This window comes from Psittacula echo (assembly GCF_963264785.1).
Source record: "Psittacula echo genome assembly, chromosome: 1".
NCBI classification, from domain to species: domain Eukaryota; kingdom Metazoa; phylum Chordata; class Aves; order Psittaciformes; family Psittacidae; genus Psittacula; species Psittacula echo.
Genome location: NC_137735.1, coordinates 54,121,272 through 54,263,497, shown reverse-complemented (window position 1 = coordinate 54,263,497; position 142,226 = coordinate 54,121,272). Strand labels below are relative to the sequence as shown.

Sequence of the window (142,226 nt, the reverse complement as noted above, 5' to 3'; positions counted from 1 at the left end):
ATAATTGAGCGTTTCGCATGTGCCATGGTATGAACTAGTCAAAATCCTGTTTGCTGTGCACCCAGGAGCACCAGATGGATTGGATGGTCCCCGCAGCTCTTCAGGGGCTGCCGGCTTTGCACTTCAAACCTCTTCTAGCTCCTGTACTTGTAAGTTTTCTTTTCGACAGGTTTTATGCACATGAGCCCCTTGCCTGAATTTAGCTGGTGAAGTGAGGAGGAAGCATGAGGAAGGGTATGGCAAATGAAACCAATGCAGCTGGGGGGAGTTCAGAGCCAGAGCTGAGCTCTGCTGCTTGCATGCATCCCAAGGAAAGCCCATGGGAGAGACAAAACTGTCTCCTACTTTCAGCCTTCAAATTGTTTGCTGTGGGTCAGGATGCACCCCAAGCCAGCCACTTTGATCACACTCAGATACTTTCAGTCCTATTTTCATGAACCCCATGCACACCTGCCCAAAGAAGACTTGGTGCCAGGCAGCTCGGCAAGGAGCTGCCACTATCAAAAAGTGATTACAGGGAGGCATTTCACCTGGGATTTAACAGCTTTTCTCTGTTAAGTGAAGCACACACATAGTGTAAAGGGCAGGTGATTGCAGGTACTTGCAGCTGCTCTGCACAGAGAAGGCTGAGCATTGGTACTGCCTGGACGTGCAGGTCAAATCCGAAAGGCGAGCTGCAGGAAACTGTAAATGCTCTCCCCAGCTTAGCCAGAGCCCCTGCTCACTAGCAGGATTGGGAGGGAAAGCATCCTGTAGGTACAAACTCAGTGTGGCTGCCCATGGCAGCTCAGCTGTCCTGGACGTCATGGGCTTGCTTCCTGCATCCTTCTCAGGTCCCTCTCTTGCATCCCAAAATCTGTGGGCATTCCCTGCAGACATGGACAGCGATGATTTAACATTATAGTGTTTAACACTCTGCTCCAGGGGCCTGGCCTGGACCTCCAGGAGATGCAGATAAAAAGGGACCTGGATGTGAACCAGGCTACTCCTTTTGTGTTGATAAAACTGGTGCTTTACAAGCCACAGCAAGGTTTCACGCTCTTGTGCCATAGTGTGCTTGGTAAAGGGGCTAGGAGAAGCACCCCACAGGGGAACTGACCCTGAGGCACATGTGTCCCCATCACCCCAGTAATTTCTTTCAGGTGCTGCCACTGTGTGATCACCAGGGAAATTCATCCCCGTACTCTGCCCTCCCTCCCTCCTTCCTTCCCGGGTAGGTTTCTTATTGCTGGGGCTGGTTTGCACCTTCATCTAAGGTAGCAAATGCTGTTGTTTGCAAAGGATGGAGGCTTTGGGGTGTCTTCTATCCTCCAAAAGTTTGGATGTGCTCAGGCTGCCCTCAGTTGCCCAGGCTTGGCTGCTGGCTCACGAGTAGGAAGGCTGAGCACTGAGAGGAGGGTTTTGCTGGGGGTTTGTGCAGTATATGAGCGCATCTCAGTGCCTGGTCCCTGGTGCACAGGAGCGGTGTGTCTCACTGAGCAACTACAGCAGGTCAGGGGAAAAACTGCTATTATCCTGTAGCTGCGGCTCTTCTCTTTAGAGAGGTGCTGCTGCTTTCGGTTGCTCCCTCGGCTGGTCTGCCTTTGCCCTCTTTGAATAAATCACAGCACTACAAGGGGGGAGGCACCCGCATCTCTCCAGGCTGCACTCACTGCCCTTGCACAGCTGTGAAAGCATCTGCAACCTAGAAGAGCTATGTGGGACAGGCACCATCTGGCCCTCTCCACACAGCTATCACTCAGCTCTGTACCTACAAAATACAGTTAAAGGCTCCGTTTTAAACTTGATGTTAAAAGTTTGAAGCCCAACTGTTTGCTTGTTGTACCCAGCCTTGAAACCTGTAAGAGATTCAATCTGGAATGGTGCTTGCCCTTTCAAATGGTTTCCCAAAGCTCATTGCTTTTTAAACTTATTTTAAAAAGCATTTTAGTAGTTTTTGAAGCTTTGCTGGCCTGAAGCAGTCGCATGTGCAGGAGCATGGCAGAGGGAAGGTGGTGGATTTCTGTTCACCAAAGTGGAGCAATGTTGAAGGAGCAGCAGGCGGGGGGAGTTCATCTCCTCCTTCAAGCAGTGTCTTAGGAGCAAACGTAAGGGATGGCTTTTGATGAATGAATAGTGCAAATACACTGTCTCACTGGTCTGGGCTTTTGAAGCTTCCAAGAAAGAGTTTTCCTGTGCCTGCAGGTCACTGATGGCGTGAGCTGTTCAGGGATTGCCCTTGGTGGGATCTGCACCATACACTGTTGGGAGGGTGAAGAAACTTGCACTGAAGTCATCTCGGTGCCATTTGTAGGCTGGGAAATAGAGCCCTGCCTTTCTCAGGGTGGCTTTGCTCACTGCCAGCCATCTCAGCACAGCAGGACCGGGTCAGGTATGTGACATTTTGACCACACACTCAGCTTTCTGTCCTTACACAAACTGATAAAAGTATAAGGAGGAGAAATCTTTACGCATAAATAGTCAGTGGGGTTGCCTTGGGGCAAACGGGTGTGTATTTACAGACTCATGCATCCTCTGGTAGAATAAAACCAGAGCTTGTGTGGCCTGATGTGTTTTCTTGAGCTACATCAGGTCGTCTGATAATATCCCAGCCCCCTCTGAAGGACCAGAAGGGCAGGAACCATTGCAAGGCAGAGGTGTGATTTGCAAAGGGGGAGAGAAGGATCCTTGTTTTCTTGCACTTGAAAAGACTTATGTGAAAACCTGCAGCTTTCAGAGGGTTGCTGTGGATTGCAGGATGAAGGGGACTTCTAGATCCAGAAATATTTGATTTAAAATATTCCTTTTTTTTTCCTTTTTCATTAAATGAGAGCACCTAACCAGCTGGCTTACTGTGCCAGTTTGGGAACATGATCATTAGAATTCAGCTGCAATGCAAAGGCAACACACTAACTATAGCTAAGCCTCACTCATTAGGCGCATATGGTTTTTATTTTCCAGAGCTTGGTCTGACATATAAAATCAGCTACTTTGCCCAAGGGTTTTGGAAGCAGCAGGAATTAGTGTAGAATATAAACAGGATACCTGTTGGAGCTAAGTAAGGAAAAATTAATGGACATAATTACTGGTGTGAGAGTTTCAGGTACTCGAGCTGGTGTTCAGGGAAGACAAAACCCTAACTATTACGGATAAAACAATTCCTAGGCTTTCAAAGCTCCCTTTCAAATGCAGCACCTTAATACTTGTGTTTTGTACAAACACAATACTGTGTTTTGTAATTGAAAATTTGTGACATTATCCCCATGTTACTGAGGAGGGGGAAATGAGAGCAAAAGTGCATCACATTGCCAAAGCATGGTGTGTGTCTGTGGTGGGGACAGGGACAGCATCTCACCAGGGCACATGTAGTGTTAAACCTGCTCCTGCTTTGCTTGGCAGGTTTAATGCCCAGGAAAACACATTTCAGCCCTCAAGTCCTGCAAACGAAATGGAAATCGAGGGAAGTTACAACTGCTGGTGATCTTTTGGAGGGTAATATTGGGATAATGTTAGCTTTTCCCCTCCAAATTGCTCACCCCACATGGTGAGGCAATAGCATCTCACCTGATGCTGTTTGCCAGCAGCTGCCTTACCAGAAATATTTGGCAGAGAAAATTGTTGCATCACCTGCCTGAAGCGCCTCTCACCACCCCTGATCATCACTGCCCTATTTGGTGGGGCAAGAGCCAGTATGAGACGAGACCCGCACCACCAAGAAGCTCCTGTGCCATTTGTGCTCATCTCCCATATTAATTAAAACTGGTCTATTTTTTGTTAAGCTGACTTGCAATTTCTAGCACAACGTAACAAAGTGCCAGAGAAACAGTGCAGCCTTCTGGTGCGAGTCTTCCCTCTCCTTCGAGAGAGCTAATAACGAAGCGGTTTCTGACAGCCTCTGTGCGCCTGCATGGAGAAAACCTGTCCCCATGTCATTTGGTAACGATAGCCCAAACCCGCTGACAGGTGAGCCTGCAGCGTGTCAGCTCTCGGCTCTGGGACAGGTTAATTTTCTTAATTATGTGTGTTGTGTTAAGCAACACTCTGAAGTGACACAAAATACCAGGTACGTAACGAAGAAAATTAACCTCAGACACTTCATACAGATAAAGAGATTACTGGGACATGAGGCAGTCCTGGGCTGGCTTAGCTGGAAAATCTGGCATTGCCTTCCCTGCTAAAACCAGCCCAGAGCCAAAGAGGCACTACAGGGAGAGAATATGGGTCCCACAGGGTAGAAGTCCGCTATGAGACCTCACTTGGAGTATTGTGTGCAGTTCTGGTGTCCTCAACATAAAAAGGACATGGAACTGTTGGAACAAGTCCAGAGGAGGGCCACGAGGATGATCAGGGGACTGGAGCACCTCCCGTATGGAGACAGGCTGAGAAAGTTGGAGCTGTTCAGCCTGGAGAAGAGAAGGCTGCGTGGAGACCTCATAGCAGCCTTCCAGTATCTGAAGGGGGCCTACAAGGATGCTGGGGAGGGACTCTTCATCAGGGACTGCAGTGACAGGACAAGGGGTAATGGGTTCGAACTTCAACAGGGGAAGTTTAGATTGGATATAAGGAAGAAATTCTTTACTGAGAGGGTGGTGAGGCACTGGAATGGGTTGCCCAGGGAGGTTGTGAATGCTCCATCCCTGGCGGTGTTCAAGGCCGGGTTGGACAGAGCCTTGGGTGGCATGGTTTAGTGTGAGGTGTCCCTGCCCATGGCAGGGGGGTTGGAACTAGATGATCTTAAGGTCCTTTCCAACCCTAACTATTCTATGATTCTATGTGGGGACCCTGGTATTTATTTATTTGCTATGTGTATGTGGGTTTAGCTGCTGGTATTTTTGGTGTGGTTCTGATGCAACTCTTGGTGGGGCATTGCCTTTGCTCCTGCAAATGTGCAGGAGGGTGCTGGAAACAGAACTTCAGACAAAGTAGGATGGGTCACAATGGTCTGGGTTAAATGGAGACTGTGCCTTGCCTGCCCCTTTCTGCTCTCTTTTCTCCTCAAAAGGAACTTAGCTATGGCTGTCTTGCCATGTTAGCAGTTCCTCTGGCCAGCCTCTGAATCACGACACAAAGGATTTGGGTTCAGTAACCTCTGCTTTTCTTTTTGATAATCACAAACCAGCCACCCTGCTGTTTTCCAGCAGGCATTGGGGAGGGAGGAGACAGCACCAGGCTGGTTTTATCACCAAACTGGCTCCCAGCAATGGCTTGATGGTGGCAAGGCACAGGACCAGGTACTGGCCCTGAAGCCGGTGCAGCAGGGCAGCCCAGGTCATTAGGAAAGCTGAAGTGGCTTATCTTTGTGTTCTGGGAAATGAACATGAACTTCCCTTGCAGAAGGAGCAGTACAAAAGCAGCTCAGTGTTTCAGACATACCCACACCCAGACAGGGAGGGATGGGCTTATGTGGGATCCCCGTGGAATGTTAGGAAGCAAAAGCTGGTTTGGCCAGCCAATGCCTTTTCATAATGCGTTTTAATAGCTGCATAGGAAGGTAATGCTCTGTAAGAACATCACCTCTGGTTGTTGGGGTGTCTTTTCAATACCAAACCCAAGAAGACTTCTAGACACTCAACAGCACAACAGTTTCTTGCCTCTGTTCCGCCACATTGCAGGGAACAACAGCTGGTTCTCTGACTTTAGGCAGCATTGCTTCCAGCTACCTGCTGTACAGCCTCCTCAAAATGCCTTGAAGGAATGGATGGCAGCTGAGCCGCTTCAACAACTCACATCCTTCTTGCCTATTACTTTGTGAGATTTTAACAAGGAAGAATAACAATCTTTGCCCTTTGTCATGCACAGCCCGTGCTGCCAGCAATATTTCATCTTTGCAGGCAGAGACCACCAGGAGGTTGACATTCATCACTGTATGTGCTGTTGGCTGTGCAGAGCTGTAAAAACAGTGCTGTTTGGTTTGGCTGGTGTTGCAGGTAGGTGAATTCAGGTTCTCCCAGCCCGTGAGCTGCTCCTGCAGGTCACTAGAAAAGACACTGCAACATGAACAATGGGGATGCCCAGCACATGCGCTCTCATTGAGAGAGGAAACACCAGCAAAGAATTCCATCAGCCTTTGCAAAAGCAGCAGAGTGGCACAACCCTCCCTTGTTTGCCACCCCAACACTGGTGTGATGCTGGGGTGCAAGTAGCAAGCGTGGTTTCCATCAGGCAGCACAAAGCAGTGAGGACCAGTGAGCAGCCCAGTGTGCTGATGAACCCACAGCAGTGATTTTCCAGACCTGGTTTCTGCGCCAAGCAACCTTGGAGATAGCTCCAAAATGGAAATGGCTTTTACTGTGCTGGTCATCCTCCTGGGCAGGAAGCTGCTAACTGTATTTGTGTCTGCATTCACTTGCATCAAAGCCTCAAGGTTAGGCTTAGGCTTAAGTGGAAGGCAACCTTCTGCCAGCACAGCTGTGAAGGAATCAGAAGTTCCTTCTAACATGGTGTACAATAAAACACAGGAGTTAATGTGTTGCTCAGTGAGCTATTTATCTGCAAGCAGGTTCATTGCTCTGGGTCTGCAATCAGACATATCGATGGTATCCTGAATGTGCTTTCTTAAGAGACCTCTAGGCCTGCTTATAATAAAAGAGAAAAAAAGAAGGAAAGAAAAAAGTGTCATTCCTGTGGGAAGAGATATCCATCCCCCGTCTTCACCCAGGGCTTCAGCTGGCTCCTGAGCTGCTGGATGTTCAGAGCACAAGGGCCTCCAGCTCTACAAGCACAGTCCTCGCTCTGCACCTCCGTCTCTCTCAGAAAAAAGCTTGTACCTGCCTGAAAATCCTACTGCAGCAGGATGGAGGTGTTACCTTTTCAGGCTGTTTATTCAGCAGATGTGGAGGAAGGAAGGGAGGGCTTTGAATTTGCCTTGAGTTAGTTCTGGATAGGAACATGATGGTGAAAAGACTCATCAAGAGGTCTCAGTTTTTCCAGAGGGATTTGATGTCTTGATGTGGGAGAAGGGAAACAGCCTAAAGCGGTAATGAAGTTCAGCCCTGGGGCAGAGACAGTGGGAGCAGATGTGTGATTTTAAGAGCTGAACTCCCTTAACTGAGAATTTCAACCAGGCACACTGAGCTTTTCTGTACACAAAGAAACCATTTCTGTTCCCTAACAGCCATTTATAAACCTACTGCCGTGCAGATAATCTTCCCAAAGACAACGGGGCTTGACTAAAGCATTATTTTCATCCATTTTACCACAGTTTCCTCATAACACAGATGTGAAATGAGCTAGGTAACAGCTATCTGTATTCACAATAATGTGCCAACCTAAACCATAATGCATTCAGCTTTTGCTTTCCTTCCCTAAGACAGTTTGGTGTCTTGTTTCCACCCAACTATTTGTTGGTGGGGTTCTGTTGTTTTATTTTCCCTTTTGCCATTTCCCCTGGGAGATGCACTGGGGAAGTAGCTCTCAACCTGCGTTTCACACCACAGCTGTCTCATGGGTGTGAATTTCATTTTATTTTAAGCTGGAGCATTTGCTGCACTCTTAGTTGAAAAGGAAATACAACTTTGCCTGTCTTCTGGAAACAGGATCCTTACCGAGAAGGGAATATCTGCAGTTCCTTTCCTTTATTTTTATGCCCCCAGCTGTGTTGCCTACTTAAGCAACCTGTGTGAACAGTTTTTCTCACCCTCCCAGAGAGCATCTGGATGCTGCTGGAGTGGCAAGGTACAGGGGCTACCGCCCCAGCTTGTCTCACAGCTGGACCAAGAGGCACATAAACCTGCAGGTGCTTTTGGGAGCCACAGCAGGAGTTTGATGGGTAAAACAGCTCTGAAGAGGCAGCAGCTTCCCCCCTGCTGTGGGACGTGTGAGCTGCGCTGAGGGGTGTTATCAGGGTGGGACTGGGGACATGTGCAGGGCTCCCACCAGGGAAGGATGTTTCAGCAGTGACAAGACCTGTGCTTTTAGCATGGTGCTTTCTTCCGAAAACATGGACAGGTAGATGCTGTTGGCTGTTGAAGGGCCATGTACTCTCTGTGACTGACAGGGACACTTTCTGCCAGCCCACATCAGCACCCTGGGCCTGGCAGCCCCTGATGGATCCTCACTCCCTTTGGAAACAACTTGTGTTTTCTGTGGAAAGGTGGGTGGTGATGGAAGATGATAGCGATGGTAATGGTAATGGTGAAGGTGTGCTCACTGACGTGTTTCTTAAGGTCTTTGCTCCAGTAATTAAAGTTTCCTCTGTTTTTCAGCCTTAAATGTTGAGCATACCAGTTTATACGGCTGTATTCTTGTGATTGCCCTTAAGCTTACAGGCTTTTTAGAAGGGAAGGATCTTCACAGGAGCTGGCAGTGCTGGCCTCGGGGTAAGGATTTGGCTTGTGGAAGGGCTCATGCTTTCTGAACGTGCAGATTTTAGTTTGGTAACTAAAAAAAAACCCAAAAAACCCCAGCCCCAAACCCCTTAAAAACAAAAAAGGAAACCCCTCCTTGTCTCTGCTCCTGAATGTTTGTTAGCTTGTTGCTGAGAACTCTCTGAGAGTGTTTTAGCATATTTAAATGAGACTGGTTTAACTTCATCCCTTGTAAATAGCAATTAAAGGGAAATCAAAGGATTTGGTTTTTTGTTTTTGATCCTAACTACCGGAAAACTAACAGTGTAGATCCTTATTTTGAGCCTCTGAAGACTTGAAGTGTTCAGCTGTTCGGCTGTTCCTCTGCCCATGTTTCACAACAGGGATGAGGCTTGCTGTGCTCCTGGGGCAGCACCTTTCCTTCCTCCCAAGGCCCTACCGTGCTATGAAATGGGGTGTGGATTAAGAGATGGTGGAGTGAAAAAAGTGTAATTAAGGTAAAATTGGAGTTCAATTTACCTTCTCACCATCTGTCCCCAGACCTGCATTTGGAGGGATGGGCTGTGGCTCCTGAGGGTGGCAGTGACCCTGTCTCAGCCCTGTGAGATGCAGGGATGCTCCTCAGCCCTTGGTCTGTGGGTGCCGTTGGGTGTGGGGAGGATTCATCAAGTTAAAGGATATTTTCAGTTCATGCTGTACATGGGGAGGATCATTTCTTACAAATGTCTCTGTTATTGCTACCATTGCTTTTAGTCAATTGGCAGAATACTGAGTGTTTAAGGATGGGTGGAGATGACTCTGACTTTTTCTTCAGTCCTGTGTCTGGGAACTGAAGCAAAGGCTCATTTCAGTTGTCATATTCACATCCTTCCTTTCTCATATTCAGTGCCTGGAGACTGCTATGAGGTACTTAATTATTCATATATTAAGTATGTATTTGGAATTGCTCTAGCACCTTAGGATTTTTATACCGAGCATCAAATCTCCTTTAGGATTTTTCTTACCTAAACCTCTGCCCTTTGGACCCAACATGTTTGGAAAGCAAAAAGGCATCAGCTGAGACAAAGCACAAATGGATTTACTGGAGTTTGAAACATCCAAAGTGTTAAAGCAGGGACTCGGTCCATGCACACTCCAGAGACAGCTGAGGTTGGCCAAGAGGACTCAGCTCCACTTGTATTTTGGTGCAGGACTGAATGGCTTCAAGCAGGAGTGTGTTATCAGGAGCAAAGAAGGAGGGAGCACTCAGAAAAGGAGGGGCAGCTTTTAGTAAGTCTGGCATTTCAAGGTGATCAGGCTTGATCTTCCTCATCGCCCCTAGACAATCACAGCAGGGGACTGGGAGACGCTTATTGTAAGGGCCAACACTTTGTAATTAAAGCCGCTATTGGAAATATTCATCACTCAGTGGTGGGAAGGAGAGAATCCTCCTGCCCCTTCTCTTCACATTACAGGGAAGCTGGAAAGGCCGCATACCTGTTTTATCTCCTCCCATGTGGGCCAGCTTTTGAAGCAAAGTGTAACACCTCTGAAACACCCCCTCATCATACTGTTTTGGGAAGTAAGAAGTTTGCATCCGTTAACTTCCAGAAATAAGAGGTTAATTAAAGGCAACAGACTAAAATAAGCCCAGACTGAGCTGGCTTGGTACATTAATCACCTGGAGCTACAGCATTCAGGGTTTTCACACGATGGCTAAGGTTCAGCGAGATTTTTTTGGCAGGAGAAAACACCTCAGAAAGTGAGAAGCCCATGGTTCGCTAGCCAGGGGTTGTCACCTCTGTGTGCTCCTAAATTACGGGTACCCTGGGGATCAGAGAAAGTGTCATAAAGTAATTAAAGAAGGGTAAATGTAATGTTGCATAGCAAAGTAGCCTGCTGCAGGACTATCACTGATGACAAGAAACTCACAGTGACATGAGAAAATTCACTTTCCACCCCAGCTGGGTCAGTGCTGCCTCTCACTGATTCACTATCTTTAATAACCAAAATTATTTCAAGCTGTGTGTAGGCAAACAACTGGACTTCATGAGGCAGCAGAGGTCCAGTGACTAACCCAGTCCGTCAGCCCCACGACTATGGCTGTGACTGTCCTCAGGGGCCTGCCAACAGGTAAGCTGGGACTCAAGTGAAAGAGGGCTGCATCGCCCTCACTGCTGCCAGGGATGCGTGGTTGGTTATTGATGGGACGGAGTGTGACACCCAGCTTCCCCATGGCTTGGGACAGGGAGCATTCCCGACGCAACCGTGCAGACCAGTCTGTCTAAATCCACATGGGAGATAGGCGGGGATTACCAGAAGAAGTCCCCAGAAGATGATATTATTGACTAATAATTTGTGCTAGTCTCACTGAGGACTGCATTTCACTTTGTGCATCAAAACATGCCTTTGCTTGACTATAGCAACGTTGTGACTTCAAAGTATGCTTCCCTAAATCTTCACAGGGAAGTGCTGGTAAATAGCCTATTGGAGAAATATATATTAAGACTGTTCAAAGTATGTAAACCCAGGGACATTTTAACACCCTGATGGCAGGCAGCAGTGGGTGGCTTGTCCTGCAGGACAAAATGTCTCTGATTTTCCTTTCTCCATTTTTTCTGATTCTCAGTAGGGCTTTGCAGTTCTGCAGACTCTGCATGGGCTTGAAAGCTGAGCAAGATTTGTAGCTTGCACCAAATCCGAGACAACGTCTGTGAGGGTACTTGCAGGGAAATGTGTGTATAAGGCTCCTGAGACAGAACCAGAAGGGAGTTATTTTTCCATGTAGCCTACATTGCTTTTTCATACCCAAGGCCTAACACTTGGAAAACTCATTCTGTAAGCTGCTTTCTGTGAAGGCAGGTATCACACAGCATTTTATACAGTGCTGGGCGAAATTATCTTTAAGGATTGGGTCACTATGGTAACCGCTTCTTATCTCAGAATCAAGAAGTGGTTTTGATTGTAATTAAAAATGTATGCTTTCTACCAAGAATTATTGTGAATTATAATTCTTTTTCTGTTGCATACTGGAGTGATTTTTATTGCTCCCAAAGGCATCAGCATCTGTCATAATTCAGCAATACAACACTTCATACAGAGAGACCATAACCTGCTTCGAATGTACTGTCAGAAACTGTGGTCGATGACTTCAACCTCTTAAATACTTCAACAGACTCCAGCAGAACACCAGAAATGCTTTTTGTTTTTAGAGAGGAAAGCATTAGATAAACAAGGCCTCCTGAAAGCTCGCATTTCATCACAACTAGCTGCATACCCTGAGCCCAGTGATATGGAGAGAGGGGTCCAGGTTTGCTGCTGTAGTAAGCAGGTGAGTTGGCCACAAATTCAGAAGTTTTATTAATAAAAAACAACAAAACACCACCACACAAACAAGCAAACAAACCAAAACAAGGTACAACCTCCCAGCTTTGATTCCTTGGGTGTTTTTGCCCATCGCTTCTGTTACCAGGACCATAGTCATGCATGGAAACCTTGGCAGACTGCTGTTTGCAGTAAATCACAAGTAAATCACTGTGGCTGCCTTTAAAAACTATAACATAAGTAACAGGAGCATCGTGCTCCACGTGGCTATGGCTGAGCTGGTGCCAAAGCTGGTTTTCAATTCAAGAGAAGCAAACCCATGCTTGCAATTAGGTGAGCTGCTCTGCCTGGCTCTGTGCACAGAGGCTTCACCGAGAAGAAAAGCCCCCTACTAATACAAACCACTTCCAAGGGGATAGCAGCAGGGTGGCCTCTTCCCTGGCCTGGGTCTGCGCCAGGCCAGGACACTTAGCAGGATTTTTGGCACTCATCCCTGGTATTCTGTTTTATTGGGAGCTATAGCCTATTCATTCTTCAGCTAACACATTATGGAGCAAATATCTGCCTATGTTTTATGTAAATAGTAATGTAATTGTTTGCCTAAATATTTCTTTTTTCCACTCTTTCCAAGAGGCAGGCAGAACAAATGTTTATTTTCCTAAAAATGTAGAACTTTCAACATTATTTTGGGGGAGGGGGCTCATTTCTTTGTAATACAGTTGTGAATCCCCATGGACTCTTGATTTTTTTCTCCTGAAAGTGGTTTTACTGTTCAGTGGCTGCAGTTATTCCAGCAGGACACTGGAAACATGCACGGATGGATCCTGAGCACTACACCCAGGACGATGACAGTCTTGCCCACAATAGCACAACCCCTGACTGCATCTCGGGGCTGGCACAGCGATGCTGTCAGCACCCAGCTACAGCCTTCCCTTCACACAGGCTGTGGGCTTTCCAGATGAACCTCTTGCACCTAGAGAAGGTAAATACTTAATAATGGCCATAATAGAGTGAAGGGGCAAATTATTTCATTAAGCCTGGTGTAATAATTAGTTTAATCAGCTGAAGCGCAGCTCAATAAAGCATGCTTAAGAGATGGGTTAGCTTCAGCATGCTGTGCTGGTGGCAGTGGGAGGGCTCTGCAGACCTGTGCTGTGGTGCTTCCCAGGCATGGAGAGACAGTGCTGGGGAGGCAGTGTCAGAGGGATGCCCTTAGAGTGGGTTTTCCTTACCCTACAGCTTGCCCTGGCGCAGCTCAGGGACAGGACTAAGTGCAGAGCAGCTCCTGAAGCAGGATGGAAGCCTGTGGCTTCGCCCTTGGCATCCATTCGTCAACTCCACCAGGGAGTAGCAGTAATTTGGCCTTTCCCCTAGAGGCTTTTCCCGGAGCCTCCCTGGAGCTTCTCTGTTAGCAGCTCAAGATAGCGGTTCAGTCTGAAAACCCAGGCTGATGGCTGCTTTTATTTCTCTCTTCAGTTTTTGAATTATCTGTCAATTTCCTTTTGTTTTTTCCTGCTGGGAAAGAGTCACAGCTAAGCTGCAGTTCAAGCTACACAAAAATGTCCAGTTTCTCCAAGTGCAAGTGGGTTTTGCACTCATAACTGTTTTAATGTTGAGCAGTGTCTTCAAGTGTGGTATCTCTTGCAGAGGTTGGATCTCCTGCACTGTCATCTGTTGCTAACCTCCTCCGCCACCCTCATCCTTCTAGTTTCACGATGGCAGTTGTTTGCTGGCATAGCCCTACCCTTAGATACAACAAATGAGCTCGTCTGTGTTGAGACTAAAGACTACGATTTTGGTTTTCTGTGTAGGGTATCTGCAATGTGAAATCCTGCTTGCCACCAAGGATGTGCATCATAGTCCCAGTCAGCAGGAACCACAACTCCTCCCTTAATAAGCCACTCTATGAATGGTGGAATTGAGACATGCTGCAACAAGCAGGACAAAACAGTGCCTTGGTGCTACAGCCTCAAAGCAGAAGAAAGGATGCTGAAGTTCTTTGCTCTATCCGGGTATTGGGAACCAACCTCATCCTCCCTGCTCTCCTGGCAGTGCTTGGGGTCAAACACACAAAAGCCCATCAGAGAGGGTTTGGAGGGGAGGAGGACTGCTGTGTAGCACTGTGGCTTCGGCAGTCCTCATGCTGAGCTCCTAGGAGCCCTTGGCAATAATAATTACTGGAGATTGTGAAGGCTACAGCTATCACAGTGATAGTAAGATTGAAGGAGCCTACTTTAGTCTGAAGTACATTAGCATGCACAGTATGGGAGAGCCGAAATGAGCATGACGCACCCGCATGTTGTGAAGTGAGAAACAAATCCTGTCATTTGAGCTGGCTACTGGGATGTAGCAGCCCTCCATCTACTTCTTCAGCCCAAATTCATTTCCTCATTCTCTGGAGAGAGTAAGATATGGTGGTCCTTGCCCATGGGGCATCAGAAAGAAGGAAACAAAAGGCATTTGCTTGCAGAGGTCCTTCACCAGATGTACTTGTGGGAAAGAAGGTGTGGATGTGCTGGTGCCTCTGACAGACGTTGCATGTGAACAGATGACTTGTGCTGAAAGGTGAGTACCTGAACAATCAGAGCAGCCATTTGCAGATCCCTGGGTGTGTTTAGTCTTTAATCCCTGTAAAGCCACCCCATGAACCAAGTGAGACAGGGATCCTGGGAAGACAAAAAGGTGTTTGGTACCATACGCACTGGAGAGGGCTGCACTGTGCTGCAGCACCCACTGCGATGCTGTGTCCTCCCTTCCAGCTTCAACACAGGTAGTATTCTTCCTAGGCATGGAAAAAAACCAAAACAAACAAAAAAAACCCAAAAAAACCCAAAACATCCCATCAGCTTTTAAAAATAAGATTTATTAAATTTATTAAATTGCAAGTTTTTTCATCCTGGCTTTCCAAGGTGAGTTTGGATCCAGATGTCCCTGCAATGCGCTCCACCTCTCCAAGCATGCAGACCTGCATGATGCAAGGCCAGCAGGTCTCACTGAAGATGCCAGCCTCCCATTACCCATTTTCTACACAAACCTCACAGTGGAGGTGGCTGAGGCAAGGGGATGCTCATGCAGATGGGGAACATACAGGTTGTACCTCCCTACCGCTCCTGTCACTCGAGATGCCATGTCAGTCGGTGGGACCTCAGGTTGGTAAGCTCCATTTCCTTCACTCTGCTTACCCCCAACTCCAAGATCATTAATGTGAAAGAAGAAGGTTTGACAGAGCTAAGCCCAATGTGCATGAAGAATAATTGCATCACTGATGACAAAGGCTTTCTGTGATGCAGCCCCATGGCTGGCTGGGACACTGGGAAGGCTGCTGCATCTTCAATAAGGGAACTGGACACCTGAGATACCATGCTCCTCCATCCTACAGGTAGGGGTGATTCTTCAAATATTTCAACTGCAAACTGGGCACTGATTATCTAGGCTTGAGGTATTTGTATGCGTTGCCTGACATCCTGACTTGTATGGGGAGAACAAGAGAGATGAGTGGGAAAGACGAGGTGTGCCACGTGGGACATTTCTCCCCATGAAGTAAGCAAGGCCAGCTCTCTGCCCCCCAAACATTGGGTCACTTCCCCATGTTTCCACTGCAGTTCAGGCAGCACTAGGCACTGAAGGCTTTTCTCTTTCCCTAACCCGTAAATACCACTCGGGTATTTCAGTGCCATCGTATTCTTGCATTCCTAAAGCAGGTCTTAGCTCCACTCATGGGTCAGGAACCTAATATGAGACAACAGAAAGCCTGACATCACTTTAGGGGGTTTTAGATACTGTCTAAATAACGTGACTTCAATGAGACATGTGTGCAAGAAAACCACAGTGTGCACTTCTCATTCCCTTCCTCCTCATCGCTTCTTCTTTAGACTTACAGTCTTAAAGAAACTTTTCCCTTGATACCTGCTGTAGATTGAATGTTTCCTTGCCTGTGTATAACAAAAAAAAAAAAAAACAAAAACCCAACCGAAACCCCTACAAACAAACCAGGACAGTGGTGTCAGCAAGGCCAAGCCATGGTCACGACTTGTGGAAGCTTGTGCTTCCCCAGGCAGCAGGGCAGGAATGCCAAGCAAACGGCTAGTTTTCAGCAGGATGGGATGCCCAGGTCTGTAAGCAACTCCTGCAACACCAAGAAGTTCCACAGCAAATCCCATTGAGGTCACATAAGGGCACAGCTCACGGGCAGGGGCTGGTGGGTTTAGGACTATCAGCAGCAGCAGATGAAACATGTTTGAACACCCTCCCGTCTGCCTGTGCTCAAAGGCTGTCTACAGTTTCAGTCATTGCTGTATCACCTTTACAGACACAGTTTGGATTTCTGCTGCCAGAAAGCCTGGGCTGTGGGCAGCCAGGCACTGTCTTTACGGCCATGGGCATTATCATCCTGTGACTTGCTTAAATTACGCATTCAGGCTGGTTTTTTAGGAAGCAGTCAAAAGCAAAGGCCTCTTTCAGCACCTTCTATTCAAAGGTAGATAGTCGAAAGGCTCTTCCCACTTTGTAGATGTGCTGTTGCACTTAGTGATGGAAAGCGTCACTGTAATCACCTTAGTGATGCTTCTGCTGAGGCTTAGAAAATTTAGTCTCCTGCTGTCTTACCCTGCACCCTAATCTGCTTCCCCCTGCTCTCACCAGCACAAGTACCCTCTGCCTCTTTGCTGAATAAATACAACAGGAAAGGGAAGAGAAACCCTTTGGGAGTCTGTTCCTTAACCTAAGGAAAAAAAATAGATGCGTTTTGCCATATGGCTGCAATTGGTGGTCAGAGCAAATCGTGTGTGCCTCCCATAGCAAGGGCCAAGGCACTGATGGCTGTTGTTCATCCTCTTTAGCCTCCTAGAGCTGGGATGGGAGCCATAGGGATGCAGGGGGGCATACACAGCTGGGAATTACGAAATCCAATAATGGTTCCTGTAATATGCTATAGGAAGTGTATCTCCTTCGTGCATGCTGCTGCCACCCCAGCTGAATGCTGGGCTCCTGTTACATTGAAAACTGCCCTTTTTGTTATCTAGGAGGAGGCAACAGGATATCAGTGGATGTATCATGTATCATGATGTTTACGTGTCTGTGATGATTTTAAGATGTTTAAAGCTCACAAGGGTTATTTCATCTGCGTGCATCAGGGCAGCTCCCAAAGTTCCCAGGTCCTTCTGCAGTGAGTCACTGCGCAGATCCGCTGCTTGCTAGGACTGGCCCTGTTTAGTGTTAGTGCTGGAGCAGGGATAGGGGGACCATGGTTTTTTAGACTTAACAAGTCAGATTGAGAAAGCTCTGAGAGGAGTTTCCAGCAGGAGTTTACACCAAATGCTGCTGGGGATGGATTTAGCTCTGCTCATCTGCTGCAGTGTGCTCCCACTGTTTGTCCAGGTGACTGGACTGCTAGAGCTGTGATGGTGAGGCATAGAGAGAGATGCAAATTCCCATGCTCAGGAGACAAGGTTAATGCAGAAGAAATAGCTGAAAGTAAATTTTGCACAGTCTGAGCTACCCATTTATAAGGTAGCAATGGGCTGATATTGCTGGGTAGCTGAGTACTTGCCAGCTTCCAAGCAAGCCATTTCTATAAGTGAGCATGAGGACAGCAAAGGTAGGTGCTATCATTATATACGGGCAAAACCCCCTGCGATCTGCGGGATCTTTGTACTCACGTCTGAGTGACAACTCGTCACTGCTCCAGCAGATTTTGCACAGAAACACGTTGCAGCAGCTCCATATTTACTTAATGAACAGGAGCCTGTTCTTTGGTTTGAATTTTATTAGCTATTCAGTGGGACTTACAGAACATCAGACTGCAAGCCTGACAGTCCCTGAACACGGGGTTTGAACTTGCTACCCTTGTACAGCCAGTTGTAAAGGTGTTCAGGAAGGTACCCTGGGCTGACTCTGCTGGCACTGATGATGGTGTGCCGGTCCTTGGTGGCCATGGAGCCTGTCCTCCACCCCTCTGCACTTTCCCTAAGCCGAGCACTTATCCTTCAGGTGATGGGAATATGTCTTAGTCAGCTTTTTCTAAATGCTGAAGCATCCACAAGAGCATTTCCTTTCTACAGTTTTTCAACCGTTACATGTAGGGAAAAAAAAAACCAACCTAAATCATATCCTGCAAATGGCTTCAGGAAACTACTTACTGGTCTGGTTCCCACCTCACCTAAGAAGCAGAATGGGTGCACCTGGGTTTTTGCCCCTGCTTCTAGAGAAGTGAGTTATGTTACACTTGCTACCGCTGTTTCATTTGCCCAAGCTTTGAGCAAACAGCCTGGCAACTACTGAATATGCCAGAGACCCAAGGCCCCAGCTCAGTTGTTCATCCCACTTTATAAAATCATTTAATAGGAAATAATTTAAGCATGGACTTAAGTGCATTGCTGTATTGGGACTCTGGGGCAAAACCTGCTGGATTCAGTTCATCTGAAGCAGATATTTATCAAAAGTTGGGCAAAGTCACTGACGTTTTTCCTAAAGTACTTCATAAACACCCTGTTGGTGATAACTTGGACACCAGCACACAGGCATTTTGTGAAACAAATAAGGATCAACCAGCATTGTGCTGGATGAGTCATATGGGAGAGGGGGAAACTGGCTGATTTTGCTCTTTTTAAGGCAGTCGGCCATGCCGATGTGAGCGGCAAATGGAGGAGAGCCAGGCAAGAGCCAGCCACAGCAGAGACCATGATGGCCAGCTATTCATTTTGGAGGAAAATTGGCAGCAAAAGGGATCTGGTCAGCCTTAAGCTCTGGCAGCGTTTGTTCTAATTTTGTTGAGCTGACTCCTTAATTAAACGGTCACTTTATGGGGAGAAGCATTGGCTGTGTGGTAGCAAAAGGTGGAGGCTTCCATCCCAATTCATCTAATTCTTCTGAATGCCACCAGCTGCTGTATCCCAGCCATGGGATAATTTTGCCCCTAGTTTTCAACCTGCATCGAGGCATTTTCCTTTTCATAAGGGACAACTTAATTCCTTTCCTGGGCTTACTTTGAGCTACAATGTGGCTGTATTTCAATGCCTCTTATGAACCCCATATTGAAGGCAAGCATAGTAAACATGTGGAAAAAGAGCTACAGCTTACTTTTTTCCATGTTGAAGGTCTTGTTTCTTTCTCCCTGTGCCTGGGGCTTTTTCCAGGTCTCAATCCAGCAGCCTGTTCATCCCACAGTGCTCTTCAAATAGGATAAACCTCAGACGCATGAGAAACAGAGTTGTATTTATACCACTAAGATGCAATTTTGGGTCCACACAATTTTAAAGCAACATTTTGGGAAGTCATCTCTTGTGGCTGGCAGTGAAAATACGACTGACAGTGCAGGACTGGGATTGCCTCTATGGATGGGGCTACCAGGGAAAATGGTCAACCGGAAAACTTTGGAGCTGACCTTCTTAAGGGCACACAGCAAACTCAGAGTCACTGGTGGCAGAGGAGAGTGCAGGGACGGATTTTTCAGATCCCAAGTGCTTGGTTTCCATCAGCTCACTTAGGTGATGGGAACCTGAGGTTTCTCATGTAAGTCGCTTCTCAACGGGGAAAGGCATCCGCATCCCAGTGAAACTTTAAGCAATAGGTACATGCGTCCGCCTGCACATGTGTGATGCATGTGCAGACAGTAAATTCGGCAGTTTGCCCCCTCCTCATAGCTGATGCGATCGCTGACGTGCATAACCAGTGCTTCTCACTGACTACTGTGATTCTGGGGAAGGAGAACCAGATTTGCAAGAAGGTCCATAGCAGATCCAGCCAGTGCTGGAGCCAGGATCGTACTTGTGAGGACTGTGGCCAACAGCAATGTGTGAGTACACAAACAGCACTCAGAGCTATTCTGGGTCTCATGTTTGGCTTCTGTCTTAAAAACGATTAAATATCTCTTCATCATGCCTGGTGCTTGGCTGAGGACGGCTCAGCTGTGATGTTCCCAGGACGAGCTGTGTGCCTTGTACATGGCTTGTTTTCCTGGTGAGTTTGATAGGACTTCTGCCTAAACAACACGTATGACTGATCTTTAAGGGAGCAACTGGCTTCAAGCACCCCAAATGCCATCAGGTCCTTCCCTGCAAGCTGCCTCCTCACTGTTTAAGACTAGCACTGTTGGCTCCTCACCCCATACATGACACTGTCTGGCTTAATAGGATTATAACACCAGCCTCTGAGGATGGACTTTTATTTTGTCTTGGAGGTTTATAAAGCACTGTGAACTCTGGACTCAAGCTGTTGGTGCAATTCCAGGAGAATAAAAGTTCCTTGCAGCAAGGAGCCTGGTGCTACTAGTGGGGAAATCCTTACCCCCAAGGCCAGCTGCTGCTGTGGCACTGCTGTATCTTGTGCTGCTTTTAGGTGGTGCTGTTGGTAATGACTGCTGTAGCGACTTTGTGTCAGGGAATGACTTTATTGAGATGCTTAATCCTCAGCAGGCACTGCGCAATGTGACATGCAGTTATGTCTTGGAGGTAATAACGCCGCATTGATGTTTTACTGTGCTGTTAACCCTCAGTGTGATGAGGTATTGCAAACATTGTTTATCTTCTGCTCCGTTACTGATAACGCGCTCTCCTGCTTGGAGCCGTCTTGCTAAAGCAATGACTGATACAATGCAGGAAGGAGCTCTCATCTCATGGCCATGGTATTTTATATGGCTCTTATTTTCCACACTTGTGGTTCTGCCTCTGTTCCAGCTCCACGGAGTCTCACAACACAAAATGAAGGCTCTGGCTGCAGGATGCAGCATGGCCTTGCTTTACGGTCATGCCTTGCTGCTGCATAGATCTCTTAAGATCTCTTACTTTTGTAGCTGTTCCTGCCTCTTTTCTTTGTTAGGCTTAAGGCAGAAAAATAACAGCGGATCTTTCTGTAAGGATTTACATTTATAGTCCATGAAATATTGGCATAGTTCCCCAAAAAGCAGGATAGAGACACATTTGGATCACTCTGTGAGACAGTTCTCATGTTGGAAATCCTTACACAGTGCATGTAGCATCTCCTTAGTTCTTCCTTGGCCAGTGAAATTGGTGGAGTTTTGACTACATTTCAGTGGAGGACCAGGATCACATGCATTTGGGTAATGACTTGTGTAAGCATGGAATATTTTCATGATTATGATTTTGGACAGTTGGGGAACTTTTCTCAGGAATGAAAAGCTGCTACTGGGACGTGATCCAGTTTTACGTATTAAGTTCTGATTGACTGAAGTATGAAAAATTAACACTGATGAAAGCAGCCAAAAATTTAAGGTACCACCTTTATCCTGATTGTGTCATCACAACACTCAGAGCTTTGTAGCTTACAAACATAGAGCTCATCTTACAGAAACCTCGATGGCATGTCACTCTTGGGAATTCACTGCTACAGCTGCTCCTGCATCTCCTCCCATTCCCTGCTTCCCATCCCACCTTACTGGTAGCCTTGAAGCTGGATCACCACCTCTGGGCAGGGATGTGTGGGTATTTGGATGGCAGCTGATGGCAAAACAGGCACTGGGATTGCTGATTTTTAAGGGAGGCTGCTCACTCTACAAACTGATGCACTGTTCATCATCACCTTTCTTCTAAGGCTATAAGGCTATAAGGCTGGGTTTGTACTGTAGGGATGCGATGCTGTGCTGGGACTAACACCACACTGCTGGCATCCTCTGCACCACAGCACCACTCAGCTTTGTGCTGAGGGGTTATTCACAGAGAGACAGAGAGGGCTGATACCCACCTTTAATACCACCACAGCCAGCCTTTGGATGACCTTCAGTAGTTCCAAGGCTCTGCCACTTTCATTGTTAAAAAATGGGTTTGCAAACAAAGAGGGCAGGTTGCTAAGCTCTATTCCAGCAGTATCCACTGTGTGGCAGAGATGGTGTTTGCAAAAGGTCCTAAATCCTGCTAGGAGCAGCTGCCAGAAAGAGCACCATGTAGAATGCTGACCAAGCAGAAATGCAGTGTTCATCTTGCATTAAGGAATTCTTAATGTACTGAAGATACAATATTACAGTATTCATCCCTTTTTAGTCTATGAGGGGAAGCAATGTGGGTTACCATATATGATAACATCCACAAGCTGAATTACAGAGCTGTCAGCTGTGGGACACTGAAATGACAGCCCTTTAAAGTGCTGTCAGGCTTTTATTGGACATTTGTATCAAAGCACTCATTTTAGCCTCAGGAAGACAAATTCACCCATTTCTCCCCTTTCTGGGGATCTCCTTAATTTAAAGTGCTGCTATCCAGTAGTGGGATACATAACAGAATGGCATTCCTGAAGCCGTCCGCGCTGCAAGTAAAATCTCCTCCTCTCCCAGTGGCCAGAGCTATACTAGTGCCATACCCAGGGCCTTTAAGCAGGGTTCCCAAGATGTGGAGGCCCTTTGTAAGGCCCTGTGCCTTCCACAAAATGCTGATCTTGGGGGATCTGTGTACGATGCTCTGAAATTGCCTGACCCTGCCCACTGAACAGCCTTGAGCAGCAGTGAGGTCTTCTGGGGTTTGGCAATATGCTGCCCTGGTGCATTCACTGATTGCTCACTGGAGTGATAAGGAAAGGAGTACTGTCCACAGTACCACAAGTGCTGAGCTGGGCTGGGAAGAGTCTCGCTAGCTTCTATCCAGAACAGACGCCAATGTTTGGCTTCTCCTTGCACCCACCTTCCTTTATGTGGCTGCAACCAGAGGTTGAGCCGTGCTCACATGGTGGCACCAGTCAAGGACCCCTGGGATTTTGTGCAGCGGGACTCGGGACACACTTAAGGCATCTGATGGGTACAAGTGCAAACGAGCTGCCTAATCTGGCTTCCATGAGAATAGCCTGGCTTCTCACCAGCCAGATGAGGTTTGTCACAGTGTGGCAGAGTTTCCCCTATGCCTGCTCATAGCCATTAAGTCTCCGTTACAGAAACACTGAATTCGCTCTGCAAATGAAAGATAATGTCTCCTTAGGAAAATAAATTAAGTGATGGGGGAGAAGCAGCAAAACAAAAAGAACGCTTCGCACTGCAATAGCACTTGCAATTAAGAACAAAACAGAACATAAAGCTCTGAACCTTGACTTTGGGCAGGAAGAAAAGGCCCTCTCTAGAGCCCCAGGTTTCTGTAGGCACCGTGTGGCAGCTGCTGTCTTCGCTTTACATCAGAGCATGAATGCTGTTGTTTCGCCCCTGGTATCAACAGAGCTCGCCTGGTAAGTGGGTGGGGTATTGGGATTTATATTATAGAGAAATTCAGGAAAGACTCAGTTTTTTGTGGTTTTCTTTTTCTCCCTACAAAGCTTTTGAAAGTCCACTGGGGACCCCTAATGGGCTTCATCTGCTCCTGAAGTACATGCTTCAAAGCCAGAGCTGCACAGCTTCTTTAGCCATCTATGGGTTTGATCATTCCAATGGGCTTTTATTACAGGCAGTAACGCTCCCTTCCCCCTGCCAAAAGAAAAGTCGTCTTTCTGGGAAGCTCTGAGAGCTTCTCAACAATTTTGGTAAAACCACATTTTTACAGTCGGAAAACACAGCAGCCACATCAAACAGGGACACCCCTGGAGATGCTTTGTGCCACCTCTGTAGTGTGTAAGATCCCTTCATGCCCTGAACCATGGTAGCATAGCAAACACGTCTACCTTGCCCAATGGAAAAGTCTGCAGAAGAAAAGTGGTTAGAAGTCATGGTTGCTGTAAAAGGCACTGGGAGAAATAATCCTGTGGGGATTTTTAAGGACATCAGTGACAAATAGGCAGGCGCTCAGCCCTACATAAACTCCCACTGCCTGGTCCATATTCCCGCATGCCTCCCCTCGCTTCTTTCTCCCCCAAAATCTCTGCTGCCCAGCTTTTAAGGCCCACATCCGGTTGGACAACCTCCATGACCAAAACCCATAGTTCCCCTATTGCACTCAGCCAGGCCTGATGAGAACTGCTGCCTTCATAGAGTTTTGCCCAGTTTCCTGGTGCTTCTGCTGGTGGGGCCGAGCAGGACACATAAATACTGCAGCCTGGTTTAGGGGGGGTTTATCCCTAATCCCTGGGGTCAGCTTTCCTCCCTCCTATCACAGAAATGTGTTGTCTTTCCCAGACCAGCGTTAACATCATTCTACTTTTTCCTGCACAGCCAAATCCAACAGCACGGCTGGTTACTGGGAGTGGGTGGCCACACCAAACCCACCCGAAGTTTGGGCAGAAAAATGTTAGAAATGCAGTTGGAGTAAGTCGCCCTCTTCTCTTTCACACCTCCATCCCCAAACCCAACTAAATCAGAAATATCCGTGCTTTCTAAGTGGCTTCTAACATAATGAAAGTCAATCAGAGTGATGAAAATGGAGCTGATACCTGCAGGTTTTCATCACTGACTCTGTGCTACGTGTCTTGTTCTGGGTGGTTTGCAAGGAAGTAAGGGTGCATGGAGAGGCAAGGATGGGGTTTTTTAAAGCAGTTAAGTTGCCTCCAATTAGCAACAAAACTGTAGTCAAAACATAATGTGAGGATAATAAATTGATATTTGCATAGTGGAAATGCTACCAAAATGTACTTCAAATAAGCTGAATTAGATTATAATTAGAGCTGTGTTTTGGGAAAGAAAATCCTTCTAATTGCCTGTGTGCAGGCAGTGCCAAGGAGGAAAGGGCTGGCAGCTGCCAGGGAGGTCCAGCCGGCACCACATGGAACCAGTGCCCCACAACTGGGGGCTGTCCCCTGGGAGGGTAGAGGGTGCCTGCACCCACTGGGAGCTGGCACAGCCCTGGCGAGGCAGGTTGGTGAGGGAAAAGGGACAAAAGGAAGGAGGAATGTGAACGCGTGCACCATGGCCATCCACTGCAAAAACATGTTTTGTGGGATTGGACTGAAAGGAAATCCAGGGAGAAGTTGTACAGACAGCACTTAGGGTGGAAGACATTCATGTGGAAAGCACTGGATGATAGGTCTCCTCTTGTATCAGACCATGTGAAGGAAGTTACAGCTGAGATAAAGAGAAAACATCATATTCCAGAACAGATTTTTCTGAGAAAGTGAACAAAAGAACAGGCCAAATGAGTAACGTGCCGATGTTACACCTTGCCACTGAAGTGAAGGCAGCATGAACCTGGAGGCTGACTTGTTGCCTCATAGCTGAGAAGTCTCACAGTCAGTGTCAGTGCCCATTTTGGTGCACGGTAATGACAAGGTTCAGGTGGGAAAATCAATCAGTGCACACAAACCTGCCTCGCTTGCTTTGACGGGGGGACAGAAAAAGGTCCTGTGAAATATGATGACCATGCTCATTGGGGCCTCAGGATATTCACTACTCAAATACCCAGGCTGGTACGCATGGTGCTTGCTGGGATAGGGCCATACACTGCACCTGGGCAGCTAACAGCATCATCCTGGAGCCGATGGCAATGGGAAAGGAGTGTGAATTCAGCCATCATCTATGGCTGGGGGCAACAGGTTGGTACAGCTCTCCCTGACCACGCTTGTATGTCCCTCTGACACTGGCTGCAGTGGGTAGGGAGGGTGGAGAAAGCAAGGAGTATGACTTGAGGGTAGAGGAGAGGCGGCAGCAGACACCATGGGTTCAGATTTCAGTGGGGATTTTGGGACAGCTCCTCACACCATTAGCCTCGTGAATGCTGTTTTGTGGGGTTAAATACAAGGTTTCCTATTCACAGGCACAAAAAGGAGGGTACCACAGCCCTGGAAAGTATGCCCAGTGCACTTAACTGGTGCGTGTCTCTATAAGAGACATATAGCATAGGTCTAGCTCCCAAATCAGGAGCTACAGCTCATGTGTGTTTACTATATAAGAAAAAAAGCAGGTATGAGACACGATGCAGCGCTAGCCTCATGTCAAGGGAAATAATCTCCTCCTGTGAAGGGCCCTGGCTCAGGGCCCCAGTCCACAGCCGCTGCAGAGGCCATAGAAATAAGCTCCTTTTGGAGTTGGCAAATGCTACCTTGCTTTTCTGCTTGAGGGGGAGGGAAGAGAGAAACTCGGCTGGTGCTCTGCTGTGCTGCGGGTCTTGTGGTACCAGGTTTAATAAAGGGGTGCGTAGGAGGGAGCACAGAAGGGAAAGGAGAGGAGGAAGGCAGGCAGGGGGAGCAGGCAGCTGCACCGCCAACAGACAGCACTGGTCTGCAGCAAGGGCTGCCAGGGATTAGCTGGGGGAGGCAGGAGGACATCCAGCCCCAGGTCTCCTCTGCTCTGCCCTGCCCTCTGCTCTTGGGAGCAAGAAGCAGAGCTGGCCCCAAGGAGCTGACAGCCAGGCAGAGCAGAGGCAAAGCCTGACCATCCCTTGCTTAAGGTCTGTTAACAGGCCCTCAGGGTGCTGTGTGCTGGCATGTCGCGCCTGGGGGGTGCCCCACAGGGGTTGCCAGCATTGCCCTAAAAAGGTGCTGAGGCTCACACCTGCGAGACGATGCGGACATAGGAGCCTAAGCAAAATCCTCCATGCTTTTGTCTATAAATCACAGTGCATAAGGAATTATTGGAAACCAAAGCCTGGCCTCTGCCACAGGCTTGCAGTCCCATTTGCTCCCTCAGCAGCAGCCCCTGGATCTTGGGCTCACCAGTGTGGCCTCAGGCAGTCAGTGGGAGCACAGAACCTCATGTTATGCAACAACTGCAACGGATAATTATGGTAAGAAAAAAAAAGAGATTGCACACCAACAAAAGCAGCCCTGGGAAACAATTTTATTGCTAACAAAATGGCATGGATCTTTGTTTAGTGAGTGCACTTCCCGTGAAATGCAACTGCTCCCACTGTGGTTTTAAACTGAGACCACCCTGAAAATGAAGGCAGTTTCCATTAAATTGAATTACTTTTCCCTGAAACTGGCATGGCAGTGGTAACGTTGGTAAAGAAAAATAGCTATTAAGTGAGGGCATTATTTATATTTTCTATTAAATCACTGTTATTTCTATTACAAATGACATCATGCATGCATATCATGCTGATTTACAGTGATAAAGCCTCAGTTGTGATCATTTATCGCAATGCATAAGCAGAGCATGAAATCCACACGGCACAAATGCACAAGCAAGACCGCATCAAGCTCAAATCAATATTTGGATCTAATTTGGTGTTATCGGATCTGTTGGTGCAACACTAGTGGTGCTTTTTCAATATCATTCGTACACCCAGCACCATCGTAACCCTGAAGGCTGTCCCCTCCACCCCACCTTTCCAGCGCTGTTCAGAAGCAGTGAGACAGGAAGAAAAATAAGAAGGAACAGAAACATATCGCTGCCACGGATCTGACCACAGAGATGCAGTGCAAAGCAGATGTAATGTCCAATGAATGACTCAAATGCCTGAAGGCTAGACCCTCAGCAAGGAGAAAGTGGGGTTGCTAAGTGCAGAAGGCAGCAAAGCTGGACAAGCATCAGTGTCGCAGGAGTTGTTCAGGGAAGGTTTCTGCTCTTGAGGATATGTTCCAAAAGCTGCTGAGCTTCTTGGAGCCCATGGGCTGCTGCCACACTGAGGAGTTTCTCCACTTCCCTGAAGGACATGAAACCTTCATCAGGAAAAGCCAGGAGGAGGTTTGATTCATCTCTTGCTAAATTTTATTTACCCAGGCTTTTATAAGAGGACCACAGCTACTGGGTCTGAAAGCATCTGTGAATTATCTGGTTTTTTGTCTGGTTTTCCCTGTGATCTGAGTACTTCTGTTTTGGGCTTGGTGATTTTCTTGTCTTAGTAGAGATGCATTTGGAGCTCTTGAAAGACATACTGGTTTTACCACTCAGTACCTGAGTCTGCCTCATCACATGATGTGCAGCAGAGACTGAAACAAAACGCCATGGCTTCAACTCAAGGGTTTGCACAGACACTGGGTTTTCTTAGTCTCAGTTAGCTTAAGACTGCTCTCTTCAACCTCAATTTTAATACTTGGAATAAATGTAAAACACTTAAAACAATTAAGAAACAAGCAAACAAGTCTGTGTTTCACTATGATGGGAACCTGTTGGTTGTTTTAGCATCACTTAGCCTCAGGATGAGTCACCACACTCATACAAAGCACAGGGCAAGTTTTATTTGGCTATGGGCCTTGGTGGGAACTTCTCATTGACCTCACTGGACAGGAAGAAGGGCAAAAGCAGGCTCCCCAAAAAAGAAAGACAGGTCTTTGTAGCAGAAAATTTACATGTGGCTTCAATATCTCTCTATATACCAGTATGGGTCTTCTCCCTTGCCTCAACTGAGAAACCACCAACAGAAATGCATATGTAATCAGGCCACAGGTATTTTAGGTACCATGTCACCTAATTCTTAAAATTTCATTGGGCCAACTGTTTGGTCTTTCAGTTTGCTTGCCGCAGGCAGGGCTGCATTACTGACAACATAAGGAGAAGGCATTAGAAATGCTGGAATAGCTTCATGCATGGAGTACCTACAGCATCACATTCCCCTCCTCCCCAAGAGGAGCTAGGAATGCAGCTGTAATGGAAAGTAAGAGGAATAGGTCAGGTTACCCTTCTTCAAGTGCCACGGTCATGTTTCTGAGTGCCCCCACAGCCAGGTTGAAGGAGGAGTGAGGATGGCCCTGCCCTGCAGCCTGCCTACATTGGAGAAGACAGAAGCAAAGAAAGTGGTAAGAGAAAGAACAGAAGAAGAAAACCTGCATTTGAACGTTCTGAAGCAAAGAAGGAAAAAGGCATGTATAAATCAGTGTCCTGAAATGCGACCCCATTAAAATTTTCAGGCCCTGATTTGGGAAACATCCTTATTCAGAAACATATCAAGGTTTGAGCATTTCTCTAAGCATGGATGTCCTTAAAGATGCCTTCTTGGTTCACAACCCCTACTGTCAAACGCACACTGAAGTATCAGCCCTAAAACTCCTGCAGCTTGATGCTGTTGTACACCTTGAGCAGGCACAGAGGAAACATCCAGCGTGCCCCGCCTCTCCTCCCACTTTCTGGGTAGTGCAGTAACTTTCCACATCCTTCATCCTTCCCGTTTCTCAGCAGGAGCAGGAGGATGCAAGCGCAGGCTCCCACCACTACTGTAACTACAGCAGGTACCATAGCAAATGCTCACACTGGGTATGGCTGCCTTGCTTACGTAGCAGAAACCTCTTGAGAGCATGTGCTGAGAGCAGGAAATGAATACGCTGCTGGAACCTGGTTTTACATTGCCTCATCAGCTCCTGGCCCTCTCCCCTCCTGTGCCTGTGCATTTCTCCCTATGGCTGACTCTGGCTCAGACCTCTCCAAAAGGCTGTACAGCAGCACCAGCAACCTTCTGCACTCTCACCACCAATACACTTCTTTCCTCATGCTGATTGAAGAAGCGGTAATAGCAGATGAGGAAAGCAAAGTAAAGCATCTGACTCCCAGTGAGAAATCATGAGCTCCTGGTCCCCCTGCTGCTGCCCCACACAGCTCCGTCACCCGGCACAAGACAGCCCAGCACAGGTCTCTCCTCAAAGCACTGCCAGCTCTTCCCCCTCCCTCATCACAGTAGCCTTTCCCCAGGAGAAGGCAATTTCCCATGGCAGGAGTTGGGTTTGGGGGGTTTTTTGCATCTCACCTGAACCAGTGCATGGCCATGACCTCATTTTTTTCCACTCCAGCTCCTGCGTATGAGACAAGTGAGCAAAGTCACAGTTAGGATATAAAGTACAATGTCTGAAACCCAGCAGTGTGGTAGTGTACCACACAGCACAGAGCCACATTGTGCTTCTGGCTTATACCTGTGTGTACACTGGCAGCAAGGTAGCCACAGCTTCAGAAATATTACCTTGCAAATACCTCTGTCCCAGGATGTGCTGAGCGTTGGGGTACCCCAGCCGAGCGTACACATGAGCCACATGGAAATGGAAGTCCTCATAGCACAGTGGGATGTAGAGCAGGAGGAGGCCAGCAGTGATTACAGCTGCCAGCTGTAGAAGAGAGGAGCAGTTGTGATGCAAAGAGAAAAAGAAGCTGAGGACCAGCTTCAGCAAAGATTTAATCTGAGCTCTGAAGCCTCCTGAAGCTATTCCCCACAGAGAAATGGGAGAAAGATTCACACAACCACAGAAAATCAAAGTTGCCTTTGATAGAGAGCTGGTTCCAGCATCCACTGAAGCCAGCAGAAAAAGCACCACCACCAACTTCAGCAAGCAGCTGACCTGAGTTATATCCCCTTTAAGCTCTGCTTTCCTTTGCTCAGCAAAGGAAACTGCAATCATTTCATGTTCTAGTGATCCTCTTGAAGAAAAGAAAAAGAAAAAATCATAATGTGCCATCAGGTTTTTACAGGCAATTCATCAAGGAGGCTTATCAGAATGAGCTTCATTCCCTGGGCTGCCAGATCCTCAAACCCCCCGCTGCCCATTGCCAACTGCAGCATTGCCATACAGATGTGAACACTCTTTTGTGAACATCCCTTTTTCATTCTGTGTTACAGTGAGGACACATCGCCAACATCCACACCTGAAAGGAGAATAACCTTGCATCTGAAACTCTTCTTGCATCCAAGGTATAAATCAGCAAAAAGCCTGATGTACTGCACCAGCAGGGAAACAGAGATGAGAGACCAGAATTGGGCTGTTTGCTTTCTGATGCCAAATTGGATTTTCTTTGTTCAGTGAGCTAGCTATTAGCTTCCAATGAGAGGATCAACTGCATCTTGGCTGGGTCAGAGATCCCTGACTGGGGAAAGAAGAGCAGGATTAGGAAAAGGCTGTAAAAGTCCTACACAGAGCCTCCTGCCCGCACAATTTACCAGGAGCCCTTTGCCTCCCCATAGGGAAAAACAGCACATCTCAACAATGGCACCAGCACTACAGAAGGTAAAACTCTTTCCTACTGCATAGGGAGACGGAGGTCAGGTACAGTCATGGACTGAAGACATGGGCCTTTGAAAACAACACCAGAGGGAAGTGCTGATCAGGTTTCAAAATGTGACCCTGTGCTTGGGTCTGATGTTCATAGGGATGTGCTGTAGAGCCTGCAGGCTCTCTGCTCGCCACTGTCCCACTCTTGTAGCTGCAGGAGCAGAGCAGACACAAGCAGCCCCATTTCAATGGCCAAGTAGGAAACAAGACCTGAGGGCCAGCTGGGTGACCACGGCTGTCACAGAACAAGCACTTTTTAATCTAGGCATAATTTATTGCTACAAGTACTCGTGAATAGTGGCTGCAGCTTGTATGTAGGTTTGTCACAATGCCATGCTTGAAATGAGCCAAGAGGACAAGAAGCAGCTGAAAAGGACGACAAGACACAAAAGCTTTAACAGCCAGGGCCTCCTGTGGCCACTATAGATGGCTTGATGTGACTGATACATATGAGTGCAAAAGCCAACTTCCCTTCATTGCGGGGTATGGCACATGTTGTATATGCAGACCATTGCAAAGCAAATGGCACATTTAAGTCCTGATCTGCTTCTCAGCTGTGTGTAGAGCTGGAGGGCAGAGGTGGTGTGGTGATAGTGGGGGCTTGTCCTGGGTTCAGCAGCAGCAGTCAGTTTTTCTCCTTCTTAGTAGCTGGTGCAGCGATGTAGTTTTGACTTTTGGCCTGGGAATAATACTGATAAAGCCGATGTTTTCAGTTTACCCTGACCAAGGACTTTGTGAGTCTCATGCTCTGCCAGGGAGGAGGAGAAGCCGGGAGGAAGCAGGGACAGGACACCTGAGCCAAACTAGCCAAAGAGGTATTCCATAGCACAGCACGTCATGCCCGGGGATGTAACTGGGAGTTCCCTGAAAGGGCACGTCCTCTTCTCTGTCGGGCTCATTTCTGGCGGGCGGTATCGTATTCTCTTCCCTTGTTATTTCTCTTATCATTATTATTATTGGTGGCAGCAGTAGTGGTTTGTGTTATACCTTAGTTACTGGACTGTTTTTATCTCAACCCTTGGGAGTTACATTCTTTTGATTCTCCCCCCCATCCCTCTGAGGGGGGGGGGGGAGTAGAAACTGCGTGGCTGACTTGCCGACTGGCTTAAACCAGGACAGGGCTCCTGCACCCACACACATCACAATCAGCTGAAGCAACTACAGAAGGCAACAGGTTGTCAAGAGCTTGTTATCTCCTAATTGGGACACAGGTCATAGTTCAGGCCCATCTCTAACAGTGATTAGTGAATGCTGAGGATTGAATGAGCCTAGTTAGCTAATTAGGCTAAACAGATAAAATAGGTAAGCAATAATGACATGCAAATGTCCCAACGTTTGATTTTCTGGTTGATGAGCTTGGAGATGTAGGAAAGACTTGATGTTCTGTTTAAGGATCCCAAAATTTAGCCCATGCAATGCCATTGCTCAAACAGGAATAATTCACAGATGTTTTAACAAAAACAGCTCTCTTGTAATGCAACGGGGACCTGCGAAGCCTGAAAGCACTGATGGGTATGTAAATCCCTGTAAACCAATAGCAAGTTCAAGAGGAAGTGGAAGTCACAGATCAATCCAGTTACTGCTGAATGCTTTTGCTCTCATTTAAGATGAGGAAATGATACTTCTGCAAAAATTTATGATGTCTAGAAATATAGTAAGTGCTTCATGCTGGAGACATGGCTGATGTTAAGGTCCAGCTCAGGCAAAGCTGAGTGCAGACCTCTGGTGAATGGCAGCGTTTCTGAAGCAGAGCGAAGGCTGCTGAGTAAGAGACTGGTTTCACACAGTGACCATGTGCTGCCTAATGCTGTCACTGTGCTATTTTGTCACTGTTGCAGTGGCTGGGGCTCAAATATGTCAGGGAATGTTACAGAAGGTTGCAGGAGATAGGGTGCACAATGCTGCTGGTGCTTTTATGGGTGCAGATTTGAGGACTGCAAGATGCTCACGGTGGTGGCATCTTCTTTATGCTCTATGCGAGGCTACCTGAAGACTCAGGAAAGGAGTGAGAAATGTAGGTTTTGGGAGTAGCTGTTTGTATTGCAGATCTGGTATACCCGGTACACATAACAGCAAATGAATGACAGTCTGTTTCTAAATGAAAGGGGGAGAGAAATTGGTGAGAAAGGTGCTATAGATCACAGAGGAAACCTCTACAGCCAGGCTGCAACCGTACACCACTGTCGTGGGTGTACATCCTGGTGTGAATGCTCCCTATGGGACATCACCTCTCCATGGCGATGTCTGTGATGATCAGACATCTGCTGCTGGCAGCCCCTTCCCTCACTGGTGTGGTGACACTGTGCCTGGCTCCCACAAGATGGGTGGTCCAGGAGCTGCTGGATGTCTGCTTTTTGTCCCAAGCTGGGTTTTGCAGAGAAGCTTTTACTTTTGGGCTTGTGTAGCCACTGTCAGATGTGGCAAGTAAGATCTTTCAAAGGCCAGCACTGGGGACTGAAGGCACAGTGTACCAGCAGTCCCCAAACCAAGAGCTCCTCAAACATCCAAGCTGGGCAATAAGCATTAGTCTACCTCAAATGCATGAATGTGGAGAGCTTGTTGCGTTGCCCCACCCAGGGGAGGGAAGTGGACTGCTGGCCTGAAACTACCTTTGCTGATGGACCCAGTTGTTCATCTCACCCTTTGCTTCTATAGTGACTCATTCTGAAACTGTTTTGCATGTTTCAGACCTTGTATCATTGGGGCTGCTCTAAAGCAAGAGGAGGTCCAGAGCTATGGATTGAGCTATGCTGAACAGGCAGTGAGGGAGTCAAGGCAGCCTGCATGTGTGTTTAATATGCATACGCATATTAAGTTTCCTACAACTTTGGCATCTCACCTGCACCATCACCCATGTGCCAAAGCCAAGTAATCAGGATCAAAAAGGTGATCAAGGGGGATGCCTAAAAATCCCACCCATAACGACTGTGTTGAAAGATGCCACATTACTGTGCACTAGTAGAAGTCCCCACTCCCCAAAGTCTGCATTCCAACAACTATGGTTGAGTCCTGCACTGTATTCTCCATGCTGGTGAGCAGAAACCCTGGGACTCTGCAGAGGTTCTGGTGACACTGCAATCACATCTGGGCAAGGTCATGGTGCTGAGAAAGGCATTGCAGGACTCAGATTTGAGAGGCTATTGTGTGCAAACGGCTCCCTTGGCTTTAAGGGGACAGCATCACATCCTGGTGTGCCCAGACACCCCAGCGCCAGTGCTCCCACCCTGAGCCCATCCCACACTTACCTCCCATCTGCTCCATGGCAAGCTGGAGGAATGGGGGTTCCCACTCCCTGGAGAAGGATTTGCCTGGCAGGTATCAGCACTGCCTCTTTCCTCATGTTGCCGCCACACTGCAGGCTTCCTGTCCCGCATCTCTCCCTCCCACAGGAGGTCTGAGTGCCTCATTTTAACCTGGTCTGCTCCCTGTCTCAACAGGCACTGCCACTGCCCTGCCATAAGTCTTCCCCATCACCGTCCCTTAGTTTTGCTCCTGATTTGTGGTTGCAGTAGCCCAGCTGCTTTACCAAGATAAGAGGGATGGATATGCATCCCCTCTCAGAGTCATAGAAAAGGAGAAGAGGCTCCTGTCAAAACCCTTTCAAACCACTGATGTGGTTTTGGTTTTGTTTTGTTTTTAGTGTTCACACATTCATAAATTCTCTGTGCTCTTGCTTTAGACTGATCCCAGGTATTACAAGCCCACATCAGTAAATTGTTATATTTGACTAACTTGATGAAGTTTATTTCTTTCTGCTTTTTGCATGAGAAGTGATTCACAAGCAATGATAACGCTTATCATGAGTATCTTATCTCAATTGCATGGCCACCACGGGCACGTGGGGGCCAATTTGTTGGATTTTGGACAAATGCAAGAATATGCAGGGCCAACCCCAGGTGAGAAAATAAGAAGTGGTGCAACGATCTATAATCACGAAAGTATCAGAACATGCAGAACCCCCACAAAATTCAACAGGATGGGATTTTATTTTTTTAAGCTAGAAAAGAGTTTACTTGTTTGAGACAGTCATTTTATAGCTGTATAAATACGCTTCTGTTCATCTGCAGTAGCTCCACCTAGTGACTTTCAGACACAAAATTCCATTTTGCTTTCACATCCAAGAAAACATCTCTCCTTAACACAAGATCGCTAATGCATGTTACCTTTCCAACTCTGAAGTCCTAGCAGAGGAATTTAACTGGAGGGTCATCAGATGAAGTCCTTCCCATGTGAAGTACTCGTCTTGCCTGGTTGCCTGACAGTAAAAGATAAAATGGTTTTTTCCAATTTTGCAACAGTGCTGTGCTTTGGTTTTAAAGGCAACTCCATCCCCAAGGAACAAGGATACCTCTTTGGTGGTGATGACTCAGCCTAAAAACCTTACTGAAGAGGAAACCTTTCATACTGTCATATTTTATTTCTTATGTTATGCTGCCACCATTGGGCCAGTTCTATTTGTTCAGTCACAGCCCCGTTAAGGTTGAGGAGATCCATCTTCATGCTTCTGGTCAAAGAGCGAACCGTTTTCACAGTACACGAAATTTAACTGGACATTAACAGTTGTACTGCAGGATCAACTGCTTCCAAGTACAAACCTCTGCATTAAAGAAACTAAAATAACTTAGTGATTTCCAAAACAAGTCCAGAGCAGAAGAGAAGGACCTTCACTGCAGCAAAGAGCAAGGAAGAGATGAAAGATGGTGAGGAGTTTAATACCTACTTACCCTTTTTTCTTTTTTTTTTTTTTTAGCTACAATTATTAGAATTTAAAGATCAAGGGGAAAAAAACCCAACCAACAAACAAACAAAAAACCACAAAACCTCTCAAGCAGTCATTCTTTTTGGGAATAAGCCACCCTATAGCTGCAATTCCAAACTCTGGCAGAAGTGAGCTCCTGAGTTATTCTTATCACTGTTACAAAGGCGTACTGGTAATAGTTATATTCGTACTGACACCTCACCTAGCTCAGTGAAATCAGTGTCAGTTCTTTGTTACAGAGGATTAAAACCAAGAACATGTTATTATTAATTATGAATTATTAATTGAGGACTATGCCATTGCTACCTGCAATAACTTTGGCAGAGAAAGAGCAAGAACCCCAGCAAATTTTGTCTCTGCTCTTCCAAGGGGCAGACAGCATTTCTATTTTCCCTTTCATCTTCAAAAACAAGTTGTGAAGAATCACTTCCAGCTCCTGCAAAGGAGCATTTTGGTTGAAAATGTGGAATCAGCCATGTTCAGGAAAACATTATTTTATTCACGTTTCTTTTTCACATAAAGGATTTCTCTAATAACACCACTTCTCTTTCCCTCCTTGGTGCATTGGCATCGTCAGGGACAGAAGTGCGCAGATACTCCACATTGATTGAAAGGTAGCTGTCAAGTGCTGGAAGAAGAATGAGTGGCTGTGGGTGTGAAGAGTTAATAGAACAAAGTCACTGTTTGGGAGAGCTAGACTGAAGTCCCACGAAGAAAATAAAGTATTTTCTTTTCAAAGGATTGCACTGAAAGCCAGATGTGAAACACTGGGTTCATCTTCCCTCATTTGACTTTTAATGTCTGCTCCTCTTTGTTCCAAATTAACTTAAACCTTTTAGTAAGCAGAGTGACTGAAGAAGCACACACTTATTGAAAGAATTATGTTATATATATTATTGACAGAATGAACTGAAATAAGACATGCTCATAGCACACTACCTGTCCAAATCAAAGACAGTGCCATCAGCACATCAGATGCAGACTGTTTACAATGCAGGCTTAGTCTGGGAGTGATAGTGAATTAAACAACAAGAAGCAATTAGTCCAAAAGGTTTTTCCAGGTTGCTTTCCTAGGAAAAGAGATTAGTATAACCAAACGCTGCAACTGGTACAAGCTTGTTTAATTACAGTGGCCTCTGGGCATAGGTATCACATGGCAAAACAAATCCACCCCAAGAGTTCCTCAACTTGAATGCAGTTGGAGTAGGTACTCTAACTATAAAACATATGGCTTTATAGCACCACACAAAACTGTGTAAATATTACTTCAGTTACTATCCTAAATGGAGCTCAACTGTGGGTAAGAGGGAAGACTTAGGCATACAGCAACAACAAGACAGTGGGAAAAGGTAAGTTTCTGCACTAGACAATAGGAAGGATAGGGTAAGGCATTCTGGCTGGCACTATCTCTGACAGACTCTTGTTTCATTTTTCCTAACTAGCTATAACTTCCTTTCACAGCTGGCTAAACAGAAACAAGATAAAAATCTATTCAGACTAGACATTATGACACTACTAATAGCTGATACAAGAATGTACGATTCTGTAAGAACACCACCATAGATATAAGGGCAATTCAAGACTCTTTGAAACCAATAAGCAAATGTTATCTGCAGATCTATTAGAGAGACATGCAAAGCTGTTTCCAGATACCAGATTAATAAAACTATCTGTTAAACATAAACGAACAGTTGCATCCATTCGTCACTGCATACAACACAACAGTGAAACCAGAGAGGGTATGATTTTCCTGAAGCAGCCAGCAGAGAGATCCAACTGAGAAGAATCCTGTTATTTGATAGAGGTCCTGTAAAAGGGCAGCAGGGAAGCTCTCTCCAAAGGGGGAGGACCCCAGGGGCAAATACAAGCCATTTGTAACTGATCTCACCACAAAAACAGAGCCTAAATGAACATAAGTGGTGATTACAAACTTTAAAAAAAAAACCAACAAACTAAATTACTCACCTAAGGGGGTGTTAGGTCAAATTTAGGCATACTAAAACCTCTGACTAAAACCAGCATACTAAAAACTAAGCTATCTCTGCATAACTGTCACCTAAAGAGTTGAATTCCTCAAATGCCTTCTCCTGTGTGGCTTTAAAGTTCCCCAGATACTCAAATTTGTATCCCAGGAATATCATGGCAGGGCTGAGCACCTAGGCATCTAGCTCCCACATAAACTTGTTCAAGATCCAGAAACTGCAAAGTTCCCTGAGGGATGCAATACAAAGAGCTTTCTGGAAACACTTCATCCATTAGTCTACTAAAGGAAGATGATCACCACCACTTCTGCAGAAACTAAAACCTTGTGAGAGACCAAATAATACTGTGTTCATAACCTAATAGTTCGGGGTGAGAAATGGTCCCTGCCTTACAGAATCTGTCTATATTTTGGAGGCAAGTGAAAATGAGTGTTAGTCTCCACGGAAATTGTATTAAGTAGTAGATAGAGTAGAAAGGAAAGCGGCACTACACCCCAATGCTTCTAACACATGTTGAAAAACGTGCCCTGAGAACATAGCTAGGCAATTAAATGTCTTTCAGCTACAACTCTCTGCTCCAAAGGGGAGGTAATCTTTATCCAGTAGCTCCTGCTGCAGAGCTGACTGCCTCTCAGTGAGGACCTGCACAAATCCTGCTACAGCAAGACACAGCACTCAGAGCTGGCCTGCATACCGCCAGCACAGCCATCCAGCTTCACAGGGTAGGTGTGAAGCGCCTGCTGTCCAGGGCACCGTATCAGCAGCATGTCTGTTGGATTGTGTGTGATGTTCCACAGCAAGAGGAGGTCAGTCACAGAATACGTAACACAGACAATGGTTTAGTACAAATACACATTGTAATGAGATGCATCAGAAAAACTTAATAGTAGTAAAGCAGTTGCACAAGTGCTGGGTAAAATATGCAAAGCTCTTCCCCCTTTGGCCTTCAGAGATAATAAAAAGATGCCTCAGCACACCTCAGCACTGAGGCAGCAGGGCATGAACACTATTACACAAACTCAAGTATCAGCAATTCCCTTTCTAGACACACTGCATGACTGAGTCTTTCCTCACCAGGTTCCCCATAACCTTTCCTTTTAGAGGAGTTTTTTGCCTTCTTAAAAGGACCTATTAATGTTAACTGGACCAATAAAACCCAATTACTCTGCTCTGAGCTCCTTGATGTGTCTTTCTTCTCACCCATGAGGTGGTTACATTATAAAAACTGGATAAGACACTTGGGGGTAGGTTTGGGGTACTGGCTTCTTTAGGGTGATGGCAGTGGTAAGTACTCCCTTTGTGGGATTGAGGTTATTTGTGCTTACAACTGGGTCTGAAGTTCCTTTGGGGTTGTTCCTGGTGTTCCTGAGTTAGTTTTGATTTCTCTCTTTAAATATCGGGGCAGGTTGTGCTTGTTAGAAGCTTATTAGCTAGCACAGGATGATCTGGGCCTAGTTTCATGTACCCTATCTGACATGATCTGTTTGGTAAATATACATCCTTGCGTTAGCTTAACCTTTGGTGTTAGGCTGCCTTGCCTAACCTCCCAGCTGTAAGGAGCCATGAGTAGCTGAAAACATGCAGCCAAAGCAAGCTGCTGGGGAAGCTTGTGTGGGAAGCAGGGAACTTCTGTGGCAGGGATTATCTCCACCTGATACGAGGCCTTTCTGTTCTGCTTCCTAGCCCTTCTGTGGACAGAAATCAGGGAGAAAAAAAAACCAGGTTTTCTCCTCCTACATCTCAAATGCTGTCCCCAGAGGGTCTGTAACCTGCAGTTTGGCTTCTCTTCCTTGTAGGAAAAAACCCAAAATGGATCCTTGCTGTAAGCATTTTGGACAGAAATATTTTCTTAAATGGCAAGATGAATGAAATCTTAACTTCTACAGGCCTCTGTAAAATCTTGAGATTTACTTTTAAACTGTAAAAAACTAAATCCAAACTCTTTTATCTTGTTGCTCACTGAAGAAAGCATAAACAACTAATGCTTCAAATAGACAGAGGCACTAGACAGTTACATAAAAACAAACCACCAGATTCCTGCATGTAGGAGTGTCTGCTCTCAATTCTGTCCTGCCTCACTGTGTGTGCCTGGAAGTAGGTCTCCCTGAAGCAGTAGCAGCTAGGGCAAAATGCCCAAACTGAAGCTCTAGTGTTGAAGGCATTGATGACGGGGCCTTAGGCTTCCTGGAGGCTGGAGCAAAAGGTCCTTTGTAAGCAGGACACCAAGTATTTGGGGTCAGCTTTAGGAGCAGAAGAGACACAAAGTTTTAAATCCTTAGTATTTCAGTTAACAGCTGGAAAGACCTTGAAGTGGAGATCTAGGGATCAGCACATACCCTCCTATCTTGGCACTCTATTTTGCTTGCTGCAGACCTGAAGAAAGTGGGAAAGTTATGGTAAGGAGAGTATCCTCACGAAAACTTTATGCCCTCAGCTCTATCTCCCACTAAATGTCTGTCTGTAAGAGTACTCATCATGCTTAGGACCCTTTGATATCAGAGAAATACATACATGAATGCCTAATAGGTGGTAGTTCTGTGATTAGATTGGCAAATTGCATAACAGATTTAGTTTTACCTCTAAAGAGGTATTCAGCCATTGAAGGGCCAGCCTGAGCATATTGCATACTCACAGATGACGGGGTATCTCACAGATAACAGAGATCTATGATATTCTGGAGGAGTACAATGAATTGCTACTTTTTTTGAGTTGAAGGATGTGGGTCAACTGAGGTTAAATATCTAGGCTGCTTTATTCTTAAGTAGACATAGTGATGCTGTATTGCAAATGGCATGTGGGGCTTCATTTCAGGGAAATACAGGCAGGGATTTGAAGTGCTCAAGCTGAGGACATCTGCCCTGCATTAATTAAATGTTACAGTTGGAACCAACTTCGCAATGAACAGATTTTACCCATAGTGTGTTAAATATCCAGTGAGACAAATGGGTCTGAGGCAGGGTTGCCCTCACTAATCACGTGTCTCTTACACAAGACAGAGGCAAAAATAAAACCAGCGCAGCCATGTGGAGTTGTTGGCCATGCCAGCACTTCCCCACCCCCAACATCATGAAGAGTAAATGCGACTTCATCCTCAGTCAAATGGCACCGGGCAGCCTAGTGTCTTCGCTAATGCAGTGTAATAGCTCCTCATTCCGAGACCAGGATGTAATCTCCTTCAAGCTGCTTCTGAGATGCTTTGGGCACTAAGTCAATTAACTTTACTGGGGAAGGCTTCAACCTTCCACAATAAAGTTACAAGTGAATCTACATCAAGCCGAGCAGAAGGCTAGACAAAGCTAGGCTCGGTATAACGAAGGGCACGCGGCAATAACCCCTCACAAATGCCTGGAGTCGCTCGACGCCTGCAGGCAGCCATCTCTCCCACCGGTGATCCCAGCAGCCAGCCAGTTCTCTCCCCTTCCTGGGCGTGGCGAGGCCGGTAGGGCCGGGCCCTCACGCCTCAGTTCGGGGAAGGCGAGCTGTGGGCTCGCATGAGCGGGTGGCTGAGGGCCAGCACTGCGGCCTGCGGGCAGGGCCGCGGCCCCTCGGGCTGCCGCTTCGGCTGCCAACCCCCTTCAGGTACGCGCGGTTTTTATCCTGTTTATTTCATTTCAATCAGACTCCAGCTCTCAGAGGGCAAGACTCGCTGCCGGAGACTCGTGAAGGGACTCCCCCGCCCCGCACTCTCGAAAGCTCCCCCCCAACCCCCCTATCGCGGGCGGCCGGCCGGCTTCTCCGCGGGAGAGCCCCACGCCAACCCAGGCAGCACCGCCGCAGCGGGAGAGCGTCCTGTGTCGGGACCTGCAGGGTCTGCGCCTCCGTCTCCCCGAAATAACGGCGAAGGGCGGACGGGGTGGAGGAAGCGCTAAGAAGCGAACACCGACGGTCTCCTGCACATCCCCCACCTCTCGCTCCCCGAGCCGCCTGTCCCTTTAAATAGAGGCAGGGCCTTTGGCGCACTCCGCACCACCAGACTGGCACCACCCCGCCTCGCCATTGGTTGTCGCTGGGGAGAGCGACCCGCCCCTCCTCGCAGCGATTGGCTAGGGGCGAGGCTGCGGTACCCGGATGCAGGGACGCTCGGCGGTTATAAAGCACCGGGGGAAGGCGGGAGCGGGTGCAGTTTGAATCGCGGCGGGTTGGGGTAGGTCACTGTTGTCGCTCGGGCTCCGTCAGTACGGGACGTTCTCGTCTTCCATCAGCCCCTGCGCGGCGCTGCCCTCCGGTTCGCGATGGTGAGGAGCCGCGGGGCCACCCGAGCGGGCCGCGCTAGTGTGTGGGGGAGATGTGGGGGGGGGGAAGAGGGGTCAAGGTCCGTTGCCCCCTTTGGTGTGAGGTGGGAGTGCGCGCGGGGGAGGGGAGCGCCGGCGGGAGGGGAGGAGGCGAAAGTGGGGGGGTCTCACGCGCGCTGGTGGCGCCGGGGAGAGGGAGTGGCGGCTACGCATGCGCCCGGGGAGCTGTAGGCCGCTAGGTGTAGCGGGCGCTGCGCACGCGCCTTGGTGGCGCGCGTGCCTCCCCGCGGTAGAGAAGGGCGGAGAGGGAGGAGGAGGGGCGCGCATGCGCGGTAAGGCGCTGCCGCGGTACCTTCAGGTACGGTGCTTCGGGGAGAAGTAGGGGTAGTCGGGTTGGTGCAGCCGTTCTTACAGGCCTCTTCTCGTTGCCAGGCTGGTGGTAAAGCTGGGAAGGACTCTGGAAAGACCAAGACCAAAGCAGTGTCCCGTTCTCAGCGGGCTGGACTGCAGGTGAGCAGGGATTGGGGCATGCATTAGGGAAAGTCAGGTCAGCCTTCCGTGTCTTGGTTGGTTGTACCTTGTGAGACTTACACAGTCTACTGTCTTTTGGTTGTCCATAATGGGGTGAGGATCTGTTTAATCCTTGAGTTTGGTGTCTGGATTGGCTTATTTTTAGACCTTTTACAGATCTGTGGAGGAGGGAAGAGAATTCCTTTGTGGCTGTTACTGTTAGTGGTTAGAATTGTGATGTAAACTTGGCATAGTGTGTCCTAAGTTGGGTTCTCAAGTGTTGAAATGTAGCCTGTACTTCTGCCACTGGGGTTCTCCTGCCCAGCATGTGGTTTTCTTTTTCTCTGTCGTCATAGCCTGTTCATGCTTCTGTTATTTTCCGTACTTCTGTTATTTTCCAGTTCCCTGTTGGCCGCATCCATAGGCATCTGAAGTCTAGGACTACCAGCCATGGACGTGTAGGAGCCACAGCTGCTGTGTATAGTGCTGCAATCCTGGAGTACTTGACAGCTGAGGTAAGGCTCCTACAGGGGATGCAAGCAAGTTGGTCAACTCCAAACTGGCATAATGGTCAGAGCCTGCTGTATTTTTGCCAGTTTGGACTGGACTGTGAACTCCTTGCTTTGAGCTAGTTTTAAGTGGATGCACTTAAACCTTATGCTGCATTTCTTGCAGTTCAAATCACTGACTTACAGGAAAGATGGAAGGGAGAAATATTTCATAAGTTTTGCCAGTATAGCACATTGTATCTGCTATAAAACTTACTCTATTCTTGGAAAACTAAACACAGAGCTCCAAAGGAGGAACCCTTTCAAAAGAGGCATTGTTTGCCATCTTGGAAGTGTTGCTAGTGTACTTGGAACAGAGTAAAATAGCAAAGGCCATGCAGTTAGTCTCACTTTGGTTTGTGTAACTCAGTTTAAAGATGTCTTGTCCTCAGGTTCTGGAGCTGGCAGGAAATGCATCCAAAGACTTGAAGGTAAAACGTATCACTCCCCGCCACTTGCAGCTTGCGATTAGAGGAGATGAGGAATTGGATTCTCTCATTAAGGCAACAATTGCTGGTGGTGGTATGTAGATCTCTTGCTGTTTGTGATGGGTTGGGTGGCAAGACCTCTTATCAATCTAGAGGTTGGTTAATGCTGTTGCTTGCTTTGAAGAGCAGAGTTTAGGAAAACTGAGAAATAACATGGTCTCAATTGTTGCTGTTTCGTAGGTGTAATACCGCATATCCATAAGTCTCTCATTGGAAAGAAAGGACAACAGAAAACTGTCTAAAGGATACCAGGATTCCTTGTTATCTCAGGACTCTTAAGTACTTAATTGTCCAGTGTTGGTGATTCCAGTGGACTGTATCTGTGAAACACAATTTTGCCTTTTTGTAACTTTGAAAACTGAAGCTCCCTTGAGCTCTCTAACAAACCAAATTTCTGCATTGAAGTCTTAACCGTATTTAAGTGTTACCATGGCTTCAAAGAAGCTATTGTATTTGTAGTGAGTTCTGATTGAGCTGACTGGTTATAGATTGGTTTAAGTAAAGGAAATGTTTGGTTTTGTACAGACTTTTCATCCACTAGAGTGGAAATATTCAATAAATGTTATGTCAAGACTGATTGTCTCTTGTCCACTAACTGAAAAATACTTGGTCTCGACTACACAGCTCTGAGTTGATTGAAGAATGTGTAACTCTGTGGTCCTGCCAGCTGTACTTGGGGTGTGGAAACAGTCCTGGAATGTTGCACTTGGGAAATACCATCCAGTGGAAGTGACACAGGTTTCATCCTGCCAAGTTACACTCTTGCCAGCTAAGCCTGCTGTGCAGAGTAACAGGTGCCTCTAGTAGGGCAGATGTCAGGTTGATGCTGCTTTAAGGCCAGTTTTACTTGTTGCCAGCCTTCATAGAGTTGAAGGGCTTTGTCATGTAGGGGGAATAAGGTAAACTGGATGGATGGTGGAAATCCCCAAATTCAGCTGGTTTTCCTTATGCTAGAGCTGGACTTGCTATTTCTTGTAGAAAACCATAGGGAGACATGCATAAAAGCAAAGGCTGTACTGCAGCAGCCTTTCCTGGCTGGTATGAACTTGGAGACAGAGTCCAATACCTCCTCCTAAGGTAGCAGTCAAGTAGCTCTGTCCTGGTGTGGCTTTTCCCACAGGTCAGCTTTACCTCTACTGCAGTCTGAACTGGAAAGCACATGGTTGCTGTTTGGAGCATCTTACAGGGGTGAGGGTTTAAACTATGGGGCTAGTTTAAGGGTGTTGTGTTGAAGTTACAGTTTCTGCTATACAGTATCATCCAGCATAGCAGTAGAATAAAGGGGGGCTGGTCACATCTGTAGGTTCTCCAGCTCTCTGTAAGTCCACTTCTCACAGAGACAGTCTGCCTGTAACTGCAGTGGTGAAAACCTCATCCTTTTTGTGGGGCAAGAGGTGCTGTAGAGAACAGTTCCTGTGCCCGAGGGCAGCAAGTTCTCTGCTTTCCACAACTGTTCTTCCAGCAGTAAAATACTTAAAATAAGGATGCTAAACAGGCTATATTGCTTCCCTAACCCCTTTCAAGTAATACTCTGTGCTGCAGCACTGTAGCTGGAAGGTGTTGACCTAGATTGCAGGTCTTGGTTAGACATGTATTAGCTGCATTTGTCCCCTGGAGCTGTGGTGCTTCACTGGAGCAGTACTCGAGTGTTTTCATTGCAGCAACGCAGCCCTCGGCAGGGTGTGATTGATGTCGCTAATAATAGGCAGCCGTTACAAGGTGCTAGCCGGCACCTTCAAACATAGTTAATTAAAAAACGATAACTCGCGGGCTGCACAAAGGCTGCAGCAAGCCGGCAGCGCGGTGCTCCCTAGGCCGCAGTGCAGCGGTAGCCCACGGCCACCTGCCCGGTAGTTTTCCATCGCAGATGGCTCCCGCAGGCTGCGGCCGAGCGGCAGTGGGGCGCCGCAGGCGTGCGGATGGGCGACAGCGCTCCCGACAGGGATTAGCCTGCCGCTGGCTGCAGCGTAGATCCTCCCCAGGGCTGCTGCCAGGGCCCCGAGGCTGGCGGTGAGAAGGGCGGGGCGCCCCCGAGCCCGGGAGGCGGCGCATGCGCGGCGGCGTCCCGGAAGCAGGCGGCGGTCCGGGCTGGGTGCCGGGGCCGAGCGCCGCGCTGGGGTTGCGGGTGCCGCCTGCGCGGAGTGGCGCGGCGGGATGAGCCTTGCGGAGTGAGGGGAGTCCCTGCCCGCCCTCCTGTCGTCTTGCCTCCTCTCTTTCTTCTGCTCCGCCCGGCTGCGCTCTGGCTTCAGGCCCTTTCTCTCTGCGCTGCGGCGGGCGGAGGCGGCGGAAGGAAAAGCCCATGGAGGGGAACCGGGACGAGGCCGAGAAGTGCATCGGGATCGCGCGGGAGGCGCTGGAGGCCGGCAACCGTGACCGCGCTCTCCGCTTCCTCGGCAAGGCCCAGAAGCTGTACCCGACTGACACGGCCCGAGGTGAAGCTCGGCCCTGTTTCCGCGGCCGCCCCTCCTCCCCTCTCCCGCTGCCCTGCTCCGTCGGGAGGAGGGGGAACTGCAGGGACGGCGGGAGGGAGCGGGATGGAAGAGGTCTCCTCACCCTAGGGAGCGGTTAGCCTGCGCGGCAGCCACCTCAGGCTGAGGCGAGGGGGCCCCTCACGCGCGTCCTCTGTGCGGGGCCGGCGCTGCCCCCAGAGCAGCCCGGGTTCAGGGGTCAGGCGTGGGGAAAAAGACTAAAGCGATGCTTAACGTGCCCAGGAGGAGCGCTCAGGGCAGGTGGATTTCCACCGCTAATGCACGGCTTTGGCGTCAGGCGGTGGGGGAGGGATTGGGGCTAGCTCCCTCCTCGCCAAAAGGGCTCGTTCTAGGCCTGCCCGAGCCCTCGCATGTATTCCCATCTCCCTTTGGCCATCAGTATTAGTATAGCCATGTAGACTGCTTAGACCCGATGAACAGCAGGACAGCTCAGGTCCCGGGCCGAGACAGGCTAGGCTGGCTTCTCTTCTGTCACTGTGAATTACCCCTCGCTAGCGGCTTGCAGTAAGAACTGCAGTTCCAGACTGGGCATGTCTTCATCCTCTCATTTACTTGTGGTTTCGATTTTCTTTCTTGTTGTACAGTAGCTACGTAGGAATTGTGCACACATTCAGCTTTCCGAGAGAAAATGGAATAGGTGGCTCCCCCTAGGACTTCATTGGCTCTTCAGGCAATGTGCTGAAACTTGACACATAATTATCTGCCTAGCAAAAGGTTTTTAAAAATTATTTTTTAAAAGGAACAATAACAGGATTTCAGTGTATACAAAGCTGTTACCTGTCTTGAAGGCTTTCTGTCACATAGTGTCAGAAGTCAGCTCAAAAGTCCTTTGAATGCAGCAGCAACTTCTTGTGTTCCTCTGGTTCTCATTGTCTACGCCATGGAAGGAACAGGAAAGACTCATTGCTCTGTACTGACTTAAAGGCCTCAGCATTTACTATTTTTGGAACATGTCTTTGGGGTGAAATTCTGGCTGGAAGTGTTCTTTCTCTATTTTATTCTGTAGTAAAGACTTTATAAGTCAGGTGAGCAGATTCAGTGAACATTTTCTGACCTCCTTTATCTCCCAACTACTTCTTCTATGCAGACAATAAACAAAGGTCTCATCAGTGCTTTTGGGTTTTGTAGTATGGATTTTTGGGGTGTCTTTCTTTTTTCTCTCGTGCAAGACAGGATGGATGTTGCTGGTAAATCACCTGGAAGAAGATAACCATTCCTTTTAGATCAAGACCATAGTACTGTTTATGTTCCTGCCACATTACGTACCTCTCTGAAAGAAAACCAAGCAGAAGTTTGTTACATTCCCCTAAATTTCTGCCGCTTGAGAAGATGACGTGTGAAAATAGTATCAGCTGTTTGGAAGCAGGAGGTGGAAAGGCTGAGGATTGCGATCCAGGTTCTTCCACCAAAGACAGCGAATAGCTTTGTTTGCTTCACGTAGCTTATTGCCATCTTATACCTCCAAGATAAGAGTTACAGTAGCTTTCAGGAAAAAGAAGAAAATCTCCAACTGATACATGTTTTGAGTGTTTGGGTTTGTTTGTTGGTTTTTTTTTTTTTTTTCTCCTTTTAAGTAGGGCTGCTACTACATAACCACTATTGTAAAGTATTCAGTGCAAGAAATAGATGGCTAATTAGGCTATTGTCTGCAGGACACTTGTTTTATTCACTGTGGAAATTAGCAAAGTGTGTCACAAATGAGCTGTGCATCTGGTGAGAAGATGGCCTTGTGGTTAAGGTAGTGGACTATAATCTGGGGAACTGTGTACTGAAACTAGATGTTTCACAGTATTTCTCTGATGTTAAGTCACTTCACTCAGTTTCCATTAGTGATGGCTAATTTTGCTTCATTTTTCAGGTATTCAGCTTGAAACAAGGGCCTGGTTTGTGGAACTGGTGGGCAGTTAAAGCTCCCTCTGAAGCTAATGAGAATTGGAGATGCCCTAATACCACTGGAAAAAAAAAATGAAATCGGGCCCTAGGCCTGATTTGAGCTAGGTACTTAGAAATTAGGGGACTCTGTAAACTTGTGCTTCAGTTTTCTAGCTGTGGAGGTTGATAGTTCTTTTCAACTCATCCCATTTCCTCCCAAAACAACACCAACTCATTGATTCCCCACTGCCAAGTTCTCGAGGCACTTAAATAGCCCTGTTAAAAGTTCAGTAAGCTGCAAGGACACAGAATGTCCTCTTTTCGGCACTGGAAGGTGTGCAATAAATTAGAACTGTCATTTTACACTGACTAAGAGCAAATGAAATTACTGTTTTGTTATATCAGGGTTGGGTTTTAGATAAATTAAGCAGTGGGAAAAGGAAATAATATTTCATGATTCAGATAATTAAAAATGTGTCATAGCATATACCAGAGAGAAGGAAACAATTAAGGTTTTGGTTCTAACACAGATTCTTAATTTACAGTCATAATGTTTTGGGTTTGTATGGTGCAGCCCCAGTTGTCACTGCACCTGCTTACTTTCTCTTTGGGGTATGTATTAGAAGGTAGTTCGTACCAATTTCTCACTGAAGTCACAGATTCTTCATATGTTGTTCCTTTTAATATCACTTTGAGAACAATTGCCCACCCTTTCACAACTGATGTTCCATCAGTGATAAAAGCAGAGAGAATGGTAGCACTGAATCTTTTACTGATGGGAGCTTCTTCCTCCTGATGTTATGGCAGGTAATAAAAGGACAGAGAGCAGGTTTTAACTGTTGTCTTTAAAACAATACCATGTGTGTTTTTGTTTTGGTGACATTTGCATTTAGAGTGCATTCAGCACTAGTTCAGTTATCAGTGTAGTTTAGTTTGCTAAACAAAGCTTCTGTCTGAAATAGGCTGACTGCAGCAGTGCTATTTTAAGGCTTTAATAGTGTAATGTAAGGTCAATGCTTATTTAATGATACTTAGCTAATGACTTCATAGTAGCAGTGGTCATGTTGATGTCATTTGCTAGAAAATTGTTTTACAATTCAAAACATTGCTTGATTATGGGTTTTGCTAATGATCCATCCTGCAACTGAGTGGAAACTTGACTGGAAAAAAAAAAAGTAAGAATTCATTTAAAGATAATAAAGGAGAAGATCTTTTTAAACTTTGATGCCATTCTGTTTGGAGTTGAAGGCAGAAAATTATATTAAGGAAAACTTTATTTTTCAGTGCTGCTGAAAATTTTCTTGCACTATTTCTGATACTGCCTTTAAAGCCCAAACCCTTTAGGAGTATGTGAGCTTAGTTTTTCAGGCTGTTGCATTAGTACGAATTCTGAATTAAACAGTTCTTCCATTAGTCAAAGTGGGGGTCATGTTCAATGCATAAGGGAATCAAATGCAGTGCAAGGATCTTTCATTCAGCAGCAGGTAACAGTACACACAAGCGAGCCTTCAGACACACTGGAGATAAGATTCATTGTCTTACCTGCTAACAAAATAAGTCTTTGGTTCCTTGTATGTCCTGGTTTTAAATAAAAAAGTGCACAGTGAAACTTTTATTTAATGCACTGCTAGGACTGAAGTTCCAACAGTGGTTTTACCACCAGCAGTTCACGGAAGAGTCAAAAAGTTGTTTCTGAATATCTGAACTGTATCTTTTATTTGAAGAAAAAAATGGCCCCGGACCCTTTGTATGGTTTTCTTTTTCACTGCAGGACAATAGCATGTTTGTGTATGCTGTGTCCTGCTATTTTAAGAAGTTAACACTTAAGGTTTTGAATTTTTTTTATTATTTTTTGCAAGCATCCTGCATTGTCTTTTCAGCAATGCAGCTCCATTATGAGGATGAGAGGTCCAAGGTAATTAGGAAGTAGTGATGTTGAAAGTATAGTGCAGCTAAACCAATTAATGAAAAGACCAGCTAAACATACTGTGAAGAGACACTGGTTGTTAAAAATTATCTCTTAGTGATTTGGCATGAGCATTACTGTAGGGATGGGGAATTTCTAAAGCAAAGCCAATATAAAGGCAGGATTTGCAATAACACTTACTTGACAGTTTTGCTAGAGGGTAAGTCGGGGTCACATGTTCAATATGATCCCACGTGATACTGTTATTAAATACCAAACATCACAGGATAAAAAAAAAAAAAAAAGAGCACATTCAGACAGAAAATGCTTCATTCTCAAGGCACTGTCTGCAAATCTCTCTTCTTGATTACTTCTTAGTCTGCAGACACAGTCACCTTGTTGGAGTTCTTCATTTACTGCAGAACCTTAAATGCTGTAACAGATGATATTAGAATAAACTATTGCAGATATTTGGATAACTGCTTCAGTTACAATCCGTAATGCCACTACAGCTTTCCTCTTTTCAAGAACCTCACTTCATTTGCGGTGAAAACATCCCCTCAGTATACAACTCAGCATCTAAATGTTAGTTGTTTCTTTATTTCTGCAGTAAAAAGCCTAATCCAATCAACTGATGAGTCTTGCAGAGGCAGGCATGAGCGCAGGGCCGGCACTCAAGTCAGCTGACTGCTTGTTTAGTTCGGGTGTAGTTACTCAGCTGCAGTACTTCAGGCTGCTGTGGCCAGTGGGTGATAAGTGAATTAATAAGTAAAAGCAAATGATGAAAGAGTTTTAAAGAGACCATCTCAGGGAAGTAGTGGTTTTCCTTTTAAACAAAGCTCTACTTTCTTCTCTTTCCTGTGCTTCCAAGAGATACAAGCTATGATGTGTAGGATCCCAGTTTTCTGCTGCTTCAAGAGAGACCTTGCTAGTTGAAGGAGACATTTTAAGATTAGTTTTAGGAGAAAATCCTTCAGGGTTTGTCTCGGTAGCTTCTAAAAGGAAATATTTTTATAATGATAAAACTATAACATGCTTTCACAGTGAGTGGGACGTTTTTGGGGGGAATTTTTATTAGGGCATTTTTTTCTGCAGGTAGTAACTCTCAGTTTATGAAACAAACTTGGACTATATGGTTTGCCATCTTGCTCTGAAGGGATTTCTTTTCAGGAAAGATAGACTGTTTAATAGTCTTTGATCTGCATTATGCTTTATGTGCAGTCCCTTAGGTTAGAATGATACTGTTTCTGATTTATTGGTAAGACAGATACTTCCAAGATACACACATATCCAGAAAGAAAAAGAAGACTTAGTGTATGATGATTTATTAAATTGCTAAACTTGAGACTTGTTGGAACATGGGAGGAAAGAGGATTTCAAAGAGGATCTAGCAAAAGCATACTGATTTTCAAGATTCAGGTCTTGGAGTTGGGCGTAGCTGGCTGGTGCTGACTTACCTGTGGCACTTTTAACAGTAGCTTGAATTTCATTTGGTATTGCCTGGAAGGGATCTAGAGCATCAGTTTGTGGCTACTAATGGCTTACATTATGAATACGTATGTATGTAGCAACTGAAATGTGCTGGAGATGGGCTTGGTATCTGTGTGGAATAATTTGCAGGTTCTTTAGAGTTAGTTCCTATTTATTGAGGAATAATATTCCTCAGTTGCTTATTCAGGTATTCTGGTATTTTCACCCCAAAGCATGGGTTCAGTGCCTCTAGAACTCATCTAGAAATGAAGGACCTGGACAAATTTTTTACAGTATTAAATTACCTTGGCAGAGGTGGAGGGGAGTCCAGTCACTAATTTTGAAACATTTTTCCATAGTTTCCATAGTTTTGCCACGGAAAGATATTGCTTGACTGGCTTCAGAAAGGTTTATGGTACAAAGTGACGATCAATAAGAAAGTAGGTTGTAGCAGCTAGTCTTTTATAATTGTGGTGCTCCCATTTAAAATACTCAAGAGCCCTAACTTAATTTCTAATGCCTAAAATGATACTATGATATACTGTTGTTTTATAGTTTTGTTGGAAGCTATTACGAAGAATGGAAGTACTGCTGGGGGAGGGACTTACTGCCAAAAACCAGCCAGTAGCAATGATCAAAGTAAGCCCAATAACACGAAGGAGAGCAATGCATCTGCTGCAGGCGAAAGCGGAAAAAGCTACACCGCAGACCAAATGGAAGGAGTATACAGGTATGGCCTTGCTTAAATACATCACTGCTTTTTCATTCTGTGTATTATGTACTTATGCTTTCAGCTCTAGCATCTAAGGAGGCAATAAAAAAATCAAGGTTAGCAGAGAGGGGTTACTTGTACTGAACTGTGCCTAAAAGGAAGAGGAGAGTTGTGCTGCAGTTAAACACAGTATGATACATTGTCATATGTCACTTTCTGTGGGAAAGATGATACTCTTCCTTTTAAACCACCAAGGTTACTTTATATAAAGATAATACTCAAAATACTTAGTAAGTTGATCTAATGGTAAATGGAAGAAGTGATGAAAATTGCAGGACAGTGTTTCTGTTCTTAAATATTTTTATGCTCAATACACATGCTCACTCTTAATGTTTATTTTCCGTACAAACTGGTCGTAGGTGAGTGTTAAAACTGTTTCGTTCTGGAAGTGCAACAACCTGAGAACCGTTGAAGCCCATAGTCTAAGTTGCATTATATAAACTCTGTCTGGACTTCATGTAGCATGATAGTATTAAGATTGGGTGACATCAGGAAAGGAGGATGTGCAAAAAGAAAGAAAGATAAATAGAAATGTCCTTCTGAGGCGAGTAACTCTTAAGTCATGTTATCATTACACACTTGTTGGCTGTAGGAGTGAGAAAAACATGGGTTGATACGTGCTCTGATTTCTGCTAAAGAAATATGTATAAAGCCACTCTAAAACTGCACACATCAAAACCCATTTGTATTTTCATGTAAGCCTAGCCTAGGTATTTTCAAGAGAGCTCAAAGAAGGGAGATCAAAAGGTCCATATCTCTTAATTTGCATAGATTGGATAAACTGTTGTGCAAAACTGAAATTTATTGTGTGGTCTTTTGTATGCATGTGAAATATATGTTGCAGTTGATACCATCTTGGGATCTTTTCCTGAAGTTCAATAATGTGTTCAGGTGTGCTAACAGTGAGGAAAAAAAGTAGCTTTCCTTTGTTGATACAGCAGCTCTGCATTCAGACAGGTAGAAAGCAGTATTTCTGGCATGGCTATACACTTGGTGTTATTACTTACTGGAGTTTTTCATTTACCATCATCTCTGTTTGGTTAATGTTATTGCCCTTTGTGACACATGTAAAGTAAAACCTGAATAAGCATGTAGTTTTTGGTCACCTGCAAAGATTGCTTGTTAAAATGAATGCAAAGGGGGGGGGGGGGGGTGTATGCACATGCATGTGAGACAAAATACCTAGAAAGAAGTCGTCTGTGAAATGAGGCTTAGATCATATTAAGACAGGTAACACAGTCTCAGAAAGGTGCTACGAGGAAGGCTGTATTCCTGGAAGGATTCACTCACCTGTGACATGCCCATCTGAGCTGCAGTCTGCTTTGACATCAGACTTTCTCAAAGTTCTTTTTCTTTTTGTTTCTTTGTTGTAACGGAAAGTATGTTGCCTACTTTGTCTTGAGTAAAATGATGTTGTTGAGCCAACTTTTCTCCCTGCTATGCTTTCATGGTGCCAGGTATTGCTTCCTTGAAGGAATTCACTAGATACCAGATAAAATTAATCCAGTTTGTTGAGATCAGAACCAGAGTTAAGGGCATTTGAGGAAGTTGCACATTAAGGATAATCTTGATGCAACATTGGTTCTTAATGCCTATTTCAACAAGCTGCTTTGAGAATATTAAATTTAGGAGTTTAAAATCTTCCCAGATATTTCAATTGAGCAATTGTAGTAGCTTACATAACAACTCATGTTTATTTGTATTTTATATCCAACTTAAAAATCAGCTGTTAAACCAAAATCTTGACCTTAGCTTGAATGACGCTACTATCCTTGAATGATGCTATATACCTAATAGCAGTTTGTAAACCTTTGGAGAGAGACTGAATTTTGGGTTAGATGTGCAGTGATCAACAGAGCAAGTCCCCAGTTCTTGTTGGAAGTTTAGAAAAGTTTGTCATGTTGTCAGTGAGTGACATCAACACACCACTTAGAAAATTTATGGTTAAGAATTAACAAATGTGTGTGCCTTGCCAAGGAGAACAGGATTAAATTCAAAGAGTGGTTTAAAACTTACTGGAAAAATATAGCACATGTAGTGATGATAGCTGAGGGAAAGCTTATGTTTAAACTACAGTGAGAATGAGCTTTCTAGTTGGAAACATGACAGGCTGTATATGTTATTGCTTTAGTCAGGCCCCAGACTTTTGCAATTAAATGAAACATACCTCTCTGGGGAGGGTGTTCTTCAGAGAGCAGAGCTTGTCACCACCATATGCTTTTGCCATATCAGTGTGGAATGGTTTTCAGATGTTTTGTTGTGGCTTAACCCCTGCCGGCAGCTAAGTAGCACACAGCCACTCGCTCATCCCCCTGCCTGCCAGGTGGGATAGGGAGGAGAATCAAGGGGGAAAAAAGGTAAACTCCATGGGTTGAGATAAGAGCAGTTTAATAATTGAAATAAAATGTAATAATAATACTATGATAATAATTGTAATGAAGAGGAAGACAAGGAAAAGAGAAGAATGAAAACTCAAGAAAAACTGATGCACAATACAGTCGCTCGCCACCAGCTGATGCCAGGCCTGTCCCTCCTGGCCAAATCCCCCCTGTTTTATATACTGGCATGATGTGCTGTGGTATGGAATGCCCCTTTAGTTAGTTCAGGTCAGGCTGTGTTCCCTCCCAGCTTCTTGTACGCCTCCTCACTGGTAGAGCATGAGAGACTGAAATGTCCTTGATCAGGGTAAGCGCTACTTGGCAACAACTAAAACCTTGGTGTGTTACCAGCATTGTTCTCAGACTAAATCCAAAAAACACAGCACTGCATCAGCTACTAGGAAGAAAAATAATTCTACCCCAGCTGAAGCCAGGGCACCTTTGAATTAGGTAAAGAAATGGGTGTGAAGAGAGTTGGTTTTGATAGTATTTCATGCTTGATTGGTTTTTTTTTTTTTCCCCTGTAAGGAAAGAAATTTCTAGATAGCAAAGTAGGAAATCTTCATTTTTTAATAAATTCTATTTTTTGCCATGTGTTTTTCAAACAGTTGTTTTGTATGCGTATGATTCGAAAGGTGGTCATTATCCTCAAGTATCCTTCCCTCTATGAGTTCTGGTTCTGTGTTAATAATGGAATATAGACTGAGAGAAAGCATTCCTGATTTAACTACACATGCCATTTCCTGTGCTTTTTCTGTATAAGCTTTACTGAGCAGTTGGACAAGGGGACAGACTCTCAGCTCTCTCTCACTTGGATCACTGATTATTGTTTCTGGAATTGTCCAGCTATCTTGAATTTGCTTGTGACAATAGGTTTAAGCATAGTGAAGACATGCTTAGAGCAGTAACTGATTTAACTGCATTACTTTTCATCAGGGTTACTCTAGTAATGTGAGTAGGTATGACAACAACCAAGCGCCTCTGTGCTGGTTTTATTTTTTGCACATACACAGGGGATGCTGATCACTAGCAAGCTACTGTAACACTTCTGTGGAGCATTACATGAGCTTGCAAACAAGTCACTCAACTGGGAAAAGCATAAGATGCAGTATCTTTCCAGTGATTGCATAAGTGCTGGGTGATGCTCTATTCTTTGTGGAGACGGTACTCACTATTTCAGTGTGACAATTTGAAGCATGAGATACCCCAGACCACTTTGTTACTTCTGAATTTAAATGCTTTGAAAATACCATCTGTAGGACGTGCATCTTTTTCTTAAAGATGTTTATCTTGTCACTGAGGGCTGGATCAAGTTGCCTTAACACTTTAGGTGACCTGCATATCAGAGATGATGACAGGAGACTAGCAGAAATATGTTAGGACCCACAGTAGACTTATGTCTTTTTAGATTTAGTGCCGCAGAAGCCACTAGGCAATTGAAAGCTGTCTGAGCAATATAAACTTGAGTGCATCGTGTGCACAACAAAAAAGGGAGAATTTGCTTTGTATTCTGAGTTCTTGGCTTTAAAGCAATTCCTTCAGTATTTGATGTGGGTTATTGGCATCTTTTGCTGAGATAAAGAAATGAAACGTTTGTGTAAGAAAGAAAACTAACTTTTTCTTTAAAACAAATGAAGTGCTGATCAGAATTACGGATTTGAGATTATCAGTTATCAGATTTCTTCATGACTTTCAGACAAATTCTGTTCATATCTGCCTACTCACACCACATGTGCAGACCCTTTTTGTGGACTAGCATGACAGTAAAAAAAGGATCATTTGCCTGCTGTGTATTAATCTTTCCCATTTCTTTTTATGCTGTGAAGTGTGTATTATCTGTTGTCTCCTACATGGTTAAAAATAAATTCAGACACATATATAGGTCATACACTTTGTACAGGCTCCCTTTAAATTATCTTAATATTCATATGGTGTCTGATGTCTCCTTTTTAGTAAATAATCCGTATCATATGTTCCATATTACCTTTTTGATGTCTAAAAGATAATTGCCATCTAAAAGATAATTGACATTTAAAAGATAAATATGATGAAGCTGGATTGCTGTCTTGTGAAAACCGTGGTGGAATACTGCTTTTCTTGCCCTGCCAGTGCCTGCCTCTCGGAATGAATATTTTTGTTTGGATCTTTGAGCTAGAACCAAAACAAACTAATAGAGTCATGAGTTCTATAGGAATCTTGTAAAGGAGAATTAAGTGTCATCCAGTAGTGGTTGAGCATAATCACCATCTTGATTTGAATTTATGGAGTAAACAAAAAAAAAAATTGCCTCTACATATTTCATGGATCAGACTGGAAGGAATTTGTGTGACTGACTTTTTCCAGGCCTTCTGCTGAGAATTCTGTGAATTCAACAAAATATTTGCTAAAATTGAGAGAAAAAACACCCCAAACCAAAAAAGAAATCAGGGTGTGCCTCTAATTATGCTGTAGCACTGCTGTAAATTGTTGAAATAGCCATCTGAGTGGTTGAGAAAGTCAATGTAGAAATCACAGTCATAGCGCCTGTCATGGACAAGTGGCACAGAAGATACGGTGGACATTGTCAGAAAGCTCCTGCCCTCAATCTATGCATTTTATAGATAAAATAAAAGCTTAAACAAAATGTGGAGAAATGTGTGCTGATAGAAACTCAGCCTTGAGTATTTCATGTAATGCACACAGGAGAAACAAACTGACCAGGTACATTCAAGAGGAAGGTACTAGGACAAGCACTCTCATGTGGTGTTGAATCTGTCAGTAAAACAGAGGTCTGAAGCTTCTGGTGCATTCATATTCCAGAAACTAAGGAGATGTTGGTACCAGCTTGAGTTCGTTGACGAGACTGTGACCTCCACTTCCCAATCTAGACCACTTTTTGCAGACCACACTTACATAATCCAAACTGTGACTGGCACATTTTCAATTCAGCTGCAGGATGCCATTTGCATCAGGCTCTCTGGCATTACAGGAAACTTGACCCATGTAGAAATTGGTGTGCATTTTACTGTGGTTTTCTGCTTGTCTGGAATCAGAAGTCAATGTAGCTTCCTCTTGCTCAGTCCCTTGTTACAAACATTCACATTGCTGCTGACTGTGCTGCTCAGTTCAGATTACCATTGGGAGAAATAATTGTGGCTCCCGTTGCAAGCTTTTGGAGATAGTGGTTGAAGTATTTATCTTTTTGTCCATCCTTGTGCTTATAGACATAAACTTTGGAAGGCCTTTCAAAATACCTAGTCATACTAAAACTTAGTGATCACAGGTCACTGCAGGTATTTGGTACAGAAATGCAAGCATCTCTGGTATCACAGTATTACAGTATGCTAGAGATTGGAAGGGACCTCAAAAGATCATCTAGTCCAATCCCCCTGCCGGAGCAGGAATACCTAGATAAGGTTACACAGGAATGTGTCCAGGCGGGTTTTGAATGTCTCCAGAGAAGGAGACTCCACAACCCCCCTGGGCAGCCTGTTCCAGTGTTCTGTCACCCTCACTGAGAAGAAGTTTCTTCTCAAGTTTAAGTGGAACCTCTTGTGTTCCAGTTTGTACCCATTACCCCTTGTCCTATCATTGTTTGCCCCTGAGAAGAGCCTGGCTCCATCCTCGCGACACTCCCCCTTTATATATTTATATACACTAATAAGGTCACCCCTCAGTCTCCTCTTTTCCAAACTAAAGAGACCCAGCTCCCTCAGCCTTTCCTCATAAGGGAGATGCTCCACTCCCTTAATCATCTTAGTTGCCCTGCGCTGGACTCTCTCCAGCAGGTCCCTGTCCTTCTTGAACTGAGGGGCCCAGAACTGGTAGGTTTTGTTAATCTGATAAAAGCTGTCGATGCTGACCTAATCTGAATTGTAGATTTGAAAAGTGAAACAAGCAGCACAGCAGTAGGATCACATCATTTTGTAGTCACAGGAGAACCAGTGGTGGTAGCCACAGAATTTCTGCAGGTGAGAGCAGACATTTCAGTTCCTGAAGGGCTTCCTCTGCCTTCAGCCATCAGAGCATGAAGAGGAACCCAGTGTGAGGCAGAACTGGCTGTTGCTATGGTCTGAAACTGGCTGACCATTTCTACTGCAGGTGGCTTGTCAGCTGCAAGTTGGGATAGTGGAGCTTTGCAAGTCACAGCAAGAAGACTCCCCTGTCAGCAGATTGTAGATGAATGTTAGCCATCACTTGCCCTCATGGTGTTTGAGAAGTCTATTCTGTAAAAGCCAGGTATTATTTCAGGAACATCCAGCAACGTGCCCTCCTAAATCAGCCAGCAAATCTGTTAACCAGAAGGGCAGTGCCAAGGTGCTGGCAAGGGACTAAAATTCAGCAAGGACATAAATTAGCCAAACAAAAGAAATAATTTGATAGTAATTCAGATACAGAAGTGATCCAACCAGGAATGAAAAATACAAGAAAAGCAATTCACACAAAAACAAAACCTCAAACAAATTAACAGTGAAAACACCAAATAACCCAGAAATAACAAAAAAACCCAGATCAATACAGAAGGGGCAGTCAATAAGCAAGTGATAGATAAATTGCAAGTTTAAAAAGAAACATTAGTATGGAGAAATGTGCATGTGCAAGAAAATTAGCACAAGGGAGTATAGTGCCTTAAGTACAGCAAAACCAAGCAAGCAACAATTTGAAATGCAGCTTTCAGAAAGTTAGTTGGTTGTTCATGCTGAGAGTGCTGCAGGACAGGGGGTTCGGATGCAGTTAAAGCCATAAGTAACATCGATGGTCAGACTTTTCCAAAGCCTCCACTGGTTTTCATCTTTTCCAGCCTCTGCTGGCCAATGTTGTGTAGCCTGCAACAGAAGACAAGCGTGAAGGGGATGGTTCCTTCTGTCCATCTGTCCTTCTGTGACAGATCTCCACAGGACTGTTCAATGCTCCAGGTGAGGAATTCTGGCAGTGTGATGATTGTCAGATGTCTGGAGTTTACTGGAGACAAGGGTTGGGGAATATGTCCAAAAAGCCCTGCTTCTGCTGAGGGACAAGGGTCAGGTTGGCCATAACTTCCAACAGCTCCCAGCAGCTGAAGAGAAATTTATCATCAGGACAGTGGCAGTTAGGGGGAAGAGGACTTAAGTCTTGGAGAGTCTCTGTGAGAAGCCCATGATCCTCATCTCTTTAAGGTGGAGGAGGTATGTGGCATGTCAGGCCCTGGTGGGGTGGGCTGTGTGCTCCAACAGTGTTTGAGAAGCATGATGACTACACAGCACATGTAAGACCTGAGCATCCAGTGGATTGCCCTGGTGATCCCATGGAGTTGTCCTGCTGTAAACAGACTGACCAAGTTGAGTTTGTGGTGTTGTTAGAGTCTTGCCTCTCAAGGGAGCATCACAAACGCTGATAACTTTAATTGGAAAGCACCTTCTAAGCGTCTTTGGTTGTCCCATCATCCCTAGTGCAGAGCTGCTGCCATACAAGTTTTGGTGCAGAACTCACATGGACTTGTCTGAAAAGGCAAGCCATTACCTTGTAATGATTGCCCTGAATTGTGCTCAGGAAGGGACCCTTTGGTAGAAGTCACTAGCTCCCTCCCTGTAGGAAACTTTGCATTAACTAGGTACTAGCTAGTTACAGTCCAGATGCCTTTTGCCTTGAAATGGCAAAGCAGTGGTTATAAAACTCTTGTCTAATAGCAGAGTGTAGCAAGGGCTTCATAGCACAGAGCCACTGCTGAGAATTCCAGGGTTAGGTAGAGGTTTTGTCCCCTGTATATTTGTACAATCATTTAGTGTATTTCAGGTTTAAAGCTTGATCTGCCTAATCCGAAGTCCTGCTAAACTCTGCAAAATTACCACACATATATGGGTATTTCACATGATTTGCCATGAAGTCACATGCAGCAGTGCTTCTCAGGCTGTCCAGCAAAGTACTAGCAGCTTATGTTTGCAGCTGAGGTTTGTTAGAGCCAGCACTCACTTGGTTGAGATCTGAAGATGACAACAGGCTAAACAGTGAACAGGGGTTAAGTATCTCAGTGTTGGTCCTGTGCAGTAGAAAGGAGGGCAATGTAAATGATCTGGAGGATCGGTTACAGGTCTGTTGCAGGCAGTGTTGCTGTGAGTGTGCCCATCCTGACAGGAACACACAATGGAGAATAAAGTCAGGGGTGGCTGTCACAAATTCACAGAGGTTTGTTTGAGCCTGGCCACTTAGCCTAGGGTAGCAGGTCAGGGTATAAGGGTGATTTGATATAAGATGTGCTTGAAATATTAAATTGTAGCTTCATATGAAATCAGGAACTTTAGAATGGCAATGCTTGTGTATTTGTAGATTGTCTTGTTTAACAAAGCAATCACCAGCAAAGACTTGCTAAGGGAAAATCGAGATGTGTTATACCTTGGCTGAACACTTGTTTCTCAGTAAAAAATAGCTCATTTGTGAAGCAGGTTCAGGATAGTTGTTGCATGGAGGGTGATAGCATTCATCCGTTTGAGGGGCAAATGCCATCTGACCCACAAGGCAGGTTTCTCCCTGCGCTTTCTCATCAAGGAGTAGCTCTGGTTTGATACACTGGCTCTAGGCAGGCTGTGGTGTTGGAAGCTGGTCACACACTGACCTGAACATATTCTGATAATTTCTGCTTTTCCAATAAGGGTTTCCCGCTGTGGGGTTTTCACTGGTTGTGAATGGGAGAAAGCTGAAGTGAATTTTTGGGGGCTGGAAAACAGGTTGGCATTTCTTGGATGGTTTTTTTTTGTGGTTTTTTTTTTTTCCACTTTTCTCCTCTCTGCATCCTAGAGTTGTGAAATAAATGCATATAGGTTCTGCAAAGAAGTATGCTTTCATGTTTGGCTTGGGGTGGGGGGGTGGGGGGGTTTGTTACTTCCATGAAAAAATGGCCATACACTATTGGGGGAAAAAGTTGTTGCAAATGCATGGTGCTTAAAACACTTGAACGAGTGGTCAGTGCAGTTTTACTGCTAATAAAGTAACTTTGCTAAACACTGATGACTCACCACCTAATTTTATATCAACCAAAGTTCTGAAGAGTCTGGTCCACAAAAGATAATTCAGATACTGAATTACTGAAGAGAAGAACTTAGATGGGATGCTGAGATAACAATTTCTTGAAATAACAGCTTAATTTTTGATAGTGTTACACTTTAAATAAAAATGTCTTGTCTTGCTACAGTTCATAAGTAATCTAGGTCTTGAGGCTAAGGATGAAGTGATCTTTACAGTACCAAAGTTTTTTCTTGTTAATGAATGAATAAATGAACAAACAAAAGTTTTTAGTACTCATAGTATAATTTAATGTATTTTCTTTCCATTCTTTTTTGATGATGTGTTCTTTTTAGTTAGCTTTATCAGTTCCTGAACTTATTAAATGTTAGTTCAATATAATGAACTGTATTTATGTGACTGGATATTTGTGTTGGCAGCTGCCTGCATGCATTCAATGCAGTGCTCTTGTGAGCATTACACCAAGACTTCCACAAAAGTTTGTGTTATTTGAACACAGGAAAAGAGATCCCTCACATGAAACTTGATTTGATCAATCTGTGAACTATGAAGGACCACACACGACGGTGTAGTTGTACTTCTGATGCTAGCATTCCCTTAATTACAGGGTACCCATTCTTTCATGAAAATGCTGGAGGCTTACTTCCCCCTTTTTCTGCTTGGCTGCCCTGTGTATAGTCTTTGCAACACTAAACCTGTATTTATGTAGAAATCCATGTATTTAAGAGAATGTGGACACAGTTACAGCCATATGAAGAGACTCACACGCAGCTTTTAAAGTATTTATGGATGTAATTTATATTTCTTGCTCGGATGAGCCTTCTTTTTTGGTATGCACCAAATGTCTATATGCCTCATTTCTGCAATGCAAGTTTGTGATTTGGCCTTATTTTGTGAATCCTTATCCAAGTAACTTAGTTAGGTTTTAAGGTGTATTTATTGATTTGGTCAGTTCTTCCTGCCCACACAGAATTAATGTTCTCTCTGCCTTCTGTAACTGCTCTTTCTCTCTTCTGGGTATTGTAAAGCCTACCAAATCATTACATCATTTCCAGGTTTTGCTTTTCCTGTCTGGGTGAGACGACCTATAGGAAGAATATTCCAGTGTTTAAATAAAGCTGCATTGAACATATGAGATGAGATGAATTTGCAATTGCTGAAGCTGTTACTGTTTCTGTGAACTTATATATATACTTACAGAAAGCTTGTTAAGATCCAGGTGCATTCCCAGCAGCAGAGGTATTCCCATATGCCTTATTTCCCTGAAAAGTGAATGCTTGAATGGTGTTACGACTTGACTTTTATTTGGAGAAAGGGAGGTATTGTTTGTTTTCTTTTAAATCGTGCATACCAGAGAGCATTTGCTGTTGACAGCCATAACAGGCCTTCCTACCCACTAGCTCTGTGAATAAATTTGGAATTTTCATTTTATGCATTATTAACATCAATATTCAAATAAATTGGGGATGAGGAAATGCTACAATAATTGCAAACTGGAACAATTTCTTACAACTCTAGTAGTTCTACAGTAGAAGTAGTAAAATAAATGTACATAGTAAGTAATTTTGAGTATGATCGTTTGTTGTGCTCAGTGGTGAGTTTATTATGAAAAATGCCATTCTTTGTTTCTGGAGTGGATTTTTAAATAGATTTTATATTGAAAGTGAGATATGTAACGTATTGCATCAGTGTAATGGATTACCTCATTTGCAGCTGTGTCCTAACACAGTACTTTTACATCTTTTTGTTTACAATGTTTTACTTCATTTTCTTTTGCAGTATAAAGAAATGTAAAAACTATTATGAAGTCCTTGGGGTGTCAAAGGATGCGGGTGAAGAAGACCTAAAGAAGGCTTATAGAAAACTTGCTTTGAAATTCCACCCAGACAAAAACGATGCACCTGGAGCAACAGAGGCTTTTAAAAGTAAAAACCCTTTTTCACTTCAGATTTCTTTTGTGATTAAACTGTGTTAGATGAATAGAAATTCATCTGCACTGGTCGCTTGTCTTTACAAAATTGTCAGTGTGGTGTTCTGTACCTAATATTAAACTGACATTTTAATCCAAGAACATACTTGATCTTTATTGTCCTAACATATGCCTAGAAGTATAGATAAATAATGTGGGCTTTTGCAGTAGGGTTCAGTTTCAGAAGATTAACTCTAATTATCAGGTACAAGGAGTGAATACTTGATCTGTGAAACTCATTGCACTTTTTTACTGTTGTTGACTTAATGTAGTCAATTGAATCTTAACTATCTTAAATCTTTACTTGAGCCTGAAAAAAGCAAAGCAATATCTGACAGCAGAATGCAGTTTTTGCTGATTCACATGCCACGCTGTTACCTTTTCCTTAGAACTCCTTGTTTGTATGTAGTTTTGCTACTTTTTCCACACAGAAACACTTGGGTTCAAACATGGCCTTATTAACAGTTGCCTTTGACCATTTCAGGTAAAATTTAGTCTGACTTGACCTGATCTTAGGCTGCACAAGGGAAATTGCTGTGGAAAAGCTTTTTAAGGAAAAGTACACCTTCATCTCAGACATAGATGAAGAAAAATGTGAATGTGTGAGAAATGATCATGCATAAGCAAACAATATGATTGTGGTACATCTATTTCATTTTTTTCCTGTGCAAGGTTTACATGCAGACATTTGAAAAAATGAATCAGATTTGAATTTGGGAAGGGGAAAAAAAAAAAAAAGAAAAAAAATGTCCTGTTGAGTAAGACTTCTGACACAGAAGTAATTTAAGAGGTAATTATAATAATATATTAACAATTCCAGATGACAATTGGATAGAATATAGCAGGAAGGTCGATGGTTAATGATTATTTTAATGCAGCTACATGATGGCTTTATCTAAAATAAAAAGTGTTATTCTTAGAAAATTGACTCCAGCCCTATGAGTAAAATAATTCTTCTTTGTTAATAGCATTTTAAATAACCTTTGAAATGTTAGAAATCAGTTTCTTATTATTTAATCTTTTGTTTAACATTAGCGCTTTCTACAAGTTTGATATCCTCAGCTTATTTTCATTTTCTGGTTCTTAACTAGGTGAGTAAATGAAGAGAACATTTTGTAGGGGAATCTTGTTGACTAAAAATAACTCAATAAAAGGTAGCATTTTTCTTGCTTCAAAATGATTGTAATCTTTTTTGTATGGCTGAGTAAATTTATTGTTTAGTTTGCCTTTAAAGGTGTCTGATGAGTTTCTAACATCCAGCTGAGAAAAGGAGTTTCACAGTAATAGCTATTATTTCATAATAGCGCATTATTTTAAGGAAGGGCCACGTTAGAGAACAGAGTTTGATGTTAGGCAAGGTACTTAGATCTTGAGCTACGTAGTACAACTCTTTTTTCTTCTGTATTGAGTGGTCTCCCTGAGATTGTGTTTCAGATTAAGAAGTTTGTACAAATATAATCACTTTTAATCTCTTGGATTCACTTTTAATCTCTTGGAATCTCTTTGACCAACTTCATCAAAAATATTTCTTTTGAAACTTTTGAGCAGTTAGGGGGTTTTTTTGGTTTTTTGCTTGGGTTTTTTTGTTGGTTTTTTTTTCAATTTTTTAAAGTCTTTTATGTAAAGAAAATTATCTTTGAATCAAATCTGTTGTGAATTATCATTAAATAATTAAAACCAAATAACAAATAGTCAAAATGCTGACCATACTGTGACAGTATGCTGTCTTCTCTTTAGCTGCAGTCGCCTGATTTATGTCTCCCTAAATTCTAACTCTTGGGAAAATATAGATTTTTACTACCAATTTTATCCTCATGCTGAATAGAGGATACAGGAGGAACCTTGCAGCAATATTTGGTGTCAGTAGTGTATATCATGCTCTCAGTGTACATTGCCAGGCTTAATTTCTTTGGGTTTTCTCCTCCAGTTAAAGGAATTACTAATGATTATTTCTAAGGGCATCTTAAAAGGCACATAGTTAAGATTCATTAACTTCCTTTTTTTTTTTTCCCAATTGGATAATGTTGAAAACAGTAATCATGCAAAGTCATGGTCCTCATTTGCATGTGTTGAGGTTGTAGTGCTGCACCTCTCACAAAATTTTGATGACTGATGGCTTCTCGACACTGAAAACCAATCCCTGTGCCTTGTGTTGGTTGGCTGCAAAAGAAGCCTTTTGTTGGAGCGGCCTGGAAGAGAGAGAAGACAAGAAAGCAGAAAGGTTTAATAAAGATACGACTGAGTGAAGATTGTTCATTGAGTGCCAACAGAGATTTTCCTTCAGTCTGCAAGAGCTGTATGTCTGTGTACAGCAACTAGGGTTAAAGCTTGTAAAGTTAGCAGAGCTTTTGGTTTTTCACACTGATTCTGTCCATGCTCACCTAACTCAGTTTTTCCTTTTCTACTGTCAAAGTTGAAGTTGCCCATTTGTGATAACGTAGCATAAATGCGGACAAGCATCCAGGCCAGGCGCTGCAAACATTGAGGTCGTACTGACAACTTTAGGAGCACACATGTTCCTGCCATGCATGTGTGTTACATCATGCAAAATGTTATTAATGTAATCCGTAAAATATCTTAAGAAGAACACAGAAAAATACATTAATACTCTTGTAGATAATAAAGTTGATGCATTCAAAAAAATCTTACCACTTACCAATGGAAACCAAAGGAAACCAAAGAAAACCTACATGATGTTTTTAAGCTAGGCTGCTAGAGCAAACTGAACTTTGCAATTACCCAGCTTTAAAGCTCTCATTGTAATGCGGGATGCTTTTTTAGTAATTGCAGTGAGCGAGAACATTTCCACAAGTGTAGGTGTTCCCCTAGAAAAAGAAACAAAGCTCTCCTGCCTTCTGCCTAATTCAGCAGGATAAAAGGCTTTGAATGGCGTTGGTGGGAAACTCTATGGAAGCTATGCTAAGAAAAGTAGAGATGTTTCTGGACCTTGTTCTACTGTAGTTGATTTGTAACATACAGCAAAAGACATCATTCTCTGCGTATTCCTGACTTTGAAGTTGCAATTTTCATGCTGGAATAGCACTTATCTTTCATTTATGGGAGTTGTCTTTTATTCCTTGTTTCAGAAATTGGAAACGCATATGCTGTGTTGAGTAATCCCGAAAAGCGAAAGCAGTATGACCTTACAGGCAGCGAAGAGCAAACATGCAATCACCCTAGCAACGGCAGATTCAACTTCCATAGAGGTTGTGAGGCAGATATTACCCCAGAGGATCTATTCAACATGTTTTTTGGAGGGGCCTTTCCAACAGGTATTTGTATATATCAGTATAATCATTGGGATACAGTGGTACTCCCCAGAGTGGCATTAGAGTTTGTGGTACTGTAAAACAGTAAAATTACTCCAGCCTGCCTACAACCTCAATTCTTTAATCTGCATCACAGTTTGTTTTTCCCCTAAGTGTTGCTAAATCCCCAAAATGCAAGTTCGGTTCTTTGGGGTTACTATGGTGATTCTGCAGTCCATGAAATAAGAAAATCAGTTGTCTTAGAGCTTAAAATATTTATTTTAAACCACTTTGAAGGTGTAAGATATCTTAAAGCTATTTTATGTGCCATTGTGCAGCAATGCTAAGTGTTTTATGTTGTTGCTTCTGTATTGACCTCTAAATAGTTTTGGGTTTTTTACATCATTTAAATATGGATATTTCTTTCCTTAGGTAGTGTACATTCATTTTCTAATGGTCGTGCTGGCTACAGTCATCCTAATCAGCACCGTCAGAGTGGACATGAGAGGGAGGAAGAGAGGGGTGATGTATGTTTAAGCACCATTGACTTTAAACTATGGATTGTAAAATTTGCTGGTACTCACTTTCAGTGCTGTGATTGCACAGGAGCTCTGTATTGTAGAGGAGAATTTGTGCTTGCCAGTTATGTATTTTAAAACTTTGGCAGGTTGTACTACTTAATATAAATAGACATGCAAACTTGAGAATAGCCTGGTTTTGTAAATCTGTTGTTGTATGTCACTATCTTTCTAGTGACTGGTGGTATTAGCCTAAGTATGCCAGTAGTTCTGGTCACTAATCCTTGACTACATTTAAACATTTATTTGGGCTGAGGTAAGAATTGAACTTAAGGCTCGATATTCATCTATACGAATTACATATAGTCTGATATAATTACATACAACTGTATAGATGAGACCAAATCATTGCATAGAATGTAACTGAATGGAGCTATTCACTTGGTAACTGTTTGTGGCTACAAGCTAACCCATGAATTCTTGCAGCTTGAGCAGTGAATATTGTGTATGCATCAGAAAGTTAAGATAACAATACAGTGTTTGCAGTTATAGTTTGCCTAGCAGTTTTTGATGTTTAAAGCAGAAAGTCACACTTAGTATTAAATCTTGTCAAATGTGTTTACTTGATGCAGTTTTGTGAAATACCTGAATCTCTTTCTTTCCTTAGGGAGGTTTCTCTATGTTCATTCAGCTGATGCCTATTATTGTACTGATCCTTGTCTCCTTGTTGAGCCAGTTGATGGTATCTAACCCTCCTTACGCCTTATACCCAAGATCGTAAGTAATGCTCAATTACATTAGCTTAAAACAGAGGGAGGATATTGCAATCAGCCTCTCCCACTTAGAAGCATTTTAGAGAGCCTTTTGTTAAACAAGAAACAAGTGTCTTAATAATGTGGCTTTTTCGAGATCAAGGGTGTTTAAGCAGCAGAACCTTAATATTCAGGTAAATGTAGAAATTTTTATTCTCTGGCAAATTATGCAGCCATTCATTTCTTTACTTGTCTTGAAACAAATTCAGTAATGTGCTCTTCTTCTATAATAGCAATGTTTTAAAAAAGTGTTATTTGTGGTGTAAAAACCCATAAAATAAGTATCTAGTCTTTCTCTCCCCAATCGCTCCTTCTTTGCAGAAGTACAGGGCAGACCATAAAAATGCAGACAGAAAACTTGCGTGTCATTTATTATGTCAACAAGGACTTTAAAAATGAATACAAAGGAGAGTCATTACAGAAAGTGGAAAAGAGTGTGGAAGAGGATTATGTGTCCAGCATTCGTAATAACTGTTGGAAGGAGAGGCAACAAAGTAAGTTTAGCAATATGTGTATTTTCATGAAATCATGTATTACTGTAAGAAATTATTGCCTCAGGCAAGAATGAAGTGCTTGTATTATTAAAACATTTCAATGAGAAAGCAAGCATAAAGTTCCCTACTGTTTCTCACTTCTAAAAGGGTCCCCAGTGTCATTTGATTTTTGTGCTTTACTCAGTAACCTAACAACCATCTGCAAATCATCAGCAATTTTAACCTGCTACTCTATTATCTGTGACTGTTTCTCAGAAGAATAAAGACTACAGTGAATTGATAATGAGAAAGAAATTGCTCTAAGGACAGGAAACACTGACATAAATGTTTCTGGAGAAGGAACCACAGTACATACAAACACTGCTTTTCACGGTGACCGAGGACACACAACGCATCCTGTTAAACTTCATAAGCTGCAAATCAGTGGTTAATGTTTTGCCAGTGCTGAATAATTTTCCCCCCTGAACTTGGTACCTTGGCTATATCAGACCTTAAAATGGTTGGGTTTTTGGTTTTGGTGTGGTTTTTTTTTAGTTTGCCATCTTGTTTTCTAATCTAATTTAATATTATACAAGGAGGTATTTTCTTTCAGAAGCCTAGAATTCAGTGTTAAAGTGTAAGAATTTTGAATAGCATTGAATAGCACTGATTTCATCATCCATTTTAACCTGTTATTCTTTTATCTGTGCTCATTTTGTGAGCTTTTCATGCTCTATGAGAGCAGTGCTGCTAAAATTACGTCAATGTTAAAACCAGATGGTTTCAACTTTTCAGGCAGTAAGCCTCAATAATAACTTACTGGATAAACTCATTCACAAACTGTCAGTAAACTGACCAGAATCAGACAGAATGCTCTTCTTTGAGTGAAATCATGTGTTCCTGCACAACTTTACTCTCTGCAGTCCAGTCATGCCATGCCTTTCAGCTGAGATGGCCCCTCAGTTTCTCCCAGTTGTAAAAGACAACCTGTCATCACAGCTAGTCACATGAACAAGACCACATGCATTCTTTACACTCAGCCTGTACGTATACAAATACAAATTGCACTGCCCATGCATAGCAGGTCCAATGCTTCCTGGAGATTTTACTCTCCTTGCCCATGAGTACATACTGCTTATGCACAAGTAAATCTCTACAGTTTTACAAATTGTGCCCAGGAAAGACCTGCTGGGCAGAAAACTGTGCTGCTGGGTCACATGTATGCAAGAGAAACACCAGTGCTCTGGGGGAAACACTTTGGATTATTTCCCAGACTACTAGATTTGGTGAGAATAATTTTTTCCAGGTTTTTCAGACACAGGAAATCATCAGAGAGTTTTCAGGTATAATTCATAAGGAAATACCAAAACTTGTATTTTTCCAACTAGATTGTCCTTTGATCATCTTGAAATGTTTGAATATGTTCACTTTTCATGAAACGAATACCTAGTTTTTCATCTCCAGGGGTTGCTAGATAAATGATTAGTAGTCTTATAATAAAATAGTTAACAAAAGTGAGACGTGGTTATTAACAAACAAAGGTATAATCCAGCACAAAAAATAAAAAGAGGACATATGATTTGCACATTTTTACAGCTGAGTGTGGATCTGGAAGGATAGTTTGCTTTCACTTACCTAGTCATTACGCTTAGATTTACTGGCATGTTACATTTGTGTCTCCTGTAATGTATTTACTGTTTGAATATCTTTGAAAAGGTTTAGTTGATGTACATTTTCCACCTGAGGAGGGAAAGAAGAGAAAGAATACCTTTCCCATCTTTCAGCCTTTATTCTTGACATGATTAGATTTTTAAGCATTAACAGCCCTGGACAATGCAGAGAGGCCCATGCTTCTGTATAATATACATGTTTATAGGGAAAAATGTAATGACTACAGAAGCATCTGACCATAGTATAAAGAAGAAAAATTACCTGAAGGTGGTGACTGTCATGTTGTTTGCTACTTGCAATTTATCAGGTTGTGAAAACTACCCAAATTGATTTTGGGTAAGAGGCTCCTAATAGATTTTCTCTATTTATAGAAACAGCTGATTTTGTGGGTTTACGACTTTAAAATAGCTGTTGTGTGTTGGATCTCCTTGACAGTTAAAATCTTTCCAGCGTTGACTGACACTTAAGAAAGCCTTGCTAATCCACTGTGAGTTGAAGGGGAGAAAAAGATTTTATACAATTAAAATGCTTAACAATGTCAAGGTATTGAACACCAGTATAATACAGAGAGTTCTTTTATTGATACCTCTGAACACTGGCAGTCTGAAGCAGCATCACCTGAAGTAATGGGCTTAACATTGAGAATGGATTTTTGGGCACAGACAAGACACCGGAGCTGTCAATAATACACAAGGTCACTGAGTGTGGCCTGTATTTGCATTGTTTTATGAGGTCTGAAGAAGTAGTAGGGTATTTTTTTTGTTGTTTTTTTAATCAGATACTGCTGTATGAAATGTGCAGGTGCTAGAAAGCTGTTACCACTTTCTCTGCTCAATAGACGGAAGGAGAAAAGGGCAAGGATTAAACGCGAGGTGTTTTACACAGCTTTGAGAAGGAATGTATTGTGTGCAAAGTATTCAGGTTTTAACCTGAAAAAAACTTTTCTCTTTTTTTCTCAAAGAAACAGACTTACTTTATGCAGCAAAAGTGTATCGAGATGACCGTCTCCGAAGGAAAGCAGACTCCATGTCCATGGACAACTGCAAAGAACTAGAACGGTTGACCAGCCTCTATCGAGGAGGATGAACTACACTTATCCACATCCATCTTTACGTATGCCGTTCTGTCTCTTGTAAATTAAGAAGAGATTAGTTTCACCATGAATGCTGGAAAAGAGGGGTGGATGTAAAACTCTACTGTGTAGCTGTTTCCAGAAACCTTATGCTGAAATATCATTTAATGGCTTCTTTACCTACTGTGAAATATAGGTAACTTTAATTGTCTAGATTTTACTTCCAAGCTTCTGTGAATTCTTTCAGCAGAGAGAATAGCTCAGAAAGGATGCTATACTTGTAGAGACTTAGTCATAGTGGTTCTCCTCTAACATATTTGCCATGTAAATATCTGTGGAAAGAACACTTTGTGTATATACGAGTTAAATGACTTTCTATTTAAAAATCTCAGAAATTTAGTTCCATACAACATTTTGTCTCACTGATGGAATAAATAGTATGATTACATCACTCCTATTCAGATGTCAAGTGTGTGGAGTTGAAACAAGAATTTTTAATATTTTATCTCTAACTCTATGTAAAATCTTCTAGGTTTACCAGCTTAGAGGAACTTGGTATTTTTAAATATAATGGCATATATTCCTAAATACCTGTTGGGGTACATTGATCTGGTGTAGAGTAGCAGTTAGCTGTTGTAGTTTTTTAGTGTTTCTAAGCAATGCTGAGAGACCTAAGAACTACACTAATCTCTTTTCCAAGTAAATATTTGCAAATGCTGTACAGGCCATTACAAGCATTGCTTTTAGTACTTGCAGCAGTTTACAGCAGCTCTACCATTTGGTATTCCAGTAGTAGTAAATCCATGCGTATGGTTAACATGCATCCATAGCTTCCTGAATTTTCACTGGAAAGGTAGAGGAAAACATGCAATAGTAAAATCTTAAAGCTAAAAAAAGATTAGAAAAAGAAAAGGCAACCTTTTTTTTTTTTTTTCCTGGCAGGCTTCCATTTTCTTACTCTTTTTTTTTTATTACAAGCTAGGTCCCAACATTGATTCCCCCAATGGGTACCACAAGTAGAGCAGGGAAACATTGCTAAGGACAAGCTATGTGCCTTTCAACACTTCCGCCAACTATTTAAATGCTTTGCTAGCTTGCAGTAGGCTCCTATGGTCAGAGCCATATTGCTTGTCCTGGGGCAGAAGAGGTAGAGTATGCGTTTTTCTGGACCAGAGTGTTGCTGGGCAGACTTCCTAGACGTGAGCAAACATACCATTTGGTCTGTACGTGGAAACTATATGTAGCCACACCTGCTGATGCAAAGAGGTGTTTTGAAGCAGCTAAGTACAATGTACTTGAAGTTTATCAAAAGCACGTTGAAACTCTTTTTAGGTTCAGTAGCTGATGTTTTTACTTTTTAACAGGGCTGTGCAGGAGAATCTTTCTTGTATTTGAGAATGCCAGGTGGCTCTTAATAAGGGCAGTATTTTTTGTCTGAGAAAACTGCTATGTTTGAGCAATGCTATCGGTTTATGTGGAGCCAAGTTCTCCTTCTGAACTGAAAGTTTAAATACTTGACTGCCTTCATCAGAATTCCTCCTGATCCCAAGCAGGATTTGACTTTAGAGATACACTAAATCCTATTGCTCTAAGTGACCCAGAAATCATTTTGCATATATACCTTTTCTACGCTGTCCCACTGGAAATGTTGAATTGGTGTAAAATGAGAGGGACTAGCTGCAGGCTTTTAAGCAGCTAAACCAGCACTCAGGGTGAACGTGAAAGCCTGAGGTACAAAGCAGAACTAACAGCTGCTGAAACAAATGGGAAAATAAAAGGGTTGCTGTACTGGACATCCTTACTAAGATCGTAGGAAAACCATGCAGAAGTAATGGAAAGGCACCCACGTGTTTGAAGTCTGCAATAGAAATTTATGGAGAAAACGTGATTCCCCAGATTTTGCAACTGTCCAGAATGTATTGTAATTATACTAATGAAAACAAACTGTCAAAGTACGTACTGGTACTCCTGTGTCTTCTTAATAGAAGAAAATTGTTCCAAAGGCTTTAATAGGTACTCAGGCCTTCCCATTCACAAATGAGTGTGAGCTTGCAGAGTGATCTTTTAGTTCAGATGCCACACGCACATCAAGTATCAGAACAGTGAAGTCAGAGTGAAGAGATGCTGCTAGCATCATGTAGTAATCCGGTGGGTTGTGTCTGCCCTGCTCCCGCTGCAGCTGAGAAGCAGGTAAATGGACAAATATTGGGCTGTGTTAGGCTGGTTAGATTGCTATCAGTAGGTACCTCAGCAAACCAGAATGACTCAGTGGCTGTGGCAGCGCAGGTGTCCCAGTAGTTTAAAAGCAAGACCTGGGTGGCTACATCTCACTGGATTATCTACTGCAATTGCCATTTTCAGGGAAATTACTTAGTATTTAAAAGACTGAATGGTGGCACGCTTTGAAATATGCAGTGACATGTAGAAGAATGCTGTTATTTCCCGTAGCGTAACGTTTAACCTGCTCTAAACATGGCCTGCAAATGTTCTTTCAATATTCCACGTAGGTGTTTCTGTCCTCATGATTGTTACTGTTTTCTCAAGTCTGAAGGTTTTTTCTTTAGGAAAAAGGAGGAATCTGCTGGAAATTTCAGAATGGATTTTCTTACCGGCAAGATGCCAGCTGAGGAGAGTGGAGTACTTGGGTATTGTCATTTGACCTTTCTTCAGAAGGTGAAGTTCTCATTAAACTAAGGTATCATAAAGAAAGGGAAAAAACAAAACTGGTTTTGAATGGCCTGACTAAAAATCCCTGAACTTTTCTAGCTACCGAGAATTAACTCCTTAGTCTATTTACACATTACCTGTATATTTAATCTAGAATTAAAGATAGCACATGCATGGGTTTTTGATTTCTCCTCTACAAGAGCAAGCAGGAAAGTCCTGCAGAAAGTGAAGACTTTTGACATGACTCTGACATACCTTGATGAGAAAGGGAGCTTATAGTGATCAGTCTGTGTTCTATTTATGGAGCATCCTGAGTCACAAGTGTGTTCAGTGTTCACATCTGATGAACATTTCCCTACAAGTTCTCTAACTGTTCAGGTAAAACAAATTAAATTTGATTTAATTTTACGTTTTGGTTTGTTTGTTTTTTTTTTTAACCTTTTTTTAAAGTCTTGATTCTTTTACAAGTTTGCAAGAAAAGTAGAACATTATAGCACTAAAATGTAACAGATGTATTTAAATAGGCAGTAGAGACAACTTTAAATTATGTACATTTTTAATGTAATTTTGTAATGAATGCTGTAAAAGGATTAAAATGAGAGGGCAAGAATATGTTTTCTAAGGTTGTTTGTTCTATAAATTCCATTCATCCGCTAAGCAGTTGTTACTCTTTCTTCCTGTAATTGGTCAAAGAGAGCAGATGGAAAATGTAACAGTGAAAGCAAACATTTTGGTTTAAAAAAAAGCACTTACCATACAAATTCCTGAAGCTGTAACTGCTAAAAGTCCTGGTTTCCCAGTTGTCTCTATTGGGTTAACAGAGCGCAGTCAGTTTAACCAGAGGGACTTTGGTCATCATGATTCATGGCAGTTGGAAGCCCCAGTGATGTATCCCCTATCTACTAACAACTCAGTATGACCTTGCAAGTGCTGCTCATCTCTGGGCACTGCTTTCTCCATGCTCCTTTGTAAACCTGGAGAAAGGATACCATGTAACAAATGCCAAATTCTGTGCCATTTTTGGCATGTGATCAAGAGCAAATAGTACAAATGTAATAAATATAGGAAGGAAATACACCATTTGTTGTGGTTTAACCCCAGATGGCATCTAAGTACCACACAGCCACTCACTGACACACACACCCTGGTGGGATGGGGAGGAGAACAGGAAAAAAGGGAAAACCTGTGGGTTCAAATAACAGTTTAATGACTGAAATAAAATAAAATATGATTGTAAGAATATAATTGTAATGAAAAGACAACAAAAAGAGGAATAAACCCCAAAACAGGCAATCAATGCACAATACAGTTGCTCACCACCAGCTGACTGATGCCCAGCCTGTGTCTCCCAGCCAACTCCCCTGCAGTTTCTGTACCAAGCATGATGTGGTATGGTGTGGAATATCCCTTTGGCCAGGTTGGGTCCTGGCTGTGCTCCCTCCCAGCTTCCTGTGCCCCTCCTCACTGGTAGAGCATGGGAAAATGAGAAGTCCTCGATGTAAGGACTACTTGGCAACAACTAAAACATTGGTGTGTTATCAGCATTGTTCTCAGACTGCAGCCAGAGCACAGCACTGCACCAGATGCTAGGAAGAAAATTAACCCTATCCCAGCCAAAAGCAGGACAATATCCATCCCTTATTCTATACCATTTACATCATGCCCAGGTCCCACACTTTCCAATACACCATCACCTTTCCTGTCTTTTGATACACACACACAAAGATATCATTTCCCTAGTCTATGGACCATCCCTGTAAAATAACCATTAAGTTCATTTAGTCCATCTGTTTTAACAGCCTTTCAGGGCAGGAGAGGTGGTGTTGCATTGTTGCATGCTGAAGCCAGTCCTGATTAATCTGTATGATTTTTACTGTAATACCCTTGACAGAGCAATCCAAAGGAAGTCAGGTTCAGATCCTTGAATCTGAAGTGGTGGACACAGTGCAGTGATGGGTATATAGCCACCATAGAAGTGATAATATACAGTGTTGCATAGCAATCGGCATCACAGAGTTTAATTCATGGGCTATTTTCACCCAGAATTATACCTTGAGGTACGCATCAGACTTCCCCATCTTCCCGCATTACCCACCAAGTATATCCGGGTCCTTGAGCAAAAGCAATCCCATGAGTGGGTTTGCCTTTACCTGAAGCAGGAATAACCCAGACTGTCTTCCCCAGCAAATTCTTCATGTGCACCACAGGAACTTTGTCCCCCTCTACAATATGTAAAAGTTCTGACTGGGCTGGGCCAGCCCTGTTGGCAGATCCTCTGGTGTTGACCAACCAGGTGGCCTTTGGTAAGTGTGTATCCCAATGCTTGAAAGTTCCCCCACCCATTGCTCTCAGTGTAGTTTTTAACAGCCCATTGTACCGTTCGATTTTCCCAGAGGCTGGTGCATGGTAGGGGATGTGATATACCCACTCAATGCCATGCTCTTTGGCCCAAGTGTCTATAAGGTTATTCCGGAAATGAGTCCCATTGTCTGATTCAATTCTTTCTGGGGTGCCATGTCGCCACAAAATCTGGTTCTCAAGGCTCAGGATAGTGTTCCGGGCAGTGGCATGGGGCACAGTGTACGTTTCCAGCCACCCAGTGCTTGCTTCTACCATGGTAAGCACATGGCTCTTGCCTTGGCAGGTTGGTGGGAGTGTGATATAATGAATCTGCCAGGCCTCCCCGTACTTATGCCGGATGAACCTGATTTATTTCTTCACTTTAGCTGTTACATTATCAGCCTGCAGGCCGGCGGCCCGATGGACTACATCCAATATCACTGAGCATCCCTTGTCACCACAACGCCAAGGGCTCCCACCTCCCGCACTGTGCTCCACTTCGTCCACGGACCCGCTGCGCCTGCGTCTGCGCAGGAGTTGCAGAGCCGGCGCGAAGCGCTTCCGGGTTCGCGGGGGCTGACGCGCCGTCATGTGACAGCGGCTTAAAGGGAAAGCGGCGGCTGCAGGGGGGTAGCAGCGACAGCGCAGCACAGAGCAGGGCGGGCCGGCGGCGCACACAGGTGTGGCGGGGAGGGGAAGGCAGCGCCCCCACCCCCGGAACCGCGGCCCAACCGCGCTCCCTTCGCTGGGCGGGTGGGGGCGGCTTCTACCAAGGCAGCGGGGTGGGGGGAGGCGGCCGGGCCTCAGGGTGGGGGCGCGTTCGCCCGTCGCTCTCCTCCTTCGGGGTGGGTGACCGGCGCCCTCTCGTCTCGCAGGCCCGCGGAGGTGGCGGCAGCGCCGGCAGGGCCCCAGCCATGGCCGACGTAAGTGCGGCTCCGGGAGGTGGTTGAGGCGCGGGCGGCTGCGCGGCGGGAGGCCTGGGAGGGAGCACGGCCGGGGCGGCGGGAGGTGCCGGGGCCTGGCGCGAAGCGCGGCGTTCCATGGACGTAAGTAACGCGCGGTCCCGTCTCTGCCCGCAGGACCTGAAGAGGTTCCTGTACAAGAAGCTGCCGAGGTAACTGCGGGGGGGCGCGGCGGGCCCTGCGGAGCACGGGCTGGCGGCGGAGTCGCTTCTGGTTTAGAGAGGCGATCATCCGTGCCGGGCTGTGGCAGGGGGACAGTCGCTCTGGTAAACGCTCTGGGTCCCTCAAGTGTGGTGTGATGAAGAGAGCTTCGCGTCCACTCGCTTTCTGGGAAGCGGTGGGGTGTGCTCGGCCCGCCCGGCCGAGAGGTGGATGGAAAAGCCGTTCCTCGTGACTCGGTTGCCTAATCCTTGACAGCTCCCTTGTCCGTAATTACCGGTTACTGGCAGCGTTAAACAGGTTTGCCACAGCCGCAGATCTGAGGCAGGGTGACATTGGTGCTCACTGGGAGAGGGCACCACCAAAGGGCTCCTGGTTGACTAAGGGAACTCGGTTAGTTGTACCGGTCCTCTTGGGAAGTGCCAGTTGCTGGGAGTCTCATGGAATTCTTAGTCGTTTAATTTGTTATTCCTTGTTTTACTGCTCCAAGATCTCACCTGCACTATACAGAACAAGCCCCTTTCCATGGAACACTGCATTAGTGAAGGTGTCAGTCTGTCCCGTATTTCCCCCTTCCTTGCGCGTTTGTTCAGGGAAAACAAGATCTTGACAACTAACTACTCGGTTTTTAAGATAGTGTCTTCTCATTTTTCCGCAGCGTTGAAGGTCTTCATGCGATTGTAGTCTCGGACAGAGACGGAGTGCCTGTTATCAAAGGTAACTCCACCTTCTCCCTGTGCCTTGCAGCCGATGCCGTGACTGAACGGCAGGGGGTGGAGCAGCACGTCAGAATCTGCCCTGGTTGTGCCCAATACCTGAGTATCCAAATCAAAGAATTAAATTGGACTTCTAGTTCAGTAGTCGATTATGTACCTCTTTAAATTGATCCTTTGTTTGTGGCCTCAGTAGTTGCAGGGCACAGAGATTCTCTCAGCTCAAGGGCTGGAATGAGCACACACAGCAGGGGGGACACAACCAAAGTAACATCAGCACAGGCTGCGTGTACTGAAGGAAAAGTCTGTTCCTTAGGTGTGCTAGGAAGGATGCTGGTGTAGGGAGCACTGATGGTGTACTGAATATTATTAAGTGATGAAGATTGCCCTCTACTCATTGTGGAAGTACATGAGATGTGTTACATGTTCCCCCATATCAGATGTACTTCTAGTGGAGGACTGAGCCAGCTAACTCCTTGAGATGCAGTCAGACATGCCTTGTAGTGATAAGAATTGTCTTGTTTTGTTCCAGTTGCCAATGATAATGCTCCAGAACACGCACTGCGACCAGGCTTTCTGTCCACCTTTGCCCTTGCCACAGATCAGGGCAGTAAACTGGGACTGTCTAAAAACAAAAGTATCATCTGCTATTACAATACGTACCAGGTGAGTCACCTCAGTGTGGTTTGTTCTTTGTGACCCAGGCTGCTCCTGCATTACATTTCCAAGGCCAGGTTGGACAGCGCCTTGAGCAGCCTGATCTAGTGGAAGGTGTCCCTGCCCATGGCAGGGGGTTGGAACTGAATGGTCTTAAGGACCTTTCCAACCCAACCCATTCTGTGATTCCACACTAACAAGGGAGAGGGGGTTGTTTAAACGCTGCCAGTCTTCGACTTCACTGCTCTTTAAGTATTTGCATGTTATTTCTCACACTGCTTAAATGCCAGAGCCTAAGCTGTCACACCATTTGTTCAGCTTCTCCTCTATTTCTCAAAACTGAGATGTACTGGTTGAAAATAGTGAAGTTTTCTGAAGAGGTGGGGATCAGGAATTTGGAGCAGGTGCTGCTCATGTGGCCTTCAATCTGTTGCAAAGGCTTTACATTCTCTTTCACAAACAATATTTATTTATAATTAGTGACACCTAAACTAATAAGCACATGCAGTCTGCTTCGTAGCTGATCTTGTTGCCAGAGTGATTTAGAGATAAGAAAGCTTGGAAATGCCACTCTCTTTTTTTTTTTTTTTTTTTTTTTACAAGCTGGTTATTTGTGTCCTGAAATCCATCACCTACCAAATTTCTGCTCCTTCTCAGGTCCTAGTGGTCTTCAGAGCTGTTTATTATGACTGCAGTAAACTGGCCAGCTGTTTAGCCTGGCCTCTTTGGAAAATAAACGGGTGAATGAGCTAGTTTACACACATTGAGTGCATTCATTTGATTCTCTTGATGTGACTGGCTTCTTGTTGTGCTCAAGGTTCCAGTTCCCTGTTAATGGAAGTAGAGATACTGCTGTACACCGAATAGTATTTTAAAACAATAGACCCCCCTGCTTTCATGCTGCCTGTGGAAAGTGTGGTGGATAACACTGTAGAGTACAGGAAAAAGGGAAACGCCAGGCTTTGAGCTCCTGGTACCATGCTGTAAGTTCTTTTGGTGTTTTCAACTGAGGAGGCTGCTTGTTTCAGATAGCATTTAAGTGTCAGAGCTCTGATATCCAACATGCTTAGCTGCTGACTGAACACTGTTCTCTCTCCTTCCAGGTGGTGCAGTTCAACCGCTTACCTTTGGTAGTAAGCTTCATTGCTAGCAGCAATGCCAATACCGGTACGTCTTCATGTGTATTTTAAATATGGTGGTATTTTAAGATCCAGATGTTTAAATAATTAAAACCAAATCACCTGAATTTACTTTGATGTATATTAACTTTGCTCCTGCTATGAATTTTGTCAGCATATTGTAAAGGAGAGATTTAGATTAGATACAAGGAGGAAATTCTTCACTATGAGGGTGGTGAGGCCCTGGCACAGGTTGCCCAGAGAAGCTGTGGCTGCCCCATCTCTGGCAGTGTTCAAAGCCAGGTTGGATGGGGCTTTGAGCAACCTGGTCTAGTGGAAGGTGTCCCTGCCCATGGCAAGGGGTTGGAACTGGATGAGCTTTAAGGTCCCTTCCAACCCAAACCATTCTGTGACTCTATGAAAGGTGTGAGTAAAAATGCATAGCTTTTTAAGTGACTTGTTGAAGTTGTTCTTTTAGAAGCACAAGTTCTCCTGTGGTTAGCCTTACCCTTGCTGTGTGAGCATGCTCACTGCACCAGTAGTGCTTGTACTGTACAAGCCAGTTGTTCAGTCTCTTCCAAGTTGGGTTCTGCAGTAACACATGTAGCTTCAGCCCCTCAGTTGTGTGGGGTGGGGAGTCCTCTGAGCCTTGCTCATGAGGGCATTGTCTAATGAGTGTGAGCCAAAGGGACTGAATCCTTGTGCAGCTGCTTGGACTTTGGCAGCTGTGGGAAGCAGGGAGGCAACAGTGGAGGCCAGCAGCAGGACAGGAGAGCTGTGCTGCATGGGATGTGCCCCTGTTGTTCCCATGGAGTGATTAGCCCAAGTGAAAGGTTTTGTGTTTTGGAACATGCTTCCTGTGACTTGGGAGGGAGTGGTGAGGTTTGCAGAGAGGCTTCTCAGTTATGTGGTTTGATGGGATGTTTGTTGTGTCTCTCCTCTCTTTCCAGGGCTGATTCTAAGTCTAGAGAAGGAGCTCGCGCCTCTGTTTGAAGAACTGAGGCAGGTTGTTGAAGTTTCTTAACCTGATGGTATAGCCAGAGTGCAGCATTCCTCTGCAGCTCAGTGGACAGATTCAATAATCCTCAGTCAAATAACACGCCTCAGAAGAAATACCACAGCTCCTTAGTATACTAAGTAAGAGTAAATTGTACATAGTACTGAATCTGAAATGATCTATTAGTGTGTTGTAGGTGGATGTTACTTTAGGCCATGCTTCTTGTATCATGCAGTACTGAAGAGACCACCAAAATAGCTCCCATGGAGTTTAGCTCTGCCAGATCGGCATGATGCCACTGGCTCACATGAGCAACCCACAGATCCACAGATCTCTTGCTTTACAGGAAACCAGGCAGGTATTGGGGGGTGTCCTACTATGTGTTGGAAGGCAGATTGGTTGTACAGTGTTATCAGTTGTGGTTGAAGGAGTTACTGTGAGAGCAAGTTTACTAGCCGTGATGTGTCGGTACAATCAATAAATATCCCAGCTTTCTCACAGTGGTGATACTTTTGGCAAGGGAATGCTACTAATCTGGATGCTAGCTGCATCCTGCTTCCATTGAGAAGAAAGCTATTTCTGTGAAAGCTGTTGCCTCAGGGGTGTTCCTGATGCCCAGATAAAAGCACCTGAACAATGTCTCATTTTTCTTCATGGGGTTTTTGTGTTATATAGTTGTGAAGATCTGTTGTCTCATAGTCCTAGTGTGGGTTCATCACTAATGACTCTCTCGGCTCATTTACCCTTAGGTTTTCCTAAGTAAATACATATAAATAAATACAGTATTTTTAAATGACAGAGCCTGGTCCAGTCTTCTGTCACACCATAATACTCCATAGCACACCGGCTTTTCTGTCGCTGTTTGTAAATGTACAAAACCCAGGAGTTTAGAGCCTGAAAACTAACCAACATGTCTCTTGGCTGGGTGATAAGGATAGAGAGTCCCATGCCAATGCAGAGATCCTATCACTGGGGTCAGTCCTCCCCCTTATTCCCTCCTGTGTTCCCCTTTGTGACGGCTGCAGTGTAGACTTGTAGCACTGAAACCAAGCACTAAGTGTGAGCTCTTGGCAGGTCTCTGCCCCAGGCTGGGAAAGGGGGTGCCACTGCCCCTTGTTCACACCTTGCCCCCCTTCAGCATCAGGCAGGATGGGGGGAGCAGCTGTGCTGGAAATGAAGACTGGGAATCCTTGGCTCAAAGCTCTCTCAGAAATTAAAAGGTGTTGGTCAACCCTTTTCCATTTAAACTGAGCTCCTGGTGGAAGCTTCCGTCGCTGGTCCTCACAGTACCAGCTGGAAACTGAGCCCTAGGGCGTCCATGCGTATTTCTGGCAAAAAGCATTTGCATTCCACCTGAGGCCTCCTCTTGCTGTAAGCTCCTCTTCAGCTCATCTACTGGTCACTGTTTCCTAGGCCTGCCAACTGCATTTCTGCTACTGGCTTCAGTTCATGACACCATGTGCTGACCGGTCTTCAATACTTTGTAACACAGCCTTTTGGTATGAAAAGGGGAAGGCTGCTTTTGTGGATATGCTTCAGGCTTCATTTCCAAGCTGTTGTCGCGGAACAGTGATGCTGTTGGAGAATATTGTCCCTCTCTTCCCCTCACGTTGCCTCTCTCTTGCACCAACTCATCCAAGCTGTTTAACTGAACGGGAGATGCCTGTTAGACTGCTTCTTGAAGGGGGAAAGGAGGATATGGCTTTAACACCACAGTGCATGAATACAGAAGACCTCTGGTAGTTTTATAATGATGTTTTATTCAGAAAACAGTCTGTATAAAAATATTCACAAATATTTTTCATTTCTAAGTTGAAATAAAATGCTATTTCTATCTCCAAATTGACATTTTCTTCTTCCAGTCTGTTTTTCCTCTGTTCTTCAGCCTTCTCACAGTAGAGGCATCTGTTGAACACTGACCTGCTGCGTGAGCAATACCAAGCCCTGTGCCACAACATTTGCATGGATAGGAGAGGTTTGCTTGTGCTGTTTCAGCAGAAACTTGACTGTTGCACAGATACATGGGCCCCTCCTTCCCCAGCCCTCCAGGGGGAGCAGTATTGCCCAGGGGGTCTTGTTTTGCTGCTGGGTCAGCTTTGAGGTCAGGCCAAGCTGCTCCTGGGACCCTCCAGCATGTCAAACTTTGCTTGCACAATGTAACAGCTATTTTGACTACAGCACCAAAGTACGAGGCTTCCACTTCCTGACTCTAGCCAGCCACAACACTGTTAAATGCGTGTGAATCTTCCAAAATGTAGATAGGAATTTACATCAGTTTATTACAGAAGATGGATTCTTTTAAATTCCTATTTTTAGTATATGTGCTTTTTGTTTAATACAAAGCAATGCTTAGTTCTGAACTAAGCTGCAGTTGTGAACTAAGTGCAGAACTATAGTTCTGCAAAGAACCTCATTTTGAGTTCTCTGTGTGAGGAAAACATAAAATCCAGCCCATTCCCAAGGGGGGCTGTTGGGGGCCCAACTCGTGATGCTACTCACAGTGCTGGCAGATGCCACAGGCAAAGCCTTCTGTAGAGCCCTGTCACTATCTTTAGGGTCCCACAGCAGCTGTTTTAAGTGTGCCTGTTCCTCGTAACCCCAGTTTGTCAAGTCTGTTTGCATGCTGCTGCTCACTGTTACCTGTAGATGATGCTATTTGAAACAAATTGTCCCTTGTAGCCATCACTGGGGTACAAATGTAACTCATACAAAAAGAGATTTGACCAGAACTAAGTGTTTACTCATCCATCACCTTGAAATATTCTCTGGATTGTAATATAGATACTATTTACAACAATGTAATTACCTCTCTCATTTTTCTTTTGGTTTAGAGCCTAAACAGATCTTGCTAAAGAAGTAATTAATGTTTCCAGAAAGGAGTGGTTTTAAATAACTGGCTCAAGGTTACAGAATGTGCTGCTAATGGAAAGTTGTGACAGTGCTTGCAACAAATTACCAAGAGTGCTCTGAATAACCACGGAAGTTTTCAACAGTGACTACCTCTGTGATTAGTTAAGAGCTGTTTAAGAGTGTTACAGGCACACACCATGTACATCAAACCAACACACTGATTTTGCCACTGTCTCCACACGTGACTCAGTGGCCTGAGAGCACTCAGCTGTATGAGTCCTCTGTGCACAGAGCTGGATGCAGGTGTCCCCGTGTGAGTACACAGACACACGTGTGCCCACCATGCGTAATGGAGACATGAAACCGTCCTCTTGTAAGCAATGCCTTTCCTTGGCCAGAAGGCAGTTCCTGCCAATGGAAGGAAGCAGGAGAGGTGCAGCTAGGAGCTGAGGGTGGCGTTGCGCTGCTCCAGTTGCTTCCGTATCTGTGACTAGAACAGAAAGATGATCTGTGACTGTTTGCCTGCATGCATGTGGATATACGTGAGTATGACCAACCCAAATACTGGTATTAAGGAAGTGATGCTTTCAAAGCCTTTACAGTGTCTTCTCATTGCTCCCTTCATGACCCAACACGTGCAGTCTGTGCTGATGTTCCATACTGTTTACCATATACACAATGACATCCTTAAAGATGGAAGTAATTTCTTCTTCCTAATGAGTATGTGTGTTAAGAGTGCATCCCAAAATATCTTGGGTTTGGAGGCATATACATTATGCGAAAACTACATATCCCAGTTTAGTTGGCCTGGAAACCGGAACAAGTACCCCTTTCTTGCAGATACTGAGGGCTGTAGTGCTTGGATGCTACCATACTGGGGGGTTTATGATGGCGGTACCAAGGGTACTGCTGCCTGAGGTGTACTGCAACCTAAAGCTGCACATCACCTTACCAGTTTCCATCGCAGTATTTTAATCCACTCGTCAGCTTCTATTCCAGTTTTCGCACACAGGTAGTATGTCCTTAGCGGGAACACTAAACTGTAAGTAAACAATTATAGGCCATTTGTTAAATTGCTAGGGGAACTGGTAAGTTCTTCCTAAAACTGAACCCAGCTGGCCTGCACCAGCAGTTTAGACAGACCAGGATGGGGAGGCTGTGCTCCCATGCAGTCACCAGGAGGGATGTTAGCCAAGAACTGTTTACAGTCCTTTACAGCTGGGGGAGATGCTGCCCCAGGCCTGTAAGGACAGAAGTCCCCCATTTGGGCACAGAAGTGGTTATAGTGTGACTGGTAGCAATGTCTGAACTGGGAACTGGCCCCTAGCTAAGTTCCATGGGTCTATGTAATGATTATACATGCTTACAGAATTGGGAAATGAAATGCCCACCACACACAAGCCCTTACTTCTTGCCAAGAAGAAGAAACCTTTTTCCAGTGGTAATGTGGCAAAGCCATGCAGGACCGACAGAGGCTGGCTGCCAGAAACAGACTCTTGAGTTAGAGAAAGAGTCAGGTCATAATGAGCCAGGGGGCTTTCAGGAGCTGTCACATTTCAAACTTCCCTGGCTATTCTGACCTTTCCATTAAGGTGGAAGGAGTACAGCAACTTACCAGAAACAATTGACTCTTTCCTGGGAATAGTCAAATTGCACAGCCGAGCATTCAGTTAAGTCAAGTGCCCGAATCGGTTCTGTGGCCTTGAAAATAGAATGATTGTAGAATGGGAATGTGTGGAAACAAACAATAAGGCTAGCTTGGTTCATCTTCAGTACATCACCTTTATAAGCACACTAGGTTTTTCCAGGCATAGGAATAGCACAACCCAAACTAACAAGCATAACATCAGTATTATCATGATAGGAATTGAGCTCAATATAAAAAAACAGGACAGTTCAGATCTAGACAAACAACAGAGGTCACTACTGCAGGAAAGTGTGAGCGAAATGTAGACTGCTTAAGGTTTGGTTGATGCATTATAATGTAACTGACACAGCAGCAAATCTGGTATCACTCCCAGCTACAGTTTAGAGAGACAAGGGGATGGTTATTGGTCTTACCAGGCCTAGCCAGCTGTTGGACATTTCCTTAACTCCTGAATGCTTTAAAAGGATGGGCAGGGAGAAATACAGAAGCAAAGCTAAGGTGGTGTTTGCAGCAGAGGTGAGGGGTTTGGCTGTATGACCACTGTGTGTATGTTGAGGTTTCTTAGTACTGACCTAGGAGTGCTCAGGTACAGGTATGTAGACTGTAACTATAAACCATCTCCCTTAAGGGTTTCATCCTCCCTAGGTGTGAGAGTTCTTCCTTATTTTGTTTGGCCTTACACTGTTACAGAAACATTTAGGTTGGAAACAACCTTTAAGACTATGAAGTCCAACTGTTAATCCATCACTGCTAAGTCCACTAATAAACCATGTCCGCAAGTCCTGAGCACCTTGGAGGAGGCAGCTGAAGTAGTAGAACAGGTTGCCCTCTACCCAAACACCCTTAGCTCTTCCCATGGTCTTTCATCAGGTGTATGGAGGTGTTCGTTGCTTTCTCACTTTTCCTTGTGGTTTCCTCTGGCTCAGTGGCTGTTAATACACTACACTAGAAGCAGGCCCCTTTTGCTAAGGTGTGCTAGCAAATGCCTTCCCAGGGCCAGCAGCAAGTTGTTCACCTGTAGGTATCTGCAACCCCACAGCAACAATGGCAGTGCCAGGAGACACAGGAGCTGCTGCCTGGGAGGAGGCTGTGTTCCTGACAAAGACACCTTCTTGCCTGGTAAGTCACAAAGGCTACTCAAGCATTTGGAGTGCTGCGCTTTGAAATGTTATCCTGGAAACTTAACTGAAGTTGGCTTGAACTGAAATGAAAACTGATGGAAGGCCCTGTAAACATATAACTGTTTATAAACGGTAATGTTTGGTGAGCCGGAGCTGTGTCTGCTGTTGTGTTAAAATCTGTGAGATGCTTTAAACAGGGCCTGGCAGAGGTGCAGAGGCTGTATTTATGAAGGAGATATTGTAAGGGTGGAGAAACTCTAAGTGGTATCTCTTATTTTTACTCAGTTTAAGAATGGAATGGAACAGCAAATGCAACAGTTTTTCCCAGCTGAAGCAGGTTAATCCAGGTCAGAGTGTTAGAAAGGAGGACATTTTTAAATCAGTGGCTTTCTATGTATACTCGAAATAGAAGGATGAAAGCAAGGAGTGCAAAATATACTTTAGTATTTGCAGAAATATCTTAATAGCGCCACTGTCTGCTAGGTTTTGTGTTAAAGCTACCGATAAAAACCACGTTGGGTTGGTAGCTTAAAATCCACTGAACAAAGCAACCAAAAATGCACTGTAAATAACAGCTCTAACTAGTAGGTAAGACTACAGAGCATGGTAAATGTTTTCCAGCTGTAAAACTTGCTTTCGCTTGTTGAAGTCATCAGCAAGATGTTTAAGTTAATTTGAGAGGTCTGACCCCTCAGACAGTATGGGAAGCTTTGACACAGATGCGAGAAGCCAGCGATATGAGGAGGCTGCAGCTGCCTCTAGAGAGGTTTAAAGGGTAGAACTGGCGTTTGCTACTTACTGTCTGGTCTTTGAAATACTTAAGTTCATTCCTATGCAGTGTAAACCACCTTGTCTTCCAATTCTGAAAGATCAAGAAGGGACGGATGGTAATGGTCTTGTGAGAATTGAGTGTAATGCATCTTAGGAAAGAAAAAGCTTTAAAGCTTTGACTTGCTCTGGTTTACAGTTGTGTTTTGTTGTTGCTCTCTGCAGGGGAATGCACATGGAGCTACTTCAGCTCCACATTGTCTCCAGGTTCTGTGGGTGATTGTGGAGTGGGAACAAGGAGTAAGAGTTTTTCCTTACCTTGACTATTTTGCCTTGTTTTATCAAATATCCTTCTTTTGTACCAAGCTGTGAAGGAACAAGGAAAGGGACTGGAGTTAGAGACTATGTGCTCTTTTTATTTTCCACATTCATCTCTCTGCCTATGTCCGGAATAACGAAAAGCAGCCTTTTCTTCCCATGGCCACTTGCCCTGTCCTCACTCCTCTGCTCCCCTCACAGGGCTGGATCCACAGCTAGGTTAAACATGGGCCTGTGCTAGCTCTAAAGGCAATCTCTTAGACCATGCCTCCTTCAGCAAGCTTCTGGCCTGCATCTTCTCAACCAAACACTGCAAAATAGTTGCAGTTACAGTTTATTTTTTAAAGTTAGATGGTTCCCTCAGTATGTCTTGTAACCAGAAGCACCTGGGGTTTAGCTGACAGTGGAATTATCCACAAATATCACTCCTGATGTGTTTTACTTAGGCGTTTTCTTCTCTCAGCCAGCCACATGCTTGAGAGGAAAAACCCGATACATTCAATATGTTATTGAAAACTTGTTTTTTGAACTGTTTCTCTGCCACAATGAGTGATGCTAGGACTTTATGACTTCTCAGATACTAAAACTCTGCATAGGGACCTACTTGTGAGATTGCACACCTCTAGAAAACAAACTCTTGCCAAGCTAGTTACTGCTTGGCTCTTGGAAAAATAATGCCTTTTCACTGGCTGCATGTGGAAGTCAAGTTTCTTTGGAGGTTAAAGCGGAACTCAGCCATGGACAGTTGGCTGCAAGATACATCAGAAGTGGTTCTTTCATTAACTTCACTGACCCATATTAATGTAACTCTTCCTCTTTTTCTCAAAATATATAGTAACTAAAATACTTTCCTCTCTGTTGTGAGCAATATTGTTCTGGAAAGCACTTCTCTCATTTAGATATGAGTTACTAGGAATTTAAAGTCTCTAATTACTGTCCAAGTGAGTCACAGATGTCAGCATTTGGTGGCCCAAGTAGATATGAAGATGCTCTTTTGTTCCTCGCACCAGTAAGGCATAGCTTTTAACATGATGTAGCTTTTTACTGTGCTCAGAACTACTAGGACTGAAAGGGTGGAGGCTCTTCTGTCAAACTCCTCTTTTCTGGGTTTACGTCTGTGTCAGAATACAAACTGTCTTCCTGCTTTAAGACAAGGTGATTCTAAAATAATAAAATCCCAGTGTGAAGATGCCAAAAAAAATCCCTTTTGAGTAATGTACCTATCCAGATACAGATAATCTGATTAACTTGGTTGTACTGTGCTCCAGTTCGGGGTTTCCTTTTCCACATGTCCCTGCCCATCTTGCACATCTCTGAAAACTTTTTTTAAAGGTTCCTTTTTAATTGACTTGAAAAGTCAGAGATGCTCTTTTCTTCCTCCTGCTTAAGAAGGAGGCTGTATATTGCGAACTGGACAAAATAATTCTAAGAAACAAAGAAGCCCGCAAAAATAATACGTAGTAATTTATGTCTGTCAGGACTGTTTCCTGTCCTCTAATCCTCATATTCACCAAGTGAGAGAAAACATGGTAAATCCCATAACTGTTACCTGAGTCTGCTATTTGGTGTATTCTTCTTACCTGGGAGGGGAGAGAAAGAGACTTCCCACTGTCTATAAAGGATGTTGGGCAAATCAAGGGCTTACTGTGCAACCTGGCATGTGTATTGTTGCGTACAGCCTGATGAGTGTTGTCCGAAAGATGTGAGAAGTGGTGTATTTGTTTTGTGTGGTGTGGGTTGGGTTGGTTTGGTTTTGTTTTTAATTCCTGATAAGTTAGTTATTGCTAAGACGGCATTCTAAAAGGAAGGTAACAGGAAAATGAAAACCTTTCATATATTCTTTGTTTGGATGGTCAGACTTATCTAGGTCAACTGCAGGCAGTGTTTTCCCACTGACAACACTGAAAATTTCAGTGACAGTTCTAAAAGGCTTTAGCTGTCAGGGTACTGTACTTAGTGAATCTGTGTTTGTTTTGCCTTGGTCGACAAAAACGTCCTGTATCTACAAGCCCATAAATGGATGAACTACCAGCGTTATTCCATAGCTCACTCCAGAAATCATATGAAACTTGGGCCAGGAGAAGCATCCCTCTCACGGAACACAACTTACTGAAGGAGCATTTGGAACAAGGTCGCTTTCTGTCCTTCCTGTCTGCATGGCTGTGTGAACTCGGACGGACTCATAAATGGAAGGTTCTTCTACTTCCCGTGGGTAGGGATGCTTCAATACAATTAAGGTCCCTGGAGAGAAAAAGAGCAGGAGTCATCTGGCAAGACAGTCTTAGAAAATAAAATAACTGGCAGTAGCTCCCTGTTTGACGAATGGTTAACTTTATCTTTTTCCAAATTAAAGAACACATAAGAACTAATAACCTCCCTAAGATTTATGTGACACTTCCTTTAACGGGAACAGACTCAGGCCACACCCATTTGAGAAAACAATCAGATGCTATAAATGACTCTCCCATACTGGTAAAACCAGACAAATGTTTCCAACATGCATCATCTGAATGATTTAGACTTTGTGAGGGGTATTTTCCACAATAATCCACCCATCCAAAGCACAGAGGGGCATTTCCTGGATTCACTTACCCAGTCTCACTTCCTTGGCTCTTTTGTGTGGCCCAGAGTCCTTGACACCTTGCACACCTGTACCATGCCTAAGCCCATTCCCTCCTCCCTGTACAGTGGGAGTCTATTTATCCTTACATCTCTGAAAGCAAGACTGAAAAACCTCTTCACTTCTCTAAAGCAGCAGTTAATTAAACCCCTTCTGCAGTGCATGCTAAAGTGGTGAAAAATTAAGACAGCAACAGAACAGGACTGTCAGACAACCCTCAAAGGCAGGTGTCTCCTGTCCTGCTTGAGCCTTCTTTTCAGTCAGCAAGCAACTAGGTAAGATAGAACAAACTGCAACACAATTTCACAGTTACAGCTGAAATGCTGATCTACATGTGACCTGCACTTTCACTGCATTCATGAGGATGTGACTACAGACATTATCACGCCTCTTTACTTGCAACTGTGAAAACTGTAAATGGTACCTTTTTAAAACCTTTAAACTTACTACTTCTTGCAGGGAATCACTTGACACATTAAGTTCCCTTACTGCACAGGAGGCTGGCTGGGTCGGTAGGCAGGATGCTAGACTAGATAGGAGGCCATTACAATTACCCTGGTTTTGCCAACAACCCACTGCTTGCTGCATAAATTGCTTCATCTGTCAGAGCTTTGGATAGAGACCTCCTAACAGTAAGCCCACATTAGCATCGCTGTTAACTGTTTTAGATAGTAACTTTTTTATTATAGCCATTCTTTGTTCCCAAGTAAGGTCATGTTTACTGCACATTCTCTGTAAAAAGCTGCATTCTCAATAGTGAATCTATTAAACTATCTGCAATAGTGAAGAGTCTCCTTAAAAAAGTAACTGCTACACCATTTAATCTCACTCTTTAATGTCAAAGTGTACCAAGTGCTGCTCCATCTGCATCTTATGCTGATATTGTCAGCTCTTAAAGAGGAAGGATGCTAGAATTGGTAAGAACTTGGACTTGAAATCTACAAGTGATTGAGTAATCTAAAAATGAAATAAAGTATATTTTGCAATGGGAAGGGCTACAAACAGAAGTGGGGAAAACTCTTTGAAGTAATCAACTGAAATCTGTTCACAGGCACAGGTGGTCTATGCAAATGTGGTATATTCAACTTGTAGTAGGTGAAAAGTCAAAATCAGTTTCATTCTCTCTGGCCTTACAAAAAACATCGCTTTATCATTTAAAATCAAATTGAGAATATACCTATTACCAGTCTACAGAAACTACTCTTAAGCTGTTGCATAGAATCAGAGTACCATCATCTCTAAACCATGGATAAAAGAGCCTTGCTGCAGAACCAGGAGGACTGATTTAACGTTTTATACAATATTTGTTTTTTAATAAGTTCTCCATGTTTTTCCTCCACAAAAGATACTTGTACAGCATCATCTGGTAGCTGTATAAAAGGAATAGTAAAAGTTGCACTGTAGCAAGATTCTTCTTGCATGTTTGTGTGTGATACCTATTTCTAAGGAAGACTTAAAATGAGTCCCACTGTTAGAAATCTTAGCTTCAAGTGACTTTATTTTTTTTGTCTGGGTAATGACTTAAAGTTTTTTATATGCTTTCAAAATAATTTAGGTAAAAACTGACAAAGCAAACAAGCAAAAATACTATGTTAACCTTGTCACTCTGAATAAAGACGGAAATCCAGAAATATGATAGTATATTGCTTTAAAAGCTTGCCTGTTCAGTAAGCCATCTCACAGAACACAATTTCCTTTTACTTATCTGCACTTCAGAAGGAAGTGGATACATTACACTGCAGAAAAATAGACGTGAGTCCATGTAGCAGTTTGGAATGGCAAATGAAGCTGTGGTAAGACAAGGTTTGTTTGGCTCAAAGCACAAACCTGCAGGTGTCCCAGTACAAAAGAACCACTGTGCTCCACAGACTGGTTTGCAGGGTGCAGGCCTGTGTGTTCAAGTACTGATCAATGAGAGTCTGGTGTGCCTCCTCAGAGGCGAAACAAGCTCCAGCGAGACAAACTTAAACCGGAGATAGTGGAAACCATTATGTATTCTATCTCATGGGTCTCCACCTTACAAAATCCTGTCCATAAGCAAGGAGGAGATGAAGAATGCTATCCTGCTTTACTCTTTCATTCCTGCTCTCACAGTGTATTTATAGAAAATTGTTTGTAAGTATAACAAGGAATAAGAAAAACTGGTCCAACTACTTTCTACTAATATCTGAGCTACAGGTCACTTACTGCCTTTCACTGAATGGCTGACCCTATTGCTGGCCCTTCTGCCAACCTTCTGTGTGACCCTGTGTTGAGTCAACCATTCTGCCACACTGACACTTGGCTTAGAGTGGGCTCTGATGAGCCTCTACCCCCTTTTTAGTATAAATTGGCTACCACCCACGAGACCTTGGACATCTCTGTTTGAAGGAACATTGCCTGAGTGCTAGGTCTCTCTTCCTCTCTATTGCTATCCATGGTAAGGTAAGGTGGAAGGTTTCTTGATGTGATGTTCAAATTACTTTTCTCATTCTGTAGCACATCCAAATTAAAGAGGTTTCACAGAGCCAGCAGAATCTGATCAGAGACCTTAAGCAACGAGTGAGCCCATCATTCAGCAGTGTTGATCCTGCCCATAGAGATCACACAACACCAATGCCTTGATCACTGAAGTCTGTAATGCATGCAGTGAAGGAATGGGGAAATACAAGTTTTATATGTAATCTGAAACCTTTGCAGGGTCAGGCCTGTATGCTGCATGTCTTTGTGCTCACTGGCACAAAAGATGCATGTGGGAACTTTGTGTTTGAACCACTCTTAAAAGCAATTTCAAAAGAGAATGCTTTGAAAGATACAAATGCTATATTGAGTGCATTTTTCTTGCAAGGAAAAAGAAAAAAAAAAAAAAAGCAAAGCAACCCTTGAATTTAATGCTTGAGTTACAAGAATGCTGCCCTTAGTGCAGTGTGTGACCTATTACAGTTATTGCACTTAACTTGTGTCTTGTCTATATAATTAGTACTACTCTATGAGGAATTTATATACACTTTCTACACAGGGTACTGAAGCTTTTGGAACTAACTTGTACTGACCCTTTTTCAACTCCTGCATTTGAAGCTAAACCTAAAACTGGCATCATCATTATAATAAGCATCTGCTTCTATGTGAATTCTGGTCTGGTAGTGTTCAACTCACTTGTGGGAATCAAGATTTATCTTTCAACTTAATTCAGATGGCATGTTGGCTGCTAAAGAAACCTCTGCTTTTCTCCTTCTTTTTCTTAAAAACAAGAAACAACACTACAGGCTGATCCACTGTAGACAGAAAGGGAGAGTTAATACAGGCCACAGTCCCTAAAGGAAAGAGGCACATATCACTGTAGACTTCTTCCCTGGATGAAGAACAGTGGAGTAATAGCTAAAAAATTTCAAATCCCTTTTCTATTTATTCTTTTTCTGGGATTTCAACTTCATAGATGAACTTCTATTTCCTCACTAAACACCCTGCTTTAGTTTTTCCCTTTTTGAGAAGGTTCTGTTGCTCCCAGTACGTGCAGATTCTGAAACGCTGCTTCTTGCTCTGAGAAGCCAAAAGGAGCTCACATCCCTGGTTATCAAAAATCCCATAAGGTTACATGTAGTTTGCCTTCAGAGTACTTGAAAGAGTTTTTGAAGAGGAACATCTAAGATACCTGTGGTTAACAGAGTCACGAACTCTGAAGAGGAACACTTCAGCAGTAGATTCATTTGATAGACACTGAAGACATTGGAAGCTCCTTGATAGATATTTGAAGACACTGGAAGCTCCTTTTACTTAGATCTGTACAAAGCATGACTACAAATGTGTTCATGCGAACATATGCTCTCCTTACCTGTTTCGCTTCCAATTAAAGGCTGATTTGCAAAATGCATGACTAATTCCTTCAAGCTAGAAAATTCATTAAATCCAAATTTGAACGAAGTTCCTGTATGTTCAACAAGGAAGTGTTTGACAGAATCTTTCCCCCTAAAATAAAAAAAGAAAATTTGTCAATGCATAAATGCAGAAGGCATTTGGCATGTGCAACCCGTAAATAGCAGCTTCCACTACAGGAATCTGGCCCAGATCACAGGCTGACAATCACTGTCCTAGCAGCAATGCTACCACCATTACTGTCCCTCACTAATACTCCACACAGCTGAGACTCAGATTTATTAAGAAAAATCTAATTGTTGCTTTACAGATGTGAGATGACGAAAGCCTAGAAAGGCAAAGGGAGTTAAATTAACTCTGGCAGCAGTCAGTAAAAAGACTCACAAATGAGATTTTCAGCCTTCTGTCTGTTCCCTTACTGGACTTTAGTCTCTATGGTGTACCTATGTTACTTGGTGTGTGTCTTACTTTACAGGTAGCATCCCAACCTCATTGAAACTCTCCCGTTTCTCTTTCAAAAATCAGCTGCCTCCTTTCTGCACCCAAACAGGGATTTAATAACTTTAGATACCTATTTGTCTACTTTGTCTCTGTACTGAGACAAATAGTTCCTCTATGGTTGGCAAACATGAACCAGGGTCCTTTGTGCAGAAAGTAGCAGTACTTGTTTATGAAAGCTGATGATATTTAGAGAAGTCTGCAAGGCCTCACTTCCTGGATAGGCACTTATTTTGACTTCAGGAGACAGTAAAGCACTTACTGCAAGTATCTCTCCTGTGAAAAGTTACTTCTGTTAATGTTACTAGCATCCAAAATAGCCCAGGGAAAAAATTTCTCTCAGGAGAAACTGTATGGAGCAAATATATTGAAAACATAGTAAAGAAAGGGGTTTATAGCATCTTTTCCATTGTTTGTTGCCACTTCTACACGATATTATAATTTCAAACAGGTATTTAAACAAATATTTATCTTTGAACAGTACTCGTGATACTGTAGAACGTTCCTCTGTTGAGCTCCTGCGTGTTTTGTGCTACAGTCAGCTGAGACACAGTGCATGCAAGCCATGTGCAGAGGCCCCACAACAGCAAATAGCTCCTGTGACTCCACTGCAATGACAGGGTTTTCATCTTTTCACTTAATTTCACAAGAAATACAATGTTGCAATGAGTTGTACTTACTCTATTTACCAGTTCATTTTTAAAGCTGGCTAATTTAGCACTCATTAACTGGTACATTTGCTAATGTTCTCATCATAAAACTTTTCTACTCCCATCAGCTGTTTCTTTAACTCCTGTAACGCCATATATGTTTTTATCATGAAGGCTGAGTATCTACAGCAAATCCACAGAATTATGTTTTTTTGTCAATCAGATTAATTCACAGTTTGTGAAAATAAGTGCCATTTTCCAATCCAGTCCAATGGGTTTTTCTTCTTTCTAACAAAATGTCATTCAGCAGGATTACACCATTAGGAAGATGTATTAAAATAGTTTGAGCCCTAGGAAAAAACTCTGCAGGTCACCTCAATGCATGAGAAAAGCACACAAACTTGGAGAAAGACTTCGGGGTGTTGATCGATGAGAAATGAACATGAACCGGCTTCAGTGTGCGCTTGCAGCCCAGAAAGCCAACTGTATCCTGGGCTGCATCAAGAGGAGCGTGACCAGCAGGTCGAAGCAGGTGATCCTGCCCCTCTACTCTGCTCTCGTGAGACCTCACTTGCAGTACTGTGTGCAGTTCTGGTGTCCTCAACATAAAAAGGACATGGAACTGTTGGAACAAGTCCAGAGGAGGGCCACAAGGATGATCAGGGGACTGGAGCACCTCCCGTATGGAGACAGGCTGAGAAAGTTGGGGCTGTTCAGCCTGGAGAAGAGAAGGCTGCGTGGAGACCTCATAGCTGCCTTCCAGTATCTGAAGGGGGCCTACAAGGATGCTGGAGAGGGACTCTTCACTAGGGACTCTAGTCATAGGACAAGGGGTAATGGGTTAAAACTAAACTAAAACAGGGTAAGTTTAGATTGGATATAAGGAAGAAATTCTTTACTGTGAGGGTGGTGAAGCACTGGAATGGGTTGCCCAAGGAAGTTGTGCTCCATCCCTGGCGGTGTTCAAGGTCGGGTTGGAGAGAGCTTTGGGTGACATGGTTTAGTGTGAGGTGTCCCTGCCCATGGCAAGGGGGCTGGAACTAGATGATCTTAAGGTCCTTTCCAACCCTAACTATTCTATGAAACATGGGAGTAAGTGTAGATTTTAAAACTGCTAGCTGTGAGGCATGAGATAAATTCACTTGGTCCATACACTACCTGACAGAGAGGGAGTACAGATCTTCCCTTTCATTACTCTTCCTCAAGAGATAGCTTCCATCCTGCCCGTTGGAAAGCAGCAGCGCTTCTGCTGCGTGTCGGGTAAGATTATCATGATACCACCTGGGAAGACACAAGGCGTTAAAGCATCATTTGCTCTGCTCTTAACTGACAGCTTCTGCTGCATTACAGAGCTGAGTTAAAGAAAGAGGAAGGACTACAGCTATCACTGCTACAATTCTGAGTTACCACCCTTCTCACAAGCACACGCAGGTTACGCAGAACTGTGCCCCTTTCAGCACGCTCAGAGTTAACCTTTTGTTAACTACAAAGTTGCATACAAAAACCTGACACTGCTGTTTGTAATAATCAAAAAAACCTTGCAAATTCTCCTTTTGTGAGCAACAAACTAGCCAGGTCTATGCTGATAAGGGGAAAGCAATCTGGGGGTATGCAAGACCCTTTGTCTATTTTCAGAACCTGTACTTCCTGACATATCTACACGCTTTGGTACACTTCCCCTTTTGGGGCAAACAGGCAACACTTAAACTCCTCCCAGACTTTCTATTTCCCACAATTCAGTTCATCTGCACTGCTAAGATCAGTGATTAACCACATGTGCCTAAGCTTAAAATTTCGTTTGAAGGATAAGCTTTTTGGAAGAACAAACAGAGGAAGGGAAAATAACTAACAGAATTTGAGGGAAAATTTAGGAAATCTTACTATTGTTGCCGCTCAGCCACATGTGGTCTGAGCTATGCAGGAAAACTAGATCTAAACACCTGCCTCATTTACCATCAGTTAAAACTAACCTCATTGGGGGTTTTATATGAAAAATTCCACAAGGATATCACAGAAAAATATCCTGCAAAGATCATGAAATGTTGTTTATGGCTTTCTTTGCACCCAGAATATTTCACAACAGAAACGCTTGATTCCTTTCAATACAAAAGGACCTTATTAGACATGATCCCAAAACCAAACACAAGAAAGAGCCACAGATATAAGAGGCTGGAGTGCTATCCCATAAGACATGCTGCGTGAAGATGTTTGTGCAGTTATGTACATGCACCAGAACCTCTTGTGCAGGAGGAGGAGGGGAGACTGTACCCAGGGCACAGCTCTGCAGGGTGCAAGCATCTCCCCTTGTCTGTATGCAGAGCACTGACCAGTCTTCTTTCCCTTCCTTTTAAACTGTGTGTGCCCAGAGTATTAGGGTCAAACTCTATTGCTGTTTCAGCCAGAGAAATACAGTTTGACTGAAAGCAGAAGTGTGATCACAGCACTTTCCGACATTTGTATCATGGCAGTCTTTAGCCTAAAACAAGGTGTAATTGTACAGTTTTTCTCCTTTATACTTTATCTGTTCATTGTAAGCTGCCATTAAATTTTGCACCTTGCACTAAGTTTTTAACTCTGATTTAGACAGCTGCCTACTTGAAAGGCCAGCTGGTTGATAAATTGCTTTATGACAGACTCCAGATCGTTAAACCTGAAGAAGAGAAGATCCATGTGAAACTCAATACTGGCAGGGTATGGATACTTTGGCTCTAGAACGTGGTTTGTGGACCATCTATATAGCAGAATCAAATAATGAATATTTAAACATCAAAGTGTCACCCTCTGAAACACCTGTTAGCCAAAATCTGCTTTAGGATTAACTGCCCAAGTAAGTAACTGCTAAAGGTCAGATCTGTCCTGATGTGATGAGGATCATGTCAGCATGCACGCTTGGCTGAGAGGACAACACTGTGTTTTGAGTGGAATTTCATAACACTATTTCGCTCTCTTATGTGCAGAAGAAACATACACAGAGAAAATCTGTAAGTGGTTATGCTCCTAAAGGAGGCGTATTCAGTTTGAGGTTGCCTGTAAGTGTACTGTTACCTTATGTCCAAAAAGCCTTCTACTAAGATTTTAAAATAGAAGTCACTTATGTTTAAAAAAAATGCTGTGTTTAAATCTACTCTCTCATTACACATAAAAAGCCAGTGACTAATGAAATTTTACCACTATAAAAAAAATATTAAACCACTCAAAAGCCCTTAACAAAATCCCACCCATTTAACTGGGAAAATAATGTTGGTTTAAAGTGCAGTTTTAAATATTTGATGACAAGGCTGCATTAGTCTTCTTGCCTAAATATGCTGCCTCAGACAAAAACCCCTCAAATGTTACCGTGTTCTTCTTGATCAGCTTAACAAGTAGAACTGGATGTGAGACTAACACAGATTTTAGTGCCAAAGTGACTGTGTTATGCATAGCTTTTTTTTTTTTTTCCCCTGAAAATGGCCACTCAAAATTTGCATGAACACGGGTAAGATTTAAAAATGCTGTGGAAAATTCAGCATTTACACCCAGACCAGCAGGAGGTTAAACAAACACATACCTACGCAAACAGACTGCTCTCCCAATCAAACCTGCCTGATGACACAAATACAAGTAAATAAGAACAAAAAGAAATCTAAACAGCCCTGCGGTTAGACACTATTAAATACACTTCAGTTATATTTCAGTACTTGTCAGAGAGGGGATCCTTCTATTTGTCTTGTTCAGAAAATCACCCTTCAGGCAGTTCTTTGAAATTTGCAGGTAAACCTACATGGAATCATTCACCTAAAGGGCGGTCTCCTTTAGCTTAGGTTTTGGTGCTTCTGAGAACCTGGAGGACGAGGAAACTGTTGACAGAAAATATAATAATGTATCTACCTTCTGGCCTTCTTAAAACAAGAAATTAAGCAGATCAAAAGGCTTTATAAACACTCATCTGTGTTTGAAGCCCCGAGCAAGTCCTTCAAAAAGCTAAACTGTCTTAACTATTTAATTTTGAACCATGGTGCATATCTTGCATATTGGGTTGTTTCTGAAGGTTCTTCCAAAAGCCATCTTTATTTGACCCAACTTAAGAGCCTTGCATTCACTCTAAAAATAATGCAGTACTGTGAAAATTGCCTGGGGTTCCTTACTCTAATTTCTTTGAAGTAACACAGGTAGAAAACCAGAGGAAAGTCCCTCCTTGCTTCAGAGCCACTTCTGCTGGGTGCCCATGGCCTTCCATGCCTTCCTGTCACAAATGCATACATACTTCTGGGAGTTTTTTCTTTTCCGATTACTTTATTTCTCCTATGAAAAATCCTGCATGGTCCCCTTTTTTGGGTTCCTTATCACCAATTTGACTAGCGATCTTAGTTTCAGAATTTATAATGGCTGTCATTTATTCATTCTTGTTACCTTAACTTTGTCCTAAGTTACATGGAATCTCTTTACCCCATACTTGTAAGCTTGTTTGAGTTGCCAGGGCGTGTTGTGAAGGACCATGCTAGTCTTCCTGCACTTTGGATTGGAAGAGTCTGCTGGGCCCATGGAAGCATGTCTTAAGATGCACTTAAAAGCACCATGAAAGCACTCAGCCCTAGTGAGATTACTTTTGCTTCTCTCTGGCAAACAAAGCAATTTCAGAAATCAGCCTATCCTTTACATCAGACTGCATTGGTGATAGTGCAGGAAGGGCTTTACTGACATTGCTGTTAAGAGAAAGGGGAGAGAAATGAGACATGCAGTGCCCCAGAGAACCAAACTCATCAGAGCACACAGCCTTGCCCTGAGAGTCTGCCCATCTGGTCAGCAGTGGGGTTCCCAGGTAGGACAAGCTAGTGGTTGCCACAGTGCAAGCCATGTCTGTACCAGCTGGCCATACCACTGCAGCTATGCTAATCATCAGTACTACCACAATGCACATACTTGTGTTAAAACCTCTTCTTGCACTGAGATCTCTGTGTAGTTAATGCAGTGACCAGAACTCCCTACACAGTGATGATCAGGAGTATGTTACAGCAGTGTTTGGGGTGGGAAACTCCCTCTTCAGGTAAAAACATCATCCTCAAAATGTTCACTTGCTCTTTTCTTTTACAACCCAAGATGTTTCAAAGAAAAATGTTAATGAAACTTCATTACCTGCAGATCAGACAGCCCTTACACAAAGAAACTATATGGATATTTTGAAAAACATTTCTGTCTGTGTAAATAGGGGCTGGTGAATAAACCTGTAGCTGGCATCAGGCGGATTAACTTTCTAACGATACTGGAATACACAAGGAATACAAACACTCATCCATGGTTAACCTAAGGATGAATGTTGAGTGACTTGGATAATCCTCTTCTCAGCCAGCTTTATGTGCAAACTGTGTATCACCCAGCAGAAATACTCACTTTTCCTCCTCATAAAAATGAAAGGCAGCTAGTGCCAGAAGAGAGAACAGCTAGAAGTTCTGACTGCCATCTGGTTTTAACGTCTGGTGTAATAACTCTGAGGTACACCCAGCTGTCAGATAAATGCAGTAGAAAGAGGTCACACTTATTTTCATAACCTTATCAGATCATGTTCTCAGATAGTTACAGCCTGGATAGAGTTAGAAACTTTGTGGATGTTTGTTTTGCTTTTGTAGAGTCCGGCAATTCAAAGTTCCTTTGCTGAAGCAGGAAGGAGATTCTCAGTAGTCAGCTGTGTCTGATTCCTTCCCAGAACCTCCCTCCCTTACCACAGAAGGTCAAATACTTCCTGTACTACTTGGTGGGGGACTGTCCCCATGGAAAGCACCTTGGCTGCCTGAGCTGCAGGAGTAAAGCAGAAACACAGCATAACAAATTCTCTCTTGTCCACCTCTGAAAGGGAACAGAGATCAGCACTGGTGGGGAGACAGTCCAGATGTGCTCTCAGTAGGACTTCAGTATTATTCAGAACATTTATTTACCCTGAGCTGCTTTTTTAGTCATGGCAGATGTTGCCAGGTTTTGTACTTTCTTTTATTATTATTATTATTAAAAATATATTTCCTACTATAAGTTGAATTTCCTTACACTTTGAAACTATATACTAGCCTCAAAGACATTCCCATTCTTAGGTGAAATGTGTAGAATACTGTACTACTTGATGGAGTGAGCAGGAAAGCAGAGTTCTCCTGTGGCTGGACACAGTGCTTTTCACTTGCCTGCACTCCAAAAATTACTCTACAAAATAGCCTTACTAGCTCTCAATTCTCTGCATGCTGGATTTCAGCAACTTCCCAATCATATCTGTCAAGTTTGGGGGGTTTGTTTGCTTTTATTTCAACTTTTTTCCTAATACAAAACCCTAGAAGCATTACTCACCTTCTCGAAGTCGCAAAAAGGAGTCTTTTACATCAGTAAAAGTGAAGTTTTGGCAATATTTTTAATAGTGCATGAGTTGACAGAGCTCTAGAGAACCCACAAAAGGGCAAGAATGGTCAGACAGAAGTTCTAGGTGGCATACAACCAAAAGTGGTTCTTATTTAGACATTCTTTCAATGTGTCACACTGAAATACTTAATCACACAACTATGTAAAGTACTTTGTTGGAATGCAAAGGTGCTGTTTTGTAGAAAAAATAATTTAAAAATAGAAATAGGAGGAAATAATATCAGTGTATCCAGTGCTAAATTTCATCTCATCTAACTGCAGGCTTTCACTAGTTCAGCTTCTGCTTTTCACTTCCATTTTCTCTTTCCCCTTCTCTCAACTGCCTTTGTTCTGATTTTCACCCATTTCTTTTGCTTACCTTTTAGCCATTGTAATTTTGCCCTGTTTACACTAGAAATACAGATGAAGGAAAAAAAACCTTATGACTGTTTGCCCTGTCCCAGTCATATAAGCTCCTCAATTCCCCACTTTCACCACCATCTGATCTAGGTCTGTGGCCCAATTTATCTTCTGTCACTAAAACTAAGCATTCAGTCTTACAAATACCATCTGTCATGGTACTGTCAAACCTCAAGCTGGAGGAACATAAAAGCTGTGCTGCACGGGATGACAAAGAATGCTCAGACTGCAAAAGGAAAAAGGCTACAGAAACTTGTTTCCTCTTGCCCCATTCCTGTCACCTCCAAAAGACAAACAGTGTCACCAAGCTATGCTATTATGCTGGGACAGAAGCTGTGTTATGAGACCAGTCTGTAATTACTCAGATAACAAGATATTCCACATTCTCATCTCTTGTGCAAGTAACATGAACCGCAGTGTGGAATTCCCAAACTCACACCGTACGTGATCAGCCACAGGAGTTTCACACTGCAATGTGCAGGCTGTCCTTTAAGCAGTAACAGCAATAAATGTGACTGGAAAAAGGGTGGACTCCAAGAACAGCCAAAGAGATCTTCAAAGAAGAATCACGGTATCTGTTTCCTCTTCCTTTAAGCCAAGATGCTTATGGCTCTTTTGATAAATTTCAGTGCCCTCTTTTAAGTATTTTGGCAGATTTAAGTTAATGAAGGAGCTAACATGTTTTTAACAACATGTTCTGATTTTGCTCTTCTTCTGTTTCCTTAGGCATTTAGTTCCACCTATAAACATCTTGGCAATGAAGCTGACAGAAATCCAAATTCTCACTTTGAACTCTTGGTTGTTTGACCTCCTAGATTCTCTGAATAAATACAAGCAATCACCTTTCCTCAGACTGGACAAAATAGGAAAAAAAAATAAAATAAAATTAAATTAAATAAAAGCCAAACACATCACTTCTGCTTTCTTTTGTTCTGATGTAAAAGATCAGGAAGTCCATCTTTACAAATACTGAGGCTTTGGAAAAACTAAATCAATCCAATAAACAGGTATAGGTATACCTAGATCTTTCAGTGACTGTGATTGTCCCTGATAGTAACAGGGATCACTAATTCTCATTTCTTGATCTTTATTTTTGTGATAGATGGGATATCTCTAGAGCAGGGGTAACATAAAGATGGGGTTTGTATATATTGAAACCCCCTTCCCCTCCTGCTTTGCTCTCATGCACCCCAATAATCTCAGTGTAATTTCAGGAGCATTAATCTAGAACAGTCCAGCACACACCAGGTCCTCCAAACCTAGCAGTGAGACAGACAGGATTTATGCTGTACACTCATCTCTATTGCTGTCAACTTTCCATTTTGATGACCAGGTGACCTGGTAAACTATGAGGATATCCCATTACCCAACCCCTTTCTCTTAAAAGTAAAGTCCTTCCCTTTTCACACTTCTTCAAACCTTCTCCAACTTCTTTGATTTTTGCACAGTAAAACAGAAGCCCGAAAATAACCTGATTCAAATTCCACCCCCAAAGGGACGTGAATGTCAAAGTTGCTCTTCATTTGAGTGACGCTTGTCTCTGATGGTCTTTACGATGGCAATGATGGATACTCCTCCATCCACCGTGCCTCGGTTGTGCTAGATACTCTGTCAGGTGTAAGGGGAGCTCAACTCTATGATAGCACCAGCGACTAAGTTTAGGGTAAAAACCCTTGTGGTGGCTGAGAATTTTACGTTATGGTTGGAGAGCAACATACCTACTTGTCACAGCTTAAAAAGTATTTACCTTGAGATCTTTAAGACTATTCTACCAGCATGTTTAGGGTGTGAGGCCTTCTTTTTCCTCGTTGAAGGGGAGGAAAGTGGCTTTAGTATTAGCTGAAAAAAAGGGGCTTTGTTTAATGATATGAAGGGGATCTTTGCTTGGCATTGCTTATTTAGTGCATTTAACTCAACACACTGCTCTCAAAGAGATCCTTAGCATTATGTGGTAGGGTGAAAAGTTTAGGTTTTCCACCAAAGTGGAAATAAAGAAGCTACAGCTTTAAAAAATGTGTATTTGTAGCTTTTTCTTCTCACTGGTACACATCAGACACCACATCAGGCTGCAGTCCTACAAGACCATCTATGAGGACAAACTCCTTGCCAACCAGCAAGTCTGTTTATAGGCACAGGTTACCAGCATAAGTCAACTCAGGCCATATAGTGGAAATTAATAAAAGTCTGGAAACTGAGAATCGCACTTCCCACATGAGCTGCAACTCTTTTTGCTTTTTTCTTTCCCCTATAGATACTATTTTACGATGAGCATAATCTTAGAGATATAAAGGAAGTGTGTATAACGGCTATTCTGGGTCCCACTGCAAAGTGACTTCATTTCATATTTGTTAGATGCTTCAGTAACAGGCATTTCATTAACAGGTTCTTCTAAATATGGGAAAACTTTAGCAGTGTGGAGATAGTAATTTAAAGTATCTTTGTTGCACTCCAATTTCTTCACTAAGCCAATTAATCACAGAAATAAATGATGAGTTGGTTCTCATCCGTAAGTACTCAGGAAGCAAAAAACCTTTACTTTTCTCATCTACTCTTTCTAAATGCAGAGGTGACACCAGAGCCCTTCTGCTTTGTCTTCACTGGCCTTCCCCTCTGTGTTGTCTCCACTTTGCTGCCACTGATCCTTCCCTCCCTGTACCAGCCATGCTGCTCCTCCAGCCTGCGTTTCTTCTCATCCACAGCAATGCTGCTGGTGAAAACGTAACCGAAGCCTTCCTCCTGTAAAAGCAAAACTAACTGGCAGGCAACATGGGCGAGTCACATCGGACAGAAGGAGGTCTGTCGCAACCATGATGAGCCTTTCTTTTTGCTCCTTGGGTTTCGTTTGTGAGTGAAGGTGACGTCCTCATAACGGCTGTGAACCGTTCCACTGCTCTCACTCCCAAGCCAGAGGTGCCCTGGGGCAGCTTGCTGCCTCCCCGGGCCCAGCAAGGGGAGCCGGCACGGCGGCTGCGACGGCAGCCCTCTAGACCAAGCTGTCAGGAGATGGACGAAGGGATGGTGCAGGTCTGCAGCTGGCGGAGGAGAGGCAGCTCTGAGGACAAGCTCTGGGCTTGGTGCTTCCTTCAGACACAGGTAAGAGACATGCCACAACCTTGCGCTCTTCCTGACATAGGTTAAATGTCGCAGAGCTTGCCGACCTCTCAAACACACCAAAGGGACGAGGCGTTGGGCTTCTCTGAGAGGCTGCACACCATGCACGGAGCCGTTCGACGTGCTCGTTAAAACAACCCCCAGTTTATCTTCCTCCTCACCTCACTACCAAAGTCAGCAGCAAGAACCAATACCTCCCACCCTGTCAGTGCCCGTCGGGCGGCCGCCATTTCGCGCGGGGACCCCCGCGCCCCTCAGCCGCCCCCGGGGTTGGGCGGGGGCCGCCATTTCGCGCAGTGACCCCCGCCGCGCCGTCCCACCCCTACCGCCGCTTACCCCAGCGCCTCCAGCTCCTCATCTAACGGCGCGGCGGGACGCGGCTCCCGGCTCTGGGTCATCGCCCCGCCGCGGCTCTTCGCCTGCGCCCCACAAAGGGGCACGACGGCTGCCGGGGCCGCCTTCGTGGGCCGCTGAGGAAGTGCACGGGCGGGGCTGCCGGGCGGTACCTCCCCGGGCGGGGACCGGCCCGCCTCGCCGACAAGGAGTGTCCCGGCCGGTACCCGAAGCGGTTCTTCCCGAGGCCCCCTTTACGGGGCTCCTGCGGCGCCGGCGCCTGCTCCCTCAGGAGGGGCAGCCGGAGCCGCCCACGTAGCCAGTGGCACCTGGTCTCTCCATACTGGGAATATCTTATTTCCAGAATAATCCATACTTCTGATTAGTTTAACCTGTACAGCCCAGTTCATATTTGGAAATCTTTTACGTACATTCACTTTTCTCTTGCAATGGATGCTTCTCATCTGTGTTGCCAAAGTTCTCAGTGAGGAAATCTGTGGAGATTTCTGGATTAAGGTGAAATCTATTTATTCTGTAAGTGTGAGGTGTTAAATCCTGTACCCATACCCAACCCTGAGAGTCCTGCGGCGTTCGTCACTTGCCCCGTCTGAGCACAGCTCACAGGAGTGTGGTACTGCTGCTGGGGCAGTGAAAAAACAGAAATAAATAGCGGAATGCTATTTTCTAGTCACATATATTGAAGTTTTCATCAGGTATCCAGTACCAAAAATAAGTTGTCTCCAGAAAAACTGGTATTTAAAGAAGCTGTAACAGTTACTTACTCTCACAAGCAGTCATATGAGTGGCATGCTCCGTATGGGGCTAAGTCATTAGGAACATGCTTGCTAAAAGCCTGCTGCTCCTGCTGGTCCTGGGAATTCAGTTTTTGATTAGCTTGTCTAGCCTCACTGATAGAAAAAGTGTCATAGAGTTTCCGTATGTCAGATCACGCTGTCTTGTTTCAGCTTCTAACTGCGCTTTCCCTGTCTGTAAGGTGCTCTGTTCCTGTACCTGGCTGTTTATCTCAGCAGCAACATTCAGTTGTAGATAACAGATTTCACAAATAAGCTGGGTTTGGTCGTTTGGGGGTTTTGTCGGGTTTGGGTTTTGGTTTTGGTTTTTTGTTGTTTGGTTTGGTTTGGTTTTTTTACTCCTCTGAGTTTGCCTTTTCCTCTATTGAAAGCTTGTGATCTGATGCCGTCTCTGGTAACCTGATTCTGAAATCCACAGCCTTTGGTTAAAGAGGTGCTTTTGATGTCTTCACGGTTTGCTTATGTTGGCTGGATAGATTTATTTACTATTGTCCTCCTGTTATGAGGGCTGCTCTGTTTGTTTTCAGCAGTGCTGAACTCACTCCAGGTCATCTTGTTTGTCTGTGCTAGTGAAAGGGGCAGAAAAGGAGTTATCAAAATTTGTGGGTTACAGAGGAAAAAGCAGAGAAAGAAAAACAAAGAAAATTCCAGACAATGAAGAGCCACGGCCACATTTTAGTGAATTATAATTGCATCACAAATTGTCTTTAAAGTTCAGCGCTGCAGAGTCAAAGGTGGTTTCCAGCCCTCCTGTGCCTCATCGTGTTTCGTGCACCAGCGTGTTGCGGTGGGAGAGGGTTCCCATCAGGGAGCAGACAGTTCCTCTTACTCTGCACCTGAGGGTGCAGCGTTTCCTCTTCACTTGCAGGAAAAAAATAAAAGCAGAAATTGTACTCTTGTGCAGCACGGATCATCCTTCCCTTTTATGAAGGCAGCTTGATTTGGGGCTTTTTACACACGTGAGCTGCAGAACGGAAAGGCTCAGATTGGCCGGTTGCATTTCCCAAAAGCCAACATTAGCGTCAGGGTTTCCCTTTCCCGAATCTTTCGCAGTACCTGGGTTTCGTGTCTGGTTTGAGTACCGTGCAGCGCAGACCTGTAGAGAGCAGCAGTGCTCTAGTGCTTGCTGCTCAGCCCGGAGCGCTGCCGAACATAAAGCATCCTCGAAGGAACAGCAGAATAAGGCGCCTTTTTGAAAATCAGTGGATACTTCGGTTTAATTCTCATCTCCTCTCATCTGTCAGTTATCATAAAGCAAAATGTTATTTGCTTAAAAAAGAAAAGAAGTCTAAAAGTCTTGCTTGAATAACTGCCCCATCTCATGGAAAAAACCCAAACCACAACAGCAAACCGAACACCAAAACCCCTATTGTTTTAAATTCAGGTCATGAGTAAGCAGAAGAAAAATTCTGGCCATCAAAATGAGAAGGGGAAGGCCAATAACAATCAATACATATGTAAAATATCCTTTATCTTCTGTGTCACAACTAGGTTATTACAGAATGCCATAATTACCAGCAGACTTTAAAGTGCAATAAATGCAGCTGCCAGGTCTCCCAGACTACCAGGTGCTGTCTTGCAGGGAGACAGTGATGTGCTTGTGTTTGGCCAGAAATTGAGGCATCACTAGATGAGGTTATATCACATATGTCTTATAAGTGGTCAAGTCCCAGGATCATAATGGTTCTTCCAAGTTTTCAGGTTTTTACAGAGCAATTGCTTAAAACTATTTGAAAGTTTTGTTCTGTTTTGTTTTGGTTTTTAAGATAGGTGTAATTTTGTACTTGAGTTTCAAGTTATATTAGTGTAATAAAGGAGAATTTGTTAGCCATGCGACTAATAAAGCTTGTAAAGAGATGATAGCAAAATTGTAATTAAATAACTCCAGGTACTTGACAGAACTTGGCAGGAAACAATTGAAACTTTAATTTCTTTCCTTTTACTGCTTTACCCCACCTTCTAATAATCTAAATAGATTATAGATAGGTGCTAAACACCCAAACAAAACCTAAAGGGAGTGATTTCTTCCAAATGAAGTGGAAAGGAGTAGAAATATCACAAAGCCATTGTTAACGCTGTGGGGATGAGGGCCAGGTTGAGATGAAGCTGTAGCTCATTGTGGGTTTGGAGCTGCAGGATGGGGTTTGTCACTTCATTGAGCAGGAGGCACGCTGTGATGCAGAGCCCTTGGCAGCTCCTACAGCTTCACTCTGCGGTCAGCAGGAGAGGCCAGTGTCCCCTAGAGCAGAGTGGTCACCTGCAGAGCACAGGTTTCCTGTACAACACAGAGTTGCCAATTAATTTGCTCCCTTTAAGATAATTGCATCTGACAATTTTGCAGGGTCCAGGCATCTGATCCTTATGATAGTCAGATATGACCCCATGGGATACTGTGTAACCCTCTAAAGCAACTACAGAAATCCTTCTTCCACTCTTTCACATGTGGTAAACATGATAATGTAATCTTCTGCAATTAACCTGAGTCTTCCCTTCTGAATGTGTCACAGATTGCCTTGGAGTGTTTATTGAAAACATTTTATTTTGTTGGAAAACACTTGCCATGCTGGGTATCAGCATAGTGATAAGTTTTCTGTGTGGATTTTGAGGTGCCTGAGGCATGTTTATTTATTGTGTTCCCAATTCCCATGGTCAACACATTTTCCAAATGTGTCAACTAACCCTATGTTGTCTGCAATCTGTTCAGGTAGGAAACACGGAACAGAGGTGAAAAAATGGATGTGAAATTACCCAGGTTCTTAGGGAAAAGGGGCTTGAAGACAAGTTGGGCAAAAGGAAGGGGACTCCTCCCTCATTTTTCCTACAGTTTGGGCTGGGCAGTGCTTCTATACCTAAAGATGATGGTAGCTGTGTTGCTGTGAAGGCTCATTCTCCAAGCTTGGATTAGGACTATATCTCCACCTTGGTACAGCAAGAGATGCAACAGGTGCATCTTCCAAGCCTTTATAGTTTCCTGCTATGTAAGACAGGCGCAATCATGTGACGTGTGAATATGATTCCATATGGTATGCCAGAGATATTTATTTAATAATTCAGCTTTTTAAGTCTCTTAACTCTACCTTTATCTAAAAATCTAGCATTGCCCATACTCTTAAAGATGTAACTTTTGGGAACAACTATAGTAAGCTTTTCTAACTACATTACAGGTTATCCCATTTATTTGTTCAGCTCTAGGATTTTTAGCTACCCTTCTAGGGGTAAGTAGTTTTTTTCCTAATTTGTGAACATAAGCAGAGACATGGAAATCAGTACAGGAAGTTTCCCTCTAGTCCTTGATTACTGTGTACAAAACCAAGAGCTGGAGCATGTATATTTTGAGATGATAGTGGGAGATTAAATGCCTTTAGTTAGAACAGCTGTGTTGTTGCACATGGTTTGGTTTTCACAGATTTAATAATGTGGATAATGATGTGAAGACTATGTGTTCCCAGTTTCAGTTCTACAAGGAAAACTTTCTAGGAACGTTCTCAATCCACTGGTTAATATGTGTGCTTGAAGCCTTCGTCATGCTTTTCAGGTATCTTCAGATACAGCCAAAGTCTCTTTAAAACTTTCCACCTTAGAGCAATGTCAGCCTCTCTAACTAGGTGGTGTGTGTTGCAAATGCTTTTTCTGTCCAGCCAAAACCCCAACATAACCTCAAGAAATAAACTCAAACATCTGAGAATTATCTTTAAATGAGAAAACGTGAGTTTCAGTGGCTGCTAGCGGCAGCACACCTAGGGAGGTGGAGGACAGTGGGTCTTGTTGCCAAAGGCCAGGCTGAGGAGTGTGGATGGAGCCAGGCAGCTCTTCTTGTAGGCCATGCAGTGCCTTGAGCCAAGTGACCTACTGGCAGTCAGGTCTCTGTCCAAGAGGCGTCATGTCTGGCTGGCAAGGCTGTGCACTGTGACTACCCAGTAATTAGAGAGAGCAGGAGGCTCTCTGGACTCCCCTGAATCTCGATCTGTGCTGTAGTGACCTGGGCTAGGGAGTATGAGGGATGAAGACCTGAACATCCTCACACCTGGAGTCCCACCAGGAATTCCTGCTCTTTTCCTGCTTGGTTGTGAAGTTATCCCATAGCGCTGTTCTGCAGCAGAGCCCAGGGTCCCAGATCCACATCTGTAAGGAGTTACAGCTCCCACCTGACCACAGGCTGGGGTTCAGGTCACACTTGGGATTACAGTACCTGTCTGATGTGCTTAAACTAAAGACTGCTAGTGCCTCCATAGCATAACTGAATACAAACGCTGGTGTCTAATGATAGGCAAAACAAAATGATGGGGAAACAGCATATGCTTTTAGGCTTAGGTATAAGTGTCTTAAAATACAGAATGAAATGGTTTAAATTAGAAAGGAGGTTAGGAAAAACAAGCTGAGAATAATTCTACTCACTGTTTTTTGAAACTCAATTTCTTGTGTGATCTTATTACAGCTCACATAAGTTCTTTCTTTTCTTTTTTCACTTTGAAATTTGCCACTTTGGCTTTTTGCACCTTCAAAGTCTGTGTTCCAGTAACATATGAAATGTACCCGTGTACTATGAAACTTGATAGCCCTGTCATTTTAGGCACCTATTTACGGATATAGGGGAAAACTTCATGAGTAACACTGAGAGCTGAGTAGAAAGGAGCTAGGGAAAAAAATTACCCAAATAAAATTAGCTTATGTCAGTAGCCCTGAAAATATTTGGGTGTTGCATCATTTTGCACTTTATGGCACTGCTGCTGCATAAACAGGATACTGAGAATCTGTGTCAAAAAGGAGACATAAATTACTTTCTGAGGACAATGATTGCAGTTGTAGTGTCTTTTCCTTGCTGGAGAAATACTGGGTTAATACACTGCTCACATCTGTGTAATAGTAACCCAGAAGGCATCTTGCTGGAATTACAGATGCCAGGCATTTTCCAGAGCTTTGTCAAAAGCCCAGTTCATTGCTAGTTGCTAATTTAAAGATACATATACCCTGTGGCAGGACATTTTTTTTCTGAAATGGACAAGAACGTAACATTAGAAAGCATACAGGTGCTTTATAATTAATATTTCATGGATACCAAGCAGTTTAATGGGTGTCCAGTGTTCTACGAATGCCTGGTATTGATGGCTTCTTCTCTTACCAGCACATGGCATGAATGACCATCTGCAAGCCAGCAGCGGTTTCATCTTCCATTCTGTGTTGAGGCACTTCAGCGACTCTAAAAACCAATACTTTGTCACATTAACACCCAAGACCAGCCACCTATTGGGGTCCATGTTATAAATAGAGATCCTCTTCAGAAGCCTAGTCTTACCTGAGACATGTGTCTGCGAGTTCTGCCAGGCATGATCCTTGCATGCTCATTACTGGCGGTTGCAGTGGATCCCTCCTGCAGCGGAAGGAAAGGTTGCACACATTACTGTACACGGCACACTCTCCCAGCTCAAAGAGACAAGAACATGTGCCCTGTTGGTTTTGCTGAGTGGAAAGTCATGCTTGGGTCATATCCGGAGGACTGTGTGGAAGCAGTATGGGGCAGGAGAGGCAGGCAACCATGCCTGTTCTCCTGCAGAGCCTTCAAAGAGCCTTGTTCTGCCAGGACCATTGCTTTCGTGTGTTTAAACAGCGGCTATTGCCCAGTTTTTTGCAAGGCGAGTGCATTTGGCCAAGTAGCACAGTAGGTGGTATTAAAAAATCCTGCCTGACCGCGCCGCTTCCCCATAGCTATTTATTGTACCATGGACTACAACAGCTGCACTGGGCTTCCACGTGACATACATGTCTGGTCTGTGCCAGCATATCAGTCAGCCCGTCAAGTCCTCTTATTTATATTGCGACTTTCATAGCAGCAATCTCACCCTGCTTCACGTGTTATAATTAGACCCTGAAAACCAGTTCAGATAAACATAACTCAAATGTTAAAAATCTCCAAACTGATTGACATAAACAAGTAAGGTGGCAAGGGGTCAGGGACTTTGGTTTTGATGTGTCCTTGCCAGCATGACTTTGGCATAGTGGACCGTCTCTGTTTTGAACGGAGCACAGCTTTCATGTAGTGGTTTCACTTTGCAGCCCCTTGGCTAAACTGAAGACAATTAGGAAGGAATATTGTGTGGTGTATTTGCAGAGTAGTGGTTGTCATCTTTGATTACGTTCTTTACCTTACAGCAGAGCAGGGTTCACTCATGTTTATCTGTTGCAAAGTTGGTATAGCTCAGACCTTGTCAACACTGTGGATGAGCTCCAAGTATAGCCACCGATCTAATTTCACTGCAGAATGGCAAAACTAATTAAAAGACAGTTGTATCCCACAATATAGATGGCTGAAATATAAGCTGTATTTAAACAAAGAAACAATTTGTGTGTGACCTGAGAAAAAAACAGGGAAGGATTTTCTGGCTGAACAGGGGGAATGAAGAAAATTGAGATTTGAAACAGACCTGATACCGTAAAGAGAATGCAGGAGACTCTTAGAAACATGAGAGTTGTATTGTTGTTATGGCCTGATTTGGTTCCAAGAAGTTAAGAATCTCCTCTTTGAACTCAGAAATTCAATCTGCACATGTATTCAGCCAAGGAGTCTTCTTTCCTTGTCCTGACGGACTCTAAGATGTAATACCTGGAATCGGAATTTGGGACCTCTTGTTGGCCACCTTTATTTTTTGCCATTTCTGCAATCCTTATATTTAGTGCATGGGTTGGAGGGGCAGTGGGTTGTGTGGGCTCCCAGGAAATCCTAACTTTGAAACAAGAAGTTCATGAGGTGGTAGCTCTCAACATCATTATTTTTATGAACATTAAAATTTAATTAACTTCTTCCTTCCTTTGAAAGCAGATGACGGTCCAGGAGTCTGTTTTCCAGAGGTGGAATAAAAAGATAACCCCATGGTCTTTAATCTATTGAAAAATGTAATCCTGCGTAAAGGCAAAAATCTTCAATTATTTCCAGGAAGTTTTAGTTATTTAAACTACATTTCTTGTCTGTAATAACCCAGACCTTGGCAGCCTTAAAAAACCATAGATTGTCACTTCAGCCACTGCTGGCCAAAGTAAATATGCCATACCCACAGAAAGCATTTTACTAACTGGTTTAAAAGTTATATATTGCACATGTAGACGTTACTACAAAAAGCACAAGAGTGTCATGTACTAAGCAGAATGCTTCCCTGCTGTATTTCTGTAGTGACCATAGGATCCTCCCTATGGGAATTATCCTCACAGTCAGGAAAGCTAGATACAAGTCACACTCTAATATAAGCCACTAACATAAGCAGAAGTGAAGAAGCTCTCTTCAGAGCTGCTGGGGTCTGTAGCACTTTGCTAAATACATGTTTCTGGTTTACATGATAGACCCAGAAATGTGCCATCTGAAGGTTTCACAGGGTGTGCCAGAGTCAGAGATCTGTGAGCTTTCATGCTTGTGGCATGGTTCAAAACTGCACACAAATTCACACCAAATATTGGAGATATACAGTCAGAAATCTGGATAGGCTGTGTGGTTTGGTAAGGCCAGGCAACCTGTACCACAGCTGGGAGCTGCGAACCCCTCTCTGCATCACTAATGAAAGTTTGCAAATCACTGGCTTCAGGGAAGGAAATGGTATGCAGTGAAAAGTATTCATAAGATTGAAACTATATTTAAACTGCTAAAGTCAAGCTCAGTTGTTTGGGAAATGCTGCTGAAATTCATTGTTGTTTTAATACAGAAATAAACTGAAGCTCTGTAAATAAAAGGTACATTAAAAAAACACTCTGAATAAAAATTGCAGAATTGATGTAGAGATCTCAGAACAGAGCAAAATGTTTATCTGCTTCAGGTAGTGAGAATTATTTTGACTTCTGTATTGGTTACAAGTCATGTCAGAGTCTGTCTGGCAAAGCTGCAGACAGAATTCATAGCAATTCAATCCGAATGTAACAGAAAGTATAGCCCCAAGAAACTGGACAGCATTTAATCCATGGCATATTTTGCAAATGATAAAAGTCCACTTTAATAACAGATGCATGTTCATAATCATGTTCATCAAGGGAGATCTGCACTTCCAGCATACCTTGTAGATGTCTCACCAGCGCACAAATAGGGATCACACTCAGCATCTCCAGAAAAAAACCTGTGGAGTCAGATGCGGGGTGGAGGTGAGGGCAGTTTAGTTGATGCCAAGAAGGAAAATGTCACTTTGATTCTTTGTCTGCTGTCGCGGTTGCAAGAAATAACCTAGGCAGCAGCAGTGGCTGTGAGCACTTTCGAAAACAAGCTTTTGCTTCTTTGGGGTTCAAGGTGAAAGCTGCTTATTAGGATTATATGTGGCAGATTCTGCTCACATTTGAGCAGTTCTTCTCTAAAACTCCTATTTTTCTCTAACATTAGAGATTTATAGAAATACAGTACGTTGAAGCAGGGCTGTCTCAGAGATGTCCAAACACAAACACAAATGACGCTAGTGAGTAACAGCAGCAGGGGAGGAAAGCGGAAATCTTATCCTGGAGGAGCTGGCACATTTCTGTTACAGGTCAGGTCCTTCAGACTGATATCTACTCCTTATCTACAGGAGAGTACACAAGGAAGACTGCAAGGAAAATAAAAGCTGCATCAGATCTTTCATGATCAAAACCCATGGCTTCAGGGAGCCCTTGTGTTGCCGGGCTTATAAACAGATTTTCCTTATTACAGTAGCATGCACAGCAAAGTTGCTGTGAAAATTGCCTTTGAAGCCTGCTGCAAAATGGGGAGAAGATGAATAGTACTGAGGTATTTTGGAAAGATATCCTGTACTTGCAGAATATTACAGAGCATTCATTGTCGTTAAACCAAGGCAAAGCAAGCTGGCGGTGTGGCACCTTACTTGCAGAAGTGGGCTAAGAAGGTATCTGTCAGAAAGGTCCTCTCTAAAGCTCTCGCACTGTTTGTACACTGAGAAGCAAGGACCTCACATAAAGCTGGGCTTGATTTTGTCTGCCTTGGTGATCTTCTGCTAAAGAGCTTAGAGTGCCACATTAACAGGGAGAGAGGATCCTTAGCCAGGCTGTTAAGTAAATCAAGTCAGGAGATGCAGCTTGAAAAATGTTCTTCACAAGAAGCTGTGTCCACATGCCCTTCCGAATGAGCAGCAGTGAGAAGAGATGAATAGTAATTATAATGATTTCCAGCAATACCCAAGTTGAATATTTCTGTTGTAAGGGGAGAAATAGCCCAAGTTAGTCAAATGGTAGTAATTCCATAGGCCTTAGATAAGCTTTTCACTGTAAGTGCAGTCCCATGCACTCCACCATTTCCACTGCTGTAGGCAAAAAAAGGCTCCCAAATCTGATTTTACCCTTCCAAATCCAATCTTATCCTGGAGAACCATTCACTGCAGCCTTTTCAGCTGTGCAAGGAGCTCTGAAGGCTGTTGCTGGGTATTTAATCAGCATGCTGGGTGCTGCTGAGAAGTCCAGCTCCCTGCAGGGTGGTGGGGTCAGAAAAGAAACTGCAGCAAGTAGGTAAGCTGCTGTGGCTGTCACATTTCTTCATAAAACATACAGTATCCTGAGTGGAACAAAATGGAACAAAGTGCCCTTCTCTAGCAAGGAGGCGTGTACTCAAGTACTGCTAGACCAGATAGAGAGAAGCTCCCCTAAAGCCAGCTTCATGCTTGCAAAACCCTGTTGCAAATGCCCTGTTTGTATCAGGGTCTCTTCCCTGCTTATTTTTAATTTAACGGGTTCATCTGGGAACAGAGAATTACATTTATGGAGAAGAAAGAAGTCAAGATGCAAAGCTTGTATTTCAAATTCTCGCTGATATCACTACTGAAAGGTCCTTTTCAACCAGCTGAAAATACTTGCCTTTAATGTGTATTGGGAAGAAACTAAACATGTGACTGAGAGAGATGCAAATCCAAGAGTTTTTCCTAAGCAACCATTTCAATGTCCCTCACATTTAAACAGGAATATATTTCAAGCTGCTGTCTTGAAAGCCTCGTGGCTGGATTTTGGGGTGAAAACATGAACCTCTTCCCTGCTTCTGGCACAGCCACGGGTCTGCTGGGGCAAAGCAGTTTCCGTTTGCATGGATTTCCTCATCTGTAAGGCAGGGATGATAATTTGAACCTCATCTGCTGAGTGCTGCAGGATGGCAGGCATGAGCCAACCCATCACTTTAGAATACATAGTGTTTATTATACTTTATGTAATAACTCAAAGTGCTGTGGTCAGATACTCAAATGAAAACCTCGTGGCCTCAAGCAAAGCATGAGAAACAGGCTGTTAAAGGGGGGATAAAAAAGAAAAATCAATTCTTTTAACCTTCTCGACCTCCACTCAGTGGCAACCTGCTGCTGAGGACAGCTGAGAGATGCACTGAATCAGCACGTCCCTCAGCTGCTTTGGCCACTCGCTCTCCTCGCCCACTCTTTAGGCTTCCCTGGCCATCGCTCAGTCTGTATTTATACTGCACTCCTCAGATACTGCAGTGGTCGCTGTGGTATAAATACTGCTAGACAGCTATATATCAGTCTTGTCATTGAGAGGTCTGAGTATGGTACAAATACATGTAGCAATGGGTTTCTGTGGTGGAAGGGAGGGTTTGGGGCTGCTTTCTGACACCATTGACTTCTTCTATCACTGAACTTAGTGACAGCATCATTTTGAACCATGCCATGGTAGACACAAACTGTGAGGCTTGCTCCTCCTATAGCATCTTTGCACTGCATGAGAGTACAGAGATGCTAACACAGCTATTTAGTTTTTGGGGCTAAAACTGGCTCCCCTCTAGGTGGTGCAGAATGCAGACTTGAGGCAGTCCTGCTTCATCTTCCTCTGTTTTCGCAAGTGCGTGCCTGGGGTTGAGCAAGGAAACCAGCTGCAGTCAGCCCAGGAGGGACATCACAGGCTGCAGGAGGAGTGATCGGCAGGGTAGGGTGATAAGCAGAAGGTACCTTGCTTTTGGCTGCCTGGCCACTGTTTTTCACACTTGGCAGGTTCAGGGTATGGAGAGATTGGAATCACAGGAAAGTTTAAGCAAGTAAGGTGGACACTGCATGTGTGCTGAGGTTCTCAATTTGGTTTACTTTCCAGAAAAAAACCCAAACAACCCAGCATCTTTTTCCATTATGATATATGTGTGCTACTTGGAATAGCTTTTTCAAAATACTCTTTTTTTTTTTTTTTTTGGAGGGGGGTGGCTACTTTAGGAGTCTCTACATGGGAAAATGTGTAAAACTTATAACAGAGTTAGGAGGAGAAGTAATAACACAGTTCTGCTTTACATCTCCAGAAGCGTCCCCAAGAGAGGTGAATAAAACACTGGTTTTATTCTGGGGAAAAGTTTCAACATCAGAGCTGTCAAATATGAGAATTCAGGAGATTGATTCGTCTTTTATCAACTAAAAGTCTGATGCTTTCTCCTCCAACATCACCGAATTGGTTGGTTGGTTCTGTTAATTTAGTTGAGTTCAAGAAAGGAACAGAGGCTATTTTTAGTGAAGCTGATTATTTGTTGAAAAAGCTAAAATTTTTTCTGTTTCTTCTGTTATGAAGCCAAATGCAAAACTGCAGGAGTAAATCGTCCATTTGGTTTTGCACTGAAGCATCTGAGGGGGCAAGCTGGAAAATGGTATTTTCATTTCTGTTCTCTGAGTTCCTTTGGGGAGACATTAATCAAAAAGGCAAATACTGTATGCACAAATGCACAGATTTTTTGAGTAATCCTGAATATCATTTTAATGTCATTCTATGGAATAAAATACATCTAAATGGAGTGGACAGAAAGTAGAGGTAGCAATAACAGTTTGTAATTTCTGTGAAGGGCATGAAAGAGTCCTGAAACTCATTGAGGTGCTACATGAAGGCTCATGTACTAAGCAATTGCTCTGAACCCCCTCCCTTCCACTTGGGATAGCTTTGCAGCTCTCCAGATGAGCCAATACAGTTGGCTTCTCACCTAAATTTAAAGACCAGATTTAAATTTCTGCAGCTGGTTTTAGCACATGATCCCTGAAGACAGCAAAAAGAGGAGTGGAAAAAGGGAATTGTCCTTCTTGGCAGGGCTTTGTCTGACTGCTATAGTTGCCTAGTTTTTCTCATCACCTAGTCTAGGGTTTTTTTTGTTGTATGTTTTAATGAAGAGAGAAACACAGACAGGATTTCAGCTAGCAGTTGTGCTCTTTGTGCAGCTGTCATATCACAGCATCCTTGCCTCATTCTGGCCTCTTGAAACAATGAGAGGTTCAGAGGGTTACCTCTGTGTCTTGGGAATTAGCCAGAGACTTCTGGTTTGCCTTTCCAATGGAGGTTGAACTGCCCTGTTTGCACCAGGCTGTGTCCCTACCTTCTCCCTGAAGGCACGATAAAGCGTACCTTTCCAGTCCAGCCACCATAAGTCATTCATCAAAACCAGTTCAAGCACCAGCTTTGCTGAGGAGGGGGAAATGTATTACTCTCTTGCTCTTGCACATAAATTTTCTTAGGAGAAACTACCTGACAGGCATTTCAAAAGGGTGTCCAGGAAAGAGCAGTGAGCGGGTGCCAGTGTGGGATTCTCCACATTGCTTCCCGCCACTTGGTGGGGCTTGCAGGAGCCTCTCTCTTTCTCTTGCTCCCCAGTAAAGGTTGCACAGGTTGACATCTACAGAGAGAGCCCAGTTTTTCCTCCTGAAGCTCTCTGGAGTTGTATTGCCAGAAGGAGCATATGTTTGGAGAGAAAGAGCAGGAAGAGCTGGGATCAGACAGACTTCAGCTCAGTCGCAGTTTTACAATAGTATAAATCTCTTCATTTTTAAAAAAGGAGGTAACATTTTTACCTCGTCTCAATAACCACAGCAGAATGGCTTATCTCTGTTGTTTTATGGGCTGGAAAGAAAGGGTAAAGGATTTCAGAAATGTGAGGGATCCAGAGGTACTCGGGCTCTGTCAGAAGCACGGTGTGGAGGCCACTGACAGCTGTGGTGTCAGGGAGGCGGAGGGTGAGCACAAGAGGTGTAAAGCAATCTGGTGACACCCTGCTTGGCACTCGCTACCCCAAGCATCCACTCATGATGGAGAATGTCATCTGGTTGGGTGTGATGATGCACAGCAGCACATCAGCTGAGGCACTTGCCCTGCAAGGAGAAAGCAAGGCTTGGTGTTTGCAGGAACCATCTCTCTCTGTAGGTCATTTCAATCCAATAGCTGCCAGGTCTGTGCATCCATCCTTCCCAGATGCCACCACTGCTGAGCTCCCCAAGGATGTGGCTCGTGTGGTATTTACAGAGCAGCATACGGCCTTTCCTCAGAGCTTGGTCTGGCAAGGCACAGGAGGTGATCTAGCAGAGGAATGTCAGCCTCTGAGGCCTGTCTGCCCTGTCAGGGTATTTCTGTTTGGATGAAATAGTATACAGAAGAGTAATATTAAGTGTTGGCATATAAGTGTACACGTTAAAATTTGTAGGGAAATTAAAGTTGGAAGGGGTCTCTGGTGATCATCTAGTCAAACTTCCATCCATAAGGATGTTGCCTAACATCTATGCAACTATCAAGAGCCATTGTATGGGTTTTTCAAACCAGTTTTTGCCTGTGCAGTAATGGCATTGTAACTATCTCATTATGTACTATAAAAAACAAGGATGATGATGACAAAAACTGGGAGGAATGAGAAGACAAAATTACATCAGAGCTCTTGACTCTTAATCCTCAGTAACATTTGAGTGAAACCAGAACTTTGAATCCCTAATGTTATCCACTGATATGCACAGGTTTGCATATTTTCAATTTGTTGTGTATTCAAAATTAGTTATGCATTCAAGCAGCATACTGCCTTAATGAGTTAAATAGTGCTTGTTCACACTGGATTTGCAAACCCTGATTTCCAAATAGTCCAGAGGATGCAGAAAAATGCTATTTTTTTGTGGGAGTATGAAAGTTTAATTGCAGAACCTTGCACTGTGAAGAATATGATTGTTTTTGGAAAGAACTGGGGGTTAAACTGCCTTTTAAAGGAAATGTGAGACCACTGATAACCACTACTATCCATAGCATCTAACACAAGAACAAGTGAAGGAAGTCTTGCAGAAACTGCTTTCTTTCAACATAACCCTTCTCTATTTGTGTACGCATATATTCAAACATCCTTTTCTAAGACTCATGTGTTTGCTGTCTAGTGCAAGCTTTGTGACTGATGTAGGAAATGTTTGGGGTTTTTTTACGATTTGTATTCCATTTTCCATCATGAATCCTATTAATCTGATGAGGATGATGATACCTGAAGGAGCATGTTGCCTTTTTGTGTAGAGTGGCAGGGCTGTGTGGGATCCAGGAGTGGTTAAGTGCAGACAATAGTGCAGGGAGGAGTCGGAGCCTGGTGGCTGGAGCAGAAGAGGGCTCAGCATGTTGAAAGCTGCAAGCAGATTGCACAAAACCTGAGCAACAACCAGCTGTAATTCGGACAAGTCCAGTGCAGACCTTTGTGGCCCTCCAGTGATTAATCCCCTACAGAGGTTAATGAGAGCTTGCCTACCTGCTTGCTGTGCAACTACTCAGAACTGCTGCAGCAGGATCAAATATCCACGCACCTAAATCCCTAATACAGCCCCTGTGTTACATACTTAGATAGCCCTGAGGCCAGCACATCAATCCCTTTCCCTTCTGCACAGTGTTATTTACCCAACAGAGGAAATGTTAAAAATAAGATAAAATAAAATTAAATTAATTTAAATTAAAAATAAAATAAAATTATAAAAATAATGCTTTAGCAGACAGCACAAATTACTGTCAGGAGAGTCAAAAGTGTGGAATAGAAATGTGCTGAGGAAGAAAGGGCTGCAGCCCTGCTCCTCCATATTCTCTCTTGCCTGCCCAATACCTCTATATCAATGAGTATTTTGCTTCCTGAGAGAAAACAGGTAGTTTGAGGTGTAAATTAAAAGCCTTTGATTTGGGTAGCTAGCCATTTAAAAAAGCACTGTAGTAAGTTCTGTGATAGTATCAGCAGGTAGCTCTGATTTATGTGTGACATAACCAGTTGTGGTTTCCTCCCAGAGGGATATTTGCATCTAAAAATAAACGTAGCACAGTTTGTGTTTTTGGCAAGATGGCACAAATACTTTTCAAATTACTCTGTTCACTAGAAAACAATTGTGCTTCGTCCTCCGACGAGTGCCGGCACCTGCTGCCTTCTGAGGTTTATTTGCAGTGTGAATCATCAGCGGGGCCCTGAGCCCATCAGTCCATGTTAGGCGCTGGAGACCTGGAATGCATGAAGACCTGGCCTTTTATGGACTCCACCTGGAAGCCCATCTTCTGCTGGAGCATCTGAATCCTGGTTTTGTTCCTCACCCTACATCCCTCCCATGGGAAGGGAATATAATCTGCATATCCAAGCGATGGAGTGCATGCTGCTGAGGCTGCGGTTACTGTTCACTCAAGGGCAGTGGGTGCTCCACATGGCTCTACCCATCTCCATGCTGAGGACCCAGGTTTCCAGCTTGTCATCTCGCTGTGCACAAGCCAAGCACCAAGCGATCTTTGCCACCCTGTGGTCTGTAAAGGAAGTGAATGAAACATGATCACATCCAAGATCTAAAAGAGCAGTGAAAGGATATTTCTGTTCACAGACATACAAGTTTTTCTGATCAAAAACATAGTGAAAGCTGGTCTGTCCCGTTACTTTCAGAAGACTTGTATGTGTTATATTATTCCCTAATCTGCCAGTGGCTTTGCAGCCATAATCTGATCTTTAAATCTTTCTGCATGCATTTCACCATATTCAAAAATTATTTACAACCACAGAGCTATAAGGCTCATAAATTGCCCTACCTCAGAGCTGCAGAAACTTGATACTTCTGAATGCCCTTGGATATGAACAACACTGTAGAGTAGGCACTAAAAGTGATAGTAGCATTTGGTCAGCTAGGCTGGCCTGATGAACAACAAAGGGCATATTAAGAAATATATTGGTGTTATGAATTCTTCAGGAAGGGTGGCAGAAGGCAAGTCATGATGTGCCATGGTTTCCTAGGCTGTAGGGAGAAAAGCTGCGTGAACACATCTTTGTGTGCCTGTCTGTGGCTGTTTGCATTGCAGTAAATTCAGGGTTTTCTAGGAGTGAAGAGCAGCTGTGCAAGGGAGTAGGGTGTTGAGATACTGAAATTAACACCAGATAAGCTAGCTCTGGAGTCAGAAGCAATATAGGCGCTGCACTGAAGCACTGTGCTGGAGGTAGCTTCCTCAGCTGAGATGCATGTGGTTACAGTCTGGTACAGTCCTTGCCTCTGGGATCTGTGCTGTCGTACAGCCAGGCTGTATGGCAGGCGTAGGTATCTGTAAGGATGGAGGAGGGGTCTCATCCTGCACTGCCTTGCACAGACTGGGCACGTTCTGGGTGTCCTTGCGTACCTCTCATTATGCACACTGTTCCTATGTCCAAAGCTGGAGCGTCTCAAATGTGCTCAAAGCTGGAGCACAGCCTCAAGAGCTGTGTGTGCACCCTGTGCTCCTGTTCTGAGACAAGACAGCTGCAACTCGTCTCTCTTCCCCTTTGCCACCCACAGCAGCAAGGCATGGCTGGCAAGGGTTTAGCTCACTTCTGCCTTGAATGAATGTGACCCATCTAGACCTCGATTAGATGTCTACCGCCGCTGATCCTCTTGTGCACGGCATTTCAGTATGATTGACTTAAACACTGAGGGCTTCAAACCTGCTCTTCCTGACATGGATTAGTGCTACTGAAATATGGGCACAACAGATGTCTCTTCTGTTCCACAGGTGCCAATCTGCCCCTGAGGTGCCTCCAGGCACATCTCCCTTGTTGCCATTTAGCAAGGGGCTCTGCAAGGTCCCTGCAGACACTGGCTTTGTCTCAGAGAACTGCTAAAACTCTGCAGTTAAGCATTAGCTCATTTAAAATGTGTTTACAGCATGCAGTATTGCAAGAAATATTTCTTCCCATCTGGCAGCTCTGAGTGTGTGCTCTCTATGGAGAGCTCACTTTCCATATAGAAAGGTCACATCAACTTCACACTTACTAGATTATATTAGCCAATTTTTGACATCCTTCCTGATGGCTCTGCCACATGGCTAGCTTGAGCTTTTCATCCTTCATTAGCAGTGATAATGATGTTCATTTTCACCCACTGTTCTCAGTCACTATGAAAAAGCCTTGACCCTGTAGATGCCTGATGCCTGCTCACTCTGTACTAAATATGCTTTTGTGCAAACATGGTGCATATACTTCTCCTGCAGTTTAAAGCACTCTGAAATAACTTACTACTTAGACAGTAAAGTTAAAAAAAGACAAAAAAATCAGGCAGATGTCTTTAGCACCTGTACAGGCATGAAACAGGACTGGGTAAAATAAACCCAACTTCAAGTTAAAACCAATAATTATGCTTTTATACTGACTTAGCTGAATCTTGCCTTGGGAGTACTTTGCAGACAGACTCGCACCAAAATGTGCTTTATTTTGAAAGGGATACTTTATAGTTACTACTGTGCATTTTAGCTAAACCCCACAGGTGCGTTTTAACTTTGCCATGACAGCAGTAGAATCAGTGTTGTGTTTTAGTATGTGGGTTATTTCTCAGTGTCAGCTTATACTGCAAAATTACCTGTGATTTAATTGTAGAATTTGAGAGTGACCAATGGAAACTCCAAACCAGTACAGTTCTCTATACTGTTTTTAAAAATCTGGTGAATTTTGAATTTTAAATGTTTGGGTTGGCAATATTATTAACTTTTACTCTAGTCAACACCTTGTCTGAGGTGTTGCTGTGAATTACTGACAGCATCACAACCTTTGGCTTGCTTTTTCCACATTTCCATGTTTTAAATCAATATTGATCAAAGACGAAAGCAGCCTGCAACACTTAGACTAGAACAGCAAGCAGTGTAATGACTGTTAAGTCCTCTAGAAAACCTCAACAATTCAGGGCTTTTATTTTTGAGTTTCCATATTATAGGTTTTTCTAATGCGTCATCTTCTCTAATGGAAATTTTTGCAAGTGACAATCGTACATGGCTGTTCTGAAAGCATCTGTTGATCTTTATACAGTGCCTCTATAAATAGCCAGTGCAACTATTGCATCCTCATATTAATGCTTATGTCAGCATTAATGTGACCAAAAATATAAATAAAGTATCAGTGGAAGATACTAGGTTCCTAAGGCAAAAAATTCTGGATGTCTCATTTCACCTTCCTATCTTCTACTGCAATGTATTTGAGTCCTGTCCAGCTGACAGGGGATGATTGTGATTATTACTGTAGTGTTTTGTATGTAAAATTAGGCTGAATAGAGCTGTTAAAATGTTGCCTCATTGATACAAATCTACCCTGATATGTTGCTGTGCTCTTCTGTTTGGAAACTTGGAATCCTGTTCTGCATTAGGGAGGTCAGATAATGTCCAGCTGGGAGGAAATCTCCATCTCGTGCCTGGTAAAAATGCTGGAGCAGCACTGCAAGTTGTTCAGCAGGTGGAGTGAGCTTTAGATTTCTTGCTGGTGTAAATCTGGAGATATGCTGCGAAGTCAACAGGCCAGCTGCTCCTCTGGTCAATATGGGAGAAGGTTTGCCTTGTGCTGATGTTAGAGGCACCCGATCAATGCTAAGTGCTCAAATATGAGCCCAGGACCTAGTTTTATTTATTTAGTTTTGCAAATAAAAATATCAGTCAAACTTCTTGTTATCAGGACATTGCCTTCTCTCTCTTTTACGTCTATCTACACAACCAACTGTATGTTATTTTAAATGTTAAGTTTTAGTAACAAGTCTGCATTTTGGTTCTGCCTCACTGACCAGCTGTTACAGCCATAAAGTACTGAAAAACACTTCACATTAAAGAAGATTAGATAATCCAAATTCTGTTAGGCTATCAGATCAGTGAGGAAATGATAGCCTTATTCTCTTAGGGGGTATTGATACTCATAACTGGTGAAAGGCTCTGCACAGGAACAGCAGCAAGGTTATACAATTGCACAAAAAATTATAAAGCATTATCAGGAATATTAATAGGTCTGCTGACCTTACCTTATTGCTAATGGAAGCGGGTCCCCCTAAAACAAAGCCATAGTATTTTACTTAAGTCATATACTGTATTATCCTCTGATAAGCACAAAAGAAATAGTTATTTCTTGAGTTTCCATTGTCTTCATTTTTGAGATGCTCTTTTAACACAGGTGCATTTTTAATATGTTCTTACTAAGTGTTTGTTTGCTACTTCTAGTACTTAAATTAATAAACATGATATCTGAAAATAAAACCTGTGTAGCATGTAACAGAGGACAAACATGTCTTCATCTCTTGTAGCAGCTTACTGTGAGAGTATTGAATTTTCAGCTACCCATCCTTTTCTGAGTAACAAAGCTTGGGAACCAAACTAGTTTGTTAAAAATGAGAATGTAATGAACTTCCTCCATGCTTGTACCCAGAGACCTCTCTACAAAAGCCTGATGTGACTTGTCTTCAGAGGGCTTTAATGCATATGGGGGCAAGAAAGCCTTTGTATGTGTATCTATGTCTTGTCCATTTGGCTTTTGTGCCAGCTTCAAAGCCATCTGCTCTGGGGTGGAAAAGCCTGCCTAACAGACAAAGGCAGCTGCCATCAAAGTTTTTGCATGCTGATCTCTCAGCCACTTCTCCCGTAACCTTGGATGACCATCTCTTCTAGGTAAAGAGAGAGAACATGAACCTCTGGGTTAGGATCTGATAAATCGTGCCTTTCCCCTAAACATACGTGAGTAGTTCTATCACTCCCAGTAGGCAATGGACTAAACGGTGTAACTTGAGAGCCTGGCTGTGTACATTAGAGATTGGCACTGGTCTGCTCGCTCGATCTATGGGCTATACTCTCTCCATTGCTGCACAGCTCTTCTCTGGTTGCCATCATATCCCTGCAGCTGCTTTTTGCTGTATCTTATCATTAAAAACAACTGTGTAGCCCAAACAGGATATGTGTTAACTTGGGCTTTATTGTCAAATGGTGCTTGACTTCAGCCCAGTTTACTTTAAGTGCCCACCCTCTTCAACATATTCCCAAGAGGAGGTATGGAGGTTGATTTGTCCAAAAAGATCATCCTGTGCTTCCTTTTATCATCCAGTGCTAGAAACTTGTTACTTTGTCTTCTCTGCCTGCTTTATATTTATTTCATATGACTTACTGCATGGAAAGTCAAATGGCTTGGACTGCTGGTGTACCAGAATAAGACCTTTGTGGACTCATCTTTTTCCAGCAAGGAGATGAACATGCACTAGTTGAATGCATTTGAACCAGGGCTCATGAGTTCATTCAAGCTAAATATATCATTGCACTGCTGTTTGAGGTGTCAGGCACTAAGCTTATATGTGACTACTCTTTTTCCATACAAACTCACTTGAATGGTTTGATACCGTGCACAAAACCAGCCCAAAGCACAAGCTGATTTTCATTTGCTTTCCTTTCACACAGGCTCAGCAAGACCACATGGACCCAGTTCACATGGAGCTACCCATATGGCAGATCTTTAGACTGAAACCCAACAGTGGAATTCTAGAACATCTCTCAGAGACCTCTCTGACTTCCTAAGAGTCAGAGCAGCAGTCCCTCTGGAAACCCCATTTGCTTTTCCTCATAAGTGGGAAGCAAGGCAGTTAAGCTATGGCTAGATAGGGAAGTTGTGCTACATGCCTTTATGCACCAAGGCAACTCATCTGAAATAAGAAGCTAATTACGTAGGCTAATGACAGAGCAGCTGGGACTTTAGGTAGGTTGAATTCTCCCTTTGCTGGCTATGCAAGGAGTCTGCACTCCTAGTCTGAACAGCTCAACCACGTTCCTCGTGCAAAGTGGGATGATTACAAAGTAGTGAACCTCAACATTTGGCCAGAAAGGCACTGAAGAGAAGGAGTCTCTGTGGAGTATTTTCAGTCTCAAAAATTAGGACATGTTGCTTGTTTGTGTTGCATCAGATTATTTGGATTTAGGGGGTTGGAGAGGTTCCTGTTCAGTTTGGTTTCATTTTCTGTTCTTTAAGATTTGGGAAAGAGTCTTATTCTAGAAGCATTTTCCCCCATCTCTGCCTAGTTCTGGCAGGGTTAGGAAACAATTATATGAAGTAATTGTAAAGAGATAAAGCCCAAATAAAGTTCCAGTTTACAGTCTTCTAAAGCATAAAGCAGGAGATGAGAAACAACTTTTGTGAAAAAAACCTAAGCTCTCTTTTTTAAATTATCTTTAATCACTTTCATATCACAAATGCTAAACCAAAATCTCTCTGACAGGGAGCACATTCTCACGTTTTGCCCTTGAGGATCTTCACTGTTGCAGAGGGGACAGTGACATGGTGATGAGATAAAAAATGCTCACACAACGATACCTAAAGGTGAGATATCCCAACCCAACTTAACCTCTCTGCTTCTGCAGATGAAGAGATGGCCAGCATCCCAGCTAGCCAATTTAAAGTTAGCTCAAGAATCTCTGTTCCATGTGCTACTCTGCAGCCACAAGCTAATACAGTTGTTACTTGTGTCACTGCATAGCAAACTTTTGTCAGCTAGGCTTCTACTAATAGTACAGGAAAGCAAACAATTACTGGAGTGTGGTCAAATAGAACTCACAGCTGGTCACTTATTTACTGTACATTTCAGACCTATTTGTTAATTCGGGTTGAATTTAGCAAATAGTTTAAGTTGGAAAAAGAGGAGGAGAAAGAATTGTTAGTGTTTAAGTTTTCTGAAGCAGAGGTGGGAGTTGTTTCATTTTCTCAATCTTGATTCGTGTGGAGGCCTGGAAACCATTCATAGACAAGAGGGGATGTCTTCCCTTCTCATTTCTCTCAACCTTGAGACTTGCTCAAAGCAGAAGACAATCCATGCTCAGTTGCATGATTTCCAGCAATAGTGTTCCAGTGCAAGTGGAGGGATAGGAAGCTGCTTGGCAACTGCAAAAGCCTCTGAGCAGAAGAGGCTGGTTTGGAGGAAGAGCATTGCCCCATGGGGTTGATTTGTCAGGGGCTCTGGGGCTGAGAGGAGGGAAACACCCTGTAGCATCCAGCTGGGCTGTACAGGGAGCCTATCACCCCAGTGGTTTCGACACCAGACCTCTACTGAGGAGCTATGTGTGAATGTGCTCTGGTCAGAAAGACTACAAATACTTTTTACAAGGGCATGTAGTCATAGGAGAAGAGGGAGTGGCTTTAAACTGAAAGAGGGAAGATTTAGGTTAGATATTGGGAAGAAATTCTTCACTATGAAGGTGGTGAGCCACTGGCACAAGTTGCCCACAGAAGCTGTGGCTGCCTCATCCCTGGCATTGCTCAAGGCCAGGTTGGATGGGGCTTTGAGCAGCCTGGTCTAGTGGAAGGTGTCCCTGACCATGGCAGAGGGTGTGGAGCTAGATGAGCTTTAACATCCCTTCCAACCCAAACCGTTCTGTGATTCTATGAAATACATCAGCATTTTGGCAGAGTGGTCTCCACAGCAGACGGTAGTTGCCCCAGATTCACCCTACCTCACTACGGGGATGTGCAACTTATTAACTGAGAACCTCCATGAAGGCAACACTGGAGGACGAGGTTGGTGTATGCTGCAGATGGGAGGACTCGCAGGAGGGTGTCGGGGGAGATATAGTCAGTGTCTGCCTGGCTCAGGGATCTGAATCACAGGGATTTCAGAGAGCTCATTGCTTCCTGGGAAGCACTCAGCACCTCACAGGATCAGGCCTGTGTGCTCAGTGCAGAAAGCCCTACAAAACCCCATGCTCCCAGGTGCTGAAACACACCTGTGTTTTCAAAATACTGTGGCAAAGGGAAATACTAGACCTCGTCAGAGAACCTTGGACTGCTTGGAGAAAAGAGAATAGGCAGTTTTTATGTTTAAAATAATCCTATTTTTCCTAAGTCACTGCTGATTAAAAGAATGGTGGGAAACATGGAACTATATAAGCAAAAACGTAGTATAGCTATAGATAGATGGTGTATGTTTTGAGGTCAGAGCTTGAAATTGCAGTTGAATGAAAATTGCATTATGCTTCAGCATAGGGACTGCCCAGTTGATGAAGAATGTGTCCAGGGACTTACAGTCTCCTAGAGGGTGAATTAACTAATTGCACAATCATTAGGACAAAGTAAAAAACCAGTCAGACTGGGTGTTGACACTGCTTTTTGAAGAAAGTATTAAGATGAGATTTTTACATTGCAAATGAAAAAGTACTTTTGCTCTGGTGAGTTATACAAGTGCCTATTCTCAGGGCACACAGCTAAGGTTGTGCAGGCTATGCTTGTGTGCATCTCTGTTAAAACTACGTATTTGTCTATAAGATCTTCTGGACAGGTTGTCTACCTGTACTACAACAGAGAAACGCTATTTCTCTAAGTTAAAACTGTTGAAGTTTGTGTAACAACTGTTACTATTTCTGTTTCTGAGGCTATGATAATTGATATATTTGATGTTTTCTATATGTTTTTGCAAAGTATAGACATTAAAATGTGTACACCTTTCAACTATACACTGGAGAAAACTACATAAAACTTTGGGAAGATAAGATTACATACTAATGCCTCTATTACATAAATAGCCTTTCCTTACCTCAGTTGTTCAGCTGAGTGTGTGGGGCTACTTACACAAGCAAGGAGTTCTCATCTCAGTGAGATCTGGTGGGATCAAGGACAAAATTAAAAAAAAAAAAAAGTAGTCCAATTTAAGTAAATCCCTTGCTCTAGTATTACTCAGCTTCAGCCAAGCTATCATTTTCCAGCCTCATAAAACTGTCACATCATTAGCGTTTTGGGATGGTCTCCTTATAAATCTGACCTTTACAATGCATTTTACACCTGGGTTTAAAAATCTCATTCTTACTTTCCCCTGCAGTTGCCTTGTGTATTGACTGAAGGGGTTTGTCAGATGGGAGCTGGTTGGATTTATAACTCCTCATTACATAGCCAGCTTCTCACCTGTGGTTCTTTAATTTGTAAGCTAAGCAAGCCAGTGGAGAAACATATACAAAAGTATGTATGTGACCTTAATTCCAGGCAGGAGGATCGCATGCGGTTCATAATGGTGTTTATTGAGCTCCCCTATATATAGCAACTCCATCCCGAGAGAGGCTTCGCTCTGAGGGCTGCTTGATCCTCCTTTTCATTGCCAGGTGGTGGGAGGCACTTTAGCTGGCTTTTACTGTAAGCCCGGTGAGAAATACCCCCAAGACGCTTGCTACACGAACTTCAGCTCGGTGACCAAAGATAGACCCCGTGGCAGGGAGGTGTGCATAACGAAGAAGGATCGCTTTTCACATGGCCCTCCCAACATTATTTATGGAACAGTGCAAGCAAATTAATCCCAATCCGACTCTGGCTGCTCTCCAAAGCATGGCAATTGCATGTTGCTGTCTCACAGTACCAGATTCACCATTTACTGCTTGGGCACACATTCATCTGTTGGAGCTCTTCTATGTCAACAAATTGTTGCCAGAATTCAAAACCCCTCTGCAAAGAAGCTGATTGCATAAAGGGATAGTATTATCCAATATAAAATCCAGCCTGGCTGTTCCCATTCCTAATTCTAAGGTAAGTGAAAAACAGTGGTTGGTACCACTTTATATTTTCATGTGATGGCCCCTGGCCAGTTAAAAATAGATTTTTAAAAAAAAAAAAAAAAAAAAAAAAAAGGTTAAAGTAATAAAAGTAGATTTAGTAAAATCTAGCAATAGGAATAATAAACTAATAAGCTATGAGAATGAGAGAGAATGAGAGAAATATTGACTATAAATTATATGATGTAATTTAAAATATAAAAAAAACCCTCAAATATAACCCTGTTACATTCACATTGCTTTGAGAGATCATTCCTTGTTTTCCAATGTCCAAACACAAACACCATGAACCATGAAGAAGACAGGTTTTGAGCCTGAACCTTTCAGCTCAAGTCTACCTCTATAAATAATCAGTTTTGGGTAATTTTAACGAAAGGTCATAAATCAGCTCTCTTGTCCCCCCACCAGCTTGGCTGATAACACCTCAAGGAAAGGTCATGGTTTCGAGTTTTGTGGCAATCGTTTCCACAGTTCAAATAATCAGATACATGTGTAGTTCTCATGTTACCTGATAATACTGTACAAAGAATAGGGTCACAGCAGAAAGTTCATTTCCAAAGGCAGGCCCGTGATGGCAGACTTGAGCAGATCCAGTGACCTGGGAGAGGTGGTCCTGTGGAACAGAGACCTCAGGAGACCTGGGGAAAGGAGTAGCAAAGTTGAGATCAGTCAGTGAAACTTCAGTTCCTGGAGAAAAACTGGCATAAGCATGCAATCTGTAGGCCCTTGAAAGACAGCAAGCAGATTAATAACAGCTAACATGAGTTTGACAGGGCTTGTTCTAGATGAGTCCCTCTAACTTGCTTCTAAAATAGAGCAATGGGCTTTGCAGAGAGAGCAGAAATGGCATTTGGCTTTGGTATGGTGCAATACTGTTCTTTCACCAGCTAGGGAAGTGCTGTGCAGGTGAAATTATGAGGTGAGAAATTATATAAATCGTGACTGAACTTGGATCATGCTTGACAGTCAGTTAGAAATACTGCATCATTTGTATTAATAGTGAGTTTATGGGGGTCAGCACAGTTGAGTTTGTTCAGTATTTTCATTAGTAACTGGAGGATGAAAATGGCAGATGTTACTCAGGGCTGTGTGAGCAGGACACAAAGTCATCCCTTCCCTCTTCTCATCAGGGGTGAAGCTCCATGTTGCATCTTGTGGCCACTTCTTTGCACTGCACATACAAATGTACAAATTGAAGTCCAAAGAGCAGCGATGAGATAGCTCGCAGGTACATCCCACGGGTAGAGGGAGTTAAGTGAATTAGGGTTGTTAGGCCTAGTGAAAAGATGGAGAGTGAAGGAAACACACTGGTCACCCTTAGTTATGCAGAAAGCTTCAGCAGAGAGTGGGAATCATCTCTTCTTCCATCCATGGCAGAAATAGTGGCTTTACAGCAAGGATGAGTCAGATAGACCTAAGGATCATCTTTCTGATGGTATGTGGATAAACAAGGGGAGATGGTCTGAGGAAACCCTGAAGTGTCTGCAAGCAGAAATTTGTCTGGACAGGTTGGACAGGCATCTGTCAGGATGTTCATGAAGGCAATAAAGTGCTTATAAATACTCTTATTCAACATGTTCCCACAGTTTGCATGTGCTATTGCTGTCTATGTGTAACAGCCACCAGAATATTCTCTTGTATCGGTGACATTTTAGACACTTTTTAACCTGACATATGCAAAATTCAGCAAGTATTTATTTCATCCGAGCAGCAGACTCCCCACATAAATACATGAACTGATATTTAGACTGTATTTGCAGCGCGACTGAAAAGTACCAAAGAAATCAAAGCTTGTTCTGGGATTATGTTCCTACCTGTTTGTTTTGGCATGAGATTTTGGGGATTTCTTCTGCAAGAGAAGGGTGGGTAGTAGAGGGGAGGATCTGTTTTAAAAATATATGCATCTTCTGCAGACCTTGTAAGGCATCCATTGGGAGCTGCTCATAGCCAGGGCCAGAGAGCACCACACAGAGGGGGTTTTGCTGTTTAACAAGCACTTCAGGCACCAATTCTCACAGGGGCTCAGTTATATGGAAGCTCACTGCAGAGCATAAGGCAACATCCAGAACACAATCCTGTCTCATCCTAGAAGGAAAAGTGGCCTTCCATTTGGAAGGCCTTGCCAAGGCCTTTGAATCCTGCAAGCTCAAGCACTCAGGTTAGGGTCTTGAAATCCACCCAGCTCCAGAGTTTGTTTCCTTTGAAAGGTCTGACTTTTTCTAAAAGGGAGAGGTCTGCCAGGAAGGAACCACATATGGTGTGAATTTGAGTGACTGAGCCCCTCAATCTCTCCAACAGGCTCAGGGTGGAAAAGGAAAGATTCTCTTGGCTGGTGTAGTCTTTGTACAAGAAGGGATCGACACTTAAATCCAGGTGTTGGATTTTACGTAGCACTCTGTTACCCAGGCCCAGAAGAGATACCATTTTAGTGCAAACTACAAAAAAATTCTCATTTTATTTCTACTTGGGTTTGTTAGAAAGCTTCCATACCAACACATACGTGTGGGTATTGTATTTCTTTTTAATATATCTGGTAGCACTCAGAGATTTATAATGTGTGCTAGGCTTCACTGTTCATTGTTAAACCACAAGTTCCCTTCTCCTTTTCCCAAAGGGGCTTTTGCTCCTTTTCAGGTACTAGTCCTGAAGGCAAACAAGGCAAACAAGGGTGCTGCTGTAACTGTATCATTCTTCATCTCTTTGAACCTGCAGCAAAACAAAGCCTTTTGCTGTGTGCACAGATGCAGCAGAATCCTTCTGCTGTTTCCATATTTTTTGCAAAAGCCATCATTTCTTCCCATGCAAGAAGCATAATCTGCCTTTCCAGCAGGCCGTCTGAGTTACTCGAACTGTGTCTGTCTTCTCTCTGCAAATGCTGTTTTGATTTTCCTTCTGTATTGGCCTGATTTTGTGAAGTTCTTTGAGATATTTTTATTCCTACTCCAGTTTTTAAAAAATGTGACTCGGTGGTGTAAGAACTGTGTAACACAGTATTGAAGTTTCTTTATGTTAAACAGATTAATATTTTCCTTTTCCCTAGTCAGTGAAAGCTCAGCTAAATCCTTCCCCTCCTGCTATTCCTTCACCAGCTGTTCACTTTTCTGTCCATGTGCCAGTTAAAGGAAAAAACCCTATGCCTTCTTCTGCATGGTGTCCTATGCAGAGTATAGTTACAGTCTCCCTAACATTCTTAATGTCCTTATTCTGCTTTTAAATGCCTCTTCTCAAATCTCTTTTAAATCCCACCTCCCTGCTACTCCAAGAGTGATGTATTTTAAGGTGCATAGGTAATTCAGCCCATCATCTTTACCTGTCTAATATAACCTCATATCAACAAAGGGCAGAATGCAGCTAAACAGTATGTGTGGTTATTTTTAACAGTAAGAGCTCAAAAGTAGAGCACCTATTACATTATGAGAGGCATTACCTATAGAGGTTTTCTGTGGTTGTCAGGACAGCTTCAGTAACACTTCAAGACAGATTTGGATGCAAAATCTTAGACATTGGTAGCTTTAGTAAATGAGAGAGTTTTTGAGGTGGAAAACACGCAAGACTAATTGGCATTAATGAACACTTCAATTGGGTATTGCTAGAATCATAAGGATGACACTATTTACTGATATCCAATATTATTAAGTAAAAAAACATTGACCTGATTATTAATCAATTACAATGTCTTGCCAGTGCACAGCAAGAAATTGATGTTTGTGAGAAGGTGTGATGGAGCCATGGTTTCCCCATGTACTGGGAGCAAATGGGTCTATCACTTTACTTTTGCTTGCTGTAGGGCTTCTCTGGCAAGTAAGAGATATAGAAACACTTGCAAACAAAAAAAAACCATCCCCAGCTTTGCAAAGCTGTTGAACAACTTTGATCTTTTGTAAGGCAGCCCTAGAGGGGAGCAGTCCTGGGAGCGCAGTCCCTGTGTTCAATCCATGTCCCCAAGCTTTGAATATGATGAATGGCAGTTATTAAGGCACCTCAAAAACAGGCTCTACAAAAGCTGACACCAAGGTAGCTAAGAGGAAAGGCTGAGGAGAAGGAATTAAGCCTAAACCCCCATGGAATTTTACACTTTGCTCAAGGCCAGACTCACAGCAAAGCATCTCTGAGGGACTGGCACCACCACATCAGTGCAGAAATTTCTGATTAAAAAAGAGGAGGAAATTTTTCTCTTTTTTTTTTTTTCCCTTCCTCTAACACACATACAGTGATTAGGGCACTTAATCTGGATGTTACAGATTCACTTTTTTCAAAGGGCATTAGGATTTGGGTAGCTCTGTACACTGTATCAACCTCTTAGTGCCATGGGAAATACACTGATCCAAGTGGCTAAGGCACGCAGACTTCCAGGACTAGCTATAACTGAAAGTGGAGAAGAACAGGTGTTGTTTTTATGTATGTATTTTTGTCATCAAGGGCGTAAATTCCCTGTGGTGGAGACACAGATAAGTTATAAACGTACATGTATGAGTGCTCCATTATGCTCTCAGCCTCAGTTGTGAGAATCATTACCTGGTGTTGTAAGACTGAGTAGATTCAGTTCAAAATATCACCAAAGGAAAATAGCAGCAAAAACATCTCTGGATCATAGCTGGAAAGTAGACTGTGTAAATAGATAAATAAAGAGTCAAGTTTTGATGCCCATTTTGGTGGGGATCTCAGCAGGAGTATATGAACAACCATTATAACTCAAAAAAACAAAACAAAACAAAACAACCCACAACAACAACAACAGGTTTTGGGAGCAAAGATCTGATTTATTGTGTATTTTTGATGCAGGAAAACCAAATACTAGAAAAAAGAGTAAGGTGGGGGAGAATGACACCCAAGACCCTGGTCTGGGGGATCAGAGGGTGAGGGCAGTGAGAATGTGAGATGGCAATCTTGTTTGAGAGGAGGCATCCAGTAGAAGAGAGGCAGAGCAGGAGGCAGGGCACACACCCAAGTGCAATAAATGATCAGGGTTTAAAACCTAGTATCCCTCTGCATCCCAAGCATTTGGAAAGGACTGTATTTGAGGACCTACTCCTGTCCCACTGCCAGTTAAAACCAAGATGCCTCTTTAATAAGATGCTAAAATACTGTCTCTAGTTAAGTCATGTTTTCTTTATGGCTGCTTGGGACATGGGAGGAAGTCTAAAATGCGTGCGGAGGGGACACAAAGCTGGTGAAGTTGTACTTAGGGAATGTTGGTGCCGTTTACCACAGCTCTGTGGAGGACCACAGAGTTGTTGTGTGTACAAGGGAAGCTGAAGCTATGTGAACCTGGGCTGAGGAAAGATTAAGGCTGGGTAAGCCTAGCACTCCTGAGAGCTGGTGTCCAGCTTCTCATTAAAAGCACACTGATGGCAGGACAGCCTCAGCAGGGATGGGAACCAGTTATCCCTGTTGCATGGGGAGAGCTTCACCACACATGACCCCACTCACTCCAGACCCTCTGAGTCTTTCTGTTAAAATGTCACCTGGTGCTTCAGCAGTAGTTCCCATGCTGTCAGTCTGCAGCCTAAGAAACTACCATGTGTCTATGTAGAGTACTAAGAGCTCAAACCACCTCACTTGTTCTCTGCCAGGCAGCACAGACCCTTACTGAAACAAGACACAAAACCCACCATTGGTGCAGGACCCTCACAGCCCACTGCTTGGGCACAGTAAAGGAGGGAGGCCACTTTTCCTGGAGGCAGCAGGAACACTGCAACCCCATGGAGGGGGGTGGCAGCAAAGTAGCCTGTCTACGGGGTGGCATGAGGAGCTGGGGGCACTGGGAAGCCCTTGTTTTAAAGTGGAAGGCACTGCGGAGAGGTCTGGGATAGTGCCTGCTCCACCTCTTGGTCCCTGCATCCCTGCAGCATCCCTAGCAGAGCAGCACACTATGCCACTCATGACAGTGCATGCAGCTGTAGGGACACAGATCCTGGTACTTGGTCTGGGAGTTTCCATAGCTCTACCCTACCTAATGTCTGATGTTACCAGCCCAAGCCCCAGCTTGCTCACCCAAGTGTGCAGGTGCTTATTTGTTTAAGTTGTAACTTTAGGCTGTAATCTGCACTGTACAGCTGAGGGCTGCTCCACAATGCTGCTCACTTTTATCTATTTCTCCTCCTCGGTGTTTAGCAGCTTGCCTTTTCCTTCCATGGCTCTGGAGTGATTTTTGGTATGTCATCTTGGGCACCACTCAGTAAAGGCCTCAGTCACCAAAGGTCAGGCGTGCCATAGAAATGCCTGTTAATAGGTCTCAGGTGCTGGTTATGTCTAAACTGGAGCTTCCTGGGAAAAAACATCTTAGATCCCCTGTCCAGGGACTCTGGATCGCTGCGTCCACGGGGTGCCCCTCTGCAACACACCTCTTGCAAGCTGGGACACGAGGTGCAGGAGGTAGTTTGAGGAAAAAGAAAAGTTGTTTAGTGACTGCTGTGTGTGGGACGAGGGTGCATTTGGTGTAGGCAAGCCTAGTGCCCCGCGAGCTGCCTCTTCCAGGAGCCGGCCAGCAGCATCTCTGCAGGCAGGGCGGCTCTCCCCTCCAAGGGATGTCCGGGCGCCTTCATTCCGACAAACACAGATGTTTAAAACAGGACGTTCAATGACGCCGGCTCTATGGACAGTCCGCGACCGGGACAGGCCAAGCTGCGCTCACCTCGGAAAAACCCGGAGCGGCCCGAGCCGGTCCCAAGATCGCGCAGGCCGATCGGTCTCCTCCTCCCGGTGGCCAAGCGGGCCTGCGCTGTCCCGCGGGTGCGAGGGGGGGCCCGAGCCCGGCCCGGCCCCTCCGCCCCCCGGCGGTGATGCCCGGCCGGGCCCGGCAGAGGACGGGAGCGGGGGGTGGGCAGGGCAGGGGGCGGGCGGCCCACCGCCCCCCGGCACGTGCCTGCCCGCCCCTCGGGCCACTGCCGCGCCCCGACGGCTCCGGCATGGACGCGGCCGGCCGGTCGCCCGCTGGCCCCCGAGCGGGCCCCGAGGGCGCGGCGGCAGGACCGGGCCAGAGCCCAAAGGCCGCCACCGAGGAGCAAAAGGAGGAGGCGGCGGCGTATGTAGAGATCCGCTGCTCGCCGCGGAGGCCGGAGGAGAACGGGCAGACCTCCGCGCTGGCCACGGCCGGCGGCGCACCGGAACGCGGAGCCGGCGGGACAGGGGATGTTGGCGGCTCGGAGAGCGGCCGGTCGCAGGCTGGGGCCGCGGGGACAGCATCCTCGGACCGCGGGCGCGATCACCCGCCTTCCCCGGGCGCGACGGCGGTGGGCTGTGGCGCTGACCCAGCCTCAGGAGGGGAGGCAGGGAGCTGCGGGCCGCCGGAGGCGGGAGTCTGCCCGGAATCCTCCTCGTCCTCCTGTCCTTCTCCGGTGCCCAAGGCTGGCGACTTTCGCGCAATGGGCGAACCGGTTTCGACAGAGGGCAAAACCTCCTCGTCCTCCTTCGGCTACGAAAGCGAGGAGGAGGACGTGGGGCGCAAGGCGGTCCCCCCCGGTGCCCCCCCTAGCATCCCCCCTGGCTGCAGCGGTGGCAGCCGCGACGAGGCGCACTATATCAGCACGCAGGAGATCCAGCTGAGCGAGGTGGACCACGACATGGACTTCGACGCGGGGCTGGCCGCCCGCTGGGACTTCGAGGACAATAACGTGATCTACTCCTTCGTGGACTACGCCTCTTTCGGGAGCGACGAGACCCCGGGGGACACGGCGACGGAAGAGGAGGAGAATAGCTGCTACCTCAGCACGACCACCAGCGAGCCCAACAACCAGACGGACAGCATCGACAACACCAGCAGCACCGAGATCGTCAGCCTTACCTCCGAAAACGACACCCCCGGCGGGGATAAGCGCGTCAGCCCGGAGGAAAGCCGGTCCAAGCAGTCCGGCCGCCCCGGTGGGAGCCCGGCCGCCCAGCTTCTCCTATCAATCAAAGCCGCTTCCCGGGCTATAAATGAGTCTAGCAACGTGCGCGGAAAGCAAAACACTATTTACGCTGCCAAGCATGAAGGCGACATGAGCCTCCGTGTCCCCACGGCTCCTGATCGCGATGCGAGTTTAAAACCGAACGCGGCCCGGGACCCCGCGAAAAAGTTCATCGCGGTACCGGCGCGGCTGCTGCCGCGGTGCGGAGCCACCCGGGCCGGAGAGCACTCCAGCGGCGCCTCCAGCGCCGTCAGCGAGCTGGACGATGCCGACAAAGAAGTGCGAAACCTGACGGCCAGGGCTTTCCGCAGCCTGGCTTATCCCTACTTCGACACCCTGCGCCCCAGCTCCCGCGCCTCCTCTGCCTCTCTTCCCGACAATGCCCTGGGCATCAACCGCTGGTCCACCTACCTGGACCTCAAGTGCGGCAGCCTGGGGCAGAGAGCCGAGCCCAGCCTCCTGCGCTCCGGCCGTTCACAGACCAAAGCCCTCGAGTTCGTGGTCAGCAAGCTCGATGGGGAGATCGCCCACGTCGAGTCACCGCGGCGGCTGAGGGCAGGCTCCCGGGTGGTGACCCTGCTGGACCTCGGCCATGCCTCCGAGGCCGGGCCGACCCCAGAGGCGGGAGGCGGGGAGCCACCGGCGGCGGAGTGCAGCGTGGGGGGACCCATCAAGAAGTCCAAGTTCGCTTCCAGCCTCCTCAAAAACGTCATCTCCAAGAAGATGCAGCTGGAGCACGAGTTCAAGATGGAGCGGGGCGAGATCACCGACACCTCCTACACCGGGCCGGGCGCCGGACGGGAGTCGGAGCCCGCCGGCGGCGGGCGGGAGCGGCAGCGGGAGGGCGGTGTGCAGCGGCAGAGCTCCCGGCACTCGGAGGGCGGCTCGGACTGCACCGCCGCGACGGCGGAGGAGACGGGCGATGGCGGCGGCGGCCGGTCACCGGCTTCCAAGGCGTCGACGCCCCGGGAGGGGAACCGCAGCCTGGACCGGGCGCTGACGGAGGAGCTGTGCGAGGTGAAGCGCAGCGCCTCCGAGGCCATCAAGGCCACCTTCCTCCGCAGCCAGAACAGCGCCTTCAGGTCCTGGAAGGAGCGGGAGGCGGAAAAGAAAGAGGAGAGAGCGCCCGTCGGCAAGCTGAAGCTGTCGTCCAGGCACGACTGGCGGGCCGACTTGGGAGAGATCTCCGCCGGCAAGTCCACCAAGATGTCCCGCCTGTTCGTCCCCGCCATCCAGCACACCCCACGGGAAAAGGAGCCCGGCAAGCAGGCGACCAAGTGCTCCGCTGCCCCAGCCTCCTCCCCCCCCGCGGCCAAGCCCAGAGCTCCCGAGATCAAGATCAGCCTGGGCAGCCTGCAGCAGCCCCCGGACGCCGGCTTCAGCATCGCCCAGCTGCTAACGCCGCGGATCGCGGGCCGGCCGCCGGAGGAGGGCCGGAGCCAGCAGCTCAGGCTGCCCAAGCCCGGCGATGGCTCAGACAAGGTGCCTCAGTTCACGGTGCGCGATGTGCGGGACGGCAAGAATAGAGCCCAGGGGCCCCTCCACCAGGTGCGGGACGTGCGGAAGCTCATCAAAAGCTCCTACAACTACGACTCAGGGGATAACAGCAGCGACAAGGGTAGCGTCGCCTCGGACCAGGGCGGCCCAGAGCAGAAGCCCCGGCAGCAGCTGGTCATCGCCGGCGTCCCCAGGTCCCTCTCCCCCGTGGTCATCACCTGCCAGACAGTCGGCCACGCCAGCACCAAGCCCACAGAGGCGGGGCCCAAGGCGGCGGGAAGGGCGCCGGCCTGCCCCCCGGAGGGCACCGTCCTCGTGCACCGCACCTCGGGGAGGCTGCCGGTGGCCACCATCGCCCCCAACAAGAGCGACCCCCGCCAGCCGGCCGTGCTGAAGATCGTCTCCAAATCCTCCGCGCCTTGGCGGCACCAGCCACCGCAGCCGCCCGCCGAGAGGGGTCGGGGGCCGGAGGAGGACCCGCGGGAGGAGAGCAAGGCGGCGCCGGTACAAAACGCGCTGGAGAAGCTGACGGCGGCGGTGCGGAGCATGGAGGAGCTCTACAGCTTCAACAAACGCGAGTGGAAGCGCAAGAGCGACCCTCTGCCCATCACCGACAGCCACGTCCTCTCCCTCATTGCCAGCCAGGAGCGGGACGCCGCGCCCCGGCCCACCCCTCCAGCCTCCGCTGCCGCCGCTCCGCCCCCACCGCCGGCGGCGGATAAGCCAGAGGAACCGCCCGGCAAGGGGTCCGTCAGCGAGCGGCTGCCCCGCCGCCCCTTCAACACCAACGCCGACAAGGTCTCGGCCAAGGCGGCCGCCTTCGAGAGCCTGGCCCGGCAGCGGCAGCGCGGCCCGCAGGCCCCCCGCGCTGAACCCCCCGGGGTCCCCCGCGCCCTCCTCACCCTCCGCGGAGCCGGAGGATCCGGAGCCCCCGCGCCGAGCAAGCCCCCCTCCGAAGGCGGCCTGCGGGGCCAGGCGGCGCCGCGCTCCTCCCGGCTTCCTGCGGGCGGCGGCGATGCCGAGCGCGGCCCCGACTGCGGGAACTACCTAGCCCTGCCGCTGAAGGCGGCAGCCGAGCCCGGGTCCCCCCCTCCCGCCGTGCCGGTGTCTGGGGCTAACGGCGGCATCCGCCCCAGCCCGGTGTCGGCGACAGCGACGGCGGCCGCGCTATGCAGCCTGCAGCCTTTCGGCACTGCCAAGCGCCCGGGCAGCCCCGGAACCCTGCCCGGGCCCCCGTCCGCCGAGGAGCGATCCGCCGCCGCCCCGCTGCCTCCCGCCGAGGGTCCGGCCGCCGCCCTCTACCGCCCGCCGTTGCCCTTCGCCGCCCTACCCGGTGCCGCGCCGCCGCCGTTGCTCTGCTTCTCGCCCTCCATGCCCACCGCTGCCACGGCGGCCGAGCCCTTCCCGCAGACGCAGCGCAAGATGCTGCTGGACGTGAGCACCGGGCAGTACTACCTGGTGGACACGCCGGTGCAGCAGCCCCTCAAGCGGCGCCTCTTCGACCCCGAGACCGGGCAGTACGTGGAGGTGCCGGTGCCCCAGCAGCCGGCCGTTGCCCCCGTCCCTCTGCCCCTCTCTCCCCTGGCCCTCAACGCCGGGGCCTACGGCGCCACGTACATGCTGTACCCCGGCCTCCTGCCCGCCGCCGCCGTGCTGCCTGCCGGTGCCCTGCAGCGCCCGCTCTCCCACTCGGGCAGCGATGCCAGCGCCCCGGCAGAGTCCGGCAGCCCGGCAGTGGCAGAGGCCGCTTTCACCGAGAGTCCCTACTACGTGGCTACCGGCAAGGGCCCGCCGCCGCCACAGCGCGGGGCAGCCGAGGCGAAGCCGGTCATCAGCATCACAGCACCAGCCACCGGCCCGCGGATCGTCGCGCCGCCCTCCTTCGACGGCACCACCATGCGCTTTGTGGTGGAGCACCGGTGAAGAGCGCGGGTGAGTGGGGGCAGGCCGTTAGCAGCGCCAGTGATGCTTAAGGGTTGAACAGGTTAACTGCCAAATGAGAGCTGTGCCACAGCTTCTCATCCCGCGGTGTAAGTAATGTGCCTGAGGTCCACAGGGATCCCTCACCAGGGCTAAAATACAGCCATAGGACAGAAACACAAAGGTTGCACATGCCTGTCAGTGCAGTTGGGTATTCCTTGGAGCAGGATACTGGAGGCAGTTTCAGTTAGAAGCCTGTGTTTACGCAGCCCCATGGCTGGGGGGCCCTAACTCAGTGGCATCCCCTTGCTCCTGGGCAGGAGAGTGAGGTTAGGCACATCCTCTGGACCCACTTTCAAGCCATGAAACAGCCCCTCCACCTTGGCAGCGCATCCCCTTTCTCACTCCTCTCTTCTTCCCATGGAAAGGCAAACACTCATCTCTGCCCTGAGCCTCTGTTTCTCCCCATCCTTGGGAAGAGTGAGAGATGGGTCTGATGGAGCCAAACCCTTATTTTGCGTCCTCCTTGTTAGTGGGATGAGGGAGCGGGATACGTAGTGGACCCTGGTATGCTCTCCCAGTGCTGTGGGACTGCTGGTGGGGACAGGGGCACCTACGGCTGCCTTCACTGCAAATCAGGATTTCATACAGCTACTCCAAGCTTGGCCTGACTCAGCACTGCCAGTGTCTGATTACCAGGGCTGTAAAACCCAGGCCTGTAACCCAGGGCCAGCCTCCAGACTGGAGGATGTGCGTGTGAGGCATTGACTGCCTGGTCTGGAGCAAGGGATAGGGCGTGGGACTGGGAGTACAGCACACGTCAAAACCAAGCGTGTGATGTCTTGCACAAAATAACTAAGGAACAATGATACGATATTTCTTTTTCAAATACGTGAAATGTTAAGAAAGCGCCTTCAGGTGTCACTGCTCCTTTAGCCTGAGTGATAGAATGGTAGAATCACAGACTGA

At 44.8% G+C, this 142,226-nt stretch overlaps 5 protein-coding genes across 7 annotated transcripts; 4 read left to right on the top strand and 1 right to left on the bottom strand.

The window, feature by feature from the left end:
- Positions 1 to 41,195: 41,195 nt before the first annotated feature.
- Positions 41,196 to 43,441, top strand: H2AZ1 (H2A.Z variant histone 1). The gene is made up of 5 exons (XM_080627342.1): positions 41,196 to 41,326; positions 41,756 to 41,833; positions 42,235 to 42,348; positions 42,774 to 42,903; positions 43,050 to 43,441. Exons 1-5 carry the CDS (start codon positions 41,324 to 41,326, stop codon positions 43,109 to 43,111), a joined length of 387 nt encoding a protein of 128 aa, XP_080483468.1. The 5' UTR covers positions 41,196 to 41,323; the 3' UTR covers positions 43,112 to 43,441.
- A 1,499-nt stretch (positions 43,442 to 44,940) lies between these two features.
- DNAJB14 (DnaJ heat shock protein family (Hsp40) member B14) lies at positions 44,941 to 75,546 on the top strand. 3 transcript variants are annotated; one of them, XR_013957798.1, is made up of 9 exons: positions 44,941 to 45,301; positions 51,162 to 51,336; positions 62,511 to 62,656; positions 65,787 to 65,972; positions 66,381 to 66,475; positions 67,134 to 67,243; positions 67,600 to 67,772; positions 70,384 to 70,690; positions 73,059 to 75,364. XR_013957798.1 is itself a non-coding variant. In XM_080627091.1 (9 exons), exons 1-8 carry the CDS (start codon positions 45,169 to 45,171, stop codon positions 70,506 to 70,508), a joined length of 1,143 nt encoding a protein of 380 aa, XP_080483217.1. In that variant the 5' UTR covers positions 44,941 to 45,168; the 3' UTR covers positions 70,509 to 70,535; positions 73,059 to 75,364. The 3 variants fall into 3 exon arrangements, 2 of the variants coding, with proteins under 2 accessions (XP_080483217.1, XP_080483218.1); XM_080627091.1 differs by having other exon boundaries at positions 70,384 to 70,535; XM_080627092.1 differs by having other exon boundaries at positions 70,384 to 75,546.
- A 551-nt stretch (positions 75,547 to 76,097) lies between these two features.
- On the top strand, positions 76,098 to 80,905 carry LAMTOR3 (late endosomal/lysosomal adaptor, MAPK and MTOR activator 3). Its single transcript, XM_080627467.1, has 7 exons — positions 76,098 to 76,181; positions 76,377 to 76,424; positions 76,581 to 76,615; positions 77,281 to 77,339; positions 77,868 to 78,001; positions 79,096 to 79,159; positions 80,061 to 80,905. The coding sequence occupies exons 2-7, from the start codon at positions 76,416 to 76,418 to the stop codon at positions 80,132 to 80,134; spliced, it is 375 nt and encodes a 124-aa protein (XP_080483593.1). The 5' UTR covers positions 76,098 to 76,181; positions 76,377 to 76,415; the 3' UTR covers positions 80,135 to 80,905.
- Positions 80,906 to 83,320: 2,415 nt separating this feature from the next.
- Positions 83,321 to 104,773, bottom strand: DAPP1 (dual adaptor of phosphotyrosine and 3-phosphoinositides 1). The gene is made up of 9 exons (XM_080624741.1): positions 104,654 to 104,773; positions 95,591 to 95,713; positions 93,244 to 93,377; positions 88,923 to 89,053; positions 86,813 to 86,860; positions 86,526 to 86,588; positions 84,573 to 84,658; positions 83,910 to 83,997; positions 83,321 to 83,447 (listed from the first exon to the last, which is right to left on the bottom strand). The coding sequence occupies exons 1-9, from the start codon at positions 104,713 to 104,715 to the stop codon at positions 83,397 to 83,399; spliced, it is 786 nt and encodes a 261-aa protein (XP_080480867.1). The 5' UTR covers positions 104,716 to 104,773; the 3' UTR covers positions 83,321 to 83,396.
- Positions 104,774 to 136,859: 32,086 nt separating this feature from the next.
- LOC308224047 (uncharacterized protein C4orf54) lies at positions 136,860 to 141,260 on the top strand (the record flags this gene model as incomplete). Its single annotated transcript, XM_080623662.1, has 1 exon — positions 136,860 to 141,260. The coding sequence occupies one exon, from the start codon at positions 136,860 to 136,862 to the stop codon at positions 141,258 to 141,260; it is 4,401 nt and encodes a 1,466-aa protein (XP_080479788.1).
- Positions 141,261 to 142,226: the final 966 nt, after the last annotated feature.

What these genes read in the sequence shown, in the direction of transcription:
- LAMTOR3 (XM_080627467.1), top strand. An exon ending in CGGAGTGCCTGTTATCAAAG is followed by an intron (nt 77,340 to 77,867) that starts GTAACTCCACCT and finishes GTTTTGTTCCAG; the next exon opens with TTGCCAATGATAATGCTCCA. An exon ending in TAGCAGCAATGCCAATACCG is followed by an intron (nt 79,160 to 80,060) that starts GTACGTCTTCAT and finishes CTCTCTTTCCAG; the next exon opens with GGCTGATTCTAAGTCTAGAG.
- H2AZ1 (XM_080627342.1), top strand. An exon ending in CTCAGCGGGCTGGACTGCAG is followed by an intron (nt 41,834 to 42,234) that starts GTGAGCAGGGAT and finishes GTTATTTTCCAG; the next exon opens with TTCCCTGTTGGCCGCATCCA. An exon ending in GGCAACAATTGCTGGTGGTG is followed by an intron (nt 42,904 to 43,049) that starts GTATGTAGATCT and finishes GCTGTTTCGTAG; the next exon opens with GTGTAATACCGCATATCCAT.
- DAPP1 (XM_080624741.1), bottom strand. Translation starts at nt 104,715, where the DNA reads ATGACCCAGAGCCGGGAGCCGCGTCCCGCCGCGCCGTTAGATGAGGAG. An exon ending in AACAAGGCAAAATAGTCAAG is followed by an intron (nt 86,589 to 86,812) that starts GTAAGGAAAAAC and finishes TTGATCTTTCAG; the next exon opens with AATTGGAAGACAAGGTGGTT. An exon ending in AGTATTTCAAAGACCAGACA is followed by an intron (nt 84,659 to 86,525) that starts GTAAGTAGCAAA and finishes TCTATTTTCAAG; the next exon opens with GCCACAGAACCGATTCGGGC.
- DNAJB14 (XM_080627092.1), top strand. Translation starts at nt 45,169, where the DNA reads ATGGAGGGGAACCGGGACGAGGCCGAGAAGTGCATCGGGATCGCGCGG. An exon ending in CAAATGGAAGGAGTATACAG is followed by an intron (nt 51,337 to 62,510) that starts GTATGGCCTTGC and finishes TTTCTTTTGCAG; the next exon opens with TATAAAGAAATGTAAAAACT. An exon ending in GGGAGGAAGAGAGGGGTGAT is followed by an intron (nt 66,476 to 67,133) that starts GTATGTTTAAGC and finishes TTCTTTCCTTAG; the next exon opens with GGAGGTTTCTCTATGTTCAT.